Genomic DNA, 102,309 nt, shown 5'->3' on the forward strand with positions numbered 1-102,309 from the left:
AAAGATTTTATTTATTTATTTGTAAGAGAGAGAGAGTGAGAGCGAGCACAGGCAGACAGAGTGGAAGGCAGAGTCAGAGGGAGAAGCAGGCTCCCTGCGGAGCAAGGAGCCCGATGTGGGACTCGATCCCAGGACGCTGGGATCATGACCTGAGCCGAAGGCAGCTGCCTAACCAACTGAGCCACCCAGGCGTCCCTATTCTTTACTTATATATTGTCTGTCTCTCCTGGAATGCCAGCTTCCTGGAGGCAGGAACTTTGTCTCATTCAGTGGAGTTCCCCCACTGCCTAGAACAGTGCATGACTTTGGGCAGAAACACTCAGCCAGTTCTGTTGAATGACTTTATTTAGCACAAACAACATGCAAAGCAACCCACAAGGTGCTGAGCACTCAGTGACAGTTAAACAGCTCTTATAGAGTATGTAGGCTTTTACACCTGTGCCCAGAGAAGAACCGTGAAAGTCTTTCCCATGAGCATACAGGCTGAGTTCAAATGGTGCTGAGGCACCACAGCCAAAGGGGAGAGAAAGTATCTGTTCCTGGAGCTCCACCTTCTTCTCTCTGAGGACCTGTGGTGTGCAGCCCTTGGTGAGATATTACCAATTCTATCAACCGTTATTAAAGTAAAGACACACTTGACTGCCACTTCATTCATTCTTCAAGAAATGGTTACCATGGGTCAGGCATAGTTGTAGTTACTGGCAGGCAGAGCTTCTGATAGAAGAGCGCGCTAACCAGAATGAACTTCTACCCACCCCCAACCCCGCAACACACCTTTAAGTAACAGAACTACAGCTCAAAGATGATAGGATTTTTTTAAATATTTATTTTTTTAACTCACGACCCTGAGATCCAAAGTCGCATGCTCTACCAACTGAGCCATCCAAGAGTTCCAAGATGATAGGATTTACAAAAAAAATTTTTTTAACTTATTTTCTATTTGAGTATAGTTGACATGCCATATTACATTAGTTTCAGGTGTACAGCTCAGTGATTTAACAAGTTTATCCATTATGCTATGTTCACTACAAGTGTAGCTGGTGTCACCAGACAATGCCATTACAATCATCATTGACTATATTCCCTATGCTGTGCCTTCTGTTTCCATGACTTACTCATTCTATAGCTAGAAGCCTGTATCTCCCACTCACCTGCACCCATTTTGCTCATCCTCCCATGTACCTCCCCCTCTATGGCAACCATCAGTTTATTCTCTGTATTTATAGGTCTGATTCTGCTTTTTGTTTAATATATATATTTTTTATATTTTACTTATGAGTGGAAACATTTGGTATTTGTCTTTCTCAGTCTGACTTATTTTACTTAGTATAATACCTTCTAGGTTTCCCACAGTTGGCTGTACACTACATTACATTCCCACCAATAGTTGCTTTTTCTCCACATCCTTGCCAATACTGTTGTTTCTTGTCATTTTGATTTTGGCCATTCTGATAGGTGTAAGGTGCTACCTCATTGTAGATTTACTCTGCCTTTCCTTAATAATTAGTGATGTTGAGTTGAGCATCTTTTCATGTGTTTGTGTCTATCTCTATGTCATCTTTGGAAAAATGTGTTCAGGTCCTTTGCCCATTTTTTAATCAGATTGGGTTTTTTGGTGATGAGTTGTATAAGTTCTTTTTTTTTTTTTTTTAAAGATTTTATTTATTTATCAGAGGGGGTGCGGAGAGAGCGAGCACAGGCAGACAGAATGGCAGGCAGAGGCAGAGGGAGAAGCAGGCTCCCTGCTGAACAAGGAGCCCAATGTGGGACTCGATCCCAGGACGCTGGGATCATGACCTAAGCCGAAGGCAGCTGCTTAACCAACTGAGCCACCCAGGCGTCCCTATAAGTTCTTTATATATTTTGGAAATTAACCCCTTATCAGATGTATCATTTGCAGGTATCTTTTCCCATTCCGTAGGTTGTCTTTTTGTTTTGTTGAGGGTTTCTTCTGCAGTGCTAAAGCTTTTTATTTTTATGTAGTCTCAATAGTTTATTTTTGCTTTTGTTTCCCTTGCTTCAGGAGACACATCTAGAAAAGTGTTGCTACAGCTGATGTCAGAGAAATTACTGTCTGTACTCTCTTCTAGGATTTTTATGGTCTTAGGTCTCATATTTAGGCCTTGAATCCATTTCAAGTTTATTTTTGTACATAGTGTTAGTGATTCTAGTTCCATTCTTTTACATGTAGCTGTCCAGTTTTCCCAACACCAATTTATTAAAGAGTGTCTTTTTCCTATTGTGTATTCTTTCCTTCTTTGTCATAGATTAACTGACCACTGACCGTATAATTGTCAGTTTATGTTTGGGATCTTTTCTCTGTTTCATGGATCTATGTGTCTATTTTTGTGCCAGTGCCATACTGTTTTCATTACTGCAGCTTCTTAGTATGTCTTGAAATCTGGTATTGAAATACCTCCAGCTTTTTTGTTCTTAATCAAATTTTCTGTAGGTCTTCTGTAGTTTCCATACAAATTTTAGTATTTTTTGTTCTAGTTCATTGAAAAATGCTGTTGGTATTTTGATAGGGATTGCACTGAATCTGTAGCTTGCTTTGGGTTATATGGAAATTTTAACAATATTAATTCTTCCAAACAATTAGCATGGAGCATCTTTCCATTTGTTTGTGTCATCTTCAGTTTTTTTCATTAGTGTTTTATAGTTTTCAGAGTATAGTTCTTTCACCTCTTTGGTTAATTATTCCTAGGTATTCTTTTTGGTACAACTGTAAATAGGATTTTTTTTTTAATTTCTCTCTCAGCCACTTCATTATTAGTGTATGGAAACACTACCAATTTCTGGGCATTAATTTTATGTCCTGCCACTTGATTCTTTAATTACTTTTAATGGTTTTTGGTGGAGTCATTAGGATTTTCTGTGTATCTTATAAAAATGATAGGATTTTAATCTGATTCATAATGTCAGCCTTTACCCAATTTCCCAAAGGCTTTTAAAAAAATTTTTTACTTGAAATAAATATAAATTTATAGGAACTTGTAAAAATATTACAAAAATGTCTTATATAACCCAATGAGTACATCTTTTTATGTATGTATGTATGTATGTATTTTTATTTTTAAAAGATTTTATTAGTTTATTTGACAGAAATCTCAGATAGGCAGAGAGGCAGGCATAGAGAGGGGGAAGCAGGCTCCCTGCTGAGCAGAAAGCCCAATGCTGGGCTCGATCCCAGGACCCCGAGATCATGACCTGAGCCAAAGGGAGACGCTTAACTGATTGAGCCACCCAGGCGCCCCACCAATAATATTTTGCATAAAACCAGAAAATTGACATTGATATAATCCAATTTTCACCAGTTTTACATCCACCCATTTGTGTGTATTTGTAGTTGTCAGTTTCGTTACTTATATAAATTCATGTAACCACACTATAATCAAGATACAGAACCACTGCATTGCCACAAAGATCTTATCCCTGCTACCCCTTTATAGTCACACATACACACACCCTTGTTCCACCATCCCCAACCCCTAGCAACCACTAATCTATTCTCCATCTCTAATATTGAATATATATATATATATATATATATATATATATATATATATATCTCCTTTGTGATTGGCTTTTTTTCACTCACCATAATTGCCTTGAGATCCATCCAAGTTGTTGCATGTATCAATAGTTCCTTTTTTTTAAGTGAACTGTACACCAGATGTGGGGTTTGAACTCATGACTTCAAGAGTTGCACGCTCACTGAGTGAGCATGCCAGCCAGGCACCCCTAGTTTGTTCCTTTTTATTGCTAAGTAGTATTTTGTGATCTGGATGGATCACAATTCAACCATTTGCTCACTGAAGGATGTGTACATTGTTCTCTCTTTGGGGTGATTATAAGTAAAGGAGCTATAAACATTTATGTATGTGTTTTGGTGTGAACATGTTTTCATTTTTGGGGGATAAATGCCCAGGAGTGCTGGGTCATGTAATAAGTATATGTTTAGTTTTAGAGGAAACTACCAGGCTGTCGCGATGGTGAAGTTGAGCAAAGAGGCCAAGCAGAGGCTGCAGCATCCCTTCAAGGGGGGCCAGTTTGCCAGCTCCTGGAACCTTATACCTCTCATGATTTGCCTGGGATTTAGGAGGGGTGCAGATCCTGGAATGAGTAGCCAACCATTTTTAGTTGACTCAGGGGATAAAGAACTATTTGGTCATCTGGATTTGGAAGCAGTTAATAGACAGGAACATGGAAGGTGTGTGTGGTGGCTGGGATGAAAGATGGGACATCCTTTAGATGCTTATCAGTTGAATGGTACAGGGCTCTTCACAGATGCTTCAGTGGCAGAGTGGAACCTCTATTGACTTATTTATCATAGATTGTATCAAACACTTGCCAGACTGTATTCCAGAGTGGCTGTACTATTTAGTATTCCTGTCGGCAATGTAGGAGAAATCAATGTAGGAGGATGCAATGCATCCTCACCAGAATTTGATATTGACACTATTTGTTATTTTCATTGTTTTTACAGGTGTGTAATAATCTTATTGTGGTTGAATTTGCATTTCCCTAATAGCTTATGGTGGTGAACAAATGAAATATCCTCTTTGTTTAATGTGTTCATGTCTTTTGCCCATATTCTCATTGGACTATCTTTTCTTGAGTTTTGAGAGGTCTGTTATCTGACATGAGTCATTTCTCATATATGTGACTTTCATATTAAGCATTTAATTTCTGGTGAAGTCTAGTTTATTACTTTTCTCCTTTATGGATTGCTTTCAGTGCCATGTCTAAGATCTCTTCACTTCACTGTAGGTCCTAAAGAAGATTTTCACTTGTTTTCTTCTAAATGTTTTCCACTTTTATGTTTTACCTTTATTTTTTTTTAAAAAAGACTTTATTTATTTATTAGAGAGAGAGCATGCACAAGCAAGGGGAGTAGCAGGGAGAGGGAGAGGGAGAAGCAGGCTCCCTGCTGAGGCACTTGATCCCAGGACTCTGAGATCATGACCCGAGCTGAAGGCAGATGCTTACCCGAATGAGCCACCCAGGTGCCCCTATGTTTTACCTTTAAATCTTTGATCTGTTTTGAGTTCTTTTTTGTATTGTGACTTAAGTTTCTTTTTAATTTTTCTAGTGGATGTTCAGCTACTCCAGTATTATTTATTGAAAAGCCTATCTTTCATTGAATGCTCAAAAATTAGCTGGCCTTACTTGCACGGGTCTCTTTCTGGAATCTTTTTTCTGTTCCGTTGATCTACTTGTTTGTCCCTCTGCCATGTTGTCTTAGTGCAGATCTACAGTAACTCTTAAAATCAGGTATGGTGATTCTTCTTTCTTCTTGTTTTTCAAAGTTATCTTAGCTGCTTGTTTCTTTGCCTTTTCATATGAATTTTGAAGAATGTCATCTCACACACACACACACACACAAACCTGCCAGAATTTGATAGGAATCACATTAAATCCATAGATCAATATGGGAAGAAATCACATCTTAACCTATTGCTGAGTCTTCTAATTCTAGAACATGACATGTTTCTCCATTTATATAGGTCTTTGATTTCTTTTATCCAGTGTTTATTTTTAACACACAAATCTTATTTTGTTAGATTTAGGTTTCACCTTTTGAGTGACTCTGTAGTTTTAAATTTTGATTTTCATGTGTTCATTGCTACTATATAGACTATAATTTTTGTATATTCATCTTGTGACCTATGACCTGATGAACTCATTTAGTTCCATTTTTTTAGATTCCTTGGGATTTTCAAAATCTTCATGGGATTTTGATAATTTATAGGTCATCAAATTTATAAATAGGGACAATTTTCTTTTCAGTATCTTATGTTTAATTTTATTTCCTTTTTTTTTTTGCCTTATCTTATTGTGCTCGCTAGGACTTCCAATATGATATTGAAAAGGAGTGGTAAGAGTGGATATTCTTGCCTTGTCCTGATCTCAAGGGTGAGGCACCTAGTCTTTCACACCATTATATTGTTAGCTGTTGAGTTTTTTGTAGATGTTACTTACCAAGTTGAGGAAGTTATCTTCTTATTTCTAGCTTGCTGAGTTATTATCATGAATAAATGTTCAATTTTGCCAAGTTTTTTTTTTTTAAATCAACTGATAAGATCAACTTTCCTGTAAGTTTTTTTTTTTTTGTAAATACTGGAAAAAGCTTAGAGACTTCCCTAGACTTCAGACTAGGGCCCTGGAACTCCATCACTATCACTGGTCTAGTCCAGCACTTCCCAGTGTGCCCCCAGAGAATGCAATTGGAGCACTACATTTAGCCAGACAAGCCCAATATAGCAATTGCTGCTCACAGTATCCATTTCTAGAGGCTTGTAACACTCATCAGCATAACCATGGCTCAGAGAAGCCCTGCAGCATAGGCTCCTATTACCTTTTTTTTTTTTTTTTTTTTTTTGTTGGGAAGGCAAGGATACCTGTCCCATGGGGAGACGAATATACCTGAGAATTCTATGCCAAATGTCATTCTGTCTGGCTCAGGGGTCTTCAAAACTTGCTGCAATGAAATGCATTTTTTAAAAAAATACATTAAAAATTTTTTTTAAAATGCATTTTTCATGCATTTTTTAAAATGATTTTTAAAAAATCATTTATATATTTATTTGACCGAGAGAGATCACAAGTAGATAGAGAGGCAGGCAGAGAGAGAGAGAGAGAGGGAAGCAGGCTCCCTGCTGAGCAAAGAGCCCGATTTGGGGCTAGTTCCCAGGACCCTGAGATCATGACCTGAGCCAAAGGCAGCAGCTTAACCCACTGAGCCACCCAGGCAGCCCAGTGAAATGCATTTTATACTCCTAATCTTGGGTGTTCCTCTGACAAAACAGAATGATGTTAATGTCTTCATTTGCAGGGGAAATATGTTAATGATGAGGGTTTTTTAAAATTTTCCTCCCATAATTTCTTTTTATTTTTTATTTTTTAAAGATTTTATTTATTTATCAGAGAGAGAGGGGGGGAGAGAGCGAGCACAGGCAGACAGAATGGTAGGCAGAGGCAGAGGGAGAAGCAGGCTCCCCGCCGAGCAAGGAGCCTGATGTGGGACTCGATCCCAGCATGCTGGGATCATGACCTGAGCCGAAGGCAGCTGCTTAACCAACTGAGCCACCCAGGCGTCCCCCATAATTTCTTTTTAAACCTTTGGCATTCGCTACCCCTTGCTGACGAGGAAAACTAGCTGTAGTTCAAAGGAGAGGAAAATAGTGGAGCAGTTAAGAGAATGGGCCCTGGAGTTAGAAAAAAAATATATGAACAAAGTGAACCAGGCACTTCCTGCTATGTGACCTTGGCCAAGACCCAGTCGGCTCCTATTACCTTTAGTGTGGAATTTCCCAAACTTGTTTAACAGAACCCTTCTTAACCCCCCTTATGCTCTCATAACCCTTTCTCTGAGACACAGGGAACCACTCGACTAATTGTCCCTTATTTTGCAGTTGATCCAGAGGCTGAAAGAGAAGTGACCTGACCAAGGCTAGACAGTGGCATCACACAGACACCAGGTCCTGGGTTTCCTGACCCCAGCCCACTGCTCCTGCTCCAGACCATGTTGCTTTGACATGCTAACAATCAGCTGATACTCTTGCAGCACCATACACCATCATGGGTTAAGGGTTATATAATCGCGTCACCAACCTGGTCCCCTGGGAGGTTCTCAGGCCCCTAGTTCCCACTGAGCCTGGAGATGAGGGACTCAAGTCCAGGTAGTCTCCTGGGTGTGGGAGGGTGTGTAATGCAAGTTAGGCTGATCATGCTGGTGTAGCTCCCTGATATGGTAATGAATGGCTCAGGGATGCACCCACAATCCAAACCAGGTCTAACAAGACTCCATCCCAGAAATATCATTAGAATTTCGGGGAAAAAATGGTTTTCCCATGAATGATGCTAAACTAGAAGAAACTGAACTAGAGCTGCCAAGAACCACCACACAGAAGGAGACAGGAGACCTTGGTTTATAACATGCCCGAGCCCAATCCAGTCACGCCTGAGGCAGAACCTACCTCCAGAATTGAAATGAGAGACCAACAAGTGACAGTTGCCTAAAACCAGTTTCATGGAATCCTGCCACTTGCCAACAGAATCCTGCCTAATTTGAGTGTGAAGCAGATGGCCCAGAATGTTATGACTAACCTGGCTTGGCAGACCCTCTTGATCAGGAGGTACCCCCAAGGTGCCACAGCAGAGAACAGTCTTTTCTGCCCACCTCATCCCTATCCCCTACCCACTCTCAGACTGACATTACCCCTACTTCCCACAGAAAGAACACAGGTAGCCAAAGGCAGCTTGGGCAATACTTGATATACATCATACATTTATTAGTGAATATCCCTCTGAAATCAGCAACAATATTAAAAAAAATAATGATTGCACTACTTGGTCAAGCAGAACTAGCAACTTTCATTTTAAAAAAAGTACAAATCTGTTAAAAATTTCAATCAGTATACACATATATATAATACAACATACTAGTTATGTTAAATGCTACAAACCAATGTGAATCCAATGGAATGGAAAAAACCACACATTTAAGCTTTAAGAACCATTTTTTTTCTCTATATATTAGCATTTTCTCAAATACATACATGGGAAAAATGAGGTAACTGTAAAATGTGCAAGGAACAGGGCCCCCCAAATTACATGTATTTTTATATATATATATGTAATTTTATATATATATATATGTGTGTGTGTGTGTGTGTGTGTGTATACACACACACACATATACATAAAACACCTTTCTAACACAGAACACAGGTGCTGGGCCCAGCCAGGGCTGGGGGATGGTGCCCACTGTCATGCCTAGGCCAGAAGTTGGTAAATAAAAGAGTAAACAATGACAAGCCCCCACCACAGGAAATCATTGGTAACATGGCATCTATAGCAAGGTCGGCAAATCACAAACATCCTAAATAATTGTTTTATAAATCTTTTTTTTAATGATTTTTTTTTTAAATGTTGTATTCCCCCCCAAAGCTGCTCATCGGAATGACTGCTGCAGCCAACACACAACCCGTGAGCCTGTTTCCACCCGCCCCAGGAACCTTGAGGATCTGGAAAACCTTTTGTCGGGGTGGGAAAGGGAGGGGGGGTTTGGAGAGGGTGGTTCTCTGTAAAACACATGGGGTTTCAACACTGCTATAAATATAGAAACATCACCTGGAGTTATATACAGTAAGACTTTGGGTTCTCCATGGGGGTGGGGCCAGGCTGATGGGGCCCCATGGCAGGCTGAGGGGAGGCAGGGAGCCAGGGCCGCTGCAGGGAGAACGAGGGTGGTTGGAGCATCCCTGAGGCAGCAGGCGCCAGGGGCTGCCTGCTAGGATGTGCCGGCCCCACACGCGGTTCGTTCGGGGCAGCAACCCCAGCTGGGGGTAGGACAGGAAAGGAATGGGACTAGGGAAAGAGAAGATGGGAGCTCAGCCAGACCCTACCGGGGACCTCCTCCAGACCTTGGAGGGCAGGGCTCAGGCTGGGAGGGGGCCCCTGGAGGTGGGGTCCACGCCCTCCCTGGTCCCTGTCCTCCTGGGACTTCCTTGGAGGAGACTTGCCCCGTCAGGTGGGAGACAGGCCCTGGCTGGAGGGAGAAATGCCCTGAAAAGCGTACGGTCCCGGTAGGCTCTGGGGACGTGTGCAGTACAGTGCATGGCAGTTATCAGCTGAGCACAGACCACCCCCCAACCCCAGCCCTGACTGCCAGCTGCCCAGCCCAGCCCCAGCCGCACACATGCATGCAGACCAGGTGGCACCACCAGACCATTCCCGGCCCCTGGGCGCTTGGTCCTGGTTGGTCCCTATATCCCCCATTAAACCAAAAGGAAACAAATTATTTAAAAATCCACACCCCCAAATCCTACACGCGATTTTGGGCCAAATGAATAAACAAAAACTGCTGCTCCTCACGTTCATGCAAAACAACAGAAAGGGGAGATTGGGCGTGTGTCTGGCTGCCGTCACTGCCAGGAAGGGGTGGCCGCCAGGAACACAGGAGGTCACGTCTCCCCTGCATGGCCCAGGCCCTCTCAGGTCACAGGCCACCCCAGCTCAGGGCCTGTCTCCCATCTGCTCAGGAGGCTGGCCCTGATACCCTCCAGCCTGGGGGTGGGCTGGAATGTTGTGACTGGGGTGAGGGTCCTTGAGGGAGCCAACCCTCACAGCAGCCTGGGTAGGGCTGGCTGCCTGAGTCTGGGGTGAAGGCAGGAGGACCCAGGCCTGGGAAATGGCCTCATGCTACCCTCTGTCCGCAAGCAGCATACCATTTCAGTGCAAGAGACCAGGCAACCCAGGATGGAGCCCCCTTTGCCCATTCTGGGGCTGAGGATCTCCCCCAGATGCACTTGGGGTCGAGGGTGAGGGGATGGACTCCTGGCTCCCAGGGCTGGCAGGAAAAGGAGACAGACTTGAGGGCAAACAGGAGGGAGACTGAGTGAAGGAAACTCAGGCAGCTCCGTGGTGGGCAGACTGGCAGGCAGATTGGGACAGGAGTCTTTGGAGCTTGGCAAATGCAGGGGCTTATTGCAGGGACTTCTCTTGGGGCTGACCTGGCACCAGCTCTGGAGATGCAGGCGGGAGTGACGGGGCAGGCCTGGGCCACTCCCTCCCCGTCCTCCCCAGGTCCCCCAACCCAAGCTTCCAGAGCTTCGGGCAGGGTTATCCTGGGCAGCTGTGAGCCTCACTCAGCCTCCCTGGGCACCTCGGAGGCATCGGCCCGGCAAATGGGACACGTCCGGTTAGCCTGGGGGAGCAGCCACACATCAGGCTCCACTCTTGCCTGTCCCCCACCCCAGCTGGGTCTATTCTACCTCTGGGATCTGATCCCTGAAAAGAGCCTGAACTTCTAGATGATGACAAGGGAAACCCTCCAACATCCACCCCCCTCCCTTACCACATAACGAACATCTGGCATCTGGCCTGGGTTGCATTACCTTTAACCACTTGTCAACACACTTGGTGTGGAACTCATGGTTGCAGGGGAGGACTCGCAGCAGCTGCCGTGCCTCGAAGTCACTGAAGCAGACAACACACCTGGGAGGGGGCACAGAGCGTCACTGATGGCAGGGGGAGGCTCATCACATAGTACAAAACCCCCTGGAGAAAGGGGTCCCCTTGTAGTCTCCCTGTGCTCACAGGGGGACAGGAGATAGGGGCACAGCACTCACAGTGTCTGCTCTGACTGATGGCTGTCTGGGTTAAAGCGGTACGATGGGAGCTGCTCGATGTCTGCTTTGGTGAGGCCTCGGGGCTTGGCATCTCCTAGCCGCTCTGCCAGGTTCAAGAGGGCCTGTATCCAGGCGGGAAGGGAAGGTCATTAATACTCAGGGCTGAAGGTCCCCCAGGCTCCCACCTCCCAGGACAGTGTTCCACGGGACCTCATAGTTCTCCATCTCCACGTCATCCACATCGAGATCCAGGCTGATGGTGGGCCCCATTGCTGTTGGTGACATTGGCAGCATCGAGCTAGGGGAGGGGGAGACAGGTGTGGGGGGCCCAGGGTCAAGGTCAGTAGGTGTAGGGGGTGCAGAGCTGCTCCCGACTCCCTCTGTGAAACAAAGCCCAGAGCTCTGCACCGTTCACACCAGGGACTCCAGTGTTTGTCCCAGGACATTGTAGGAGGGCCAGGAACCCAGTTGGTGGGTGTTGAGAATGTATATGGTTTGGTGGAGATGCCAGATGGCTTCAGAGGCCCCAGGCACCCCATGGGGCTTTGTTTGGGTCCAACAACTGGAGGCCCCAGGAGACCACAGCACCATGGCTCTGGGGCAGATGTACTGGTACTTACAGGAAGTAGGGCAGGAAGCTGGGGTAATACGGTGGCGGGGGTGGCGGTGGGGGTGGTGGGGGCAGCGGCTGTTGCAGGCGGTATCTCTGAGTGCTCAGTCTCCGTGGCATCACGTGGGAATATGGCTACGAGAGGGGTGCCGGGTGCAGATCAGCCCAGTGGACCTGTCTCCTGATCACTCTAGAGTCTGGCTGGGGACGGTACTTACCACACCGAAGGACAGCTCCTGGTGCAGTGGATCGTGGGGCAGGTAGTGCAGGGGCACAGATGGGGACAGGGCTGGGCCTGGGGCAGAGGTGGAGTAGGTGAAGCTCCCCAAGGGGTGCTGGTCCCCCCGCAGGTCCACATCGTTGTCAAGCCGCTGCAGAGGCTGGAAGAAGAAGGGGTGGTGGTGGGGGCGGTGGGCAGCCAGACTCACTAACAAGGGAAGCCGTGGCCCCCATGCCATCCCCTAGAGCATCAAACCCATTGTCCAGACTCACCATCCGCGGGTGCTGGGCCTGCAGCGATACAAACTGCCCAAGAGGTGCCATGTGGGCAGGCTGGGGGTGTGGGGCTGGCGGTGGGGGATGCAGGATGTAGTGGTCACTGGAGATGAGGTGAGGGTAGGCCTGATAGGGCACGGGGAGCTGCTGCATGGTACACGCCTGGATCAGCTGCCAAGAGAGGGAGGGGGTAGGGGGCTGCAGAATGTTCTAGGCTCTGGGTTGCGCCTATGCCTGGGCCAAGGGCCAGGGGCCATTCCACCCATTGAGAGGTAACCTCACTGAAGCCTTCTGGCCCCTCCTACCCCTGCCAGAGGCCACTCAGGCAGGACACTACACTCTTAAGGCCCACAGTTACAATTCCAAACCACAAGGTAGGCACTGGGTTGGGAAGGTCCCTGAACCCTGAGGTGCTCCCTCACTATCTGCGAATATACACGTGCCTTTCTGGGCAGGGTGGAAGCCTAGAGCTAGGCAGGCGCTCTGATAGTGTGGATGGGTGTCATAAGCTCAGTTTGCTTTTGCTGCTGGCCTTGTCTGAGGCTCTGAAGTGGGGATGGAGCAGGAGGTGGAGGCACTCACTCACCGGGGGTGGGAGGCAGCAGAGGGGGTAGTGCTGCCCGCTGAACATCACGGAGCATGCTGGGAGCTGCTGGGCACTGCAGCCAGGGATGTGTTGGCTTGTAGGCAAGGGAAAGCCTTGGGTCGTCACTGTCGTGACTGTGTAGGACAGAGGGACAGGTCCCTGGTGCACCTGTGGGCAGAGAGAAACCCGGGAAGTGTAAGGAAGAAATAGCCATGTTGCTGCCCTCAAATGAGAAAGCCCTACTGGGCCACCTCCCTTCCCTTCTCTAGCTGGGGCCTACCTAGGTACCCACCTGCCGGTACTCCTTGTCCCAAGCCCTAGAGGGTAGAGAGAACCCTCTGGGAACCTGGGAGGGGCTTCCAACTCTACCACTCACCCACTGTGTATTCCTAAGGAAGGCCCTTCCCTTCTCTGGGCCTTAATTTACCAACCTGTAAAACAGGGCTAATAACGCTTCACTGAACATGCAATGAGTAAAGCAAGGGGAAATCAGGGTTCTGCTACCTCTGGTCCTCAGACAGGCTTGCCAGAGGCTGGTGGGGAGGGGCCAGCAGGGTGGGGAAACGGAGGTGATGGGTATTCTGCCTACCTGCTCGTGGAGATCAACCATGAACGGGCTCTGTTGGGAGGCTGGGTGCAGCATTCGGGGGCTCCTGCCGGCAGGAGCCGAGGCTCGGTGCTCCTCTACAGGGAGGTGTGGTGGTCGGGGTGGTGGCTGCTGGGAGGGTAAGCGCTCATCCTGGGCAGGCAGGCTGGCCAGGGGGCCCTCGCGGCTGGGGCTGCACCACAGAGAGGAGGCCCCAGTAGGACTGAGGGGAGCCACTCATTCAGAGAGCATGGAGAGAAGCCAAGGTCACTACCCACTAGGGAAGGAAGACCGCTCAGGGCCCTGTGCCCTGCCACCCCTGGCCCCTATGCCCCAACCCAAGCTGACAGCGCTGGTACCAGGGGTTCTAAGCTCTGTAGGACTAGGAGGTTCCTTCCTACCTTCCCCGGAGCTGGCCCGGGGTAGTGCCGGGTCCTACAGAGAATCGCCGCTGACCCACAGGGGCAGAGGGTGGCCACCTAGTCACTGCCAGAGCCCATGGTCGCATCAGGGGTGGCAGAGGGGTGGAGGGGCTGGGCCAGGGCTCACAACCCTAGGAAGCAAACAGATAAACAACCTCAGGCACACAGAAGTCCAGTCACTTGCCCCATTAGGGATTGTGGAGACAGAATCAAACCTCAGCAGTCTGATTCTAAGGGCTACTATGTCCACCACGCCACTGTACTCCATTTCGCAGTGTGCACTCTGGGTCTGGGCGCCTTCATGGGCACTGGGGATCCAGGATGACAGATCAGGGACAGGGAGCCCAGGTTTCAGTTTCCTACTCTATGAAATGGAATCAAGTTCCCCTTCAGGGTTATGGTGAGTTAAGAGGTGAGTTAAGAGGGCTGGCCAGCATGCTTCCAGGCCAGGTGTCTCCACTAAGGTTCCCTCAAGCTGGAGTCCCCAGGGCTCCCTGTTCTGGTGTGGTGGTCCATAACTTCAACCTCCAGGAAGCAGGGGGTCCTTGGGAGGGCACTCCAGCTTCCTCCATTCCATTGTGTTGGCTCTAGGGGGACTCCAATCAGGCCTTCTCTTTCCACTATTGCCAGGTAAGAGGTTCTGACCCAGTTCTTGCCCTCAGGGGTTCTCAATTCAAATCAGCTTTCTCTCTTTTCATAACCAGTTGCCACAGTGCCTACCCACATGTGACTTCATCTACTCTTCAAGGTCCAGTTCACAGACTAGAAAACTGAGGGTCAATGAGATTGAAAGAGACTTGGCCAAGTGTCAAAGCTGGGAGGTGAGCTGGCCACAAGCCTCTCACGGCACCCTGATGCTAGCAAGAAGGGGTCCAGCCCAAGTGCTCTGCAGGAGGTGATCAAGTGGCCACTGGTGGGTGGGTGCGTCTGGCATACAGCCAGGCCCTTGCTCTGGGGGCCTAACACAGCCCCCAAGTGGCGGTGGGGCTTGCTGAGAAAAAAGGGGAAGTGAGAACCTAAAGGAGGAAGTTGAGTGGGAATGGGGTGGGGCAGGTGTCCTCCCTTGGGTAGGAGTTGGGGGGTCCAGGTGGGATAAGCTGGGGGGACCATTTATTAACTCCAGAGGTTGGGATGAGGCCCTGGCGGAGAAAACTCTGGAATCTGTCAGGCCGTGCAAAGCTGAAGGGTGCATCAAATAGGACCAGCCCTTTGCTGTTCCTGCCACGGGGAGGCCTCCTCCAACCGCCCCTTCTCCATCTGACAGAAATCCTATGCATCTCCGACACCCAGCTTTCAGTGTTCCCTCCCTGCTGACACAGCTGGGGAGCCAGTGCATCATACCCTCAATACCTCATTCCCTCCTGCCAGCAGTGGCAAGAACACCTCCTCTGTGCTCGGCTTTACAAACCGGGGCCCTAACTCTCATAGCCAGCGTCCAGGGGAAGCTCTTCACTTGCTAGGATAGCACCTGGCCATGGCCACAGCCAGGCGTGTAAGAGCTGGAATTCACATTTCTCCTGCTTAACCTGGGTTCTGGCACTTGGCAGAAGGGAGGGCAGAGCCCAGTGACCGGCCTGTGTCCAGCAATGATGTGGTAAATACACTCGAGAGCCCATCACACAGTTTGGCAGGAGGGAAATTGGTGCCTATGATTAAAAATTGGGAGATTACATAAAAATCTGTTCCTTCCTGAGAGAAAAAAAAGCAGAAAATCTGGTCCCACTAGGCCTTCATTTCTGCTTGGTTCCTCTCACTGGAGCGGGAGCTTTCTCTCCAGACCACCGAAAGCCCATTCTCTACCTGCCCACCGTAGGTGACTAGGTCTGTAACCCCTGGGGTGAGCCAAGTGTACATCCTTCACACATGTGTACACCCACAGTCTTCCTGATTCTTGCTGACAATCCAGCCTAGCAAAAAGGCCAAGAGAGACTCCTAGTATACTGCTAAATATCTGAAATGAGAGACTCCTAGGCCACTCCAGACCTTCTGGATCAGAATCTTTGGAGGGTTGGGAAACAAAGACATTGAGATATTTTACCAAATTCCCCAGCAGTTTCTATGGCACAGCCAGGTTTGGGCACCTCTGCTCTAACTGACCTCGGAGATCCTGGGAGCCGACAGTCCTGCTGATAAAGAATAGTAACAGTAATGACTATGACACTTCTCACATGCCATCCTGAGTCCTCATAGCAACCCTCAGATGTAAGGACACTAAGGCTCAGTGAGGTGAGGTCCAGAGTCTATCAGCCAGAGCTGGAGTACACTGGGATATGGCCCAGGCAGCATCTTTAACGGCTCCAGGTTGCCTTGCTGAAGTCTGTGGGATGTGGATGGCATAGGCGCTCAGGCACATGGGAATCTGCTCTGGTCAGCCCCTTCAAAAACACCCATTCCTCAGGAAAGGGAAGTGGCAAGGAGCTGAGAAACCAAACCAGCAGACCAAAGGGCCTCCCGCTGTAGATGATTGTGCCAAAGTTTTAAGTGTCAACCCTTGCATTCTTCTACACGATACCCCAACTCTGGCCACAGTCCTGGCTGAGGATTGGGCACATCACTTCCCCTCTCAGCCTCAGCTTCTTCACCTGTAAGATGGAACAGCCAGATAACCACCTGCAAGTGGACTGGCAAGGACTGTGCAAAGGAAAGGTGATTTCTAAAGCGCATGTGTGAGTGATCACTATTAGAAATTAAGAGAGGTTAACCTCCACTCTCACCCTCACTTCAAGCTCTGCAAGAGATACTGGGAAATATGCCTCCCTAGGGGAAATCCCAGCTGGCAAGGGAAGGACCCCTGGTTCTTGGAAGTCCTACTAAGAACAGAGGTTGTGCGGAAGGGACACACCCACTTCACAGTTGAGGAAACTGAGACCCAGAGAAAGGAAGTAACTTGTTCTAGCCCACAAAGCCAGAGAGAGAGACAGAACTAGTTCTGCCTTGCTGGCCACCAAGGCCCAGATCCCCCCAACCCCTGACACTCTCATTAGCATCAGTAGCCCCCAAACCCACCTAATCCCAACTAATTTCAGTACCTAAAGGGGATCAAGAGTTTTCTGTTTTAGGCACTCACGACTAACTATTGTGGTGAATGAAGCAAGTTGAGAGCCAGAGTTGGAGGAAGCAACTTGCTCAAGGTCAAACTGCAAGGGTGGCCAGGTGACCACCCCCAATTTCTGTCTTTTCATAGTCCTTGGTGCTGCACTTTCAATGAGGTGTGGATAAATGGGTCTGCAGGGTCCCATCCCTAAACCCAATCTTGCCTGAAGCAGGCACCACACTTTGCAGCCACCTCTTTCCCCAGGAGGCAGCCAATTCCCTACTTCCAGTGCCCCATGCAGCTATTCCAGTCCAAGTCTAGGAAACCCCTGCCAATTCATTTGCCCTGGGGATGTCTGCCTGAGAGCCGGAGTAGATTTAAGCAGGATGAGAAGCCCCCTTCCCCGCCAGGGGCAGGCTAAGCCACTACTGCCTGGTAGGCAAGCAGAGCTCTCCGAACGTGTGCTGCCTGGAGGTAGCTGAGAGTAGGACCATCAGCCTCAGAGCTAGGAGTCCTTGGATAGCCCAAGTTCCCTAGGTGACCTTGGTCAAGGAAATCTCTCTGCTTCTGTAAGCCTCAGTTGTCACAGCTGTGAAATGGGGGTGGAAATCTCTCCTTCCTAGAACGCCTAAAGAAAGCCAAAAGAAACAAGACGCAAGAAACCAGGTGGTCACATTAGCGGGGGAGGAAACCAGTGTTCCTGAAGGACCTGCCCCTCCTCAACGCGGGCCAGGCGCAGGGGCTCCGGGGAGCTTCCTCATCCACCCCTCCCCGGGGATGGGGGGCCAAGGTACAGACACCCGCCCGGCGAGGAGACCCCCAACGTCCCCCCTCACTCATTTGTGCTGCGCTCGCAAGGACATGGGGGGCGGGAGGCCGGACTGCGGCGTTGGGGCCAGAGCGCTGTGACTTTAAGAGCCGAGGTTCCCGGACCATGTGCTCGGCGTGAGACAAAAGCAACAACAAAGGAAGTGGCGGCGGCAGGGGGAGGGGGCGGCTCCTTCCTTTCCAACCGCAGCACTCAGCCTCCGCAGCACTCAGCCTCCAGAGAAGGGAGGCTCGACCCGGCCTTGGGGGCTGGGGGGGTGATCCTCCTTGATTCTAGAGGTCTCTCCTTATCCCCTCTGGACCGCCCGTGATTAACCCCTGCGGAGCCAGCTAGATCACTGCCCCCAATCCCAGGGGAGAGGGACAGGAGTTCCAGGGATGCGGAAATAGGGAGTTGGGGCTCTGGCCCCTACTCACCTTGGGCCGCCAGGCCACACGTTGGCTCCTTTGTTCCCGATCTAGGACGGCCAAGCTGGACAGAGGGGAGGGGGGCTGCTGGACCCTTTAAGAGCCCCCGCCCTGCGGAACAATGTGCTCCCCTCCCCACCCCCCCGGTCCGGGGGCAGTCCAGCTCCTTCCGGGGCTCTCTCTTTGTTGTCGGTCCGCCGGCGTCTGCCTCGCGAGGCCCACGCGCGGTCTGCCTCTCAGCCCAGGCCCTCCGGGAGCGGGAGGCGGCGCAGGACGCAGCCGGGTTTGCGCAGCTGCAGGCGGCTGGCCCTTTAAGAACTGTCCGCGGCGGCAGCGGAATGTAACAAACCCCACATTTGATTCACAACATTCGAAGCGGCGGGGTCGCGCGCCGGGCGGGAGGGGGGCTCGCGGGGGCGCGCCGGGAGGTTCCGGCAAACAGTAGCCGGCTGCTGCCCGCGGCAGCCCAGCCAAGAGCTCCGCCCCGCGGGGGCTATGAGAGCCAATCGCTCGCCGCGACTCGGCACGTGATTAATGGGACGCCATCTTGAAAGGCAGATTTTCTTAAAACCTCCTCCTTGCCCCCACCTTCGCACTTAAAGTGACCGCCCTCATCACAAGCAGGGGGCGGGGCCACATGGCCTGAGCTAAATATGGGAGACCCCGGCGTGGGCAAGGCCAACCAGCTGCAACTCGAACTTGCTATGCAAACTCGTGAACCACTCGCGCCTCTGAGGCTCAGTTTCCCTGCCGGAGAAATGGGTCCCCCTAGAAGAGCCGCAGCCCGGACTTACTGTGTCATGGTCTTCTCTTCGGGGACGGGGCGCTTCCTGGGATACTGAAGTGCAATGGGACTGACCTTCGACGAGGCAGGAGGGGCCTCTTAAACCAGCCCAACTGGGTTAGGAAGGCTCTAACAGCCTTGGGTCGGCAACCTCCCCGGAGATGACGTCAGCCCCAAGAGCTACCGCGCCGCGATGACATCATGGCCTGGCCGCCCTGCATCTCCTTGTTTATACTACGCGGCAGCTTTAAAAAGCTGGGACACCTGGGTTGCCCAACGGACCAATAGCGGGTGACCCATACAAACGAGCTAACGCCTGCAGGGCAAGGGGATTGGTCCTGCGTGCGCCGACGCCACAGAGACACTTAACCGCCCCGCCCCCGGCGTGGCCCGGGAAAGGGGCGGGGAACAGTTTGAAGCAGGAGCTGCTCTAGTCCGGCGCTCCGGTAGCAGTCGGCGCGTGGCTGGGAGAGCTTGGTCTCTTCCATAGAGGGCTCCCTGCTTAAGAGTTTTGGAAAACTAAGCCCAAATAAGTCTTCAGTTTCCTACTGCACTCCTCCCAGCGACGATGAGAAGGAAGGATTGCTACAGGATTTTACAGATGGGTCAGGAGGGTCAAGGGGGGCGTTACCCACTCACTCCCAACTCACACAGCTATGAAGGGTGGCCGAATAGGTATTTGAACCGAAACCACAGCCGAGCTCATTCTCCTCTGCCTTAATACAGGGGCAACATTATACAAAGTGGGGTATTACCTCCACATCGATTATTTAAGAAAAAAAATCAGTAATGCTCTAAATATCCAAGAGCTGGGCATAGGCTGAAAAGAATCATGTGCATATGATCAATAACCGGACTGCTCCGCGTGGGGCTGCACTGACATAGGGCTACCCACTAAACAAGATGCCAATGCAAAATGTTAACATTTATTAAAGCCTGTGTGTAGAACTACTGAGGGTGGGGTGGTGTCATATTCTATGCTGCTTTGGTGTACTTCATAACTCCAAATTTAAAAATAAAAATGGAAAGCAATTTGCTTGAACAGGGTGTTACAATGTATCCATTTTCCTGAAAACTAGATATATATCTGCACTGAATACTTCTGGAAGATACAGGAAACAACTGTCCTCAGGGAGAACTGGAAGAGAGTATGGGATCCGGAGGATAAGACTTTTTATTGTATATGCTTATGTACATTTGCTCTTAAAAAACAACAACAAAAAACTACACAGGGGTGCCTAGGTGGCACAGTCGGTTAAACCTCCAATTCTTGGTTTCAGCTCAGGTAGTGATCTCAGGGTGGTGAGACTGAGCCCTGTGTTGGGCTCGGTGCTCAGCATGGAGTTTAAGACTCTCTCCTGGCTCAGGTCATGATCCCAGGGTTCTGGGATTGAGTGACACGTCCCTTGCTTGTTCCTTCTCTCTCTCAAATAAAATATTTTTTTAAAAATTAAATTTTTAAAAATTACTGTGAAAGAGTATTTTTTTAAAATCTTCTAAGCCAGGGACGCCTGGGTGGCTCAGTGGGTTAAGCCGCTGCCTTCGGCTCAGGTCATGATCTCAGGGTCCTGGGATCGAGTCCCACATCAAGCTCTCTGCTCAGCAGGGAGCCTGCTTCCCTCTCTCTCTCTCTCTCTGTCTACTTGTGATCTCTCTCTGTCAAATAAAAAAAAAAAAAAAAAATCTTCTAAGCCATACAAACTTCTGTTCCCTTAAAGTAAGAAATCCAGAAATCCCCCTTCAGGAAAGTTATCCAGTGGAAACAACCCAGAAGTTTGGGGAACAGAGATACTTATTCAAGTTTTGTTTAGACCAGCCACAATCTATACTTGCACAGTGGATGTGCAGCCAGTAATGCAATGACTGAAGATGGTTCCCAGGGGCACGCTGCAGATATCTAAGCACAGGAGAGCAAGTTCATGATGCAGTACTGTCGATGTTACCTGCCCAACTCTAACCATGCTTTTAATTATGTGTGCATGAGAATGAATGGGGGTGGGGGTGTAGAGGGGATGCCTTTCTCTAAGCAACTCCTTTTCATCAACTCTCCCTTCTCCTATGTCCCTTCTGACCTTTTATTTCTCCCCATTATGTAAAAGCAACTAGAAAATCCTCCCCTCATTGGAAGATGCCACATTGTTAAGACCACCCCCTGCTTGCCTGTGTAGGGACAGAACCTGCAATGGCTCCCTACTGTCTGCCCCTGGTGCTGTCCTTAACCAGCTTCCCCTAGCCTTTCAGGCTCACCTCTCCCCAGTTCTCCCACAGCCACGATGGAGCACCTACTGGCCTTCCCTGCCTGCTATCTTCCTGCCTGTGCTTAGATGGACTGCCTCCCTCAGATGCCCTCTCTCCTCCTTGCTACCAATCTATTTCTCCTCTCTGTCCTTCAGGGCTCTGTTCTCATCTCACTTCTTATAGGAAGCTCTGGGGTCTCCAGCATGTACTGAACCTCCCCCATCTCTGAACTCAGGGCTAGACGTACCCCAGTCTTCACTTCATATCATCTGATTTGCACGTAGCCCTGTCACGGTCACTTCACTTCATGTCTCACTCCATAACCCCCAGCTGGCCTAAGGGAATTCATCATCTTTAAGTGCACTATCATCTAGCCTTCACCAGAAGGGCTCAGTTTATGGGTGAGGATATGAGGCTCAAGGAAAGAAGTGACTTGCCCAAGAGTGACTTGCCGGAGAGAGACTACCTTACCACTCCTGCACCCTCAGAACGCAATTCTTCAGCCACAATCAAGCCAGGTACTTTGAAGCCACCAAACCTCTGACTGTACAACTCTAATTAAAACCTCCCCACCACCTTGTAACTCCAGCAGAACCCTGCTCAGCCTTTGGGGTTCAGCTCCAAGACTGCTTCTGCGAGGCCTCCCTGACCTGTTTTCTGCAGTCAGCTGCCCTGGCTTCCTTAATGCACAGCACAGCTGTTACCACACTGCACCAGGTTGGCAGAAAAACCGTCTCCATGGGGCTGCTCCCCCACCCCAGCAGGTGCTGGCTCACACTGGGCAGCAGATGCTTAAGGAAGGGGCTTGGAGTTTGACTCTCACCTCTGATGCTACAGGGCTGGGAAAACCCTGCTCTGTCCTTTCTCACGCATGACCTTCTGGCTTACTCCCCTGGGAGGCCCTAAGCAAGCACCCACAGACCCCCAGGGTGCCCCCAGGGCCAGAGGCCAGTAACACTTCTCCTCCTGATCTGAAAAACCTTCCTGGGCACATGCAGAATCACCCTGGAGCAAGTGGGCAGGAGGCTCAATTTTACCAGATTCCCAGAGAAGCCAGAAGTCTGGGCTTTCCGGTGAAATCCCCTCAGGTTCACCTACAGGTCTGCTTGGGAACCCCAACGTGGTGATATGGCCTGCACATGTACTGTGTGCCCCACTCGCATCCACCCTACTCCACCCCCACCACTTGAAGACAGGTTCTGTTTTCATCTCACATATGAGGAAAGTGGTTCAGGAAGTGCCTCTGGTTCTGTTTTCATCTCACATATGAGGAAAGTGGTTCAGGAAGTGCCTCTCCTTGTGCCTCAGTGGATTCCAGAGGCCACAGGAGGGGGCGGCTCATTCTTATGCAAGCACGTGCAGTGAGGTTCTGTGGAGAAATTCGGGTTCTAGGGTTTCCTGCACAATCTAAGGAAGTCCCATCCTGATCATCTCACTGGTCCTCCCGATGACCAAAGAGCTAGGCACCAGGATTTTGCAGATGAAGAAATGGGTGAGGAGGGGAATGACTTAGCCATCAAGGGGCAAACCTGGGATCACATTCTAATCTCACATTAAGTTTGGTTCATGCAATACAAATGTCAAAAGAGAGTCCCCAAGGGTTGCTCAATAATAAAAAGAACAGATACACCAAGGCAAAAATAGACCATGGAGGCTCAAGGACTTGTGCATGAGCAGCAGAGGATTCAAATCCCAGTCCCTCCAAGGCAAAGCCCTGGATGTTACATTCCAGCTTCCACCCACAAGCCTCCTCTTCAGATGGGAGGGATTCCACTTTGGCAGAAAGGGGGGTGGTCATGGATTCCTGCTGGGGCCCTGCCCTTCCTAAGAACTTGGACAGCTCGTTGCCTCCATTTTTCCCTCAGGGTCAGAAAGCACCCCACTCCTTTCTTCTAAGACTCCTCAACTTCTACAGATACAGGGATCACCCAGGGTCACACAGCACAGCCTGGTAGAGCCAGCCTGGGACAAAGACCTCCTAGCTACCACTGAGCATTGCGGACCTGAGCCCAGAGCCTCACACACCCCACATTGGGGGTTGATGGCCTCCCTGCCAAGTCCTCTCTGCTCAGGACACGCCTGAACACACCACCTTCACATCTGAGCTCCAAGCTTTGGCTCCCCTAAAAAGAAGTGGCTGTTTGTGCATATGGGGGTAGGGCAGGGCGCCATTAAGGTGTTCATGGGCCTGGGGCTCAGGTCAGGGGTACTTTTAGTTCTAAGTTGGGTGAGTTATTTGGCTTTTCTCTACCTTAGTCTTATCTGTAAAATCAAGACAATAACACTAGTGACACATGATATTTACTGAGCACTTAGTGTGTACCACTATTATTCATCTCCTACAGGCTACTGAGGACAGGCACACACTGATGGTTAAATACAGAGCCTCTGGTCAGCCTGTCTGAGTTTGGAGCCTGGCTCTGCCCCTTATTAGCTATGTCATTTTGAGGAAGTCACCACCTTTTTACAGCTCAGTTTGGCCAGGGGTAAAACGGAGGGGACAGTACCTACCTCAGTGGGTCAACAGTTTCTCCCACTGTGTGTGCATCTTTGACCGACCTACCCAACTTTCTGAGTCTGGGTCTGCACCTGAGTGTGTGAGTTTTGTGGGCACGGTGTTGGAAGGGGTTCCCCTTTCTGATTCCCTCCCCGCTGCAGCTCTGGCCGCTGTAACTCCCGGGGTCTGCAGAGGTGGGAGCAGGTACTATCACATCATCCAGAGATGAAAACAGGGGGCCTGCAGGAGTGCGGCACCAGGCAGACCCAAGGAAATGAGTTCAACTGGATTCCCCACTTTCTCTCCATGTAAGTTTCTCTCCTGAGGGCCAGGCTTCCTACCCCGTCCTGTTCACACCACCGCCCTGACCCCCGACAGCCCTTCAAGTTCGAGTCTAGAGATCCTTAGGCAACGGAAGCTGTGTGACCTTGCATAAGACACACACCCTCTCTGGACCGCCGCCCCCGCCCCCGCCCCCGCATTCTGCCATTCTGAAAGCTGTATCTACGGCGCTGGGGTGTGGTGGCCTGTTCCTCGGACCCGCAGAGGCTCCAGGGCAAGGCTCGGGAAGCTCTGGCTCCCCAGCGGCTGGCACAAGGAGCGCTGGTAAAATGTTTGGAAGGACGTTACGAAGCTGGAGGACTGCGGCGCCACTTTAGTTCCTGTTCCCTGACAACAGGGCCCCTGCGCGAGCCGGAACCCGCGCGGGGTGGGGGTGGGGTGGGTGCCGGTCGGGTCACGTGCGGGGCGCAGGGCACTCTGGGACTCGTAGTTCGTGGGGGGCTGTCCCCAAACGGGGGCACTAGGACCTAGCGGGCGGGCGGACGCCCTGGTGAGCGGAGCACCTCCGGCTCCCGGTCCCGGCACACCGAGCTCAGCACTGCAGACGCAGGCAGAGGCCTCGCTGGAAGTCCCTGAGCTACTCTGTCAGCCCGCGACCGCCCCCTATCGCTCCGTCCTCGCTGGCCTCGAGCCTGAGGCGCATGGCGCAGGGTCCCAGCCAGGCGTTACCTGGGACCGCGGCTGGGCTCCACCCCAACCGGGCGGCCGGCGAGTCGTTCCCGCTGCAGCCCGGGGTCCGGGTCCCGCTGCGGCCTGAGCGCCGCCTGCCGCGGCCCCCCCTCTGGCCCCGTGCAGTGGAACCGTCCGCAGACCTCACCACCCGGGCGCGCGGCCTACGGCGGCTGCGCAGCTTCACCCCCAATCTTGTGCGCGTGTGGAACTACCTGGACCGCACCAAGTGCACAAGAGCGGAGGGTGGAGGAGGCGGGGCGCCTCTAGGCCACGCCCCTCAGAGTGGGGCGGCAAAGGGCGTGCAAGGGCGAAGCACCTAGGGCCTGGCATCCCAGCGGCTCACTTAATACCCGCGTGATGTTGGGCGAGCGAGTGACTCTGTCTTGTCTGTGAAATGCAGAACATAACGCGACTCCATGCCCGTTCAAAGAACCTTTGCTGCCCGGAGAGTTTGTCCCCCTCCCCGGCTTCGGATTGGGGGGGGTAGGGTCAGTAATACAGAGTAAAGACTGCTGTCCGTAGATGTTCCCAGCTTTGGTCCCTTCTCTAAGCCTGTTTTCTCGTCTTCGAACTGCGAGCGCCGATTCCCTTTTCGAGAGGTTAGGAGACTCCAGTGACAATAGGACGGATATGCCCATCGCTAGAGATACCCCGGAGCAGAGCTGACCGCCCCCTCCTCTGGTCGGACATTCCCCACTCCCAGAGCGGATCCTTGATCCTGGTGGCCCCGCGTCCGTGGGCGGTTTAGTCGGGCGAGAACTACAACTACAACTCCCAGCCTGCCCCGCGCCCGCCAGGTCGATCCCGTTGTAGTCCCTGCAGGCCTCGCCTGGCAGAGGCTGCCCCACGATCCGGGCATGGGCTCCTCTGCCAGATGCTTGGAGGCCGTCTTATTTTTTAAAGCTTCCATTTGTTGAGTTTCTATCACGTGTAAAGCAATGTTCTAAGTGCTTAACATGAATTAACTTCGTTATTCCTTAAAGTCTAACAACTCAGAGAGAGAAAATTATTATTATCCCTGTTCTATAGATTTGAAAACCGAGGCATTAGTGAGGTGAAGAAATGTTGCTAGGAAGTGGCAGACTCCAAGATTTCTACTCACTCCTGACACCTGGAGCCTGCTTTCTGCCTTACTCCGGTTCATCCTTTAACAAACCTGTTTCTTCCTTCCCCTTTCCCTCATCAGAACTACATCTACAGTAAGGCGTAATTTAGAATATATTTTACAGATAAACGCTAAAATGCACAAGCCCTTATGTGTATAGCTTAGTGAACTTTTCATAAATGTATGCCTCCGTATAACTAAAACTCCAGTCAAGATTGAGAACATTTTCATCACCCCAGAAAGGTCCCTCTTACCTACTTCAAGTCATTTCCCTCCAGACATAACTATTCCTCTGGTTCCTGTCACTATAGATTAGTTACATGGGTTTAGAACTTCAGATCAATGGAATGGCTGGCTCTGTAGATACTGCCTCCTTTCAGTGGTCCTCATGTTTTTGAGATCCTATCTATTGTGTGTATGAGTAGTCTGATACTTCCCATCATTCCTCCAGCTTTATTGAAATATATCTGACATAGGACATTGTGTAAGTTCAAGGTGTACAATTTGATGATTTGATACATGTATATACTGCAAAATGTTACCACAATAACATTGGTTGATGCATCCATTACCTCATATAATTACCATTTTGTTGTTGTTAAGATGAGAACATTAAAGCTGTACTCTCATAGCAGCTTTCAAAAATAAGATACAGTATTGTTAATTGTAGTCACCATGTTGTACATTAAATCCCTGGAACTTACTCATCTTATAACTGAAAGTTTGTACACTTTGACCAACATCACCCAATTTCCCTGATGCCCCAGCCCTTGGCACCTGGCAACCACATTCTACAATCTGTTTCTACATATTCAGTTTTGTTTTGTTTTGTTTTAAGATTCCACGTATAGGGGCACCAGGGTGGCATAGTGGGTTAAGATCCGACTCTTGGTTTCGGCTTAGGTCATGAACTTAGGGTCCTGGGATCGAGTTCTGCATCAGGCTCTGCTACGTGCATAGTTGGCTTGAGAGTCTGTCTCTCTCTCTCCCTCTCCGTCTGCACCTCCTGCTCGTGCTCTCTCTCTCTCTCTAAAATAAATAAATAAAAGCTTTAAAAAAATTAAAAGTTAGGGCGCCTGGGTGGTTCAGTGGGTTAAACCTCTGCCTTAGGCTCAGGTCATGATCCCAAGGTCCTGGGATGGAGCCCTGAATCAAGCTCTCTGCTCAGCGGGGAGCCTCCTTCCTCCTCTCTCTCTGCCTGTCTCTCTGCCTACTTGTGATCTCTGTCTGTCAAGTAAATAAATAAATAAAATCTTTAAAAAAAATAAAAAATTAAAAGTTAAAAAAATGATTCCACATATTAATGACATGATGCAATATTTGTCTGTCTGGCTTGTTTGACTTAGCATGATGCCATCCAGGCCCATCCATGCTGTCACAAATGGCAGGATTTCCTTCCTTTTTTTTTTTTTTTTTAAAGATTTTATTTATTTATTTTTTTGGCAGACAGATCACAAGTAGGCAGAGAGGTAGGCAGAGAGACAGGCAGAGAAAGAGGAGGAAGCAGGCTCCCCGCTGAGCAGAGAGCTTGATCCGGGGCTCGATCCCAGGACCTTGGGATCATGACCTGAGCCTAAGGCAGAGGTTTAACCCACTGAGCCACCCAAGCGCCCCTTAATGGCTGAATACTATTTCACTGTGTATATATCCCACATCTTCTCTATCCATTCATCTGTTGATGGACACTTAGGTTTTTCCCAAGGTCTCAGCTTCTGTGAATAATACTGCCATGGACACAGAGATGTTTCTAAGTCACTGAATAGTATTCCTCTGTATAAATGTACAATCGTTTTTGAAACCCAGTCTTCTGAACAAATGGCCTCTGTGCTCCAGTCTTGGTCTTTCAGCTCCCCTCAAGGGTCAGGCTCTTTCTGGAATGGGATTTTGTACACCCTATTCTGTGTGCCTGGGCTTCCCTTTTTTCCTCTTGGCCTGGCCTACTCTGCTCTCATTCAGATTATTCCTCTGTGGGGCAGGAATACCTGGTCCCCTTCAACCAAGCACAGTGTCTGGCATAAAGCAAGTGTTCAATCCCTGTCTGTTGAAAGAACACCGAAGTGTCAAGGAGACCCAGCAGGACCATGAGGCATCAAGTCACATTCCTAGAGGGCTCAGAGGCGTTATGTTCCATCTCAGAACTCCACTAACTGAGGTTAGTGAAACTTCTGAAAGGAAATAGCCACATGATTCGTTTCCCTTATTTTCCTGATGCAGAAGCTAAATAAAGCTCAGAGGAGGAGAGTGGCTTTCCTTAGGACACACAGCCAGAAAAGGGACAGAACTGGAATGTGAACCTAGGTCTGCATGGCCGCTACTCCTGCCTCTGTTGTTAGTGGGGAGAGGCTGGAGGGGCCTGGGAAAGCTCCAGAGGGAAAGCTCTGGAAGACAGGAAGCAGGATCTGGTACTCTCAGAAGGTGGACCCGATGGAAGTGGTCAGGGAAGCTCTCAACTCAGTGAGACATGTATGGCTGGAGTCTTGGAGTGGAGGCCATGTAAGCAGGTGAGCTCCCCATCACTGGAGGCATGCAAGCATGACAAAGCAGCCACTTGGAAAGGGTACTTTAGAGGGAATGTGTGTCTGGGAAAGGGGCTCAGGGGTCTGGGGTTGGGGAGGAGCTGGTTTCTTGGGTCCTAAATTCTCTCTAGGGTTGGAGGCTGTGAGTTTCTGACACCGAGGGGCTGTTCTTGGGCTGTAGAATGGAGGAAGGAAGAAATCTTGTACTCTGCAAAGCTGTGTGCAGCGTAGAGGGATGACTGGGAAGTTGAGGAGGATTTGGACACAGCCACAGCAAATGGACACTCCCAGTTCAGGCTCTCCAGCTCAACTCCTGAGGTTATACCATGTGGCAGGGATGGGGGGTGGGAAGGGGAGGTGTATGGTGTCTCCATGATGCAGATGAACAAGGGGAAGGTCTGAGAGGAGTGACTTGCCCAATGTCATCCAGCTAGCTGGAGGCAAGTGAGGACTTGATTTCAACTCGATCAATTTCCAGGCACATAGTGGGTGCAGACAGTAGGTTGCCAACAAAGACAGGCAATGGGAAGCTTTTCTGAACAAAATTTAAAAAAAGAACCCACACACCTAGAACAGTGGCTAGGACAGAGCCCTGGTGTGTGTCTGAATCACTATACCATGTGCACATCTCTATCTCTTGCTATTGTGTTAAGTGCTTCCCTGTATTCCCTGAGGGTTTTTTGTTTTTGTTTTTTTTTTCCAAATAGGGGACGAGTAACACAAGCGGGAAGGTCTATGAAACCAAAAAGTACACTCTCCTGATATGAGAGTGGGTAAGCTCAAGAGAACTGCACCTACCTGATTAACCCTTATAATAAACCTTTGTGTTGGGTTCTGCCATTACACTCATTTTACAGATGAGGACACTGAGGTTCAGGAAGATAGTCAAGGCCCCCAGCTGGTCAGTGGGTGGCAGGGTTAGGACCCAAGTCATCTGAATCCACATCCTGGCCTCTTAGCCCCGCTCCTTGACTGGCAGCCTGCCTTTCCCTAAAACTGATCCTGGACTCCTACTCAGATTTTCACAGACAGGATTTTCACAGACTGGAGCTCAGTGAGCTTCTCAGTCCACACTGTGGCAGGCAGACAGGTGCTGCTTGAGATGGGCAGGGCACGAATAGGCCTCACCTGGCCCATCTAGATGCTGTCCAAAGGTCTGGAAGCCCAGGATATGCCCTCTTGGGGCAGGAGCAATGACTCAGAGCTGTTGGCCCCTGGTGTCACAGCAGGAAGAGAGACCAGGGCCTTGGGTTTGGGGCCTTCCCTACCTGGAGCCTTGATTCCCTTGGTCTGGGGCAGGTCTGGAGCCTGGAGCCCTGCAGGGAGCTGCCTGGCCTTCTTAATAGTTAGGTTACCAGAAAGCCCACCACATCACAACAGAAACATTGACATTTTACCCTGTGTTGGATACTGTGCTCAGGACTTTATTTTTTAAAAGATTTTATCTATCTATCTATCTATCTATCTATCTATCATCTATCTATCTGTCTATCTATCTATCTGTTTAGAGCATGAGTGTGGGGAGGGGCAGAGGGAGAGGGAGAGAATCTCCAGCAGATTCTGCACTGAGCACAGAGACTGACATGAGGCTCAATCCCACGATCATGCTTGGGACTTTAAATGTAGAACTTCATTTCACCCTCCCCACCCCCTTCTGAGATGGGTCTCCTACGTTATCCACGACTTACAGGCAGGGGAGCTGAGGCTTACAGAGGTGATGGAACTTGCTCCACCACAACTGAACCTGGCTCTCTGGCCACTGAGCCAAATCTCTAGACGACCACCTTGTTTTGTTTTGTTTTTTAAAGATTTTACTTACTTATTTAAAAGAGATAGAGAGAGTGAGCCCGAGGATGTGGGGAGGGGTGGAGGGAGAGAATTTCCAGCAGACTAGGCACTGAGCTCAGAGCCCCATGCAGGCTTCCGTCTCATGACACCGAGATCACGATCTGATCCGAAATCAAGTTGGACGCCCAAGTGTCCGAGCCACCCAGGTGCCCCCTTGTTAAGATTTTATTATTTTTAAGTAATCCACACACCCAATGGGAGGCTTGAACTTGCAACCCCAAGATTAAGAGTCACATGCTCTACACACTGGGCCAGCGATGTGCCCCCTCAACAGCCATCTTGTGATAGTCGTGTCAAGTGCCATCCACCTTTGGCAGCATCCGTTCCTAGGAGTCGCACAGAAGGAAGGACCTCTCGGTTACCAGAACTCCGATCGCCTTGGCTCCCAGATCCTGACATTTGCAGGTTCTCCGCCATCCCCTGCCCCTGTCCCTGCACCCCTCCGTGTGTGTGTGTGTGTGTGTGTGTGTGTGTGTGTGTGTGAGTGATTTAGTGGATGGATGCTGGGCTTAATGGATCAGTAGATCATATTCTTCTCTTCCCTTTGCCTGCCAAGACGCTCGGAGTGCAACTCAGGACTCACCTCTGACAAGCAACCAGAACTCCAAGGCAAATATTTAAATATTTTATGGATTTCCTTCAGGCCTATATTCTCCTTGTTTCGTATACCTTTTCCCTTCATCCTGGTTTCTTCACCTTTTTAAAGCTTGTGGAAGCATATATTTTTTTTCCACTTTTTTAGTTGGGCTAAAATACACATAACACATAATTCCCTATTTTCAAGTGTAGAGTTCAGAGGTATTCAGCACATTTATAATGCCGGGCACTCATCACAGAACTCATTTCCTCTCGCGAAACTGCAACTCTGTCCCCATTAAATAACTTCTTCCCTCTCCCCCAGCCCCTTGTGACCATCATTCTACCTTATGTCCCTGTGAATCTGACTATATACCACATGTAAGTGCAATCATACAGCATTTGTCCTTCTGTGACTGGTTTTTTCCACTCAGCATAATGTTCTCAAAGCTCATCCGTGTTTGAGCGTGTGTGATAATGTCCTTCCTTTTTAAGGCTGAATAAACTCCGTTGTGTGTATACACCACATGTTGTTTATCCGTTCATCTGTCAATGGTCACTGGGTTGTTTCTACGTTTTAGCTGATGAGAATAAGGAGGCTGCGAACGTGAGTATACACAAAGCATGTGTACTTTGATAATCTACTTTAAATTTGGGGGGCGTGGGGGTGGGGATGGTGAGCAAACATCCCCCTGAAAGCCCCTGACCCATAGTAACATCGGGTCCGTTTCTATTGAGTCTGGAGTGGTTCCCACCCATAAGGAGAGGCCACCATAGAAGAGGCTGGTGATCTTGTACCGGGGGTCCCCTTTCTCCTGTGTCAATGCAGGGATGTTGGGGCTGTGTGGCTGGGGGGGGGATGTGGGGGCTCAGACCCTGCTGAGCACCTGGATGGTATTTAAAGCCAGCCTGGGGGCGCCTGGGTGGTTCAGTCATTGGGCTTCTGCCTTCAGCTCAGGCCATAATCCCTGGGTCCTGGGACTGAGCCCCGCATTGGGCTCCCTGCTCAGTGGGAAGTCTGATTCTCCCTCACCCACTCCATCTGCTTGTGTTCCCTCTCTTGCTGTCTCTCTCTCTCTCTGTCAAATACATAAATGAAATCTTTTTTAAAAATTAAAAAAAATAAAGCCAGCCTGGGTGTGGATGAACCCCTGGCGGAAGGGAGATACCTTCTGAGGGCCTCAGGGAGGGGGAATGTTAACAATAGGCAGGAGAGTGCTTTATCCAAGTTCAGGACTGCTATCACACTTCTCTGAAAACCTCACAGATGCCCTCTGGAATCTCCATATTTGATTGCTTATTAGTTCCTTCTCCTGACTTAACCACTCTCTCCCCTTCTCCACAGGCTCCCTGTCACTGAGGCCCTTTATAGCCTGGTGGGGATGAAGGGGCTAGGTGTCACTTTCCGCCTGTCAGGACTTTCTGTTGTCCCCTTCCCCACCTCCTGCCTGCTCCAGGGCTGGGCCTGGGTCCCAGGTCCTCTGGGCTCAGGTTCTGCCGGGCGTTCTCTCCTGGCGCCTGAGCATCCTGTCCTGAGAGTACTGGGGCGGGCTGCCTCCATCCCGCCCTCCTGCCCCCTCACCAGCCATGGTCAGCACCTGCTGAGGAGTTGGCCCCATACTTCCCCTCCTGGGGGGGTGTGGTCTCTGGCAGCGTTAATGATTGTTCAAGGGAGGAGGAGATGGTGCCAAAGTCTGCCGGCTGCTGCGCTGTGGCAGGCTCCAGACGGTGCCCGCCGGAGCCCATTTGCCGCATCCGCGGCCCCTTCTGGGGCCCAGGTAGGGACTGCAGAGCCTGGCTGCTGCAGGGGCTGGGGAGTCTTCTGGTCAGGAGTAGGGGCCCAGGGGAACCCAGGGGGTCCCACCCAGGTGGGTGGGTGCGCTGGTGCTGAGTTGGGCGAATCTGGAGCTGAGTTCCAGGCTGTCTGTATCTTCAGGTGGGGCTGTTGATTAAAGACAGAGGGGCCGAGCTGGGGGGCCTCAGAGCTCAAGGAGAAAGAATGAGGCTCTAGCCCAACTGCTTGGGTCCAGATCCCAGATCCATCCTGGCTTTGGGGGGCTCTGGAATTCTTCTGGACCTCTGTTGCCACATCTGTAGAAGCAGGCTGATCCCAGCACAGGAAGGAAACTGGAGAACCAGGAGGCAGAGGTGGGCCAGTGGTCTACCGTGGATGGACGGCCACTTTAGCCAGCACTAGGATGTGTCCGGTTGGCACTGAGTGTAGGCTGGCCCTCAGCTCTGGCTCATTCCAGGCCTGGTGTGCCAGGTGGAGACTCAGCTGAGAGCCAGGGGCAGGGTGGGCCTCTTCCCTGAGGCAGGCACGGCCAGGCTAGGGCACCAGACGCCCGAGCTCAGGGAATAGTGGGATCATGGATGGAAAGCTGTGTGTGGACTATGTAGTTCTTAATGTCACCCCATTTCTCAGTAGGGAAACTGAGGCCCAGAGGGAGTAAGGGCTTGCCTGGGGTTTGGTGGTAGGGGGCAGGGGAGGTGCACAGTGAGTAAGAAAGATTCTGGAATCTGAACCAGGGCCGTTTGACCCCAGTACCTGTCTGTCACTGAGGCAGCCAGGGTGATGGGCACTGGAGGGGTTCCATGGCAGGGAGCCCAGTGCCCTTGGGGTCCACATCTTTGCACCAGTGCTCCCTGGGTGGGCTGGTGTCTGCCTTGTGGGTTTACAGAGGGCTCCATGGAGTCCAGTGGAGCTCTGAACAAGGCTCACCCAGGGACTCCTGGAATTGGAGCTAGTCCGGGTCTAATGTTCTGTCCCTTGTTCTTGGACATCCCTCTCTAAGCTTCTCTGAGCCTCAGTTTCTCACCTGGGCCCTGGGACGATAATGCCTTCAGCAGGGGCACAGCTGTGAGAAGGAAACAGAGCGGAAGTGAAAGTATGTGGTGAGCTGGAGGCGGCAGCGGCCTTGGTGGCCAAGTTCACTCTTTGGTGGCCTGTGGATGATGAAGGCCCTTCCCTCTCTGGCCGTCCTAGAGGCCCTGGGCACACCTGGGGTCCTCCCAGTCTGGGAGAAAGTTTGGGAGCCCCGGGCTGTTGGGGGCTGTGGCTGGTGCCTCGGCCCACTGGGGTCAAGGAACCGGTGCTGCCAAAGCCCAGGGTGAGTGCACCTGTGCCAAACCTGAGGGGCCTCCCCAGGGGTTCAGGAGCACCCGATTCACCTCTGTGTCCTTTCTTTTTTTTTTTTTTTTTTTAAAGATTTTATTTATTTATTTGACAGAGAGAAATTACAAGTACACTGAGAGGCAGGCAGAGAGAGAGAGAGAGAGAAGGAAGCAGGCTCCCTGCTGAGCAGAGAGCCCGATGCGGGACTCGATCCCAGGACGCTGAGATCATGACCTGAGCCGAAGGCAGCGGCTTAACCCACTGAGCCACCCAGGCGCCCCTCTGTGTCCTTTCTTGACCCTTCTCCAAGCAGCCCTTTTTGAGAGTAAGGAGAGTAAGTGTGGGGGGAAAGAAGTTGGAATTTCTAGGATATAGATAGTCCCAGTTTTTGGAAGGCAAACTGAGGGGTGGAGAGGAGGAACGAAGAGCCTCTGGGAGTGGCTGCATGGTATTGGGGATGGGGTGAGTTTGCCTCCTTCCCACCCAGGCCCCCCACCTCCGGCATAGCAGAGGCCCTGGGTGGACGGCCCAGGGAAAGCCCCGGTGGGTTGGCACTGTGGAAGCCTGGGGCAGGGGGGCTGGCCAGGGCACCGTCCAAATCTCCCCCAGTCCCAGCCCATAGGCAGCTCCATTCCTGTCTTATTCATCTGCAATTGCTCTGTCCCCTGCTCCTGCTGGGAGGCCAGGAACCTCGGGGCCAGAGGAGGGACCGTCAATGCACCTGACCTGGCCTCAGAGGATGGAGAAAATTTGCACAGATGCAGAAGGCCAGGGAACGCATTCTGGGCAGAGGGGACGGCATATGCAAATGTCTGGAGGGAGGAAAATAGAGGGTGGGGACTGAGAAGGGAGCATTCAATGCCTCGGGACCACAGGAGAAGGTGGAGGGGAAGGAGCTTGTGTGGGAAGAGGAGTCAGGACCTATGAGGACTTAGCCCGCCAGGCTGAGGGGCAGGAAGTGTGTCGCCCAGCCAGCCCGAGCCCTGGCAGAGGTCTGTGCTGTGCCCAGTGAGTGGGAAGGCTCACTGGTGGGGCAGGTTCATTCTTGTTCCTTCTCTAGCTCACACAGGCCCTGTGAATTTTTTTCAAATGACCAAATCCAAAGGTGACACTCTGGACCAAAGAACTTTGGCCTCATTATGATCAAATGAGTGCGTGTGTCTGTGTGTGTGTAAAAAGTCTTGAACAAGGGGCCAAGACTGTGGGAAACCGAGCTCGGAGGCATGAAGTGGGGAGGAGAGGCAGGACCACAGCAAGAAAGAACACTGGGCTGGGAGGTATGGGAGGCAGAGGGGCGGCATCCCAGCTTTGCCCCCAGCTGGCTTGGGGGCATGGGGCAGGAGCCTTATCCACCCCCAGCTCAGGCATAAAGGGGATTGACAGCCACCTCTGCCTTCTAGGAGGATGGTCTGGACTAGATGCAGAGGAAAGACTTCAGGTCTGCCTTACTCTAATGTAGAGGGTCATCACTCTTGCCCCGAGTAAGGATTATCAGGCTTCTAGAGGCCCGTGAGAATGGAAGGGAGAAGTTGGAAGAAGCTTCCATGAGCCATGAGTGTAGCTGGCTCTAGGGAGGGGGCCTGGAGGTGGAGGCGTCAGGGACCCTGGAGGGCCAAGCTGCCTGTTAAGGCTGTTGTCCCTCTACCTTCCCCTAGGGTGTTCTTCCGTGTCTAGGGGAAGTCTGGCTGATGAGGAAGAGCAAACTGGAAGTGGGAAAGAGAGAGCACAGACTTCCCGCTCTGGGTTCTGATCCCATTAGTGACTGGATCATGTCCCTTCTGCTCCTGGACCATGGTGTGCAGAATGCTGAATGGCTCAGGGTGTGCCAGTCACAGCACCTGGCTCATCCTGACTATTTTTTCCACTCGAGGACTGGATCCTGAGGGCAGGAGTTTCCTGTTTTCCCAATTGCACTTTGTCATAGTGAAGAGAACACTTTGCATGCCTGTGGCATCATGTTCAATGACTAATTGTCCTGTGGGACTGACTCACCTCTGAAGGAGGGGAAGGAGGGGAACAAAAGAGGTGAGAGGTGAGGTCCAAGATCGCACAGAGAGAGGACGTCAGGGCTGGCTGCATCCAGTCAGGGTTAAGGTGACCTGGAGTTTGCTCACACGATGGATGAACCATCACTGGTGTCTAACATCTGTGGGCTTGCCATGCGCTCACGCCATCATCCCACCACCATCCCACTGCAGCCTCCAACAGCTCCACCTGTCTTTCCACGTTCATCATCTAGTAGAGCTTATCTCCAGTGTTCTCTGGTTAAGTTGTGTCCAGCTCAGTGTCTGACGCAAAGTAGACATTCCTTCTATGACAGGTATTGCTGCTCCTTCGTGACCCTTAACAGCTGCCACGTATCCGCTGACACCTTGGTGACAGCTTTGTTGACCATTCCTTAGTGTTTCCACGCTTAGTTTAGTTCTGTTTTCCATGATTATAAATAACTGCTTGTGATGAACAGTTTGCCACAGCAAGAGATTCCTTATTTTTGGTTAGCTGGATTACCAGGTCAGAGAGGACAAATCTTCTGAAGGTTTGGGGTTCACAGCTTATGTGGGGTTTTCCTCTCCTGCTGGAGCCCTGGGGGAAGGTGAGGGCTGCACCCTTCCCTCTGTGTATGGGAGAGTCCCTCTCCCTTCTAGCTGTGAGCTCCTCTGAGTTCTCTGTCTGCAAAATGGGTTCCTGGGGAGATTAAATTATGTGAATTTCAAATGTTCTGCCTCTAAATCTCTCCACATTTCTATTCCTGCCTCTTCTCTCCAGCCCTGCTGCCACCATTTCAATCCACCAGCACGTAGCAGCTAGAAAGATCTTTTAGAAAAGCAAATTAGTCTCTGTCATTCCCCTGCTTAAACCTTGAAATGACCCTCTGTTTTTCTTAGACTAAAGCAGACCGTCCTCACCGAGTCTTATGGGGCCAGGCATGATCTGCCTCTGCCTGCCTCCCCATCCCCGCCTCTCTCCCTGCCCCTCTCTCCCTTTGCTCCAGCCATATTCCAATTTCTGGAACACACCTGGTTCTTAGTTGGCCAGGGGCCATCTCTCATATTGGCAGAGTTACCCGGAGCAACCTTGTAACAGTGCTCGCTTTAGCAGTGTAACATGGGAATGAATTTTTAAAAAAGATTTTACTTATTCATTTGAGACAGAGATACACACACACACACACACACACACACACACACACAGAGAGAGAGCCCATAAGCAGGGTGAGAGGCATAGGGAGAGGGAGAAGCAGACTTCCTGCTCACTGGGGGCTTGATCTCAGGACACGGAGATCATGACCTGAGTCGAAAGCAAAAGGTCAACCATCTGAGTCACCCAGGTGTCTTGGGACTGAATTTTTTTTTTATTTTTTTTTATTTTTTATTTTTTTTTTTTTAAGATTTTTATTTATTTGTTAGAGAGAGAGATACAGAGCGCAAGCACAGGCAGACAGAGTGGCAGGCTAGAGGCAGAGGGAGAAGCAGGCTCCCTGCCAAGCAAGGAGCCCGATGTGGGACTCGATCCCAGGACGCTGGGATCATGACCTGAGCCGAAGGCAGCCGCTTAACCAACTGAGCCACCCAGGCGTCCCTGAATTTTTTTTTTTTAATATTTTATTTTTAAGTACTCTGTACACCCATCATGGGACTCGAACTCACAACCCCCACGTTAAGAGTCGCATGCTTTACCCACTGGGCACTGAATTTTAAAAAATTTAAATAATACTACAAGATTTATAATGACAATCCACCTCTGAGTTGGCTTTTCCCACATTTTTGTTTGATTTGGTTTGGATTTTTTGGCACCTGTCCCTAGTGTTCAGGTTTCTGTGATGTGTTCTTTTTGCCTATTTCCATGGTGGAAATGCTTCCACCCGGGCTCACTTCAAACCATGAACATAATGCCAACCAGCTTCTAAACTTCCTGAAGCTATGGCGGCTTTCAGTAGCAGCTCTAGTGTGTGATGGCACCGTCTTCCCCTCAGTGTCTGATGCTCCCTGTTCATGATAAAGAACAAGGCTCTGGGTCCAGTGATGTCCCTGGGTTGGGGGGGAGCTTGTCTTTTGGAAGCCACTTCATAAAGTGATCCAAAGGAGGCCCCCACGTTTCAGAATCTGTGTTTTTTTTTTCTCTTGAATGGTCCATTTTATCTGGTTTTTGTTGTTGTTGTTGTTTTGTTTTTTTCTGGTGGTTTGGGGAGGTGTCCATTTTTTTTTGTTTTGTTTTGTTTTTAAGATTTTTAAAATTATTTATTTATTTGACAGGCAGATCACAAGTAGGCAGAGAGGCAGGCAGAGAGAGGGAGAGAGAGGAGGAGGTAGGATCCCTGCTGAGCAGAGAGCCTGATGCAGGGCTCGATCCCAGGACCCTGAGATCATGACCTGAGCTGAAGGCAGAGGCTTTAAACCACTGAGCCACCCAGGTGCCCCTACCATTTTTGTTTTTTTTTAAAGATGTTATTTATTTGACAGAAAGATAGAGATAGCAATAGAGAGAGAGAGAACACGAGCTGGGAGCAGAGGGAAAAGCAGGATCCCCGCTGAGCAAGGAGCCCCACACGGATCCCAGGATCCTGGAATCATGACCCGAGGGAAGGCAGATGCTTCACTGACTGAGCCTCCCAGGGTGACCCAACGGGGAAATGTCCTATCATCTGTCAGTGCTTTAAGGACTGAGAAAGGGAGAGGGGCTGAGAGTGTCCCCATTTGTTGTGCAGTCTTTCACATAGTCCCCTGTTTTGCTGTGGGGCCCCACCTCCACCAGTCCTACTGCCCTGGAGTCCAGAGCTCTCTGATTCAGCCTCTCCAGGCAGGAGCCTCCAGGTACATTATCTAGTGTTGGGGGGTAGGGTGTCAGCCCTTGACTGCATGGAGTGGGGAGTGGTATCTGGGAGTCTAATGACTTCACATGGATACTTTTTTTTTTTAAGATTTTATTTATTTATTTGACAGACAGAGATCACAAGTAGGCAGAGAGGCAGGCAGAGAGAAAGAGGGAAGCAGGCTCCCCGCCAAGCAGAGAGCCGATATGGGGCTCCATCCCAGGACCCTGGGATCATAACCTGAGCCAAAGGCAGAGGCTCAACCCACTGAGCCACCCAGGCGCCTCACATGGATACTTTTAACCAATTTTCCTGCTTTTAGGCCACCCCACACCTTTGTTTTCAGAGGGTTCTAGAAGCTTCAATACTTCAGCTTTGCTAGGGTTTTGAGCTGGCTTCCTGTGGGTGCCATCCCTACCCTTGTTTTATTTATTTATATTTGTTTGTTTGTTTATTTAATTGTTATGAGGTGGGGGAGGAGCAGAGGGAGAGGGAGACAAGCAGATTCCGCACTGAGTGCAGAGCCCAGCACGGGGTTCAATCCCAGAACCCTGAGATCATGACCTTAGCTGAAAACAAGAGTCGGATACTTAACTGACTGAGCCACCCAGGCGCCCCCCCCCTCTAGTTTTAACTGTCACTAGCTTTGGGGCACCTGGGTGGCTTGGTCGGTTGAAGGTCTGCCTTCGGCTTTGGTCATGGTCCCAGGGTCCTGGGATGGAGCCCTGCCTCGGGCTCCCTGCTTGGCAGGAAGCCTACTTCTCCCTCTCTCTGCCTGCCGCTCTGCCTGCTTGTGCTCTCTCTCTCTCTGTCGAGTACATTAAAAGAAAAAAAATTGTAACTGTCACTAGCTTGAAAAGTTGCTCATCTCTTATCAACTCTGTTGAACTTCTAAAATCTTTACCACCATTTTAATGAGGTTTCGAGAGGGAGGAAGTGGAGATAAATGTTGAATCCTCCATGCTGAACCGGAAGCTCCCTCCTCCACTCCTCACAGGATACCCTCTTCTTCCCTTCAGACATGTCCCTTCCTCAGAGACTCCGCCCTGTATGCTCCCATTAGCTGCTGCTGCATAACACACCACCCCAAGACTTACTGGTAAGCAGCAGCAGTCGTTTATTATGACTAGAAATCTGCTCAGCATGGGTGGCTCATTAGGAGGGAGAGCATCCATCTTGGGATGGTTTATGCCCACGGCTTACTCAAACGGGTGGATGTTGGCTATTCGCTGGGAGCTCAACTGGGCTGTTGGCCAGGGGCTTTGGTTCTTGTCCACGTGAGTTTCTTCAAGAGACTGCTGGGGTTTTCTTTCTGTGCCCCTGGAAAGGGCACAGCGTCTCTGGGGCCATATTGTATCCATCAGTCATGGCGGCTGCCCAGAGGTCTTAATTATAAAACCAGTGGGATTTTTAAAAATTTTTATTTATTTATTTGACAGAGAAAGACAGCGAGAGAGGGAACATAAGCAGGGGGAGTGGGAGAGGGAAAAGCAGGGCTCCATCCCAGGGACCTGGGATCATGACCTGAGCCGAAGGCAGATGCTTAATGACTGAGCCACCCAGGCACCCAACCAGTGGGATTTTTAATTTATGGAGATGGCTGTGTAACAACAAAGAAAGCCTAAGGCCATTGAGAGATTTTTGTGACGATTTTCTAGAGAAGGGGGCTTGCCATACCATGCACGGCCACATGGGGGGAGCATTCGGTCAGGAGGCAGAAGGAGAAAGGAGAAAGCATGATCTAGAGCCTTAATGCATTTTCCATGGGGAGGAAGGTGGGAAGGAAGTTGCAGGTCAACCAGTAGAGCAAGCTGAGCACCGAACAGTTGGAATAATTTGCACTGGCTCATGAAGGGGTCGTCCTTAGTTGCCCATTGCTTAGTCCTGGGGAGACTCAGGGCAGGGAACAATTCTGACTTGGTGTGTGAGTTAAACAAAGGAGGGAGTTGGAGTGTGGGCTCTGGATTGGTTGGTTTGTATAGGAGAGGAGTGTTTGCAGGCAAGTCATTTGCCATCTCTAGGAACTAGCTCCCCTGGGAAAGGATGGTGAGGCCCCCGAGATATTAAAACCTCATAAACAGAGAAAGTAAAAACATCTCATCTCTTGCTGGGAGCAGAGTCAGAAGGTCTGTGGCCCTCTTTATCTGCCTAAAGTAGCAGCCTTCTTCAGGCTCTCACAGTAGCCTCGTTCTCTTTCTTCATAGCACGGAAGGCAGCAAGCAGTTAGACTTGTTTACCTGTTTAGGGTCTGTCTTATTCACTAAGCTGTCGGCTCGATGAAGGCATCCCCTTGGCTCTTTTTGCTCGTAATTATTCTCCCGGTGCTGGGAAAAAGGTCTAGCACATAGGGGACCATGGACATCCCAAAATAATTATTAAAAGAATGAATGAATGAATGAATGAATGAATGAATGAATGAATCAGGGTACCCAGAACATGGTAGGTGCTCAGGAAATGTCAGCAGATATTTAAGATGCCAACCCTCCTGATACGCCTGTGGTTTTCCCAGCAGTGAAGGAAAACGGGGTGTACCTGTGGCCTGGCGAGGCATGAGGGGTGAAACGGGGCATGGTTAGAAATGGTTAGAAAAGACCCAGGGGAGGGAGGTGGCAGTCAGACATGGAGGGTCTATGAAAGCCCTTCTATGGCGTTTGGACTCAGGCGGTGGGAAGCCATTAAAGGGCTTGGAATGGGGGGTGCCTGGGTGGCTCAGTGGGTTAAGCACCTGCCTTTGGCTCAGGTCATGATCTCAGGGTCCTGGGATCGAGTCCCACATCGGGCTCCCTGCTCAGTGGGGAGCCTGATTCTCCCTCTGCCTCTGCTGCTCCCCCTTCTTGTGCTCTGTCTCTCTCTCTCTCTCTCTCTCTCTCTCACTTGCTCTCATTCTATCACAAATAAATAAATAAAATCTAAAAAAAAAAAAAAAGGCTTGGAATGGGGAGGGAGGTCATCAGAGGGGTTGAGGAAGGATTACTTGAGCTGAGCGGACTGGACTAGAGACTGAAGGGAGGGAGGCCTGGAGGAGGGCTGAGCCAGGCGAGGGGGGAAGGTGGCTGTGAGTGTGGCCACTGCGGGATGGAGACAAATGCAGGGGTCATCAGAGATGGATAGGGGCACTCCAGAAAAGGGGAGTCAAGGGTGACCTGGGCAAATGGGTGCATTCCTGAGGCGGGAACTTGGGAGGAGGGGAGCATGGCATGAGGGAGAAGACTTCTGGGTTTTGATGCAGTTTCTTTGTCAAGGTTCAGCTGTGGCAGCCCTTCTTGCTCTGCTGTTTCTTTCTCTTCCCCTTGGAGGACCCGCATCTTTTGGAATAAGCCATAGATTGGGGTCATTTTCTCTTGGTTCTCCCATGGCTTTGGAGTCCTTCCCAAACTGACTTGACTAGGGAACCCTCCCACTGTGCGGCATCTTACAGGGCCAGGGTTCCAGGGAGCACACTTTGGGAAAGGCTGCCAAGGCGGCTATTAAATGAATCAGCAAGTAGGAGAAGGGAACTTGCCCACCCATAGAACATCTGGATTGTCCTCAATAAGTCACAGTCCCTCTTTAGGTACCTGATTTTGAAGTATGCTATTAGCTTAGACACTTGACATAGGCAGGGTAGTTTAGTGGTTGAGGGAATGAATTCTAGAGTCCCAAACTCCTGTGTTCAGAGCAAAGTCTTGTCATTGATGCCCTGTGCGGCCTCAGGAAAGCCCTTTCCTCTCTCAGCCACCTCACAGTTGCAACGATAGCGAGATTACACATACAATGTGCTTACAGCTGTCCCTGTTACACAGGACGCTGAATTCTGGAGTCAAGCTCGGGGTCATTCTCAGGCTGGAATTCTGGACCAGGCTCAGCTACCCTGCCTACCCCTGTGGGTTTCCCCCCCACTACCCTGGAACTTCTGGAAAAGGGCTGTGAGTGACAGGAGCCCTGGAGGTTGGGGAACTGCTGAGTTGGAGTGGGGGGTGGGCTCAGCTCAGACCCAGACAGAGGGAGGGTCCACCAAAGGGAGGGAGGCCTTGGGACAGTAGCCCCTTCTTTGTTCCTTCTTCCTTCAGGTCCTCCAGACATGATGGCATGGCCGTGGCTGTCCTGCCTCCTGCTTCTTACCCTCGTGGTGTCTGGTGGGTACCTCCCCTCCCCCACTAGAGTAACACTAGCCTGCGGATCCTTGGCAAGACCCTCTAGAAGAGAGTGACACTGCCTCGTCAGCAAATTCCCAGCTCCTATGATCTAGACCCCTGCTTGGTGGCCCTGGGGAGGCCTAGGGAGGAGTCCAGGCCCAGGCGGGTGAGCTGAGCTGAAGCTGGGACTGGTATGGTCTCCCACAGAGGGCCAGAGGGGGTCAGGCTTCACAGGGGCATCCAAGTGTTCTAAGTGCTCTCTGTTTCTACAGTGACAGCCAACACGGCCCCAGTGTTCTTAGGAAACATGTCAAGAGTGAATTTGCCTGAGGACCTACCAGTGGGTGAGTGACCATCCCTGTGCACAGACTGTGCCAAGCCCTTACCCACAGAGGGTCCCAGGGTCTCTCTTATGGGCTTGCTTCCCATCCTGCAGCCCCGTGGCTCGTCACGGGGCGAGGGTGGCCTGGAGGGAGTTTGTTCTAGAATTTGTTTTCTTCTCTTCAGCTTTTGTGTCAGGGCTCTCACATGGCGTCAAGTAACCAAGACACCGCACGAGAACATTCTTCCTGTTTCCCATCTCTGGCTGGTGTTTCCGATGCCCCAAAGAGAGAGGATCCATCTGGGACCGTTCTTTCTCTCCCACCTCTCACACTTGCTAACCTCCCTCCACTCTCTGCTTTTCTCCCCCCTAAACAGGAAGCAGGTCTCAGGCTCAAAGCCTTTCACAGACTTCTCACCGGAAGTGAATATTGTGTTTTACTTCCATTGCCTTTGTTCACAGAGCTGCTTTCTATCTATGGCAAGTGAAATGGATTTCTATTTACAGCCACAATCTAAAGCTTGCTTTTATTTTCTTTTTTGAAAAGATTCTTAAACATTTATTTGAGAGACAGAGAGAACACGCATGGGGACAGGGGCAGAGGGAGAGGGAGAGAGAATCTCAAGCAGACTCTGTACTGAGTGTGGAGCCCAAAGTGGGGCTTGGCCCCGAAACCCTGAGATCATGATCTGAGCTGAAACCAAGAGTCAGACACTTAACTGACTGAACCACCCGGGCATCCCTAAAGCTTATTTAATATAAATGTATTTACATGAAATGCTAAGTTGAATAAAAAAAGGATCATAAAGAACGAGACACTGGATATGGTAAAGATCACGGCAGCGTACAAGAGAGAATGACATCTGGGAAGCATCGTTTTGGAAGAAGCTGCAGGGACTGAAGACCTAATTCCCAGCAGGCAGGATATGGGTTGGGGAAACGGAAATGAAAGATGTCTCCTCGACTCCCCAGCCCTGGGGCTCCTGCACACTCTGCCCTCCGCAACCCTCCCACCCCTGAAACAGAAAACCAATAGCTTTATTGTTCAGAGCAGTGCACCTCCCTCCCCGAGCCAGATCAAATGAGGATCTTTGATAACCACATGGCTCTGCTCTGGGCTTTCTTAAACCAAAGGGCGATTTCCTTCTTCCTGAGATAAATTCTATAGCTCTCTTACCATGGGAAAGCACTTTCTGTGAGATTTTTTTTTTTCAAGTATGCCATTTAGACTTTCTATTTTGAAGTATAATATATGTGCAGGAAAGTGCATTGAATCACATGGAATAACCACTGGATCCGGAACTAGAATGTTGCCAAAAGCTCCAGGTCCCCCTCTCTCGTCCCTCGGTCGCTTCCTGTCCTTTCTTCCCTACACAAGACTTCTTTTCCTGACACTAACACTGTACCACAGATCTGTTTCATCAGGCAGACTTTTAAAAAATATATATAGGGGCGCCTGGACGGCTCAGCAGATTGGGGCCTCTGCCTTCGGCTCAGGTCATGATCCCAGGGTCCTAGGATCGAGCCCCGCATCGGGCTCTCTGCTCGGCAGGGAGCCTGCTTCCTCCTTCTCTCTCTCTGCCTGCCTCTCAGCCTGCTTGTAATCTCTGCCTGTCAAATAAATAAATAACATCTTTAAAAAAATTAAATAATAATAATAATGATAATAAATTAAAAAATATATAATTATGATGTTTTAAATACCAAGTTTAGTTTAGTGACAAACATACATAATTCTTATTTTTTTTAAGATTTTATTTATTTGTTTGATAGAGAGAGAGCACAAGTAGGCAGAGCAGCAGGCAGAGGGAGAGGGAGAAGCAGGCTCTCCAGTAGGCCGGGAGCCTGATGCAGACTCAATCCCAGGACCCTGGGATCAGGACCTGAGCCAAAGACAGCTGCTTAAGTGACTGAGCCACCTGGACGCCCCAAACATATGTAATTCTTAATATGCAGAGACCTAATATAGGTCTTTTATTTTTATAGATTTTATTGATATGTTACATTTAATTTTTTAAAAATATTTTGTTTATTTAGTTGACAGAGAGAGACAGTAAGACAGGAAACACAAGCAGGAGAGGAGGGAGAGGGAGAAGCAGACTCCCCACCGAGCAGGGAGCCTGATGTGGGGCTCAATCCCAGGACCCTGAGATCATGGCCTGAGCGGAAGGCAGATGTTTAGTAACTGAGCCACCCAGGCACCCCTACATTTAATTTTTTTAGGCCACTTTTTAAAAAAGGATTTTATTTATTTATTTATTTAGAGAGTGTGTGAGCAGCTGGGAGGGGCAGAGGGAGAGAGAGGCTCTCGGGCAGATTCCACACTCAGCACAGAGCCCAGTCCTGGGGCTTGATCCCACAACCCAGATCCCGCAACCCCAAGACAACAACCTGAGCTGAAATCAAGAATTGGAGGCTTAATTGACTGACCCATCCAACTCCCCTTCAGGTCAACTTTTAAAGAGCATTTCTGGGACACTTGGGTGGCTCAGTCAGTTAAGCATCTGCCTTTGGCTCAGGTCATGATCCCGGGGTCCTGGGATTGAGTCCCAAATCAGGCTCCCTGCTCAGTGGGAAGCCTGCTTCTCCCTCTCCCACTCTCCCTGCTTGTGTTCCCTCTCTTGCGCTCTCCCTCTCTGTCAAATACATAAATAAAAATCTTAAAAAAAGAAAAAAGAGCATTTCTTCCCTGATGCATGTTTCTATTCCCCCAGTCAAATATATACACGTAAGGGTTTATGCCCATCCACACACCTCCTGGATTTCCTTCGGTATAAAGGCCACATCTTTTTGCACTTTAACTGAATCGGGATTATCTTACCATTGAGGTAGTCATTTAACACAGAGTGACTTTTCTCCCCCCAGAAGCAGTCATTACATTGATAGTGTGTCTCATAATTGAGGAAACATAAAATAGACACCGACATCATCTTTGTAGAATGTTGGTTTGGTGATCTTTCTAGAGGAGGGGGTCTTGGTGGGGAAGGACTTTAATCAAGCTTTCTGAGTTGTTGTGGGAGGGACTGTTGGGCCAGAGAAGAGCAGCCTTGGGGGCACAGCATGGAACCTGTCGCTGAAGAGCTATTATGGACAGGAGGGGTGGGCTGGTCCGCTGAGGCCCTCAGGCTGAGCATGGGGCCACAGGGTCCCATGGAATTTGTTGTGGCACTTTTGAACTTTATGGGTCCCTGACTCTATATTAAAATTATATTTTATGATAGAAATGAAACATTCTTGTAGGTCTCCTAAAAGTCTCATAGGCCCTGGGTTCCATACCTCATGGACAGAACAGATGAGGCCTTTGGGTTCCCACAGCTGGGACTTACAGGGAAACACACTTTGGGGAAATGGAGAAAGCCCTTGCTAAGGGACAGTTGTCTGACAATGGAAGGAGGTGGCTGAGAAGAGCGTAACGTTTCTTGGTGGCAGAGCAGAGGCTGGGTGGATTAATGGAGGTAAGGTCTTGGAGCAGGGCTGGATGAATCTGTAAAAGTTTCTTTGAGATTGGAGAGTCGATGGCCTTGGGATCTTCGAGTCCCCCGATATCTCCAAGCCCCTGCCTTGCCCAGGGACATGCCCTCTGGGGCACAGTGAAAGAATGGGGGCCCCTGGCTAGCAGTAGATGCTCACCGGACCAAGTGGTGTTTCTGGCAGGCTCTGAGCAAGCTCTCTGGGTGAAGGGAGGGCTTTGAGGTGACCCAGGCACCCCCAGAGGGACTTCAGGAGTCCCCTGTCCAAGGATGTCCCCAGCAGCTGCACGCCAGACACTTCCCCTCCAGGTGTCTTTGGTCTCCTCTCAAAAAATGCCAGGCAGGGAATTCCAGGGCCAGGAGAAAGGGTGATGCCTGGATCGCAGCCCACCCTGCCATGTCCAGGGCAGAAGGGGTCATCCCCTGGAGGAAATCAGCATGTTGTTATCAAAGCCATTGTGCAGGTGCCAAGCAACAAAATCAAACCTGACGTTTATGGCCACCATGGCCAGAGCCCTGGTGGCTGGGAGGTCCCAGATTTCTGCACACAGAGAAGACAGGCCCCCTAGCCCAGCTCAGCCAGGCCAGTGCTGAAAGAGGTGACCATGGACTGTGGGCATTCCCTGTCCCACCTCCAGGTGCCGAGGCCTTCTGGTTGGTCGCTCAGGACCAGGACAATGATACACTGACCTATGGGATTAGTGGCCCAGATGCCTCCGTCTTCTCTGTCACTCCGACCACCGGGGAAGTGAAGCTGGCTAACCCTCTGGACTATGAGGTAAACGGCAGCAGCCTTGGAAGACCCCAGGAGGGGCATGGGGAGGTGGGGGCCCTCCCTGTGCCCTCACCCTGAGCAGAGGCTCACCTGGGATCTCTTCTCCCAACCTGCTGCAGACCGCCTACTTGCTCCACATCATCATCTCCGTGACCGACCATCACAACAAGCCAGTGAGTTAGTTGGAAGTGGGGAGGGGAGGGGAGGTGGCCCTGGAATCGGAGAGCAGGGCACTAGAGGCCCCTCCGGCCTGCATCCGCTACCTCAAGCAAGCAGAGAGGGCCCTAGTTAACAAAAACTGAATTCAATGTTTATTTTCATCTAAATTATACTCATCCATTTTGGGCCACACAATATTACCAAGATATTAACATTATTATTAATTTACTTTAGTTACATAAAGATCTCACCTACATCATAAGTTTAATTGTATTAATTTATGTTAATACAAATATTAATAAAAAACAAGTGCTAAATACCTCCCTCTCTTAGCTCTTCCAAGGCAGTACTTTCAACTCTCTGGGCTAAACGTGTTGGTGTCAGCACTCAGATTTCTAAATGACACACTGACACCACTGTACCTTACATCTGTGAAAGTTGAGGATTTTGTCTTTAAAATACACTCCCCAAGCCCTGTCCATTAAGAAAAATCATTTTAATGACTTGGACATTCATGAATATATTCTCTTTGTAAACATCTCAAAAGCTGCAGCTCAAGCTTGAGTCCCCTGGGTAGACCCTTTCCAGCCCGCTCCCAGCCAAAACGTCCAGTCACAGTTCTGCCACACCCCTCACTATGCATTTACATATATATGCATCCCTGGAAGAAAGATTGTAGTTTTGGTGCATTTCTTGAAACCCAGATGGGATCCTACTGAACATAGTATCTTGAACTGCCCTGTCCAATTCAACAATCAGCTTTGGAGCTCTGCCGTGTCTCCTCATGAGCTGCCCGTTTCTTGTACTATTTTCCATTTGGGGACATACCATGATGCTTTAGCTGGTCTCCTTGGACAGACACTTAGGTTGTCCGCAGCTTAAAACTATGGCAAACACATCTGAAATGAACATTCCTGTAGAAGAACAGACACATTGCAGATTTTTTCAAAATGACCTAATTATGTCTGCAACTTCCTCTGAAATGGTTCTGTAAACATGTGGAGAGAGAGATCAAACAATGGCTAAATCTGGGTGAAGAGTTTTGGGAGTTTTGTGTATATATTCTGGTGTTTGAAATTGTATCAAAAACGAGAGTACCCCAACTATTGCCAAAGTGCTTGAGAAACGAAGCCAACTTGCAGTCTCAGCCAGACACTCCTTTTGTCTTCTCAAGCTCTTGCATTTTCCAGGCTCACTTGAGGTTTCTCACCTGCAGGTGCAGAGGCCAATGCAGGTGATTGTGGAGGATAGAAATGACAATGCTCCTGTTTTCCAGAATACTGGCTTCTCCACCAGCATCAATGAGGTAACATCTGCCCTAGAGGGGTGTGTGTGTGTGTGTGTGTGTGTGTGTGTGATGCAGGCTTCCCAGAAGCTCTTCTCAGGGTGCAAAGGACCAGAGACAGCCAGCAGGGGGGTCCAGGATCGGGGAAAAGCACCCCTCAAAAGGGGTAGCTGCAGGAACCAAATTCAGGGGAATGTAACCCCAGGGAATACTTACAGCAACATGTTACAAACAACAAGACTGGATGAGAATGATTCCAGTTATGAAAGCAAATTTTTTTGAAAAACAAAGAGAATTTATTTTTTCATGTATCTGAAAAATTTAGAGGTATACTAACTTCAAGCATGATGAATCCAGGTACTCAAGCCATGCCAGCAAGAAGAGATTTCTCGGGGCACCTGGGTGGCTCAGTGGGTTAAGCCTCTGCCTTCAGCTCAGGTCATGATCCCAGGGTCCTGGGATCGAGTCCCACGTCAGGTTCTCTGCTAAGCAGGGAGCCTGCTTCCCCTCTCTCTCTGCCTGCCTCTCTGCCTACTTGTGATCTCTGTCTGTCAAATAAATAAATAAAATCTTTAAAAAAAAGAAAAAAGGGGGAAAAAAAAAGAAGAGATTTCTCTCTACTTCTCAGCTCTGCTTATCTTGTTGCCTCCATCCTTGGGTAAGAGGGCCATTCTCTCTTGTGGTGATAAGAGAGCAGCTCCGCTCTTTGCAAGTTGGACACAGACTGTCTCTTTCTCCATTGTCCTGGCCAAAACTCCAGGATTGACTATCATTGGCCCATTTGGGGTCATGTGCCTATCAACCTAGGGGTTCAGAATACTCTGTTTGGCCAGGTCTACATCATGAGGCACCCCCACCTAGCAGGGGAGGGCAAGCCCACTAGAACCACCTGCATGGGGAAGAGGTTCCCCAGTGGTCCCTGAGCAGCAATCACAACACCACTCCTGGATCTTCATAACCATATGGCTTTGAAGATGTATGAGGTGTGGGGCCCCACACTAGGTCAGGCATAAGACCAGTGAGGTCCAGGCAGCCATTTGACAGACTTTGATGGAGCACCCACTGGATACCAGGCACTGTCCTTGGTGCTGAGACTACCCGGTAAATAAGGCAGACCTAGTCTTACCACCCTCAGTAGCTTGCATTCTAATGAAGAATATCGACAATAATCAATGAAACATTAAATAAGCAGGATTAGGGTGGCTGGGTGGCTCAGTGGGTTAAGCCACTGCCTTCGGCTCAGGTCATGATCTCAGGGTCCTAGGATCGAGTCCCGCATCTGGCTCTCTGCTCAGCAGGGAGCCTGCTTCCCTCTCTCTCTCTGCCTGCCTCTCTGTCTACTTGTGATCTCTCTCTGTCAAATAAATAAATAAAATTTTAAAAATAAATAAATAAATAAGCAGGATTATTTCAGGTGGCATTAAGCTCCACGAGGAGCATAAAACAGGGTAAAATGAAAGAAAGTGACATGGAAGGGGGCTGGCTCAGGTTGAGCGACCAGGAAAGGCTTTTCTGAGTAGGTGACATCTGAACAGAGACCTACATGGCAAGAAGGCGCCAGCTGTGGGATGCTCCAGGGGAAGAATGTTCCAGGCAGGGGAACAGCAGATTCAATGGCTCCAAGCTGGGAATGAATTTGGAGTGTTCTAGGCATAGCCAGGAAACTGGTGTGAATGGAGGGTAGAAGGTGAGGAGAAGGTGAGCTCAGAGAATTAGCCAGTGGCCTAGACCTCAAAGGGCTATAGAAGCAGGGTGGAGTGCATTCTGGGGAACCATTGCGGGGGGGTTAGCACAAGAGTAATGTGGTCTGATTCAGGATTTTCAAAGATCACGTTGGCCACTGTGTAGAAATACTGAAAGTGTGGACAGGTCACAGGGGGCAAAGGCTTCCCCAGAGAACCTTCCAGCTCTGCAGAGTGCTGTCTGGAATGTACTGCTGTAGGCTGTAGAAAGCCCACAGGAAGAGCTGGGCAGTGGCACATCCTTGGTTCTGGAATGGCTGTACTCTGTTCCCTGCCCTCTCTCCCCCAAACTGTCTCCAGAGGCCCAGCCCAGGTGGGAAAGAAAGGGGAACACTGGGTTTCAGGCTCTAGAAGGTGTTATGTCTATGGTACAACTGGGGACACAAGCTCGAGGGGTGGACATGAGTGCTCGGTCATGGAGGGGATGGATTGGAATTCCTCATTACAGACCCTGCCAGTCGGCTCCCTGGTATTCTCTGTGCTGGCCAAGGACCCAGACACGGGGTCTGCAGGAGTGGTGGTGTACTCCATAGAGAAGGTGAGCATGGGCCAGTCCTGTGGGAATATGGGCCCCACTGCCTCTCATGGCCACCAGAGGGCAGCATGTCACACACAGCCTACAGGAACCTTGAGTGTTGGGGTGAGGACAGGGTCTTAGTGGTGGCCCAGCCCCGGCTTCCAAACCTTTTGCTGGCCCCCTCTGAACTTCACTTGGCCAAGCTACCTAAGGGTCCCTTCTGTGGACAGGGCCCTTCTTCCCTTCTTCCCCACCCTTTTGCCTGGGGCACTGTCTGCATCCCTGTTGGGTTCATGTGACATCACCAGGTGTCTGATACACAGAAGAGGAAACTGAGAAGTACAGTGTCTTGTCCAAGGTCACACAGACAGCGGGGGCTGTGACCCCAGTTCTCCTGAAGACAAGTTTGCTAGCTATATTTGCTAGCTATAGCTCCTGTCTCCCAAGTGCCTATGATGAGCCTAGCACATTCATTACCCCATTTGACTTTCCTCTCAACCGGCTGCTGACATATCTGAGCTCATTTCCCAGAGGTGGAAACTGAGGCTCAGAGAGGTTATGTGACCTGGTGAGGGTGGCAGGGCTGATCAATAGCAGAGCTAGGGTTCAAGTCCCAGTCTGTCTGAAAGAGGTTCTGGCTTGACTGTGCTCTGCCCTAGGTCATCCCTAGCACTGAGGAGAGCCAGCACCTCTTCAAGATCTTACCCAATGGCTCCATCATCCTCAACGGCAGCCTCAGCTACAACAACAAGAGTGCCTTCTATCAGTTGGAGCTGAAGGCCTCTGTGAGTGGGGGTGGAGGAGCAGATGGAGGGGCCCCACAACCTGAGGCCTGGCCTTACGGAGACCTGTTTCCCCACAGGACTCAGGTGGCATATACAACAACACCTTCATCATCCGCAACTCTTCACATGTCTTCCTGTTCATCTCTGTGGTCGATGAGCCAGACCTGGACCCCCAGTTTGTCAGGGAGATTTACTCAGCCTCTGTGGCTGAGAATGCACCCCAGGTGTGCCGGAGGACCTGGGGGGGTCTGGGTGGACACAAGAGGCAGGGAAAGGGGGCGCCTGGGTGGCTCAGTGGGTTAAGCCTCTGCCTTCGGCTCGGGTCATGATCTCAGGGTCCTGGAATCAAATCCCACATTAGGCCCTCTGCTCAGCGGGGAGCCTGCTTCTTCCTCTCTCTCTGCCTACTTGTGATCTCTGTCTGTCAAATAAATAAATAAAATCTTAAAAAAAAAAAGAGGCAGAAAAAGGGCCTGGGACTCTTATTCAGCTGGTTCTCTGCACAGGGAGAATCGGTGCTGAAGGTAGAGGCTGTGGATAGTGACAAAGGCATTAATGACCCGGTGACCTACAGCATTTCCAGTGAGAATGGGGGTGTCCCCAGGTGGAGGAAGGGATGGGAGCTCTGTCAGAGCTACTGGAAGCAGCAGCTCCCACTGCCTCTCTCCAGACTCCACAATGCCCGGCTGGTTTGACATCGGGCCGGATGGGGTGATCAGGGTCACCGGTTCCCTGGACCGTGAGCAGCTGCTGGAGGAGGATGAGGAGGTGAAGGTGCAGGTCACGGTGAGTGAGGGGTCCACTGCTTCTTTTGTACCCGAACTTCAACTTCTGACCTTTGATCTCTGTTCTCTCTGAGCCTTGGTTCTCTGACCTCTGCTTTCTGGCTTCTGCTTGGGTCCCAGGCCACCGAGATGCACCCCAACATCTATGGACAAAATGCCAAGGTGAGCACATGGGTCACGCTGATGGTGACAGATGTCAATGACCACAAACCTGAGTTCTACAACTGCAGCCTCCCGGCCTGCACCTTCTCCCCCCAAGAGGCCCAAGTCAACTTCACCGGCTACGTGGATGAGCATGCCTCCACCCGCATCCCCATCGACAGCCTCACCATGGTGGTCTACGACCCAGACAAGGTAGGGGCGCCCAGGCAAGGGGTGGCTGGGTGAGGGTCATGGTGGGAGATGGCTAGGGGAGATGGTGGGGAGTGACCCATAGAACAAGGTACCCAGATGCGAAGTGGGGAGGGAGCGGACGGTGGGGGATGGTGGTAATGGTCATGAGCGGCGGTGGAAAATCGAAGTTGTTCGGTGACATTTGGAAATGTTGGGTGATGTTACACCGATGTGTAGTTTTGTGCTCAGGGCGGTGCTAGGTGCTGGTAAGCAGAAAGACAACACTGAGTGGGGGTTGATATTTTGCTAGGTAATGTTGAGTGGCGTCGAGGAGAGGGTGGTGATGGGTGCTTGGTGAAGTTGAGGGATGTTGAGGGATGTGGCAGTGTTGAGCATAAAGTAGCCTAAGTGGGTATGAAGTTGGAGGTGTATTCTTTTTATTTTTTAGTTTTATTTTTATTTTTTTTAAGATTTTATTTATTTATTTGACAGACAGAGATCACAAGTAGGCAGGGAGGCTGGCAGAGAGAGAGAGAGAGAGAGGAGGAAGCAGGCTCCCTGCTGAGCAGAGAGCCCGATGTGGGGCTCGGCTCGATCCCAGGATCCTGGGAACATGACCTGAGCTGAAGGCAGAGGCTTTAACCCACTGAGCCACCCAGGCGCCCCTGGAGGTGTATTCTTAAGTGGACATTGATACTGAGTGGTGGGCAGTCTGGGTGGTATTGAACAATGACTACCTATAGACAATGTTTGGTAGTATTTGGTGATATTGAGTTGGTACAGTATGTGGGTGGAGGAGGTGTCGGGTGGTGGTAGATGGGTAGGTGTGTTGAGTTGGTGGTTGGCGTTGAGTGGAGTGGAAAGGGTGTGGAATGGAGGGTGATGTGGGTAATGGGGTGACTTTGGATGTTGCTGGTGGTTGGTGTTGGTATGGTGGCCGACTGTGTTGAGTGGGGGTTGGTAAAGAAGACCCAGGAATGTCTTCTGGGAGTGAGGGGAATGTGTCCAGGCTCTGTCTTTCCAGCCCAAACCAGGATCCCAGTCACCTGCAGACGTCTTCTAACGAGCCCACCTTTGCAGGGAACAGTGAGCAGCCCCGCTTCCCCAGGTTCCTCTTGCCGCAGTCTCTTGAGAGCCTCCCCTCATGGGACTTCAGAGGCAGGGCCTCCTGACATACGCACCTACAGCCAGGATTAGGGGCAAGGGGCAGGGTGGTGCATTGCAGGGGTTGGGGTCTCTACTATACCTTAAACCCATCTCCACAGGGCAACAATGGCACCTTCCTGCTATCTGTGGGGGGACCTGATGCTGAAGCTTTCAGCGTCTCCCCAGATCGGGCAGCAGGCTCCACGGACGTGCAGGTGTTGGTGAGAGCCCCCGAGCTGGTGGACTATGAGGATAAGACGGTGATGCTGGTGCAGGTGAGGGGTGTTCTGGGCCAGCAGGGAGCTCAGCCCATGGGCCCTCTGGTCCCCACACTGCTGATTCTTCCTCTATCCTCAGGTCGTGGCTACTGACTCAGTCAGTGGGAACGCCTCCATCGCCCTGGTGACCATCCACCTTAGAGACATTAATGACCACCGGCCCACATTCCCCTACAGCTTTTACAACCTCAGTATCTGGGAGCACAGTGCAGACGGCACTGTGGTCACCGACAGCATTCATGTGAGTGAGGATGACCCTGTGGGGCTGGCCTTGGTGAGACACGAAGAAACACGGACCTGGGGACCGTGACCCTGCCCATGTCTATCATCTGATGTCCTCAGGCTCGAGCCAGCATGCACACGTGTGTGTGGGGGGTGTCTATTTGTGAATCAGAGTGTGTCAGGCGTTCTCCCTTTGTGACAGGAAGCAGTACAGTCCTGTCCCCTTCGAGCGCTTGGCTGGCAGCGAGTACCATCATTTCCAAACCATGTCCCATTGTCTAACTCTCTGCCCCACAGGCCTTTGACCCTGACACAGGAGAGGGGGGCCGCATCACCTACAGCCTGCTTCCAGGGAACGGGTAAGGTCTCAGGGTGGGCGGAGGGGGGGCAGCAGGCAGATGAGCGGGGCCCGGGCCTGCCTCGCTGCCTTGCTATGGGGCTAGGGTGCAGGCAAACTCTAGGACACCCAGTTCCATTTCAATTTCAGATAAACAACAGATAATCTGTTTAGTATAAGTGGATGGCAAATATCGCAGGGGACATACTTCAATATTTTTGACAGTTTATCTGCGATTCTAACTCAAGTGGGCATCTTGTATTTTTGTTGCCTCCCTCTGGCCACGCTGCACAGGGCAGACATCTTTGAGGTGGACCAGGGCTCAGGCACAGTGACAGTGAGGAACGGTGAGGCGTTGGACCGAGAGAAGCAGGCCGAGTACTACCTGACGTTGCAGGCCACGGACGGTGGGAACTTGTCAGCCTCCACTACGCTGCACATTGTCCTGCTGGACATCAACGACAACAGGCCTGTGGTCAGCGGCTCCTACAACATCTTTGTGCAGGAGGAGGAGGGCGACGTCTTTGTGACCATCCAGGTGTGGATAGGACAGGGACGGGCTCTGTGATCATGGCGGCCCTGGGTTGGAATCTGGGCTCTCCTCTGTGGTTCCTGAGAAAGTTAATCCATCTCCCGGGCCTCTGTCTCCTCTTTGGAAAATGAGGACAATCATGGTCCTTGTTCCCAGGGTCACTGGGGATCCATGAGATAATATGTGTAAAGTGTTCAGCACAAAGCCCAGCACAGAGCATGCACTCAAAAATATATTAGCCCCTTTAATTCCAGCCCCTCTCTCATTCCAGAAAGGATTTGAGGTGACTTTGATTAAAAATTCAGGTAAAAAAAATTGGAGAAATAAGGAAAAAGAGAAAATGAGAGTGGTGTTGCTAATGGGCACAAAAGTAAAGTTAGAACAGAGAACCATGCTACTGCCAGGAGGGCAGCTGAACATTCAGTTCTGAGCTTTCTGATGGCCAGTGCAAAAAGGGAAATAACAGCGGCCAGGTTCGCAGAGTCTATGAGATTAAAAACCCACGGTTGGCTCCAAAGACATATCAGAGACACGTGTCTCCCAGAGTCATCTGAAAAGGGGGCCTTGGAAGAAGTGGGAAAGAAACCAAGTGCTCAGAATGACAATCATGTGGCCACAGAGCGCTCTCCCACTCCTGGAGCTGTGAGGTTTCCAGAGCACATTCCCATCTCTGGTGTCTTGATTGACGTGGGAAGTAGGTGCTCTGATGGTCCCCAGGTCACAGAAGGGGAACCCTGAGGCTCAGAGAAGTTCAGCGACTTTTTTGGGTGGCATAGCCAATAGGTGGCAGCCCTGAAACCAGAGCACAGAACTTTCTGCCAGGGAAACCTGGGCCTTTGCTTCTTGCTCCTCTGGTCTGTGGGTTCCTTGGGGCAGGAGCATTTCAGATCTGCCGCTGTAACTAATAGGAGCCCTGAGACGAGCTTGGTGAATTAACTGGCCTGAATTCAAAGTGCTAAGAGGGGAAAAGACAGGATCAGGCTACTGGAAAAATCATCTCTGGCTGTCTGTAGGGGAGGCATTTAATAAACAACATCCCAAAGGATCTGAGATGAAAGAATGGGGGAGGGAAAAGACTAGATTCCAAGTCAGAGTAGCCCAGCTCCGGATTCAAAGCCACGTTTGCCGAAGAACCTGCTATGCACTAGGCTCTCTGCTGGGTCCCTGTCCTCTGAGACGAATCCACCATAATGCCCGCCACACAGGACTCTCAGTTAGGGGAAGAGCGCTGGAGAGTCACCCAAGGGTGTCACTTGTGTTGTGCTGAAGATAGCTCAGGGGAAGTGGAGGCCCAGGGGAATCACCAGCCTGGCCCGGAGTCAGGCAGAGAGGCATAGAGGGGAAGGCTTATGCAAAGGCCCGGGAGCATGATGGAACCTGCTGTAGTCTTCATGCTGGGTCACGCCAAAGGCAAACCAAGCACACGTTCAGGACGCTGTCAGGACAAGAACACACACACACACACAGGAGTTGGGTGAAGAATCAATCAGCTGTTTTACAGCACTAAAGTAGTCGTTGTGGGAAAATCAGAATCTTGTTGGACTTCACCCCGTTTACACTTGTTTGCTTTTGACTTTTGAGTATCTATGATATGCTGCCCCACGCCTGCTGTCTACTAGGACCTCAGCTCCCTACGGGCACTGTCTTGATCACGGCTCTAGTGTCTAGAACGGGGCCGGACACCTGGGAGTGTGCAGTAAATGTCTGTGGGATCGAGGAACAAGCTCAGGGCTGAATACCTCAGAATCCTGCAAGCTGTTGATGTGACTCTCCTTGATGGGACACTGAGGCCGAGAGATGAGCCTGTGTCCCACCGGCTTTAGGCCTGGTTACTGTCCTTGTGGGCCGGTGCTGGAGGGGAAGGCCAGGCTGCAGGGGAGGCGCTGGGGAGCTGGGAAGCCCCAATAACTGATGCTGGATGCTGGTTCTCGCATAGGCTCGGGACGATGACCAGCCCGACAACAACAACAGCCGTCTGCATTTCAGCCTGCTGCCCGGCGCCTACAGCCATAACTTCTCGGTAGACCCCGATAAAGGGATCCTCAGGAACCTGGGGCCCCTGGACCGAGAGGCCATTGAACCTGCCCTGGGGGGCCGGATCGTGCTGACCGTGCTTGTGTCTGACTGCGGCAAGCCGGTCCTCAGCACTGAAGTCAACGTCACCATTAACGTGGAGGTGAGGCCTGGCTCAGCTGTGGGCAGGATGCCAGGATGGGCCCCGTGTTAGGGAGCTCCCAACAGGTGCCCGGCACCCCCACACCTCCAGCTGGAGTCACATTTCTGCCCTTTGTGGTAGGGTGGGCAAGAGAGTTCTGGAAGCAGGCCTCTTGGGTTAAGATTCTGGCTCTGTTGTGGGGCTTTAGGCAACCACTCAGCCTCTCTGTGTCCTCAAGTTCCTCATCTGTAAAATGGTGACAAAAATGCCAGAAAGTGAGTTAACGAGTGGAAGGTGCTTTGCAGAGTGCCGGACCCAGGGGAGGTCCTCAGTGTTTCCATTTGCCCCCTAATTCCATGGTTTTACTCTCCCCAGTTTGGGTCACTTGCGGTCAACAGAGTTCTGGGAACAGATGATCCCCCTTATGATGTATCAGGTCATCACAAGGTCGGGAGCCTAGTGACGTCACAACACCCATGTGGTCCACCTCTCTTCATGTATGGGGGCATGTCATCATCTCACATCAGCATGACAAGTAGGATGAGTGCAGGACAATCACATATTTTGAGAGAGGAGAGAGAGAGACCACATTGACACTGACTGCTATCACAGTATATCGTTACCATTGTTCTATTTAGTATTAGTTATTGTTGATCTCTTCCTATGCCTAATTTATAAATTAAACTTTATCACGGGTATGTTTGCTCAGGGAAAAAAAAAAAATAGCGCGTATAGGGCTCAGTACCAGGTTCCAGGCATCTGCTGGGGAGTCTTGGAACGTTTCTCCCACAGATGAAGCAGGAACTATTTACTCTTGGTTCTAGCTATAATTCACGAAGTTCTACTGAAACTCTCCTATCGCCTCACCACCATTCACAGGCAAAGAGAAGGGGTGAAAAATCAGCATTTACAGGGTTTACTGCATACCTGGCCCTGCAAGATAGAGATGGTGAATACCATTTTATTGACCAAGAAGCTGAGGCACGGAGGGTGAGAGTCTTGCCTAGAGCCACAGAATGGGGTTTTGAACCCGATCTGTCTGGTTCTTAGGCTGCCACCAGCTCCCAGGGCACCTTCCTCTAAAGAAGTGTTGTAACAAATGTGTGCCTCTCCAATGTCTATGATGTGGATGGTGCCCCCTAGGCCTGTGGAGTGCACAGCCTGCACCACCCCACAGGGCACCCCTGTGTGTCACTGGGTTGGGATGTCCCCGTCTGGCCCAGCTTGACTCACCATGTCTTGGATTTATTCTGTTGGTCTCACTGTTTCCACAAAGGCCCATGGCCCAGGCTTTCCCTTGTCCCCTCTTTTTGCCTATCCTTCCTGAGCTCAGCTGACCCCAGGACCCTTGCTCTGTGCTCAGGCAGAGCTGAACTCCAGGAGCCTGCCAAGGCTCAGGCCTGGTCCTGGCCTTAGACACCCACTGTCTTCCATTCTTGCCTACCCTCTCCGGCCCTGGCCACCTACACCTACAGAGACTGACACTGTCTGGCTGGGCCAGACGGGGACGCCAATAGGAGCTCAACTCCCCTTCTGGAAAGCAGAGTCTGAGATGGCTCTGAGTCGTGGTCAGAGAAGCAGGGAGGAGTGGGGCCACCCCACAGGGGTGGTGCAGGCTGTGCCTGTGAGCTCCAGGTGTGCGCCCTGGCCTGGTTCTGTCCTCTCAGAGGCACTTTTCTCACTGGTGAAGTGCGGAGATGCTGACAGAGAGTCTGTGCCTTGGGTCAGAGGAAACACGAGCTTCTCAGACTGGCTCTGGGGAGACTGAACCGTGGGGACTCCTAAGGTTCATGTGCTCAGAATTTCCTTTGCCTGCAGGACATTAATGACAACCTGCCCATCTTCAACCAGTCCGTCTACTCCTTCTCAGTGAAGGAGAGGGACCAAGGTAAGTCCTCTCTGGGTCAGGCCGGGCACTGGGGCAGGGGCCAGGCGAGGTGTTGAATCCCTCCCGGGGGCACTTGAGGGAGGCGAGGGCAGGGGAAGCCTCCGGTGGCTGCACCCGGGGTCCCTGTGCAGTCTGCCCTCCTCCACAGGCGAGCTGGTGGGTGTGGTGACTGCCTGGGACGCGGATCAGACGGAAGCTAACAACCGCATCAGCTTCCTCCTGTCGGGGAGCGGCGCCAACAACTTCGTGCTGCGTGGCTTGGTGCTGGGGTCCGGGTGGGCTGAGGGCCGCCTCTGGCTGCCCTCAGATGTGAGCCTGGACTATGAGACACAGGCCTCCTACAATCTGACTGTGAGTGCTGAGAACCCAGACCCCCACGGGAGAGAGGCCACAGCAGGAGTCTCTGTGGCCGTGGAGGACGTGAACGATGAGCCCCCCACTCTGGACCCAGCCTCCCTCCAGGGCATCCGGGTCTCTGAGAATGGCTCACAGCATGGCCTGGTGGCCCAGGTGGTGGCCTGGGACGTGGATACCTTGTCCCAGCTGGAGATACAACTTGTGAACGTCGTCTGTACCAAGGCCGGGGTCAACATGGGCAGCCTGTGCCGTGGCTGGTTCTCCGTGCTGGCCAATGGCTCAGTGTTCATCAGTCAGAGTGAGGCCATCGACTATGAGTCCTGTGACCTGGTCACGCTGGTTGTGCGGGCCTGGGACATCACCACGGACCCCCGCTTCCTGGCCCACAGTGACAACGGTGAGGTGGCCCAGTCTGCAGGGCCCAGGAGGCTGCTGCACAGGGGCCAGGACACATGTAAAGCATTTAGCATGGTGCCTGGCCCAGAGCCACTTGTGAGGCAGGGTGAAGGGGAGGGCAGCTGTCACCGTGCTCATAGCCCACCTCTGACTGTGGTTGCTAGAGGAACTGCACTAACAGCTAGCCTACTCCGAGACAGTCCTGACCCTGAGAGCTGTGCCAGGCACCATAAAAGTCCTCCTGTGTGTCCTTCCCACACTACTGGTAGGCTAGGTGACCCTGTTCAATTTTACAGATGAGGAAACTGAGGCACACAGTGCCAGTAACCTAGCTTACACAGCTAACGAGTAAGAGGTGGGACATTCCCCGGCCGGGCTCAGTCCTTGCCGGATGACCTTGGACAAGTGCTCCCCTCTCTGAAGTATGGGGAGGATACTTCCTGCCACAAAGGCCAGAGGAAACTGAGTGGGCATCCCTGGGCAGGAGCAGGGGAGGGGGTGTGTATGGGAGATGCGTGGGAGGGAGGCAGCAGAAAGCATGGCTGAGGCCCAGGCCTTCTGGGTCAGGCCTTGACCCAGAGGCCAGAACCAGCCAAACTTATTCCTGTAGGAAGTCTTGCCATCACCATCGAGGACATGAATGACAACGCCCCCTATTTTCTGCCTGAAAATAAGACTTTCGGTAAGCGGCCAGCCTTTCCCTCCATACTCTGCCAGGATTTCCTTCGGGCAGCTCCCATAGGCCCTCTTCCGACCCCAGGTTGGCCCGTGGAGAGAAAGGAAGGCCTCCAATCCCACCTCTCCCCCAAAGTTTCAACAAGTGGGGAGATCTGAGTTTTCAGCCCAGCTCTGCCCCAACTCATAATATCGGACCCCGGGCCAGGCCCTCCCCTCTGGGCCTCAGTTTCCTCATCTGCACAATGAGAGGTGGATGGGTTGCTAATTTGATGGCACAGAGGCTGTTGTAATGGGGATTTTGATGATAGAGAGGTTGAAGAAAGATTTGGAGGAGGATTGTGTCCTGAGCTGGACTTAGGATCAGCCCTCAGCTGGGTGGGCACTGGCCCTGACCCTACTGACTCTTTCTCATTCACACTTGTAGTTATCATCCCAGAACTTGTGGTCCCCAACCAGCAGGTGGCTTCTGTCCAGGTAAGCCCTCGATTCCTGCCTCTGTCCATCACATTAGCCCCAGGAGACACAGGACTAAGGCCTTCAGGCCTTCTGGCCGCCCCCAGACTGTTTTAACACAAGAAAGGACATTTATTGGCTCCAACATATCAAAAGAAAACCCCAGAATGGAGATGAGCACTTGCCTAATTGGTAGGATTTAAACTCCATTAATTATCGTTTTGTTGTCATAAAAATTTCATGATCATAAAAACTATTTGCAGGCTAGATTTTTTTTCACTATGCCACAATTCTTGAGTCATACAGACAAATCATAACAGCTGTAAATTAAATGAGTTCCTTGCAGATAAATAATTTCCAGAGTGAAATTATAAAAATACTTCTGTGTATTTTTATACAAGGGATGTGGGATGTGAGTATGTTTGTTAGAGGGTGCTGGGTGTGTTACATGGGCGAGCGAGGCCTCCCACACAGGCCAGGAACTGGGGCTCTGGTGGGCCCTTTAACTGACTTGGGGAGCTGCCTTTCTGGGGCTCAGTTTCCCTCCTGGAAGAAGCTGGCAGTTCCTGGCAGTGATGTGTGGGGATGAAGAGGTTGGGTGATATGTGTGTACCCCCACTTTGCTGTGGAAAGAGGCCAGCATTCCCCGCTTCAAGCTGAGTCCTCACCACAGTTTCCTCTATAAAATAGGGATAGTAATTCTCTCTCCAGTTTCTTTCAAGCCCTAAAGAGTCTTCCAATCTTTCATTACATTCCAATGTCATGAGTGGCCGTAGCCTGGAGCCCTTTTCTTTAAATTGACTTTTTTTTTTTAACTTAAACACCAGCTTTGGTCTCATTCTGAACAGTAGACTCACAGGTCTATGTGTTGGCTCTACGTATCTCTAAAAGGCACTAGAATGAATAAGAACATTTGTGGGGCCCCCGCGCTCCAATTATTTCATGGTCTGCTAAGGGAATTTGTATTCATGTCAGTGAACACTGAAATGAGGGATTTAAGGGAAGGTGCACATAGTAGGTGTTCAGGAAATGTGTGTGTGTGTGTGTGTGTGTGTGTGTGTGTGTGTGGCTTTGGGTTGGGGCAAAGCAGGACAGGATTTCCACATGGGACAGACTTTGGACAGCAACCTGTTGAGTTAGAGGGCCAGAAGCAGGGACTTGTCCAAACCTGGATTTGCAGAGCAAGCCAACTGTTTAAGGTGTTTGCTTAGTTGGGGTGGCCTGGAGGAGGCTGATAGAAATACTGGGACCAGCCCAGGCCATCTCACCTGCTGGTTCTCTGTGCTGGCCAATGGCTCAGTGTTCATCAGTCAGAGTGAAGCCCTTCACCTCTGCTGTGGGTGAAGGGTTGTCTGGCCTGGCCCCTAGGTGTTGTCCATTCTTTCTCCCAGGCCAGAGACAATGACTCAGGGAATAACGGGGCCATCCTCTTCTCTATCCTCCAAGTGGATTTCATCGCCAAGGATGGGGCCACGACCCCTTTCCAGGGTTACTTCCGGGTCACTACCACCTTAGAGGCGGACATGTTCATTGGCAACATTGAGTAACTGTGGGCAGCCCCTGGATGGGCGGGAGTCAACGGGGCCTCAAGACAGTGAGTTCCAGAAGACTCCAGTTTGGGTTCCAAGACTGAGCCATGCTCATCTACCTTCAATAGGCTGGTGACCAACCTTGATTCCACTCTCCAAGGCACCTACCAAGTAACAGTCCAGGCCCAGGACAAACCTTCAGTGGGTCCTGCTCAGGAAGCTAAAATCACCCTGAATGTGAGTATTGGGTCCTGCCTCTAGCCCCCGGTACCCTCTGCCAGCTCCTGGGTCCCTTGTGCTTCATCTTCCCCATTCCTTCCTCCTGTAGCTCTTCACTGTGGACCAAAGTTATCGTGTCAGGTTGCAGTTCTCCATGAACAAGGAGGAGGTGGGCGCCAACATGGAGAAGATTATCACGTAGGTTTGGGACACCTATAGGGGGCTGTGGGGAAGAACAGGGCCCGAGAGTCTGATCCCTGACAAGACCTGGACAGAATGTAGGTCAAACCTGTCCCTGACCTACACTTGATTTTGTCCTTGTCTTTGATCTGTACCTGTACCTGCACTTCCTCTCTCAATGCTCCTAGAAGCATAGGGTTGGCTGGGGAGAGAGAGGCCTAAATAGGACCGTCATGTATGGTTGTGAAGGCTGTGTGCTGCACAGGGGCATTCTGCTCACTAAGTCATAAGCCCAACCCCAGAGGAAGGGGCTACCCTGTCTAATCTGCACAGAGGTGCTACCTGAGTAGCCAATGAAGCTGTCCAGAGGAGGTGTCCCTTTCTAATTCACACAATTCCTAATTCCCCTGGCAGAGTCCTGGCCACAGACCCGGTCTAAGGCTCCTACCCTATGCCTCAGTGACATCTGCCCCCTTTGCAGGGTTCTCACTCAGGCCACCAGGACTACTGTCTATGTTGTGAGCATTCAGGACATGGAATCCACAGCTCGGTGAGTGCCCACAGGCTCAGTGGTTGGAGTGAAATGAGAAGCAGCAGCATGAGGGGCCTGCTGGGTGGTTCTGGACGGTTTCCTCTTTACCCCTGCCCCATTCCAGGGCCCGGGGCCGTTCCTACCTTGATGCCTATTTTGTCTTCTCAAACGGGACAGCCCTGACTCTTGATGAGCTGAGTGTGTGAGTGGGGCTCCCCTTGGGTGGGCAGAAGGGTGAGCAAAACCCTGGGGGATGCCGACATCCCTTGGGTCTGAGTGGGACTCTGTGGCTAGGATGATCCGGAACGACCAGGACTCACTGATGCAGTTGCTGCAGCTGGGGCTGGTGGTACTGGTGAGTGTCAGCACAGGGGAGATGATGAGGGGAGCAGGGAGGGGGAAGGTCCACCCACAACCTCCCTCCCACCTCTTCTCCAGGGCTCCCAGGAGAGCCAGGAGTCAGACCTGCCAAAGTTGCTCGTCAGTGTCATCACAGGATTGGGAGTGGCTTTGCTGTTGGTCATCGTGATCATGACCACGGCCCTCGTGTGTATCCGGAAGAGGTATTACTCCCATCAGCCCCTGTGTCTCCAGCCCTACGTTTCCCACCCTTTGAGACATCTGGTGGGTAGAGAAAGCTTGGCTTTAGACATCCAGTATATCTGTATTTAGTCCCCTGAAACCTGTTGTGATCACTCAGATAGGTCAACTCCCCTCCCTGAGCCTCGGTTTCCTTTGTAGAATGAGTACAACACTAGATTCCTCAAGGTGCACAAGGACGCAACGTGCATCCTGCAAGCAGGAAAATGCTAGTCTTTTCATAAATGCTGCCTCTTTTTCCTTTTGCAATGTTTGGGGCCAGCAGCCACATCTGGATTTGACTCCAGGACTTGCCACTGGCCAGCCCTTGATGAGTCCTTTCCTTTCCCTGGCTCTCACTTGTGCCCTCGGTATTATGGTACTAACCCTCTGACCTGCCAGGGTTGTTGTGAAGCCACACTCTCAGTACCTGCACTGGGCACACAGTGGGCATGCAGGCAAAGTAGTGACTCTCCCAGCCCCTGGCTCTCCACAGCTACCACCGGAAGCTTCGGGCTGTGAAGGCTGCTAAGGAGGCCCGAAAGACAGCGGCAGGGGTAATGCCCTTGGCCTCTGCCATCCCTGGGACGAACATGTACACCACTGAGCGGTGAGCGGGGGTCAGAGAGTGGGTAAGAAGCTCCATGGGGAGTCTGAGGTTCACAACTGCTTGAATAAGCCTTCTCTCCAGGGCCAACCCTATGCTGGACCTCCCCACCAAGGACCTGAACTTCAATTCCCAATCCTCCTCCAGTGACCTAGACCACATGAGGTGAGCAGAGACCCTCACAGCCATGCTGGTCAGTGATGGCGATGGTGGTGGTGGTGGCGGCGGCGGCGGTGGTGATGGTGGTGTTGTTGGTGATGGTGGTGATGGTGGTGGTGATGGTGATGGTGGTGGTGATGGAGGTGATGGTGGTGGAGGTGACGGAGGTGGTGGTGGCGATGGTGGAGGTGTTGGTGGTGGAGGTGCTGGTGGTGCTGGTGGTGTGGTGGTGTTGGTAGTAGAGGTGATGGTAATGGTGGAGGTGGAGGTGATGGTGGTGGAGATGGAGACGGTCATGTGGTGATGATGGTGGAGGCAATGGTGGTTCTTGGACATGGACAGGGAAGACTGGGGCTACTGACTGAGCTCCATCATCTCTCCCACAGTCTCAATTCCCTGGATGACAACTCTGTTGACCTGGAAAAGGACAAGGAGATAATCAAGGCAAGCTGGGGGATGAGCCGGTGCCTGGGGCTTCTTGACATGGGGTCCTTCTCTGAAGGGGTGGGGTGCGGGACAGAGCTGCAGGATCTGCTGCTGACATGAATGTCTCCACACCAGGCCCTGAGAAGCCCAGAGCCTTTGATGGGACCCAACCCTTGCTTTTCTACTGGTTCACTGAGACTTGAGGTGGGTGATTTCCCTCTGGTTCTCAGTTTTCTCTTCTGTAAATGGAGATTGGAACACTAAACATGCAGGGCTTTTTGAGAGTGAAGTTAGAGCAGGTATGAAAACCACCTGGTATGAAGCAAGACCTAAAAAATCTGGTTCCTTCTGTTCATACCTTTGTATGAAAGCTGGCGGGGTGCAGGGAAGAAATCCAGAGGTGGACATAGACTAGTAAAGGAGAGAAGGGAGGCTCAAATAAATAGCAGTGCTGTTATTTGTTCAGTAGGGGAGATGGTTCAATTAGATCAAGAGTTCGCACAGCCTGGGCTGCTAACTAGAATCGCATGGGAAACTCTTTAGAAATGCCAACGTGGTGTCACAGCCACGTTGAGATTCTGTTTCAGTGGGTGGGGATCCAACATGCTTGAGTGTGTTGTTAAAGCTCTTGAAGTTCTAATGTGCAGGATAGAGAACCAGGGAGGAGATCAGCAGGTGGGGCGTGGGGGGGGGGTTGTTGCACAGGGATCTGGCTGTAGCATGGAGGCCACCAAATGGGCCCCCAAAGATGGAGGTCACAGATGGTAATCCGGGTGGCCAGGCAGCACTGAAGGTATTGGGGTGGACGGTTCATCTCTGGTTGAAGATGGTTTGGGGCCAAAACTTCAGTGAATATTTCTGGGGGGAACAGAGGAAGAAGAGAACAGTCTTGTGGGTGAGAACTCGTGGCCAGGTTGGTGGCCCCTGGTGGAGGCCAAGGCAGACCCCTATAGGGGAGTGTCATTGGAGGTTCCCGGTGCGGCTGGGCTTGTGGGCTGGGAGGGGCAGGGAGCCTGAGAGATGAGTCTAGAGAAGGGGAGGTTGGGCCACTGAGAGCCTTCAAAAGCCAGAAAAGAGTCAAGACCGTCCTAGGATGACAGAGGTTTTTATAACTCAGAGAAGCTGCCCAGACTCTACGTCTCTCCTTCAACAGTGGGTGGGCACTGTGGTCTCTGGGTGAGGAACACAGGTGGGACCTTTTTCTGAGGATCTCTTGGTGCCCTAACTCACCCCAAACCTCCGTAAATGTTTGTGTGGAAGGTCTGAGAGACCTGAGAGGTGATCTAATGCAACCTTCACAAGCAACCAAGGCCAGAAGGCTCTGGGGGCTGACCTGCCTGAGGTCAGAAAGCTTGCAAGGCAAGGGCAGACCAGAAATCAGGTCTCCTGTCTCCAAGGACAGTTTGAATTGTCCTAGGCTGCACTGCACTAATGGCTCTCACCGGGGCTCTACGGTGAGGACTCAGGGGATCCCTGTTTAGTCCTTCCTGGGGCCCCTTGGATGTTCCCCGTTTATCAGGGACTGGAAAAGCCCTAGTCCAGAAAAAGCCCGTGGAATGCCCTGGGGAGAATGGTGGCAGGGGCTCTGCCCCCAGAGGTGTCTCTGTGTTGGTGGAGCTGAGCCTGGGGGAGGCTTCACAGGAGGGCGCCCTTGTGAGGAGGTTTGAGTTTGGGGCAAGTTGCAAGGGAAGGGGGAAGAGGAAAGGCAGGGAGATGAGAGTGTGCCGTGATGAGCTGCAGGTGGGACCCTGGGTGTGATGTGGCCCTTTGAGGGTGGCATAGGGAGATGCCAGATTCAACCAGGGGCAGCAACGGACAGTCTTTAGGGCCAACAAGACCCAGTGATCCAAACCCTGCTCTGCCTCTTCCTGGCCATGAGAGCCCTCTGAGCCTCGGTTTCCACATCTGTAAAGTGGGGTACAGGATCCCTGCCTCAGGGGTCCCCTGTGGGTACTTCAGGTCATGGGCTGCGCCCAGCACAGTGCTGGCCTTGGGGTACAGGTGGCAGGAACTGGATTGGACTGACTCCTTGGCACAGGACACTGAGCCTGCTATTATTCAGGACTGAGAACAACACCGAAGTCCTGCTGTGTCCGTGGGTCAGGCAAAGGCCAGAGGAGACTTCCCCCCTCAGGCCCACCCCTTCACCTGTTCACCTGAGCCCATCTGCACCACTAGTGACCATGGTCACCTCTGGGACACAGCCAAGAAACAGGCCCCAGGAAGAGCATGTGGGTGTGCAGTTAAGCAGCCATCTGTCATGGGTTGAAGAGTCCCTTACAGACTGGGAAAATCACCCCCTCTCTACCCTTCATACCTTCCCTCCTTCTCCCCACAGAAGGAAGCCCTACACAGTCCGATGGAGCTAGATACAGAGCCTCTGGGCATGGTGCTGTCAGGAAGGAAGACGGACAGAGGTGGACAGCAGGAGCTGTCCTTCACCAATGCTGGCCTGGACACCACAGACCTGTGATGTCCCTGCCACAGGACCTTTGCTGCAGAGCCCCACATGGTGATCTACGTCGGAAGAAGTCTTGTCACCCCAAACCACACCTACCCCTCTCTGAATACATTAATATATCATGCTACTCTGTCCCTTTCTGCTTGTAGGCAATCACACCCGCCAAGAATTGGGGGACAATTTTATTACCAATGTATATTGTGACAGTTTGTAGCCAAAAACTGTGGCTGGAGGGGTGGGGACAGGGGTATTGAGTGGTCACAAGGGACTCATGGGGCTCACAACACACAGGGACGAGGGAGAGAGGGCAGCCTTTAAAGGAGGACTGTGGTTATAAAGTGAGCTTTCTGTCCTGCCCCCAATACCCAAGACCAGCTGCCAGGCTGCCTGGGACTCAAGACCTTCCATGAGCTTCTGACTGTGATTCCCAGACCTGTCTGAGACTCTCCTTTCATCTGTGCCCCCCCGGGCATTCCTGCAGCTGCCTTCCTGCTGTCAGGAATTGTGAACAGTGTCCAGGGACGGTGGATAGGGCTGGGGACTGGGCCAGATGAGGGGGAGACAGGATTTGGGGATGACTACCAGCATGCAAGACATGCCCGGGCCATGGGGGCCAGCCCACTGCATGGACACACACACTCTTCCAGGGGCCCCATATTTGGAGCCTTGCACACTCAGGGGTCTCACACACCAATCCTTGCATACTTGGAGCTTTTGTATATAGTCTCTCCAGTTCTGGGGACCTGGTGGCCACTGAAGACTTCAGCCTACCAGTCTGGACATCTCAGGAGCCTGCCTCAACTCTCAGGGCTGGGCCTGCTGAGCAGATCCCCGAGTTGTGACAGGGAGGGAGGGAGTGATGAGGGCTGGAAGGGAACAGGGGGGTGTCAGGGCTGAGTTCGTGGTCCCATGACCATGAGGGGGCCGGGTAGAGAGGGTTCACTGGTGAGTTTGGCAGGGGAAGAAGAGGATGAGAAGGCCCTAGAGGCTGCCCACCTCTCAGGGGGGCCTCCCGCCCGTCGAGGGGGCTCCCTTCTAGGATCTTGGGGTCAAGAAGGGAGCCTGAAAAGGTTGGAAACCCGGGCGTACAAAAGGGGAGCAGATCACTCAGCCGTGGGTCCGGCTCGGGAGCAGCACCTGGGCCGGCGCACACTCTGCAGCAGCGCTCGGAAGAGGCCAGGCGGGCGCTTGGCGGGACCCTCGGGGGGCGCAGCGCGCACCGAGCCTGCACGGCCAGGGCCTGGGCGGGCGGCGGGCGGCGGCGCGGGCGCCCCTTGGCGCCCGTGCTCCTCGATCTGTCGCTCCAGATGCTTCTGGATGGCCATGCCCAGGACCTCCACCTCCATGGCGGCGCCGTACACCTCCCACGTCATGCCCTTTTCGTCCCAGCTCACGTCGCGCACCGGCTCGGCCGCCTCCTGGGGCGCCACGGCAGCCGCCAGCGCCGAGCCGGGCCGCACCCGCACTTCGGGGAAGGCGGGCGGCGCTGCGGGCGGCGCAGCCGCCTGCGGCGTCATGGGCCCCGTGGCAACGGAGCGCGTCTCGGCGGCGCCCAGCGACACCTGCAGGCCCGCGTCCCGGCGCGAGGGTGGCCTGGGCGCGGGGCTTGGCGCGCGAGGCGCCGCCTGGAAGCTGAAGGCCGGGCCGCCCGCGCCGTCCTGCGGAGACATGGGGCTCACGGCCACCGACACGCAGGCCTGGGCGCCCGCCTGCGTCCCCGCGTCCTCGCGCGGTGGGGCGCTCGCCTCCCACGACGGCGCCTTAGTGAAGTTGTCGCGAGTCCGCGGCCCGGGTGGGGGCCCAATGGCCTCCGGGCCGGGGCTTCTCTCGGCCCCAGAGGCCGCCAGGTCTTTCTGGCCTAGGCTGGAGGCCTCTGCGCTGGGCTCTGGCACTGACTCCAAGAGGCCTCCGCCATTCCCGGTCCCCGCGGGAGAAGGGCCTGGGCCCCAGGGTTTGCCATCTGACTGCTTGGAGGAGGAGGAGGCCTCTGCCTTCTCCACAGGCAGGGGACCCAACTTCCCGGAAGAGGGGGACTCTGCCTTTCTTGAAGGCACGGCCTCAGCCTTCCCTGGAATCAAAGGCCCCACCTTCCCAGAGGCAATAGGGTCTACGTTTCCTGAGGCTTCCGGCTCCCCTTTCTCCAAGGCCAGCGGCTTCTCCTTCCGCAGAGGTGCAGTCTCTGCCCTTCCCGATGAAGCAGGGCCCTCCTGCCCAAAGGGCTTTGTTTCTGCATTGCCCTCAGACTTGAGATCTGCCTTCCCTGAGGCCCTGGGATCCACCTTTGCGGAGTTCATAGGATTCCCCTTCTCTGGGGGCAAAGGATCCATGTTTCCCTCCGGTACAGCTTCTCCTTTTCCCAAGGGTGCCGGGGCTGTTTTTTCTAGAGACACAGGGGCCACTTTTCCAGAAGACACAGAGTCTACTTCTCCAGGGAGAACACCTTCTGCCTTCCCTCTGCTTACAGTGTCTGCCTTGCCCAAGGCCATGGCGTCAGCCTTCCCTGAGGCTGTGGGACCCACCATTCCAGAGCCCATAGGACCTGCCTTCTCTGAGGACAGCAGCTCTGTTTTCCTCTCAGTCACTGTGTCAGCTTTGACAGAGGATGAGGGTCCCACTGTTCCCAAGAATTTGGGATTCCCTGGACCTGAGGGCACAGAGTCTAACCTTCCTTTCAATTCAGGATTCGCTTTTCCAGAAGATGATGTTTTTGTATTTCCCACAGAAATGGGATCTACCTTGGTGGAGAGCACTGGGTCCTCCTTTCGTGATGAGACAGTTTCTGTCACCTGCCCAGGAGACAAGGGCTCTGGCTTTCCGGAGGACACGAGATCCATCTTTCCCAAAGACACCAGACCCACCTTGCCCGAAGACACAGGATCCACATTTTTCAAAGATGTGGGTTCCATCTTTCCTGAAAATACAGCATCCACTTGCCCAGCAGACATGGTTTTTGTCACGCTCATCGACATGGGATCTTCCTTTCCCGAGGAGGCAGGCTCCATCTTCCCCGGGAACTGAGGGTCCTCTTTTGTCAAGGACCCAGTTTCTGCACTTCCAACAGATAGAGAATCTGTCATCCCCAAGTGAGTAGGCTCCATCCTTCCTGAAGACCCCAGAGCCACTATTCCTGGAGACACAGGCCCAGTTTTGCCTGATGGCCCTGGAGTCGGTGTTGCCAAGGAGGCAGGATCTAGCTTTCCTGCAGTTGCAGAATTTGTGTTTTCCAAGGACCCAGGATCCATCTTTTCTGAGGGCCCAGGAACTCTCTTTCCCAAGGACACAAGATCTCCCTTTCCCACAGATCCCTCTTCTGAGGCCACAGGAAGCTCTTTTCCTGAGCACCAGGGCTCCTCCTTTGTTGGGAACTCAGGATCCGATGTAGCAGAGGATACAGGGGCCTCCTTTCCTGGGGACACTGGTTCCACCTTGTCAGAGTACACAGGATCTACCTTCCCTAAGGATCCAGGATCCTCCTTTCTTGGGGCCACAGGATCCATCCTTCCAGAAGCCACAGGATCCCCTTTCCCCAAGACTGCAGGCTCTGTCTTTACTATAAACACAGGATCTGCTGTTCTCAAGGACCCAGCAGCTTCCTTTCCTGTGGAAGTGGAATCTGCCTGCTTTGAAGACTTGGACTCCATCTTCTCCAAAAACAAAGGATTTCTGTTCTCCAAGGATGAGGGATCAGTTTTCACTGAGGACACAGGCTCTGGCTTCTCAGAGAAGTTGGCATCTGGTGTCCCTGAGATCAAGGCTCCATGTGCCCCCAGTGTCTCTTTGCTGGCTGCCTCTTGGGGAGGGATGCAGGCCAAGCTCCCGCCAGGGCCCTCAGAACAAGAGGCCCCTTCCCCAGCCCCACTGGAGCTGCTGTGTCTAGAGTCCATGCCTGGGCTTGGGGCAGGGTTGTGCCTAGGGGGTGCAGAGCTGGCCTTCTGCTGGGAGGGGCAGCAGTCCCTCATGGCTGGGCTCCCAGCCCCCAGGCTCCCATCCTGTGGGCAGCAGAGGGCTGTGGGCTGAGGTGCTGGGGGGCTGGAGTTCTTCCAAAGAAGCTGGAGCCAGGTTGGGTCTTCAGCACTGCCCAACTGCCCTCCTAACCGTACTTGTGGCCCAGGCTTCTATCTGGTTCTGAAACACAAAGAAAACAGACTCAGACTCAGGGAAGACCCCGTGACGAGGGGTCTCCTCCCTCCCACCCTTCTCCTAGCAGCTGGGCCTCCTCCCTGGGTGCTCTGCCCCCATCTGGTCCTCTTCTGTCCCACCCCATCACTCCCCTGCTTCTCTGCTCCCCGTGGCCCTCTAGATAAAGGTCAAACTTCCTAAAATGGCATTCAAGGCCCTTTACAACTTGGCCACAGTGTAACTTCTTTCCTTTTTTAAAAGAAAATTTGCTTATTTAAGGGAGAGAGGGAGACAGAACATGGAGGGGGGCAGAGGGAGAGAGAGAGAGCGAGCCTCACACAGACTCTGCACTGAGCTAGGAGCCTGATGGGGGGCTCGATCCCATGACCCTGAGATCACGACCTGAGCTGACACCACGTGTCGGACACTTAACAGACTGTTCTACCCAGGGGCCCTCATGGTCTGACTTTTCAACGTCATCAATCTTTACCCCATGCAGCAGATACCCTTTGTCTTCCTTGTCAGCCCGCCGCATTCGGCATGCTACTCTGCAGTTACGCTTTTGTCTTCTAGGACGCAGGTCACAAACTCTGATGCCATAGGGGCCAGGAGGGTAATTTAAGTGAGGGAACCAGGCTGGGTGGAGAACAGTAGGGAGTGGCAGGGAAAGTTTGCAAAGCAGAGAGGGTATGCCCTAAGGCGGGAGCCACTCCTCCGCTAGCCAATCACTGTTCCGGACATATTCATCCGGGTAGTATCAGTGAGTAGCCGGAGATCCAGGACTTCAACGTAAAATATCCTAATTCAAGATCAAAAAAGAAAAACACCACGTGGGTCAAATAAAATATATCTGTAATGAAACAAGATGGGATTGGGAGGGAGACAAACCATAAGTGACTCTTAATCTCACAAAACAAACTGAGGGTTGCCGGGGGGAGGGGGTTTGGGAGAAGGGGGTGGGATTATGGACATTGGGGAGGGTATGTGATTTGGTGAGTGCTGTGAAGTGTGTAAACCTGGTGATTCACAGACCTGTACCCCTGGGGATAAAAATATATGTTTATAAAAAATAAAAAAATAAAAAAAAAAAGAGGAAAAAAAAAATAAAATATATCTGTGGACTGCAGTTTTGGTCTGTGCAGGCCCTGGGAAGATGTGGATGATTTATAGTTGGGAAGGGACATAGTCTGAAATGTGAGATTTCAAAGACCGCTCTGGGATGGTGTGGAGGCGGGACCAGAGGGGCTAGCCAACCATTCTTTAATCTCCCCTTCTTCCAATTCTTCCTTCATTCATCCAGCCCTTCTCTGCAATAATCTAGATGAGAGCTGGCACAGTAAAGGTCCAAGAGATGAGAGTTGGCAGAACTGAGAGATCCTGGGGAAAACCAACAGGAGCCAGTCGGCTGCAGAGGGTGGCAGTAGGGGTGGCCTGTGGGATTCTGGCCAGGGTTGGGGTGGGAGTGAGGCAGGAAATCTGGGGAAATGGGGAGCTGTGTTTTAGACAAGCTGGGTGTGCAGTGTCTGGGGAACATTGGGAAGAGGGGCTAGCAGGCAGCTGGATCTGTGAGCCACTTCGTCCCTACTACACACCGGCAGCCGGAGTGAGCAGCGCGCTGGATTCCCCCCAAACCTGCTCCACCTACCCTCCTTCCCAAAGCCATCTCACTAGTGCTCAGGCCAAAAGCCCTAGAATCACCCTTGACTTTTCTTGCACACCCCACGTCCCATCCATTAACAAAACATGACAGATCTCCCTTCAAAATACAGCCGGAACCTGGCCACTCTCCTGAGCTGAACTTGGACTGTCTCCCTCCTGGCTTATCCTGGCTTCTTCCTTCAACCCGTACGGTTCAACCTCAACACAGTGGCTGGAAGGGTTTCAGTAGGACCCAAGGTAGCCCATCTCTCCTCTGCTCAGAGCCATGCAGTAGCTCCCCATGCCATGCCAAGTAAAAGTGAACTCCTTACATGTCCCTGCACCTTCTGGCCCCATCACTGATCTTGGCCTTGTCTCCCACCACTTTCTCTCGATCATGCTGCTTCAGTCACACTGGCTGCCTCTTGCTGATCCTTGGATGCACGCTGCCCTGGGGCTTTTGCACTGGCTCTTTCCTCTGCCTGGAATGCTTACCCTCCTAAAATCTGCATGGTCTGCTCCCTGTGGCTTTTCCTGACCCCCTCCTCCCCAGCCGCGGTTGGCACTCTCCATCCCCCCTGCCTTGCTCAGCTTTTTTTCATAGAACCCGTCACCAGTGATATATTACATACCGTTGTTTATTACACATGGTTTGTCTCTCCCATTAGACTGTCAGCTCCAGGGGTGCCTGGGTGGCACAGTGGGTTGGGCCTCTGCCTTCCATTCAGGTCATTATCCCAGGGTCCTGGGATCGAGCCCCACATCGGGCTCTCTGCTCAGCAGGGAGCCTGCTTCCCCCTCTCTCTCTGCCTGCCTCTCTGCCTACTTGTGTCTGTCTCTCTCTTTCTGTCAAATAAATAAATAAAATCTTAAAAAAATTTTTTTTAATTAAAAAAAAAAAAAGACTGTCAGCTCCAGCAGGATGGGAACGTTGTAGTATTTACTTATATACACTCAGGGTTGAGAACAATGACTGGCATATAGTAAGCAAGTAGTCCCCTAGACATAATTTGTTAAATGAATGACTGAATGATCTTTTTAAGATGTTGGTCTACCATGCCCCTCTTTGTCTCCAACTCCTCCTTGCTCTTGCTAGGGAAGTAAATTAGCTGTAATCTTTTTGGCAAGACGTTGGTCAATTCCTATAGAAGTTTACAATGCACTTGGCATTTAGATCAGCAAGCCCACCTCCAGGAACGGTCTTGAAGATGGATGGATGGTGCACCAAGGGTGCACGAGAACATGGCTGGTGATGAGAAAAAAAACAGGAAGCCAGTTCATTAAATATGGGACAGCCTCACGGAATCCCCCCTCACAGCTGTCAGAAAGTGTGGAGTGATAAGGAATGATGTCTAAGATAAATTAAGTGAAAAAAGCCAGGACTGGTGGGATTCCATGCATGCAGACAAGAAAAAAGGACAGATACACATATATGGGTTTATTTATAAAGAGAAAATTTCTGGAAGGAAACCCATAAAACTTCGTAGCAATTGCCTCTGGGAAGTGAGACCAGGGATCTGGAGGTGGAAGAGAATTTTTTTTTTTGGTATGCCCCTTTGCAATGCATGAAATTGTGGTTATGTGTGCATATATTACTTCTGTTTTTTTTAAATGGGGGTTGGGGGAGAAACCTTAAAGACTCCCTATTGCCTTTAGGGTCAAGTCCAATCCTATCATGTGCTCCCAAGCCCCCATGTACTTCACTTACCCGCTAAGCTTTATCTTTCAGGACACATTCTTCAAAGTAGGTACAAACACGCACACACGTGTGGGCACACACAGGTGTTGCATGTGTGATAACCTCTCTGGGCTCATCCGTGGCTTCACAGTTTCTCTCACCCCAGCTTCTAAACAGTTGCATGACTCCCATTAAACCTTCAGGTCCCAGTTCAAATGTCTCCTGTTCCAGTGAGCTTTCTTTGCCCACCAGCTTCCTAGGAGTTCCTATGGCCTCTTGTTATTCCTCTAACCAGACACATGCCACTCTGTCCTTTAGACCTCCAGGTCCCTGCCTAGACCTTGAGTCACTGGATGGGGATTGAGCTGATACTATTCACTACTGTGTCCCCCAGGCTTCGGGCTTATGGGACTGGGGCGGAGGGGGGTCATCACCAATATGGGGACACTAGAGTTGGAGCAGTCTACCCCTTGCAGAGGACAATGGGGCACCTGGCTTTGGAAATTAAGCCGAGGGACTTGTGGGACTATGGGGGTGGGGAGCAGCTGACTTACACACCTGGCTGAGGAAGGCCCCTCTGAGGAGCCAGCATCTGAGGCAGCCGTGAAAAGGCCAGAGTGGCTGGAGTGAGGTTGATAAGGGGAGAGAGATGCGGCATTTCCCTACTTAGCAGTTCTATGAGCTGCGACAAGTCTCTTCTCCTCACTGGGGACCCTGAGAAAGCCGCCCCTGCTCCCACGAGGCTGCTGTGAGGATTAGAGAAGATGAGGGGTGTGTGGGGCTCTGCTCGCTTTAGGGCTGGGCTGTGTACATGGAAGGCCTGTTTTTATCTACTCAAGCCTGTCAGAGCCCAGCTGTGCTCCCCAGAGGGGGCAGGGGACGGACAGCCTGCAGCAGAGGTGCAAACTGGCAGAATCTAGCCCTCAGACCTGCTTGTTTGACCCAGAGTGCTAAAAGGAAATTTTTAAAGGTGTTAACCGTCAACATTTAAAAATTCAAAGATTTCATGTGAAAATCAGATTTCCAGATTCTCTTGGAAAACTAAAATTTGGCAATCTGAGCATGCTTCCTGCGTGGCAACAGTCAGCAGGAGCCAAGCAGTGGCTGCCTTCTTGGATGGGGGTGTACTCCCCAATTAGCCCCAATCTCCACCCCTCCCTATGTGTCCTGGATGCCGGGGCAGATTTCACATTGCTCTCTATCACTGGCTCGTTTTTCTTATAGCCAGCCCCTCCCATAGGCATCCGCCTGGCCTATAGCCCCCTGAGTTTTGACCCTTGACTTAGATGCTGAGAAGGGTGAGTGGTGACCTCACACATCAAGCCTTTAGTACGTTTACTCTATGCAGACCTCATCCACCTGCCAGGCAGGTGCTGTGTTATTTTCCAGAAGAGGAAACTGAGAGGCAGGTATGGCCTGGCTGGTAACACGTCTCCTTTGAAAACCACCCTAGAAAATGTTGGCTTCTTGGTTCCCAGTGTGCAGTTCTCGGACACAGAAGGAGGTCTGGGGTAGGGATGAAGAGCCTGGCCAGGGCATAAGGAAGAGGTGGGGTCAGGCACCAGTTTGGTCATTGACTTGATCCTTGAATTTGAGTGAGTATTTCCATGGTCTGGGCCTCAGTCTCTGAAATGGGGGAAGGGATGTAGTTATATCTAGAATTGTTGGCCCAGCCCTGGGTTTAAGATCTGCCAAGAAACCATTCTCAGACTCTGCTGCTCACAGTTCTACTGGGTGCTTCCTGGCTATCGAGGGATCCTCAGTATCCTCAGGCCACTTCTCCAAGAGGCAGCTCAGGCCTGGGGTGCCCCCTCTTTGTGCCCAGCCCTCCCACTGGAACCCAGTTCCATCACTCTTCCGCTCTGGGCTCAGCCATGGGCCCAGCACTCTCAGGCTCATTTGGTCATCTGGACTCCACCATGATTTTATGGAGGGGGCATTATCATCCCATTTCACAGATGTGCACACTGAGGTCAGAGGGAGAAAAGGCTCGACAAGGGTACGCAGCTGGTGCAGGAGGCTGTAGTTCAAAGCCTGCTGTGTCTGAACCCGAAGTCTGGGTTCTTCCTGCTTGTATCCGCTAAGATTTTGGACACTGATGCTTGGCTCTTAAAGCTCCTTTCTGTTCTTTGGGGCCAGACCAAGGGTCTTCCCAATCCCCTGAACCCGAGGAAGCATGAATGTCCCCATTTGCACACACCACCAAGATGAACAGATGAGCCTGCACGCTTACGTGACCTGATTCGGGTAAAAGATTGAACTGATCCCCAAGGTGTGTGGGCCAGCTCACCTGGCATGCAGAGGAGTGTGAAGACTGCTTGTCGATGTCCGTGCCAGCTTAGGCTAGCCTGGAAAGCCAGGACCTGGCTCCTGCATTCTGCTGAAGAAGACCTTGGTGTGTATACATGCGACTCATATATGCAGAATGTCTTGTGCATTTACATCTTGTGGGGGCCACTTAGACCCTGTGGGTGTGAGCATGAGAGACCTCAGGGTCTCTCACAGAGAGCTGACCTGGATGTACACAGAGGGCCTTGTGCCCCACTCCTAGGCAGAAGAGCCTCTGTGGATGTTTATTCTGGCCCCGGGACCATGCCAGCCCTTTCCTTCTTCTCTAGGATTTCTTCCCAATAAGAAGCCCAGGCTGCCAGGCACCTGCAAATACCCCCTCCCATGTGACAAGACCAACAAAGGCTGGCAGTGCTTCAGCAGGTGTGAGTGTGTGCCTGTGTGTGTCTCTGACAATCCTGGTCTGCTGCCCCTCACTCTCTTGGCCCCTTGGCTCCCAGCAGCCTTGGTGCAGCAAAGCCTCCTGCCTGGGACTGGAGGGGAGAAAGAGTGTAACAAAGGGTGATACCCATACCTTTTTCCAGAAGTGGCCCTCAGACCATCCATCCATTCATCCACAGGAGGGCAAGAGTAGACTTGCAGGGGTGTGCACACTTGAGCTAAGGGAGTGCAGGGCAGCAAGCTAAGAGATGGGGAGTATGGGAGAGGAAGTGTGTGCACAGCCTACTCCAGGGTCTAGGGCTGCAAGAGGGACACCATGAGCAAGTGTGAATAGGGAAAAGCAAGCCAGAGCAGGGTGGCTGGGAGTGTGATGTGATAAGGGAATATTGTTGAGTGTGCTGTGATAGGCAATATCTGGTATGAATGCGTAGCTATGCCTGGGTGTATACGCAAGGCTCCTACTTGGTGTACTGGGTGGGTGTACAGGTGGCCGTGTGTATGAGTGTGATGGAATGACCAAGGGCGTGTGTGTGTGTGTGTGTGTGAGAAGATCGTGGCCTCATCCAGGAGAGAGATACTGGTGTGCGAACGCGGTAAGTGTGTGATGGGGTGTGTGATGGTGCCCCAGAGTGTGTGGCACACTGAGTGTGCGACAGCGAGTGTGCTCAGTGGTGCCGGTGGTTCCAGGGGAGCCACTCGAGCACAGAGCTCTCTCCGGGGCGGGGGGAATGAATCAACGCGGGCGGACCCCCTTCCCCGCGGTGGCGGGAAGCGCCCCCTCCCGCACAGCCCTGTGGAACAATGCGGCCGCACGCGGCGAGGCGGGGCGCGGGGTCCGGGTCCTACACACAGGGCGGGCCGGCCCTCAGGGCCCCTCCAGTGCCAGGCCCGCTGCTGCGGGACCCGCCCCCGCCCCGCCCCGGCTAGGAGCCTGGAAATGGACACCCGCCGCCCCCGGCCGCGCGCGCACACATACACCCCGGGCGAAAGCTGGGCACACGCCACGCATGGTGCGCGAGCCCCGCCACCCAGGTGGTTCGAGGACCCTGGACAGCGGCTCCGGGGCCGCCCGGAGCCGAGAAATGGGGTCGATGTAGCCCGCCCGTAGCGGGCAGCAGGTGCCGGCTAGGCGCTTACCCGACAGTGCTGCCGCTCCGTTTCCTTAGCGCGCTGCGCTCCGGCTCCCGCCGCTGCCGCCGCCGCCCGAGCGGCCTCGGCTGCCTCCGGCGGGGCTGGCGGGCGGACCCGCGGACTCCGCGCCGCCGTCCCCCGCGCCCGCTCCGCGCTCCGCGCTCCCGCCTCGCGCCCCGCCCCGGGCATGCGCGCTGGCCGACTGGAGGCCTCCGAAGCCGGGAGGGGGCGGTGCCGGTGAGGAAGAGGAGGCCGGAGGGGTGGATGGAGGGAGGGGCGCCCCTCGCCTGGCGCTCCTCGCCAAGGTCCGGGGACTCCTGGGTTCCCCGCCCTCCTCGACCCGGTTCCCATTTCACAGACAGGGAGACTGAGGGGCGGAGCGCCTGCCCATTTGCTGGGCGCCTGTTGCGGGCGGGGCGCGTAGCCTGTCAGATCTCACTCAATCCAGCCCCGCGAACTCCCTCTACTAGTTTCGCCGAGGAGGAAATTGGGACTCAGACAAGGAAAGCCACTTGTCCAAGGGCACGCTGCGCCTGTATAGGGAGGCAGGTCGGCGCGATCTCCGAGCTCCCCCTGCACGGAAATTTCCCGCCTCCGCCTTGGCCGCACTTCCGGCCTTCTCTCCTAGCACCCCGCCCCGCCCCCACCTCTTTGTCTCGCCACCGCCCACGCTCCCGCGAGTTGAAGGGACACGAGTAGGGTGGGAGCGAGGCTCCTTCCATTCCCGCGCTACGGGCCTCCCCAGCCAGGATGCCCGCCCAGTCTCTGGCTATGAAAGCTTGGCTCTCTTCCCTCTGGGTATCCTTGAGCAAGATATTCCCCCATTTCTGAGCCTCAGTTTCCCAATCTGTAAAATGGGACTATCATTAATTACCTCGCAGTGGTCTTGAAAAGATGAAGGAGCCCAAAGTAGGTGTTCAGGGGTTTCCAGTTGAGTCTGAACTGCCAAGAACATGAGGCCTTTTTACCTACCACCCTCTGGACCTTTCTTCTCAGAGAAATAGTCCCATCCTCCTTGACCTCCCAGATTTGAACAAATAATTCTGTAATTGCCAAGAGATGATATGACCTTCTCACCTGTACAGTGAAGCCACCTATTAAAAATGGTAACAACTAATATAACATTTATTTAGGGTCAGACACCGTGCTAAGTTTTTGTTACAGGTGTCACAAAATTTCATTTCCAGTTACTTAGGAGCGAATTAATATTTATTATTGCCCCATTTTTCAGGTGTGAAAACTGAGATACTGATGCGTTACTTCGTTTTCACACAGCTAGTTAACAGTGGAGCTAACTCCTGAAACCTCACGCTAAACCGTTAACTTCTATTCCTCCCACTTACCTGATGAACCATACATCACCGTGATCTTTTCAAAATCCAGGCAGCAAATGAAAATCTATCGGACCAACGTCTTCAGCCAGCATCCCAGGGAACCAGTATCCCAGGGATTCCCAGCATCCAGCATCCTCAGGATGCAGAACAAGTTTTCAGCACCATGGACAACACCAACATAAGGAATGCTTCCTAATGTTTCAGGCCCTGAAAATTCCTCAATTGCTGCCCACAAGAGCTCTTTGCTTCACACCTATTCTACATTCATTGTTTCATTCCACTACCCCTACAATCCTTCCAGGTAAACATTATTGGCCCCATGACACAGATGAAGACATCAAGTCTTGGGGAGGCTCAAGACATCAAAATTGGCAAGAACCAACCTGTGATCTAAAAAGCTCCCCCTGGGTCAGGACGAGGGTGGATAAGAGTGGAACCAGGGCATGCGTTAGGGTGCCATGAAGTTGTCCAGGTGAGAGATGATGATGTCCAACATGGCAGTGTTTGTTGGGATAGAGGAAGGGCTGGGTTTGATACCTATTTAAGGGTAAAGTCAACAGGCCTTGGTCATGGGTGGTTGTGGCTGTGAAGGGAGAGAGGATTCTGTTGCCTGTCTGAAGCTCTGACTTGGAGAGCTGAGCATATGGAGGACAGGTACCTGATGAGCCCTGGAGAAAGAAGGAGCTTGTGGGATCTCCATGCTGAGACGTCTGAGTCTAAAACTGAGCTCCTGAGTGACTAGGCTGGAGACAGACAAGGGTGATGGAAGCCATGAGAGGGGTATCAGTACATGAAAGGTGAGTATAGACCAAAGAAGGTGAGACAAGAATCTTACATCCTGAGGAATGCCAACATTAAGGTACCAGGTGGGAAAAGAAGACTGCAAGGAAGAGTGAGAAACGGTAATCTGATAAACCAGGAGAAACTTGGAGAATGATGCCTTAGAAGCCAAGGGGAGATAATGTTCCAGAAGGAAGACAGGGTCAACTGCATCAGGATGACAAGATATGGCCTGAGAGATGATCTCTGGACTTTGCAGAGAAGGTAGTGGAAATTTGATGAAAACGCAGTGAGCTGAGTGATGGGGGTGGAAGGCAGACTTGAGGCGGGGGAATTGATGAGTAAATTGGAGTAAAGAAGTAAAGAGAGCAAGCATATGACTCTCAGTAGATTTGGGCTTGGAGGGAGACAGGCAATATCATAAGCTCTACCGTGGGATGGAAGGTTAAATTGAGGAGATTTGGAGGCATTTAAATTCTGATGAGAGCGGCCAGGAGTGAGGGAAAGGGAAGATGCCAGAAAGGGAGAGCACAATGGCTGGGCCCAGATGCTCAGGGTGGAAGAAGAGTATGGGATCCAGAGCCCTGGGGCAGCCCAGAGATCCTGAGATGAAGATTGAGGGAAAGTGGTTTACTTGGGAGGTGCAGAGACACCTCCCTAGGTGGTGTCAGCAGCGGACTGGGAAGGTGACCCAGGAGGGGAAGGCATCCAGTAAGAGGTGGTTGTTAAGCCAGCTATCCCAGTGGGTGGGTGAAGTGTAATCCTGCAGGAAGTTTAGAAAATGGGGTAAATGTACACCTCAGAATTCCCCTGGCTGAGGGTACGGGAGCTGGTATATTTATATCCCAGCACCTGGCGGACACTGATGAAGGGTCAGTCCGTGGAGCTATGTGTTAATTCCCAGGCACTTATGGCACACAGTTTATGTGGGTAAAGTGGGTTCCGAAGCCCAAGGGGAGATTTTTGACAAAGGTGCGGGGACCACCTGTTGGGAGTCTTGCTGGTGGGTGCAGAAATTGTAAGGGCCTCTGAAGGGATGTGGTCAGAACTCTAGCTGTGTCTGCCTCATGAGCACAGTCAGGGCCTCTTTCCATCTGCGCCCTTTGTCACACTCTCCAACCATGTTTGTTTCATGGGGACTTATTGATATAAACATGTTTAAAAATGAAAATTTCCAGACAACAAAACACTTGCTAAAGCACAGTGGGAGCTCAAAAAGGGCATGGAAGTAGGCAGTGTGGGTTCAGATCCTGACTTTGCCAGCACTAGCTGTGTGACCTTGATTGAGGTCTGTCTGAGCCTCAACTTCATCCTATGCAACTCAGCTCTCAGAGCTCTGAAGAGGATAAAGGAAGAGATAAAGCCACCAAGCACCAAGCATAGCATAGCACTCATAATAGACGTTAAGGTTATGGCAAGGCCAATACTGTGCACCCTTTTTTGAGCACAGCACCTCCATTTTCCTTGGGGGCTACCTTCCCACCCCAGTCTATGTGGTGGCATCGGATGGGCCTCACTGTCAGCTTTAGGGGTGGGCAGTGACCTAGGACTGGCCAACCACCATGCAGTGATTAGTTCTGGGGGTGGGGCTAGAGCCCAAGACCACAATCAGGGCAACTGGCTCTCACACTTTCCTGGCCCTTTAGGGGTTGCTAAATTGGTGGTGTGTCTACGTGGAGCTGCTGGGGGTTCATCTTTGTCCCCATGTGGAGCAAATATGCCCAGGCCCGGGTTGTGGCTCACCCTGGGGCTCAGGTTCATCTTGTGATAACTAACATGGTCATCACACCCGTGTGAGTGTGTGTGCGCACGTATCTCGGGTTGGTCTGCTGCTGGGAAGCCATACACACTCTTACGCACCATAAGATAAACAAGTGCCTGCAGCTCCTTGGCTGGCACCCAGGCTGGAGGTGGAATAAACAATCCCAGTGACTTTCTGAAAAGCAAGCGTGTGTGGCAACAGGCGCCATGGAGACAAGCAGATTGTACCAGAGCAGAGATGCAGCCACCCCCCAATTCCACCCCTGTGTGCACGCGTGTGTGCGTGCACACACACACACACACACACACACACAGAGCTCATGCTCTCTCATGTTCATATCCACTCCAACACACACATTCCCCCTTTCACACTCATTCCAGCTTTGCTTGAGGTTAAAGGCTTTTTAAGAAAGTCTGAGATTGGGGTGCCTGGGTGGCTCAGTGGGTTAAAGCCTCTGCTTTCAGCTCAGGTCATGATCCCAGGGTCCTGGGATCGAGCCCCGCATCGGGCTCTCTGCTCAGCAGGAAGCCTGCTTCCTCCTCTCTCTGCCTGCCTCTCTGCCTACTTGTGATCTCTGTCTGTCAAATAAATTTAAAAAAAAAAAAAGAAAAAAGAAAGTCTGAGATTGCCAATATAGCAGCGTCCACAGTTTCTCAACTCCTTTGCCTGAGCACTGGTCCTGGTCTAGGCTGAATTTCAGCAAATCATGGCCTCTCAGGGAAGTGTGAAGTGTGTGTGTGTGTGAGTGTATGTATGTGTGTGAAAGGGTAGGGAGAGGGAGAGAAGGGGTGGGACCATATGGCAGACAGTGCCACATAAACCCACTTTCTGAAGAATTCTTATCTGTGCTTCAGAAACATACACACAGAATACATTCACCCAGTTCAAGAAACACTCATCCAGACCCTCTCCCCACTGAGGCTTATACCCACGCCCCTGAATACAAGCACTCAGATATGTATCCATTCTCACACAAGCAATATATAATCCACTCTACCCTAGATGATGGCGGTGGTGGTAGTGGTGTTCCGTTCACTGACTGCCTAGGTCATCTTATTACATTTAATACTTAAGGAAAACCATCTGAGATTGATAATATGTTTCCCATTTCCTAAGTGAGGAAACAGATGTTCAGAGAGAGGTTAAGTAACTTGCCAGGGTCACAGAGCTAGAAAGTGACAACACATATACCTGTGACACCCCGTGCCTGTGCAGACACACACACACACACACACACACACACAAACCCTGCCTCCTCAGTCAGCCCAGATAACTGATGTCTGTGGGGTGACCTTCCCCACCCTGACCTCCTCGTATGCATCACTCCCAGGCCCTCCCAGCTCTGCCCTGATATTCCTGAGAGCCCCCAGACTAGGCACCTCTGAGCAAAATCTGCTGCCCACATAGGCCCCCTCCCTCCCTTGCCACACCCCCCCTCCCTCTGGCAGCTGCAGGCCCTGGCCCAGCTGGGGGCGGCCCTAGGATTTGGATGGGTGACTCAGGCTGAATCATGGCCCAGCTGCTCCTTGGCAGCCCTCTCCCCCATTCTCCCCAAAGAGGCTATTTTGAAGGCAGAGGTGGGCCATGGGGTGGGGGACAAGAAGAGGGGGTAGTAGGCGATGGGGACAGGGAATAGGGGTGCTTGAGAAAGAGGAATCAGGCACAAGAGCACACTCTGCTCTTCAGTGGCCTGCAGGTGCTCTCAGGCAGTCCCTACCCTTGGCCTTTATTCTGCCAGGGAAGGAGCTCTTTCTTCCCCCAACACAGGGCATGGGCTCCTTCTCTGATCTGAGGGCCCACTTTGGTTGCTCTGCCCCATCTCTTGGCCCTGATGATGACAACAATAACAACATTTACGATTCTAATTGATCACTCACATGGTACAGCCCTTTATAGTTTGCAAAACACCTTTTCATCAGTATCTTATTTAATTCTCTTATCAGTGCTATGGGGTGAAAATTCATATCCTTACTTTTGAGCTGAGCAAACTGAAGTTCAGAGAGGTTACATGAACTATTCGAGGTCACCCAGTTGGTGAAATGACAGAGCCAGGAATCAAGCTCAGGATTCCCTGTCCAGCCTGTGGAAGATAAGCATCAGGGCTAGAGAAGAGCTACAACTGGACATGGTGGGGTATAGGGGCAACATGGTAGGGGGACAGCAGTGTGGTATGGTGAAGGCCTGGTTGGGGCATCAAAAGGGGCATGGTAGGAGTGCCAGGGTGGGTCAGTCGGCTAAGCCTCCGACTCTTGATTTTGGCTGAAGCCATGATCTCAGCCTTGTGAGATCGAGCCCCACATCAGGCACCCATGCTGGGTGTGGAGCTTGCTTAAGAGTCTCTCTCTGCCCCTCCCCCCTCTAAAGAAAAGGGGGTGCTGGTGGACCCGCATGAAGGAGCACCGTGGAGGGCATGGCAGAGGCATTCTCGGTTCCTTAGTGTGCAGAAGGATCGCGACAAAATGTTTCTCTTTACCCTCTGCAACTCACGGGTTATGGAATTTTTTATACTGTTAAATCTTCCTTTTCAGTGTCTCAGGCCAATATCCCAAAGCTAACAATTCAGAGCCGTGGTGTTGCTATTGAGAAGACCTCAGCTGTGGGGTCTTTGCTTCCTGAAACCTCAGTTTTCTCATCTGAGAAAATGGGTCCAGGCCTCTAGGGGGTAGGCCACTGAGAAGCCCAAGTGAAATCACAGGCAGCCTGCCCTTTAGCGGCTGTGAAGGGCTTTACCATAGCTGCTGTTTTTCACATTTTGTTTTATCTTTTAAAAAACACCCATGGGTGCTGGGCAGAGGGCGGGGTGGGCTTCTGGGAGCCTGGGGGTGGTGCTGAGGGTGGGGTGTGGGTGACAGCTCTTCCTTCCCCCCTGCCTGGGCTCGGCCTGGCCTTCCCCCACCCTCAGCCCAGAGCCAGTTTCTAGGCAACGGGATGGATGCAGGGATGGTTCGGAGGGGAGAGAGCTATAAATAGGGAAGGGAGAAAACAAAAATAAAGTTCCAGAGAAAGCTGTGGAGCCAGATTACTAGGGGTGGGGGTGGGGAGACTGGGAGGGAGACAGGCAAATGGGAGGAACACCAGGACAGCCCTCAGCGCTTCGTCAGGGGAAGAGGACAATTTTCAGATGAGCCAGCCAGCAAAGGCCCGCCAGGGCTGACATGGGGGCGGTGCAGGGGTGGGGGGTGGGGCCTTGAGTGCCCAGCTGAGCAGAATGGGGTGATAAGAAATCACTTGTGGTTGGAGAAGGAGGGGAAGATCAGTGGAGGAAAGGATTTCGACAGGCACAGTTGAGGGCAGCTACCCAGGTGGAAGAAAGAGCACAGGCCCAAGAAGGGAAGGTGAGGTGGGGCTGGACTTGGGAGGCTGGGTCGGGCTCAGCCTCACTGACTGTCCACCCGCCATGGACACAGACACAGAGAGGTGGGCCCTTCTTCTGCTGCAGTGCTCTTCTCCCCAGATCTTCCCATGCGATCCCCCTTTTTGTTCACGTTTCTGCTCCAACCTCACCTCCTCAGATACCTGACCTGACCACCCCAATTTAATACTGGTCATCACCCTCTCCTTGTCATCGTCTCTCACATCACTGTTTTCTGTTGGTCGTGGAACTCCAGATTATCTTGTTCCAAGTATTTGCTGACCCGTGGGATGTGAGTCCTGTCACAGCTGTTGCCTGCAGCCCCTCGTGTTTCAGACATGGCAGGCATCATCAAAGGACTAAATAATAGCACACAACACACTCGGGCAACATCCACAGACACGCGTGGACACAGATACACCTGCATCACCCCCAGCTCATCCCTCCCCTCCTCGCTTGCAACGCCCGTGAAATTGCGTGTCTGTGATTTCTGTGCTGCAACCGCTTCCAAGTTTCCCTATGGTAGGTGTTCTTTGTCTCTCTCAGAGCAAGTCCGTTTTGGAAAATTCCGAAGGAGGTGAGCTTCAGACTCAAAGATGCGACTGAAATGTGGTCTTTGCCACTTCCCCAGCAATGTGACCCAGAGAAGGCAGCTTCGCCCCTCTGGCCTCCATTCACTCCTCCATAAATTGGGGAGTTAGAATAACAAGGAATCCTTGAGGATGGTTTCAAATAAAATTAATGGAGTCAAGTGTTGGATGCTGGGGACCTACTGGGCACTTGAGAAATGGCTTCATCCTTTCATAAGAGAGAAACCCATGAGCTGTGTCTTCTCACACGTGTACCCAGAGTCAGGAGTGCCCTGTGACACAGGGCTGGCTGGCATCTTCTGAGGATGCGTCTGGGATGCCTGGAATGCATTTAAAGTGACCCTGGCAGATGAGAACATGGGTCTCTGAGCAGGAAACCAGGTGCATGGCTTGGCACCCAGGAAGGAAGAATAAACCTCCCCGCAAGCCAGATGGTGAACCTGGTTTCAGCATCCAAAAATGGAAATCAGGTGCTGGTAGCGGGAGGGGAGGTGGCAAACTCAAATTCTTTACCAGCCAGGTAGTTCATAAAAATGAGGAAAATGGATGAGATGAAGACCAGAGGGAGGGAAAGGGGCTGTCGCTAACTGGAATCAAATGAGAAAAATTTAAACTTTGGGCTAGCACAAACATCCCTACAGGCCAAATTTAACACGAGGGCCACGACTTTGCAATCCCCGCGATGAATGGGTTTGTAAATAGGGTCTTAATTCAGTCAAAAGGGATCTGAGATCCAGGCACCTGCATGCTGAATCAGAGGATCTGAGCCCACCGGTTTGTTCTCTACACGCACGTCTGCCAGCTGCCTCCTACTTCCGGAAATAATGGCTTGCACACTGCAGGCCAAGGTGACCCGAGTGGACCGGCCTCCTGCAGGGTTCAAGGCCTACCCAGGCACCATCTCTCGCCCCCAACGACTCAGGGAAGGACGAAACGCTAACACCCGGGGGTTGATTAAATGGAGCAAGCTCCTTCCGGCCCTGGGGCTGAAGGGCGAAACAGGGCTAAAGTCGGAAAGGAGGTCGCACCCGGGAGAAAAAGGGTGACGTCTTGCACAGACTTGGTGGGGGCCCTTGCCGCAAAGCAGAGCGGGGCTTCCGCATGAGCGGGGGGTGGGGCCTCGTACAAGCCTGGTTAGAGAGCCGCTGCGGCAAACGAGGCCGGAGCGCCGCACCGATGGGGGCGGGGCTTGTCACTAGCGGGGGCGGAGCTTCGGCGTGGGGAGCCTCAAAGCTGAGCAGAGAAGAGCCTTCGCCTCGCCGGAGGCGGGGCCTTTGCGCCTCTCCGCGGCGTCTCCGCCCCCTTCTTCCCCACACCTAAGCGGTGTTGGGGGCCCTCTAGTGCTGATCCTTATCTGCTCAGGGCTTCGGACCGGCGTCCCAGCTTTCTGAGGACCCTTGCCCACCTTTGCGGAGGCCGCAAGCCTCCGAACGCTTTTCCGAGAGGGATGGGGCGCCGGTTGCCCGCGCTCTGCCTCCTTCTGGGGCAACTGTCCATTCCCCTTGCCCTTGGACGGGTCTTTCTGCGTTGGTCAGTTGTGCGCAGGGCTGAGCGCCTGTAAACGTTCTGCCTGAGCGTAAAAGGCTCTTTCAGTGCCCGTGCTCCTGGTTTCCGAGGGCTCCTGGGCGGCTCGCGTAACTGAGTGCGCACGCGAGTCCGCACGTGCTGGTCAGCAAGCGTGCATGCGTGTCTGCACGTGTGCCCCTGCCAAGGTGCGTACACTCAGGCGGGCGCGCCAGGACCAGTGTACGCACACACATGTCTGCGTGTGCGTTGTCATCCGCGACCCTGCTTTGCGTGTACCGAGACGTGAGCCCGTCCACCCTGCGCTGCGGTGGCGAGGGGCTTCCTTTGGCCTTGCACCCCCAGCGGGCGCTTTACAGTCCAGCAGGTGGCGCCCGAGGCCACCTTCACGCCTCCCTGCCAACCCCGATTCCCAGTCTGGGTAGACCCTCTCCCCTGAGTCATCCCGGGCGGGGTGGGGGAAACTGAGGCCGGAAGTGGTCAGTCTTGTACCTGGGCTGAAGGTGCCAGGCACCAAAGAGCGGCGTGGAGTAGTCTGGGGCGTGGAAGCCCGCCGGCCGCCCCCACCCACCGCCCAACCCTGCCTTGCCCGAGCGGCGGCGGCTACAGACAGATTGGCTTTATTCGTGGACACACGGAGCGGGGAGGCACCCGGGCCCGCCCACCCAGGACACGCTCACACGGGGGTTGGGGAGCTCTCCATGCCACAATCACGACACACGACGCCCGCGTTCGGACTGGGCTGGCTGAGGGAGGGGGCATGGCACAGCCTGGCTCCTGGTTTGGCTAAAAAAAAAAGGTTCTTGGGGTCGTTGTGGGAGTCGGGTGGGAGACTCTGGGGCTGCCCAGAGGACCCTCAGAGAGCCTCTGTTGGGAGTGTGTGGGGGAGCCGTTGCTTTCTGATCTTCTTTTAAAAATACATAGAACATGCTACATCCGCGCAGACTTTGGACGGGGAAGGGTGGGTTGGAGGCAACATAGGTGGGGCGGAGCTACCAGCCACGGCTGCAGCCCCGGCCCTGTCCAGGCCCCAGGGATCCACGCGGGCGGGTAGGACAGACAGATGGACAGACACCAACACAGGCTCCAAGGGGGCCCCTTGGAGCAAAGGAAGATCTTGTGTTTGGGGGGAAGGGGTAGAAGGACAGCCCTGGTTCTGGGGGATGGGGCAGGGGACAGGGAAGGGATTGTGCTGCTGGTGGGGGGCCGTCCTGGGCCCTTACGCCTCTGGCTCATACTCCTGATACTCCTCCTGCATCAGAGGGATGGGGGTGGAGTGGGGAAGAGCAAAAGAGGAAGGGGTTGGAGACCAAGTGGCCATGTTCTGGCCCCGAGGCTCCTCCCCCTCAAGGAGGAACAGTGCATGCCCCTCTCCCTGGGGCAGGGGAAGAACCTGGAAGTTGGGACAGCTGGGACTTCCCTGGGCAGGGGTGCCTGGGCCCCAGTGCTTGGCCCCATCTGTCCTCCCTCTCTGCTGCCACCTCCTAGGGCCTGGGTTCTAGAAAAGGGGGTGTGAAGTTTCCTGGCCCAACCCTATCCTCTCAGGGACTTCCCACCCCAGCTGGGAATGGTGGCAATCTTCTGGGATGCCCAAAGCCCCACCCAGCCCTGCCACCACTCACCTGGGGCGGTTCCTCATAACTCTCGCCTTCTGGCTCCATCAGGGGCTCGATCAGTGGCTCCTCAGCAGCTTCCTGGGCCACTTCCTCTGGCTGCTGGCAGAGAAGGGACAGGGCCATGAGGGCAGCTGGGAGATGCTCCCCTAAATTCTCCTACCCTGGGAACCTTTTTTGGCTGATTGGGGGAAGGCTAGGCTTCGTTGGCTGTATAACCAGAATTCCATTGTCTATTTGGAGTGCCTTGGAAGTGGACTAAGGCACGAGGGGTGAAATCCCCCGAGATCACCATGAAGCTGGGAGTGGTGAGAAGAGGGGCTGTCCATACACCTCTCCCCAGAGCCTGGTAGCCTACTGCTCTTCCATCATTTGGACTGGATGGGATGGGGAGATAGACAGTATACTCCATCACCGACTTATCCTTACCTGTCTTGTGTTAGGCTCTGCTGAGCCTCGGGACCCCAGAGAGAACCCTGGAGGCTCCTCTGGGCTGGAGGGAGATGGAAGCTCTGAGACAGGGCCAGGCAGGAGCTTGGAGCCATTCCCCTGCCACCTTCCATCCATCCCTCCCCCAGGGTCCTGTGTGGCCTGGTTTCTTCAGCTGTTGCTATTTTAAGATAAGCTGGAAGCAACAGCTCATGGTGTTGCTTGGATGTGTGAGCTAAGACTCTCCCCTCCCCCCTGCATCTGCTGCCCAGACGGGTGCAGACCAGCAGGCACACAAGCAGGGGGGCTGCCAGACACATGGCCAGCCACCTGTGTGTGAGCACACGTGTGTGCACACATATGAGACAGAGCTGGCTGCACACGCCCACCCACAATCACCTGGGGTCCATGCACGGCTGCACACGGCCACATGTGGGTGGCACATTCCTGGGCCCCTGGAGGTAGGAGGTTATACCACCTCCCCGTTCCCCACATATAACCACTGTCCCTCCCTATTGGGCAGAGATAAGAATCCTGGGAGCCTGGAGGGCTGGCCTAGAGAAGGCTTGCCTGACCCCCATCCAGGTAGCTTCAATTCCCTCACGTGGCCAGTGGAGGTGGGCCCCGTGGGCACCCGAGTTTACAGCTACTGCCCTGGCTCATTTTCCGCAGTGTACAGATGGGTATATCAAGGCCTAGGAGGTGGGTGAATTGGAAGTTTGCCCCAAGTCACCCAGTATTAAAAATTCCAGCTGGAACTCATCGCTTGGCAACAACCCACACGTCCAGCAGTAGCAGAACGGAGGTGGGCAGTATGGCCCATCAGGGATGGATGGCGCACAGCGAGAGGGGAGAAGGGCCGCACCTATCACGCCCAGCTGAATTGCTGCACAGTTGAGCACGAGCAGCCAGGAGAAGAGTGTGTGCTTTGTGGTACCAAGGAAATGGGGTTAAACATACCCAACTCATCTGTGCTGATGGAAGTCAAGGAGCAATGACCCTTGGTGAGGGAGGCAGGGCAAGGACCAAGGGAAGGTGAATAAGGCACTTAGGGTACACATTTAAGAAGGCCCCCACTCGTAGGGCCAAGCACATGAGACCCCAGAGTGGGTGTCCCCCTCAAATTTTGGGCCCCAGTATCCTCCCTCATCTTACCCTTGTCTTGGTTCCGGGGGTCAGGGACTGGAAGAAGGCCTAAGGCAGACTTCTGAGGGGCTGATGTCCTGTGTCTTAATGTAAGTGCTGGTTACACAGGGGGCTCGCTCTGTGAAAATTTATTGGGGCTGTGTGCTTTTTGTATGTATGTTGTACTTCAATAAAAAGTTTACTTTAAAAACATCCTAGCCCGGCCACTCATTAGCTTAGGTCAGTCACTTCACCTCTGGACTCAGCTGCCTTAGATGGGAAATGCGATGGTGCTGTCTGCTCTGTAGGGGGACAGGGAGGGTCGCATGGTAAGGCATCGAAGCAGAATGGGAGGTGGGGACACTTGGAAATGTGCACCCTGGGCTTGCGTGGGTTCTACATGCCTCGTAGCCTCAAAGGGCTGCTGTTTAAATAGTAAGTCCATGATCCTGAGCTCCCTTGTGAGCAGAGGCTTGGGGTGTCAGAAGTGCTGGTAGGAAGAGGAGGCCTGAGAGAAATGGTTCTGGGCAAAGGGCCCTCGAGGTTGAGAGCTCAGATCTGGCTTTCTCTGCACCCCAGCTCCCAGCACGGACCCTGGCCCTGAGGCGGCTACCAGCAACTTCACTGCCGTAAACCTGAGCTTCTCCTCCCAAGTACCTTCTTAGAGAGGCAGGCAAGTCACTTCACCTCTCTGGGCCTCGGCTCCTTCATCTGTAAAATGGACATGCTGTAGTACCTTTTTCCCAGAGAATATAAAGATTCAGTGAGTTACTCCAGGTACTGAGTCTAGAACCCTGCCTGCCCACATAAGAGATCAGTGAACAGGAAGGATCCTTGGAACAATAATACATGGGGAGTCACACAGCTGGTAAAACGCATACACGGGACCTAAGCCAGAACTTCCAAGTCTGGTCCCAGACTAGTGACAGGCGAAAGGGTCAATGTGTAAAGGCCTGTGATGAAGGGTGGTCCTTGGACCTGTAGTACCAGCATCACTCTGGCATCTGTTTGAAATGCAAACTCTCAGGTCCCACCTCAGACCTACTGAATCAGAAATTCTAGGGAGGCGGCAGACGGTCTGTATTTTAACCTGGCCTCCTGCTGATTTGGATGGACACAGAAGTTTTGAGAACCTCTGATAAATACCTAATGTGTGTAAAAGCCCTCTTGCATTCATCTTCTGTCTTATAGGCAAAGAAGCCGGCTCAGAGAGGTGATGGACTCTGCCCAGGGTCACAGAGTCAGGACGTAGTGGAGGTGGCACTTGGATCCAACTCTGGCGTTTCAGAGTTCACAGGTCTTATGCTATAGTGGGTCCCAATGAAGGTGTCTTCCTTCATGCACGTGGGGGTACTGTTCTCCTGTCTGCACAAGTATGCGATGGACAACACAGCCCTCCCCCGTGGCCCACACTTGCTGATGCCTGCCTCAGGGCCTTTGTCAATGCTGTTCTATTGCCTGAAATACAATTCTCACAAGGCTCACCTCATCCCTTGGGGGTCAGCTCAAATGTCACCTCAACAGAGAAGCCCTCCCAACTACAGCAGTCTCTTTACGCCTTGACTCTCTACCATATCATCTTTGTCTTTTCTTCATAGCACTTAGCCCCGTCTAAAACCATCTCATTCAAGTGACTTGCCTGCCTTCTATCTTCTTCCACTATAGCATCGGCTCCCTGAACATAGGAACTTATTCGCCATGGCAACTTCTAGAATAATTCCTCTCTGGCATGGATACTTGTTGAAGACAAGAAAGAACAAACAATCCGTGACATGCGGACGTGGCCCAAAGTGGTCCGGGTCACACTCAGAAGCAGGATACAAGTATACAGCCAGAACTGGGGGCACAGTCACAGGGACTACCGCACCCCTACCCACCCTGTGAACTCATTCTGAGCCGAGTCTCGTAGAGCTCCGTAGAACGTAAGGTCAGGTGTGCCTCCGGCTGACTGGGGCATGTTTATGTTGTGCCTGCCATGTGTGTGCATACACGCGTGGGTGTGTGCATGTGCGTGTGTATGGCGAGAGGACAGCTCACCTTCAGATCAGCGGGGAATTCCTCCTTCTTCACCAGGCCCGTGGCTGCGGCAATGTTCCCAGCCCCGGAGAACACAGCTCCTCCCAGATGGGACGCCTGCTCCTTGGTTTTTTCAGCCACTGGAGCAGGGAGACGATTGGGGAAGGGGGTTGGGGGCCCAGGTAAAGCAGAAAGAAATGCGTCTCTCTCCCACATGGTGTTCCAGCTGGCCTCCCTCATGGAGCACACTCTCAGGAATCCTTGGGGATGCCCTCTTCCACTGCCACCCCCCCTCCAGATCCCGGCCAGATCCCAGGCCCGAGGTGAGGGAAGGGAGCTGTGCCAGGGCTGGGCTGGTACCTGAAGCCACTCCTTGAACCACCCCCTCTCGAGTCTTGCTTCCTGCAGAGACAAAAAGGAGCACACATCAGGACTCTGAGCTGAGGGAACAGAGCCTCTGGCAAGCGTGGTGGTTATGGAGTGGGCAGAGGGACCCAGTCAGCAGTGGGCATCCTGGCGCCATCACAAATCCCACAGATGCCCCCCCTCCCCCATCACAGCACTGAGCCCTCCACACCTACTTCCTGAGGACTTCGAGTTCTCCCTGAGTTCTCCCTCACTGCCGGCCCCTCCTCCACCTGAAAGGAGCTCCATGCCTTCTGGGGGGATGCTTGCTGCCTGGGAGCCAACACTGCTCAAAGCGCATTCCTTTACCTCTCAGCCTCCTTGAGCAGGTGAGGGTGGGAGTAGGGGTGGAGCGGGGGTGGGGTGGGGTGGCGATAGTAGTGGTGTGTATTTGGAAAGGTTCCTCTGGTGCCCTTGATGCCTGACTGCCCACATCCCACCTATCGACCCTCACACCCACCAGCCCCCACTCCATTTCTTCTAAAGTCTCTTCTAACTGGGGTGTGAGTTCCTTCTTCTGGCCAGAGTGAGGAGCTTCTCAAGTATGTGATGGGTCTGGGTCCGAGGGTGCCTGACACCCATGGCACTGGCTGGGTCTTCTCGGGAGGGTAACTGCTGGGAGAGGCAAGATGGTCTGATCCGACGTGGGCAGGGAGGTAGGCAGGAGGCTTCAGAGTAGTGGGGAGTCTCCTATTCTGGGGATGTAGCCATACAGACAACAGCTGGTAGACCCTGAAATGGGTAATGGGTGTCTGGGAGGGCTGAGGCTAGTGGAAGCAGAGGACGGCATGGGAAGGCAGGAATGCCCCAGGCTCTGGCCAGCCAGACAGAGACAGTGGGGGGGGGGTGTGTGTGCTGCATTGCACCCCGTCATTCCTCCCACAAACATTTGTTGGCACCTGCTCTGTGCCAGGTCCTAGGCCAAAGGCTCACCATCAGATGGGGTAAGAGAAGAGATTTGGTACCCTAGACCTCAAGTAGTGGGGCAAGGACTTCCATCCAGCCTCCAAGGGGTACATGGTAGGGGAGGGGCAGTGCCTGGGCCTTGACAAATGGGGAGCAGGGGGATATGCAGAAAGGAGACTGGGGAGGGTATCTCAGGCACAGGAAACCACCCATAGGGCACAGAAAGGTGTCTGCACAGAGACAGACCTGGGCTGCACAGAGCCCAGCAGTGCTATCTGTGCGCCTGGAGAGATGGACACACGGACTGAGGCAGGACCGAGAATGGCGTTGAGTTACAGGCTGCAGGAAGCTGAGGCTTTAATGTGTAGGAACTGGGGGCCATTGCAGGTTCCTGGGCAGGCAGGTTCCTGAGCAGGAGGTGCCAAACTAAGGGGAAGGGGGTGCTTCAAGTCTGTTAGCAGGGAGACCGAGCTGGGTGCCAGGGATACATAGGAGCGAAAGGGCGGCAAGATACATAGGAGGAGGGCGGCCAGAGCTGGGGCCTGGCAGGTGTGGGCTCAAGCCTCCAACTTATCTCCATCACCTGTGCCCTAGTTCCAGCCACCCTCATCGGCTGGCTACACTACCCTTCACCAGTCCTCCCTGCATTTGGTCTCTCCGTAGAGACCCAAGGAAACTTTCTACGCTGAAGTCAGATCATGTCAGTCCCTAGCTTACAATCTCTCCTGGCAGGTCATAATGATCCTTTGGCCTGGGCATCAAGGCCCCCTTGTGAGCTGTCACTCCCCGGTTTTTCTGATCTCAACCCCCACCACTGCTTCCTGCCCTCTGCTCTCTAGCCCTGTCTCCTTCAGCCCTTTTCTGCTTCCTCCAACTCCCCATTCTCCAGCCAGCTTCTTATTCTTTGGGGTTCAGCTCAAATGCTAGCCTCTATGATTACGCTACTGCAGTGGTCCCCATCCCAGCCGCTGGATGTCAGATCCCACGACTGGAGTGCTCTGTATCACTATCAGGAGAGTCGGCACCTACTAGCGTGTAGTAAGAAGTCGGTATTTTTCAAATTGCCACAATCCCAAATCTGCCACAACCATGGGCAAATTAACCAGCCCTCTTCCGCCCACACAAAGGATCATTCTGCCTACTACACACCGGTAAGCCCTGAATCACCACGGAAATTCGCTAATCGTCAGTTTGGGGCCTTGCATCCCCTTATGCAAATGCCCCTGCGGGCTCCCTCTCCTCTCACACTTAGGATGAGAGATTTTAATCACTCGGCCTTTCTCTTCACACAGCTGGCAGCGGCAAAGAGGAGGGACCCAGAGGCAAGGATGGAGCTCCTGGCATCGGGAGGCAGGCGGGAAGACCCTAACAGCGGCTCTGAGGTGGACCTCGCAGGAGAGGAGGGCTAAGGGGCAGTCCCAATAACACAGGGGCTCTAGAGTCTATGAGGCTTGGCTCCAACTCCAGCTTCAGGTTTCAGCAGCTGTGTGACCTTGAGCACTGTAGTTAAACCTCTGGGAAGCCCACTTTTCTTGGTCTGTGGAATGGGTGAGGGGCACCACGTGAGGTAATGGATGTTATGGCATTTCCCAGGGTACTCGGCAGAGAATAAGGGCTAAACACCAGGAACTAGTAATCATGTGAGTAAGAACAAGGCTGTCTGCTTTGACCCATGCATCTGTCCCCGGCCTTTCAGCTGAGCCCCACTCTCCCCAACTCTTCCCTCCATTTTCCTCTCCCCATAGGTCTCATCACTGACCCAGGCTTCCTTCCTTCCGCTGGCTGTGTCCCCAGTGACCCCTACTGACCCCGCCCCATCTGCTGACTCATATTCTCCCACCCAGACCCCTCCGTGGACAACTCCCTCCTTCCAAGGACCCTGGCCCCATTCCCTCGAAGGACCCCCAAACCCCGCAGAGCCCCAGAAGCCTTGCCCCTTGCCCACCGACGTAGAGGACGCCCTCCTTGGTCTTCTCCGCGGCCTCGGTGACACCCTGCTTGGTTTTCTCCGCGGCGGCCACGACGCCCTCCTTGGCCATGGACAGGCCCTTCATGAACACGTCCATCCTGGCGGCCTGGGGAGGGCAAACACACCGGCACGGGTGCGCTGGCCCCGCACCCTCACCCCAGTCCTCCCTCTGGGACGCTGGTTACCCAACCTCCCTTCGCTCTTGAGACCCCGGCGCCCTTCCAGGCCGGGGCCCCCTCCTTGTCATGCCCCCTCCCCAGCGGGAGGCCACAGGACCGCGACAAGTCCCGCGTCCTTGAAACCCGGGGACGCGGGAGGAGCCACTGCCTCGGTTATTCGGGGCATTGCAACCTGCAGCCCCGCGCAATCGGGGTGCTGGGCTCGGCGCGAAGTCCGGGGGCCTGCCTGTATACACGACAGAGTCACACGACCATACACACAAACATTCTCCACCGACACGCTCACGTGCACATACAGGACACGCAGACGTTCAAAAGCGCACGGACGCCCTGACACACAGGAACACACGGGCCTGGAAGCACGACCACACGGCCACCCAGCCAGTTGCGGGCACAGGGCAGCAGTCACACAAACACCCCAGGGCGCACACCGACATGCACCTACCGGAACCCTCTCTGCGTTCTCGCGCGGGTTCCCCGTCTCCGCTCCCAGCCGCTTCCCCATCCCGCCCAGTCCCCTCTCCTTCCCCAGCCCCTTCCCGGACCCCGGCGTCCGGAGCGCGGCGGCCTCACCTGCAAGCTGGGCCCGGGCTGGGGATGGAGGAGTGGCTGCGGCTGCGGCGAGCGGACGCAGGGGCTCGGCTAGGCCGGGCTGGGGTGGGCTTGGGGCGGATGGGGGAATCGGGGCCTCGCTAAGTGCCCAGGTCGGTCGGCAGCAGGCGGGGCGCGGGCCCTGAGCCGGGGCGCAGCGATGCCCGGGCCTTCGGTGCGTCGCCAGCCGCGGATCGCGCCCTGCGCCCTGCGGGACCGCACGCTCCGGCTCCGGTTCCGGCTCGGGCTCCCGCTCCGGCGCTGCGGCAGCTCTGAGCTCAGCGCCCCCTCTGGCGGCCGCGCCGCCCCCTCAGCCTGACTGACAGGGGGCGGGGAGGGTGACATCTCCGCGGAGCCCGCTAGCCTCCCGGGGCCGGCCCCCGACGCGCCGCTGGGGACCTCTGGGCGTCAGACCCGCATTCAGCCCCCGAGAGTCTAATCGGGGAGGAGAGACAATGCAGAGCGCCAAGAGTAGGGAAGACATACTGTCTGCAGTTGGCTTTGGGGTTCAAATGGGTTTGAATCTCAGGGGTGCTTCTTATTAACTGTGGGACCTTGGGCTACTCAGCCTTCCTATCTGAACGCCAGTTTCTTTTTCGGCAAAATAATAGATGACTCGCTCAACGAATGTTGATTGAACGTTTAGACAGATGCTAGGCAGGTTTGAGGCTGGGGACAGTGGAAAAGGAAACCAAGGTCCCTGCCCTTGGGGAGTTTACAACGATGTGTTTGTGTGTGTGCAGAGATGGGAAAACAAACGTGTCAGCACTTAAACCTAACAAGGTTGTTTCAGCTTGTGAGCAATGTTATGAAGATAATGGAATGGTGATGTAACAGAATGACTAGAGGAGGGTGCTTGAGACAGAGTGGCCAGGGAAGGCCAGTGGGAGCAGAGACCCCAGAGAGGCATCCTGGCCAATATGGGGAAGATCCATAGGGAGGCAGCTGCACATACAAAGGTCCTGAGACAGGACTGTGCTTAGGAACAAATAAAAGGAAGTACAGCTGGATAGCCAGGCATGAATGAGGATTAGACAAGACCATTTTTTGATGTGTGGTTATGGTGGAGATTGTCAAATGGCCATAGAATGCCAGGCACACATAGGTGCTCAGTTGGAGCAGCGACAGAATTATGCCCAAGAAATTATGGGATCCCAGAGGAAGAGGACTACAGCAGATCAGGGGAATCAGGAAAGTCTGAACGGAGGAGGTGACCTCTGTGCTACGTTTCACGGGAGAGATAAGTTTTTACTTGGAAGACAGGCTGGAACGGCATTTTAGGCTATGGGTAGAGCATGGGCAAAGGCACTGTGGCTGGAAATGCAGGGTGGGTAAATGACAGGGGATGAGGTGAGGAGGCAGCCAGACAGTGCAAGGTCCTGGGAGGGAAAGTGTTCATAGGCCACTGATGAATAGCTGCAAACTGGTGCATGGTTTTTGGAAGGCAGTCTGCCAATGTTTACCAAAAACATAAATGCATGCTCCTTTTGAGCCAACAGTTCCCCTTCCAGGAATTCATTCCTTGGATCTGCTCACACAGGCGCACAAAGCTGTTTGTACAAGGATGTTCACTACAGCACTGAAAATAATGCAAATGTCCATCTGTAGGGGACTGGCTAGTTAATTGTGGGACATCTGTCCGGTGAATGGATGAGCAGGACCCATGTGTACTGACATGGCAGTGTATGGAGAAATGGTGTGAAGTGAGAGAGGGAGGTACTAAACTGCAGTGTGGGGAACTAGTCAGTTTTGATACATAGACACACACAGTTACATAAGACCCCTTATACACACATATATACATACTTACATCTAGATATACAAAGATCATGCCAACAAGGACTTCCAAAATAGGGTTATAGCAGTTGCCCCTGGCAAATGGGGCTGAGAGCACTCAAGGAGGGAAGTTTTTTACATTTTATCACCTTCCTTCTTATGCTGTTTGGTTATTTTACTTTGAATAGTATTTTATTTTTATTTATTTATTTTTAAAGATTTTATTTATTTATTTATTTGACAGAGATCACAAGTAGGCAGAGAGGCAGGCAGAGAGAGAGAGAGGGGAAGCAGGCTAAAAGCTATCATGGGTGATGTCTCTTATTATTTTTGGCCTCTCAGCATTGGAACTGTCTCCTTCTTATGTTTGGGGAGGTCCCCCACATTCTGAGGCAGGGCCCACCTCCCCCTCTGGGAGCTGACAAGTGCTTTCCTAGCCTTCCTCGAAGCCTAGACTTGTGACCTCAGCCCCAGACACCTCAGCCCCAGCCTTGAACATGAATTAGCAGGGAAGGAGGACTCTTAGCTCTGGCAAGGGCTGGTGGTGTTGGTGGTGGCAGGTCCTACTAGGGACCACGGACAGCAGTGATACTGCTTCTGGGTGCATCCAGCACCAACAGCGCAACCACGTTGTCCATGCCCAGCTGTAACACCGGGGGAACCTTCTAGAGTGTGCTTGGCAGTGTCATTTGGAGCATTAATCCAGGATGCGCTGTCTTCAAGGGGGACTCTCTGGCCTTCCTGGAGAGTTTCTGAGCTGCCCAGTATTGGATAATAAAAACCTTATCTGCTTAAATTAGCCAGAAACGATTTTTGTGACTCTCAACTAAGAACCCCAGAATGTCAAAATAGATGATGAAGAAGCAAAGAGGAGGGAGGGGGGAAGAGAGAAAGACCACACGAAGGGTGTTGTATTTCTGTCGTAGGGACTGGGAGGTCACTGAAGGGTTTTAAGCACCAGAGAGACTGAAATGAGATTTGCATTTTGTGGGACCACATGGAGGTGAATGGTTGGAGGGTTTGGGACACATGAGAAATCTGGGGCAGAATCCATCAGGACTGATGGTGGAGCCCGAACCAGAAAAGCCTCAGTGAGGCTGGAACAGGTTTGGAGGGACAGTTGGGTGTTGTTTAGGAGGTAACCTATTATGTGTTGGGGAAGAGGCAGAGGGATGAGATGAGAGAAGATTCCCAGGTTCCTGGCTAGGACAGCAGGTGAGAGATGCTGTTGCAAAATGAATTAGACATTGAGGTGGCTCGAGACCTGGGTGGCTCAGTTGGTTAAGTGTTTGCCTTCAGCTCAGGTCATGATCCCAGGGTCCTGGGATCTCAGCCCTGCATCGGGATCCCTGCTTGGCAGGAAGCCTGCTTCTCCCTTTCCCTCTGCCTGCTGTTCCCCATGCTTGTGTTTTCCCCCTGTCAAATAAATAAATAAAATCAGAAAGAAAGAAAGAAAGAAAAGAAAGAAAGAAAGAAAGAAAATAGAGGAGATGAGGCAGCTTCCAGGATTGGGGTTGGGTGGATGGGATGGAGAGCATGTTTGAGGCTTAATAAAGCTCATTGTGCAGTGCCTGATAGACAAACTGAAGGAGGTATCCAGCAGATGGACATCTGAGCTGGTGCTGAGGGCATCACTTGGGGCTGGCTGCAGGTATCTATTTGGGCCACTGTGTACTTGGAATTCTTTAACGTGTGGATTTCTTAAGCAGGGAGATACCTTGATTTGTAGAAGTTCCTCACATCCATGGTGTGAATTCTCTCTTTGTGATTGATTTCACTGTCAGTGTGATGTCACAGAGCGAGAACTGGAAAGAGATGGGCCACAGTATGGCCTTTTACAGTATTTTCATCATACAGATAAATTTAATAAGAACAATCTTAAAAGCACTGATAATAATAAAATAACTAGAAAGCTATTTTTTGAGCATTTATCATCTGTTTTAAACATAATCTATATAACCATAAGCTTATATAACTTAATTTTTAATAATGACCTTAATACCTGGCTCACAAACTCCTGAAACTGTAATAATTGCTCTCATGAGCTGGTCTAAGGCAGCCCAATATCCCACTGGATTTGGAGTCATTAGCATGCAGGTGGTGGTTAGAGTCATGGCGGGGCGGGGGGGGGGGGGGGGGGGGGGGGAATGCGGTTGCCCAGGAGAACATGGAGAGTGACAAGGAGAGGGTCCAGAACAGAATCCTGAGGCACTGCAAACTTCATGTGTGGCCAGGGGCAGAGGACCTGGCTAAGAGACTGAGAAGGAGCAGCACAGGGAAGACGAGAAGCTGGACAGATTGGTAGCTGGGAAACCAAGGGGATGAGAGGACAGCTGGTTAAATGCTGCAGAGGGGCCAAAAGCAACAAGGAGTAATGAGCCCTCAGATTCACAGCAAGTGGGCCGTCAGGGACATTAACAGTAGCACAGGGGTTATGGGAGCCTAGGAGGGAAGGGGCACCTCCAGAAAGCCTCCAGGAGAAAGTGATATTCAGGCTGGGTTTTGAAAGAAGAAGAACCTCACAAGTGATGGTGAGCCTAGGAGGGAAGGGGCACCTCCAGAAAGCCTCCAGGAGAAAGTGATATTCAGGCTGGGTTTTGAAAGAAGAAGAACCTCACAAGTGATGGTGA

At 52.3% G+C, this 102,309-nt stretch overlaps 4 protein-coding genes across 14 annotated transcripts; 1 reads left to right on the plus strand and 3 right to left on the minus strand.

Moving 5' to 3' along the window:
* Positions 1-8,265: 8,265 nt before the first annotated feature.
* On the minus strand, positions 8,266-24,812 carry RNF44 (ring finger protein 44). Of its 10 annotated transcripts, none has more exons than XM_059417417.1 (12): positions 24,638-24,812; positions 15,876-15,960; positions 13,817-13,968; positions 13,419-13,638; positions 12,830-12,997; positions 12,241-12,414; positions 11,967-12,128; positions 11,759-11,883; positions 11,349-11,436; positions 11,139-11,260; positions 10,905-11,004; positions 8,266-10,714 (listed from the first exon to the last, which is right to left on the minus strand). In XM_059417417.1, the coding sequence occupies exons 3-12, from the start codon at positions 13,921-13,923 to the stop codon at positions 10,652-10,654; spliced, it is 1,329 nt and encodes a 442-aa protein (XP_059273400.1). In that variant the 5' UTR covers positions 13,924-13,968; positions 15,876-15,960; positions 24,638-24,812; the 3' UTR covers positions 8,266-10,651. The 10 variants fall into 10 exon arrangements, with proteins under 10 accessions (XP_059273400.1, XP_059273397.1, XP_059273399.1 ...); XM_059417414.1 differs by having other exon boundaries at positions 15,876-15,963; XM_059417416.1 differs by lacking the exon at positions 24,638-24,812 and adding an exon at positions 18,902-19,449 and having other exon boundaries at positions 15,876-15,963.
* A 7,573-nt stretch (positions 24,813-32,385) lies between these two features.
* CDHR2 (cadherin related family member 2) lies at positions 32,386-68,156 on the plus strand. The gene is made up of 33 exons (XM_059417421.1): positions 32,386-32,463; positions 42,660-42,725; positions 42,998-43,069; positions 47,156-47,295; positions 47,412-47,465; positions 48,668-48,757; positions 50,927-51,016; positions 51,655-51,780; positions 51,858-52,004; positions 52,287-52,362; positions 52,451-52,566; positions 52,686-52,919; positions 54,164-54,319; positions 54,402-54,563; positions 54,842-54,903; positions 55,176-55,419; positions 57,350-57,589; positions 59,387-59,456; positions 59,605-60,210; positions 60,820-60,891; positions 61,312-61,361; positions 62,732-62,883; positions 62,998-63,106; positions 63,198-63,286; positions 63,750-63,818; positions 63,925-64,002; positions 64,095-64,155; positions 64,239-64,363; positions 64,876-64,989; positions 65,071-65,151; positions 65,532-65,589; positions 65,707-65,775; positions 67,910-68,156. The coding sequence occupies exons 2-33, from the start codon at positions 42,671-42,673 to the stop codon at positions 68,042-68,044; spliced, it is 4,002 nt and encodes a 1,333-aa protein (XP_059273404.1). The 5' UTR covers positions 32,386-32,463; positions 42,660-42,670; the 3' UTR covers positions 68,045-68,156.
* Positions 68,157-68,199: 43 nt separating this feature from the next.
* GPRIN1 (G protein regulated inducer of neurite outgrowth 1) lies at positions 68,200-72,686 on the minus strand. The gene is made up of 2 exons (XM_059416337.1): positions 72,597-72,686; positions 68,200-72,147 (listed from the first exon to the last, which is right to left on the minus strand). The coding sequence occupies exons 1-2, from the start codon at positions 72,684-72,686 to the stop codon at positions 69,136-69,138; spliced, it is 3,102 nt and encodes a 1,033-aa protein (XP_059272320.1). The 3' UTR covers positions 68,200-69,135.
* A 16,588-nt stretch (positions 72,687-89,274) lies between these two features.
* Positions 89,275-98,200, minus strand: SNCB (synuclein beta). Of its 2 annotated transcripts, XM_059417423.1 has the most exons (6): positions 97,886-98,200; positions 97,110-97,239; positions 94,214-94,255; positions 93,875-93,993; positions 90,293-90,385; positions 89,275-89,922 (listed from the first exon to the last, which is right to left on the minus strand). In XM_059417423.1, exons 2-6 carry the CDS (start codon positions 97,228-97,230, stop codon positions 89,890-89,892), a joined length of 408 nt encoding a protein of 135 aa, XP_059273406.1. In that variant the 5' UTR covers positions 97,231-97,239; positions 97,886-98,200; the 3' UTR covers positions 89,275-89,889. The 2 variants fall into 2 exon arrangements, with proteins under 2 accessions (XP_059273406.1, XP_059273405.1); XM_059417422.1 differs by lacking the exon at positions 97,886-98,200 and having other exon boundaries at positions 90,293-90,382.
* Positions 98,201-102,309: the final 4,109 nt, after the last annotated feature.

Source organism: Mustela nigripes, chromosome 12, assembly GCF_022355385.1.
Source record: "Mustela nigripes isolate SB6536 chromosome 12, MUSNIG.SB6536, whole genome shotgun sequence".
NCBI lineage: Eukaryota > Metazoa > Chordata > Mammalia > Carnivora > Mustelidae > Mustela > Mustela nigripes.

What these genes read in the sequence shown, in the direction of transcription:
- RNF44 (XM_059417413.1), bottom strand. Translation starts at nt 13,923, where the DNA reads ATGCGACCATGGGCTCTGGCAGTGACTAGGTGGCCACCCTCTGCCCCT. An exon ending in TCTGCTGCCTCCCACCCCCG is followed by an intron (nt 12,415 to 12,829) that starts GTGAGTGAGTGC and finishes CTCTCTTGGCAG; the next exon opens with CTGATCCAGGCGTGTACCAT. An exon ending in TGGAGATGGAGAACTATGAG is followed by an intron (nt 11,261 to 11,348) that starts GTCCCGTGGAAC and finishes GCCTGGATACAG; the next exon opens with GCCCTCTTGAACCTGGCAGA.
- CDHR2 (XM_059417421.1), top strand. Translation starts at nt 42,671, where the DNA reads ATGATGGCATGGCCGTGGCTGTCCTGCCTCCTGCTTCTTACCCTCGTG. An exon ending in ACGTCTTTGTGACCATCCAG is followed by an intron (nt 55,420 to 57,349) that starts GTGTGGATAGGA and finishes GTTCTCGCATAG; the next exon opens with GCTCGGGACGATGACCAGCC. An exon ending in ACTCTTGATGAGCTGAGTGT is followed by an intron (nt 64,003 to 64,094) that starts GTGAGTGGGGCT and finishes CTCTGTGGCTAG; the next exon opens with GATGATCCGGAACGACCAGG.
- GPRIN1 (XM_059416337.1), bottom strand. Translation starts at nt 72,686, where the DNA reads ATGCGGCGGGCTGACAAGGAAGACAAAGGGTATCTGCTGCATGGGGTA. An exon ending in CAGACCATGAGGGCCCCTGG is followed by an intron (nt 72,148 to 72,596) that starts GTAGAACAGTCT and finishes AGAACCAGATAG; the next exon opens with AAGCCTGGGCCACAAGTACG.
- SNCB (XM_059417423.1), bottom strand. Translation starts at nt 97,230, where the DNA reads ATGGACGTGTTCATGAAGGGCCTGTCCATGGCCAAGGAGGGCGTCGTG. An exon ending in GGAGGGCGTCCTCTACGTCG is followed by an intron (nt 94,256 to 97,109) that starts GTGGGCAAGGGG and finishes TTGTCTCTGCAG; the next exon opens with GAAGCAAGACTCGAGAGGGG. An exon ending in GTTATGAGGAACCGCCCCAG is followed by an intron (nt 89,923 to 90,292) that starts GTGAGTGGTGGC and finishes CCTCTGATGCAG; the next exon opens with GAGGAGTATCAGGAGTATGA.